The sequence below is a fragment of the Salvelinus namaycush genome, chromosome 8 (assembly GCF_016432855.1).
Source record: "Salvelinus namaycush isolate Seneca chromosome 8, SaNama_1.0, whole genome shotgun sequence".
Taxonomy (NCBI): domain Eukaryota; kingdom Metazoa; phylum Chordata; class Actinopteri; order Salmoniformes; family Salmonidae; genus Salvelinus; species Salvelinus namaycush.
In genome coordinates this window covers 14,865,699-15,009,877 of record NC_052314.1, presented here as the reverse complement: position 1 = coordinate 15,009,877, position 144,179 = coordinate 14,865,699, and the positions used below count along the sequence as shown (strand labels likewise).

The window sequence follows — 144,179 nt, the reverse complement described above, 5'->3', positions numbered from 1 at the left end:
CACAAGTCTCTAAATTCTGCATTACCTCCTTATTCTCCATGTGGACAACTGCAGGGCTCTTTGAACCAGATTGGACGTATGTTCATTCTGGTAGAAGAGGCAGGTCTGAAGCCTAACCTCACCTCCTACTCTGCTGCACTGGAGTGTATGGGCCGAAACCCTAACTGTTCTCCAAAGGTCATCAACAGGTAGGCTAACCCACAGACAGCCATTTACAGAACCTAACTTAGGTTCATCTGGAACTTGTTGACATTAGGTAAATATGATAATATTTGACTGTTAAACAAAACAATGCCTAGACTGCTTTAAATGTGTATGAGAATTCGTTGTGGTCTTGGATGATTGTTACTAGATGGCCAGTGCATTTGTAGCCTGAGTTTCCCACTAGATGTCAGACTCTCCTATTAGCTTTGCGGTTAATATTTCTCTTTATTCTAGCCGCCTCTGTGATCCAGTGTTAACGAGCGTGTCTAGAGATACTGGGATTTCAACACTATTTAAATATGAGATCATCGCTATTTCTACCCAGTCTAGGACCAGGCCACTCAATACCCTCTAGTCTAGAGGATGCTGCCATTATATTTCCTGTAATACGTTGTTGCGTGGGGCATTTTTTGAGGGCTGAGCACGTGGGCCAGCTGTGTGTGGAGAGGTGTTATGGGTGCCAGCGAAGCGTCTTTCCTGGAAGTGAGGAGGCGCTAGGCAGGCATCCTGAATGAGAAGTCTCCATTGGTGGTGTCGGTGACTGCATGCTTCCTCCAGACAGATTTATTGCATGACATTTAGCATGGCGGCATACATTGTGTATACTGATATGTGTATTGATGTGTTTTACAGGGCTCATCTGTGAAAGAGACCATGGTCTCAGCATGACTCACTGTCAAAATAAATGTTAATATAGACCTAGTCCTGGAAGAGGGAGAGGGATCTCGCTATATCTTAATGAATGTCCCTATCTGATGTAGGCCAGGACAATCTGCTGGCTGACTATACAGAGACCGGGCCAAATGGATTTCAGTCAGGCCAAATGGATTGTGATTGATACTGTATGTGTTTGTATGTGTTAACTTCTCTAGGGTAGGGGGCAGCATTCGGAATTTTGGATGAAAAGCATGCCCAAATTAAACTTCCTGCTACTCGGGCCCAGAAGATATGATATGCATACAACTGGTAGATTTGGATAGAAAACACTCTAAAGTTTCCAAAACTGTTAAAATAGTGTCTGTGAGTATAACAGAACTGATTTGGCAGGCGAAAACCTGAGAAAAATCCATTCAGGAATTAGTTTTCTTCTTGGTTTTGTGGTTTTCTATTCAATGCCATGACAGTATCCATTGACTTAGGACTCAAATTGCACGTCCTGTGGCTTCCACTAGATGTCAACAGTCTTTAGAAATGGTTTCAGGCTTGTATTCTGAAAAATGAGGGAATAAGAGCAGTCTGAATGAGTGGACCTGCCATGTCACAGAGATTTTTCATTCGCGCGACCAGAGAGAGTGCCTTTCTTGTTTATCTTTTATATTGACAACGTTATTGTCCGGTTGAAATATTATCGATTATTTAGGCTAATAACAACCTGAGGGTTGAATATAAACATCGTTCGACATGTTTCTATTAACTTTACGGATACATTTGTCTGCCTGTTTTGACTGCGTTTGAGCCTGTGGATTACTGAAGAAAACGCGCAAACAAAACTGAGGTTTTTGGATATATAGAGACTTTATCGAACAAAAGGAACATTTATTGAGTAAATTAATGTCTTCTGAGTGCACCCATATGAAGATCATTAAAGGTAAGGGATTAATTTTATCTCTATTTCTGACTTGTGTAACTGTTCTACTTGGCTGGTTACTGTTTGTAATGATTTGTCTAGTGGGCTATGTTCTCAAATAATCGTAAGGTATGCTTTTGCCGTAAAGCATTTTTTAAATCTGACACCGTGGTTGGATTCACAAGAAGTTAATCTTTAAACCTATGTAAAATATGTTTTGTTTTCTGAATCTTTACAATGAGTATTTTTGTATTAGAATTTGGCGCCCAGCAGTGTCACTGGCTGTTGAGGAGGTGGGTCGCTAACGTCTCACGTACCCTAGAGAGGTTTTAACAACCTGCTGTCAGTAATTTGATTATGCTTATTGGACAAGGAAATAACAGTCTGTTTGGAGGCTTGGTGGAACTCAATTTGTCAATGTCAATATGCTGACTAGAACGTTAGGCTAATTCATTCAAAAGGAGATTTAAAAAAATATCTGCAAAAACTGTCTGGTAATGGTATTCATGACACAGACTGTTCTATCAGATTTGGTTTCTAACCTTGTTGTGTAGAACTGCAGGTTGTCTGAATACAGAGTCACGGCAGAGAATCCTGAGTCAGTCTGCGATTGTGGTGAAAGTGATTTCCTTTCGAGTGGTCTTTCAGACTATCATGACGCTGACCCTCTTGTCTCTGGCTATCCCGCCCTACTCTGCTGTCCCCCCTGAGGATGTCACCCTATGCAGTGTGGCCCAATGACAGAGCATGTTGCAGAGCAGTAGGGGTGGATAGGGCCAGCTGGTTGGTCCATCGATCACTGTATGGTGATACCAATGACATTGTTGTTCTGCAGTGGTGCTCTCCTGCTCCCTCTTCAGCCCAGCCATCTTTCTCTCACACTGTTCTTCCTCCCCTTCCCCTGTTCGTCTCAAGTTCCCCCTCTCTTTCTGTCTCTAGTCATACTGTATCTCCTGGCCTGATCTGGGTTCCATTGTCCACAGTGGCACTGTGCCTGGTGGCTAGCATCCTTTTAAAGCACATCTCATTCCTACAGAACTAAAGTTTATCTTCAGCTTGCACAATTCAGCTATGTCGCTCTCTTGCTCGTCATCTCCCTGCGAGCTGATAGCAGTGTAATCCCCGCCCCTGTCTCTTTATTCCTCCAGACCACACTGAGAGAACAAGGCCTAATCTCCTCTTTGTCATTTTCTCAGTGTCTCTTGAACATTCTAAACAGTACAGGGAGTCTTTAATGGCCATTCCAATATCTCTCCCGGATTCCGTTTGGTTCTGTGAATGCTATTTAATTACTGTCTTGCAGAAAGCTGTGGAGGGCAAAGGAATATTCTCTCATTGATGACAAATCTTCCCCCCTCCGATACCTCATCCCTTTGTCACTGTCGCAGTATTCTGTTTTACTCCATTAGAGGGCAGTGCTAACACAAGCCCACCAGGGACCTCTGTCTCTGAGTTACATCGAGGTGTTACACATCACATGCCACAGCATAACTTTTCCTTCCTACTGACAGACGGCATTCATACAGTGCTCTGAAACAGTCACATATAGGAGCAATTGACCTCAACCCCAGAGTAGAGTAGGGTAGACGACTCACCTCATCATGGTCTAAGACACTGCATCTCGGTGCTAGAGGTGTCACTGCAGTACCTGGTTCGAATCCAGGCTGCATCACATCCGGCCGTGATTGGGAGTCCCATAGGGCGGCGCACAATTGGCCCAGCGTGGTCCGGGATTTGCCGGGGTAGGCCGTCATTGTAAATAAGAATTTGTTCTTAACTGACTTGCCTACTTAAATAAAGCTTCAAAAAAATGGTTTAATCCCATGAGTAGAGTAAAATAGATTAATTCTGGAATCTATAGTAACTAGACTGGACTAGAATGAAATAGAACAGAACACTATTTCCAGCATGCCATGCGGCCATGCTGTCTGACACACAACATGCCCTTTCTCAGACATTCAGGTTGACTTAGCTTCGTAGTACACTTCAGCTTTGTCTCTTGCTTAGTTCCCAAAGGCTCCATCGGTTATCCAACGGGCCGCTTTGAATTAGCCAGGCCTTAGTTTCCTCAATCCCTCTTCAGCTTCAGTTGTTGCTCCATACACTACATTTTGTATTCCACTGGCTGTGTGCACATCGCTATCTCCTGAATTCAACAGTCCAGTCATGGCAGGTATGGAGTCTCAGGATGACCATCATTTGAAATAAAATGACACAACGTGCTCTGTGACCGGTCTGTGGACTGCCTGATATTTCCAATGCTTCTGGGGCAAAAATTATGTTTGTTATGCTGGCATTGTCAATCAGCATAATAAAGCCATGCATATGATATCGGAGCCGAGGTGCTTTAAATATAATTAAGTCACCATGGGGCCACAGTAAACCAGATCCGACATCAGGCCTCGTTCACCTTCTGAAGACCAAGGTCAAAAAGTTGACTTCTATGTTTTTTATGCTGATGAAAGTACATGCCTAACTTTTTACTTCAAGCAAATAAGATAATATTACCAGAAGATTATCAACACTTGTAATCCATCCATTGCCTTTATCCGTCCCCAAGGCACTCATCTGTAAGTAATGGCTATTTGAAAGAAATATGCAAAATGCAACTTTGTAGGGAGTACTGACTGAGGTTTGCTATCTTGTCTCTGACATTTTTCCCCCTGTCTGTCCTCAGGGTCCTGCGTCAGATGAAGGACAGAAGAAGATGGCCTGTGTGTGGAAGAGCTGTTCAGATGCTGTGTGTTCAGGCAGGATGAGAGGGACATGGTGCTGAGGGCCATCCACACTGTGGAACCAGACTTTCAACCCAGCATCAACACTGTCCTGCACACTTGCTCCTCACCGCTGGTCAAAGACTTCTACACAGAGGTAGGACACATGTCAACATATGAGTCGAGTAGACACGTCAACCCATCTGCGGAGGATGCAGAATTCAGAGACTTGGCTTTTATTGCTTGATCGTACCTGTCCTTTATGTTAGTTTTTTGCTTATGAAGCGTTTTGAGAGATCTATTATGAAAAGTGCTATATACATCAAATAAATTATTATTTATTATGAATCGAGTAAAATATAATCATTATTGAATCTATAGTGACTGGACTAGAAAGAAATAGAATAGAACACTCTTTCCATTGTTGGAGACAGAAATGTGTCTCTCTGTCCCTCTCGCTGTCATGCAGCCATGCTGTCTGACACATAACATGCTTTTTCTCAGTCTAGGGGTGTATACGTCTTGCAACAGAAACCGTTTATTGTTTATGAACCAAACAGAGCAAATTGAACGAAACGTGGAGGGACCTACCTGAATTTGAGCAATATAAACTCGTTTTTGTTGCAAAACGTTTCCGTTTGGAGTAAACGGTTTTGCAACAGACTAAACGTTTCGCAACAATCAGCGTAATAAATTCACCCCAGGCCTGGAGGGTTCTCTGGAAGCAGTGGTTGGACTGTGTCATGTGTTTGTCCTATAACAATCTCTATGTAATCATGGTGCAGTATCCAGCAGCATACCACCCTGCATCCCACTGCTCGCTTGCCTGCTCGCTTGCCTCTGAAGCTAAGCAGTGTTGGTCCCTGGATGGGAGATCAGATACGGCTGGAAGTGGTGTTGGAGGGCCAGTAGGAAGCACTCTTTCCTCTGGTCTAAAAAAATAAAATCCCAATGCCCCATGACAGGGACTGGGGACATGACCCTGCGTAAGGTGCCGTCTTTCGGATGGGACGTTAAACGGGTGTCCTGAATCTCTGTGGTCACTAAGGATCTCATGGCATTTATCATAAGAGTAGGGGTGTTAACCCTGGTGTCCTGGCTAAAATCCCAATCTGGTCCTCCTACCATCATGGCCACCTAATCATCCCCAGCTTCCAATTTGCTCATTCATCCTCCCTCCTCTCCCCTGTAACTATTCCCCAGGTTGTTGTTGTAAATGAGAATGTGTTCTCAGTCAACTTACCTGATAATAAGGGTTAAATAAATAAAATACATTTACAGAGCGACTTACAGGAGCAATTACAACCAAATCAAACTTTATTTGTCACATGTGCCGAATACAACATGTGTAGACCTTACTGTGAAATACTTACTTACAAGCCCTTAACCAACAATGCAGTTTGAGAAAGTGTTCAAATATTTACCAACTAAAGTAAAAAATAATAAAAAGTAACACAATAAAATAGCAATAACGAGGATATATACAGGGGGTACTGAGTCAATGTTCTGGGTTACAGGTTAGTTGAGGTAATTTGTACGTGGAGGTAGGGGTAAAGTGACTATGCATAGATAATAAACAGCGAGTAGCAGAAGTGTTAAAAACAAATGGGGGGGATGGCCATTTGATTAATTGTTCAGCAGTCTTATGGCTAGTGGGTAGAAGCTCTTAAGGAGCCTTTTGGTCCTTAAGAGTTTTGGTAGCAGAGAGAACAGTCTATGACTTGGGTGACTGGAGTCTTTAACACATTTTTGGGGCTTTTTTCTGACACTGCCTAGTATATAGGTCCTGGATGTTGTTGCCTACCCTTAACACCTGGGGGCGACCCATCAGGAAGTCCAGGATCCAGTTGCAGAGGGAGGTGTTTAGTCCCAGTCCTTAGCTTAGTGTTGAGCCTTGTGGGCACTATGGTGTCGAACGCTGAGCTGTAGTCAGTGAACAGCATTCTCACATAGGCATTCCTTTTGTCCAGGTGGGAAAGGGCAGTGTGAAGTGCGATTTGAGTCATCTGTGGATCTGTTGGGGCGGTATGTGAATTGGAGTGGGTCTAGGGTATCCGGGATGATGCTGTTGTGAGCCATGACCAGCCTTTCAAAGCACTTCATGGTTACTGACGTGATAACTACGGGGTGGTAATCATTTAGGCAGGTTACCTTCGCTTCCTTGTGCACAGGGACTATGGTGGTCTGCTTGAAACATGTAGGTATTACAGACTCGGTCAGGGAGAGGATGAAAATGTCAGTGAAGACACTTGCCAGTTGGTCAGTGCATGCTTTGAGTACACGTCCTGGTAATCCATCTGGCCCCGCAGCTTTGTGAATGTTGATCTGTGTTAAGGTCTTGCTCACATTGGCTACCGAGAGCGTTATCACACCATTGTCCTGAACAGCTGGTGCTCTCATGCGTGCTTCAGTGTTGCTTGCCGCGAAGCGAGCATAAAAGGCATTTAGCGTGTCTGGTAGGCTTGCGTCACTGGGCAGCTCGCGGCTGGGTTTCCCTTTGTAGTCCGTAATAGTTTTCAAACCCTGCCACATCCGACGAGAGTCAGAACCGGTGTAGGAGTCAATCTTAATCCTGTATTGACGCTTTGCCTGTTTGATGGTTCGTCTGAGGGCATAGTGGGATTTCTGTTAGGGTTAAGTGGTGCTGCTATGCTTTCTCACACGATTCACTTTTTGCCATACAGGATGTATTTGTAGCTGTGCTTGTACCATGGGGAGAGAAGGAGTTGTTTTTTAACTCAGTGCCAAGTTTTCATAACACCGTCTCACGGGAAGTCGAAACTGCACATTAGAATAATATATATACTAGTACTATTTGCAAATTAGATGTGCAGAAATTCAGTTTGATCTAGTGTTAGGAGATGCTGTGTTCTCCTGTGAGGGGGATATTACATTTCTATCATTATGAGCCAACTCATTAATCTTGGTGCCCTACTGCACTTGATCTATGGTTTAGCTGACAGTTCTGCCTTTGCCAGGGGTCCTAGCTAGAAGAGAGAGTGAGAAGGAAAGGGAGGGAGACTTGGTTGTCCCATTCCGGTCCATGCTGGCTCTGCTCCGTCTCTGGACAATCTCTGCCCCTGGGCAGAAACAAGTGTCTGACACACTTCTACACACGCAAACAACAATACACATGAACATACTTATTATTCAGTCCTCTCTCATGGCCCAGCATGAACTGCCATAGAAGCACTGAAACAGAATGTTATAACATAAGAGTGTCTGCTAAATGACTAAAATGTAAATATATGCGTCCAAATACATCAGTGTATATACTGTAGTTCCTCAGCAGCAAAGCTTGCTCTTTAAGTAAGACTAGTATTGTGCCATGCTTTAGTGCCTTAGAGCCAGTGACCAAGTGACTTATCTCCCGTGGAAACTTTCGTTTTATTTTCGCTGCCGTTCAAGCGGCCTCTCCTTTGCGGACATATTTAGTGTCTCTTCCTGTGTCTCCAGTGTTAATAAAGAGACACCGTACATCAACCCTTCTATGAAGTGTTAACTGATAATACCCAGATGTCCTTGCACAGGTCACGGACGCCCACTTTCAATAATAAATTACAACATGAAAAAGTACACAGGCCCTCTCAGTATGTAGGCCTACTCAGTACCCTTCTCACTGGACCACTTAGCCAGCTGTGTGTTTATATAATGAGATATATGTGCCGCCACTTTCTATGAGCTTTTTAATTGGGTGCCAGCCAGACCTTTGGTGTGGGTTAAGCTTAAAGCAGCAGCATGTAAAGATGCAGTATAAGCATATTTATTTTTTAATTGGCCACGGGAGGGTGATGGGATGGATGTTAATTTGCATAGCTACTGGCTGTTAATTGAGGCTCGGTTTGGTTTGCGTTAGTTTGGGCCCTCGTGTCCTCTTTATTGCTCTCTGTCAGGTGACTGCAGGCACAGGGGGAATGGTGGCGTGGGCCTGCCTTAGTCCATTTAGTGCCTTTACTCCAAGCACCAAACACACAGACAGAGACACACACAGAGACCGACAGACAGAACTACACTGACCTTAAATGTGTTACCATCCAATTATAGATGTAAACATAGGAATATTCATACTCCTTTGTAAACGCATATCATTTGATTTTCAGTTTGATCTCGGAAATGAAATGCCAAGCAGTCAAGGTACCAGCCACTGAGTGTATACTCAGTAATATAGTAATTGATGTAGTAATTGATGGAGCACACAGATGCACACAGATGTGACTACACCTTATTATGCCGAGCATAATGAGCAATCTGTTTACTTTATAGTCTTGTGGAGCTGAATGTCTAGTGATTAAGCCTGGGTAATGTTCTGTGTGTTGGCAGCAGACTAAGCGTTTAGTGCAGGGTTCCCCAACTGGCCAAATTTGGCCCGCAGGTGATTTTATTTGGCACCCCAAGTTTTCTGAGCAATTTTTGTGGGGTGTAAATACACCAGCACATCAGTGATTTAGAATTTTGGAAATCTGTTCCAAAGTTTTCCCACACATAATAGAGAGGTATACACTCAGTGGCCAGTTTATTAGGTACACCCATCTAGTACTGGGTCGGACCCCCCCTTTGCCTCCAGAACAACCTGAATTATTCGGGGCATGGACGTGTTCCACAATTGGTATCAAGGGACCGAACGTGTGGCAGGAAAACATTCCACTCACCATCCTGTACCGTTGACACCAGGCAGGATGGGTCCATGCACTTTGCTTACTGCTTACGCCAAATCCTGTCTCTGCCATCAGCATGATGCAACAGGAATTGAGATTCGTCGGACAAGGCAATGTTTTTCCACTCAATTGTCCAGTGTTGATCGTGTGCCCACTGGAACCGCTTCTTTTAGTTTTTTAAAAACATTTTTGTCATTTAGCAGACTCTCTTATCCAGAGTGACTTACAGTAGTGACTTACATTTTCAGATATTTGTTCGTACTGGTCCCCCATGGGAATTGAACTCACAACCCTGGCGTTGCAAGTGCCATGTTCTACCAACTGAGTCACAGGACTGACTTACCGACTTAGCTGATAGGAATGGAACCCGGTGTGGTTGTCTGCTGCAATAGCCAATCCATGACAAGGACCGACGAGTTGTGCGTTCCGAGATGCCGTTCTGCACACCACTGTTGTACTGCGTCGTTATTTGTCTGTTTGTGGCCCGCCTGTTAGCTTGCACAATTCTTGCCATTCTCCTTCGACCTCTCTCATCAACAATCTGTTTTCGCCTACAGGACTGCCGCTGACTGGATGTTTTTTTTAGTTGGTTTCACAATTCTCCGTGAACCCTAGACACTGTCGTGTGTGAAAAGCCCAGGACGATCATACCACGCTCAAAGTCGCTTAGGTCACTTTCCCATTCTAACGTTCAATCAAACAGTTACCGGATGCCTGTCTGCCTCCTTTTTATAGCAAGCCATGGGAACGTGACTCACGGTCTATAGGAGCGAACCATTTTTGTGAACAGGGTTGTGTACATAATAAATTGGCCACTGAGTGTATGCGATTGTATACAAATGTAAGAAAAGTTTGAGATTATGGTTTAGTCAAATATTATATATGTTTGGGCTTCTTGCGGTCAATTTGTAGTCTACAAATTATTTGTAATTGTGTTCCTGCCCCTTGACCATCCGCTAAAGAAAAAATCTACCCTCGGCTGAATCTAGTTGATAATCCCTGGTCTAGTAATTAAGGCTGCGTAATGCTCTGTGTGTTGGCAGCTGACTGCACTGTCAACACACACTTAGCGACGCACCCTGACCTGACCAAACCCTCCCCATCACCACACACTAATATTATTCAGAATACACACACGCACTGGCTAGGACTGTACACACACACACACACACACACACACACACACAGAGAGCCTGGACAAACACGCTCGAATGTGCACACACGCATTCCAAAATAGCTATGTGAGTATTCTCAATGTATCTAATATTGATTCTGATAATAGACATTAGGTCTAATGTATGCTCCCTTCCAGTGTCTCTCTCCTGTGATGTAAAAGTCTCTCCCTGGAAAACCCTGTCTGTGTATGGCCTCTCTGAACCCTCTGACCTGTGTGGGTTTCAGAGGGCAGATGCTAAGTACCCCAAGTTGGCCTTCAGCCTGGAGGAACTGCGGGAGAGGTTCAGCCGTCAGCTGAGCATGGAGCAGGCCAGCACCATCACCATTCACTCTGTGGAGGCCATGAAGCCTGTTACCCCACACATGGCCAAGATGGTAAACAAACTGCCCCACCCACCTAGACGTATATTTTGGCCAAACTGAAATATACTACTATAGTTGTATGGGATAGTGACACACTGAAATATACTACTATAGTTGTACACTATGGGATAGTGACACACTGAAATATACTATGCTTTATTTTGTTTTTAATGGCCCTGAAATGAGCAATTATTGGAGTTGTATAAGATCTCAAATCGCTTTACATTGAAGGGGTGGAATTGTATTTAATCCATTGCCAATGACAAAATCATATTTTCATTACGTTGATTTTTATTTTATTTTTTTATGTTCCATCAGTGTCAGCAGAGAGAGAAGTTTATCTCCAGACATCGGTCAAAACTTTAAATGTAATGCTTTGAGGGCTCTCCTGTTATCTCAGTGATCTGGGGCCAGGCATTTACGGTTTAAACTCTCCCTGCATCTCCAGACAGTGTTTCAGACTGGGAGCAGGAGGACGAGGGTCCCTGGTGGTCTGCAACATTTACAGCGGAATGATAATGTACAGCAGAATGATAATGTATTTTGATGGGGCTCTCCTGAGGAGGGGGCGGAGTCATCTAGAGTCCAGATCAGCCTATCTGCTCTGTGTCAGCTGGGCTCTCCTCCTGGCATGGTCAGGCAATATGACAGTCCCCTAGATGGAGGGTTGACCCAGTTTCACAACCTGGCTGGAGACCTGTTCTGTTCGATCACAATATCTGAATCGGAACACATGCTGAATACCACAGATGGTTATTGGCTAGCTAGTCGAGTCCAAATGAGTTATAAGGTGTGTGTTGTTTAACTTGACATCAACTTTGAACTCATATCCAAAGTGGATCTAAGGCAGAACTTGCTTATGGACCATAGTTCATCATGTTTTCGTCCACCAGAACCACACAGTACCATGCAGTATTACCGTGCTGATGGTGGTGTATGTGAATGTTTCAGAGGGCTCTACTGGCAGAGCAGCGGATGGTGTGGCACGAAGCCCTAGTTGGGGCCCTGAGGGAGAGCAATATGATCCTGGCCAGCATCACCCCGAAGGCCGTCAGACTCAGCCTCTACCCCTACCTCTGTCTGATGGACCAAAAGGACTATGTAGACATCATGATCCAGGTATAAAGCTATTATTATCATCATTATTATTATTATATAACCCACTTAATCCTCTCAACTATCTCTGACCTTGGGTCATATACACTGAGTGTACAAAACATGACATAGACTGACCAGGTTAAAGCTATGATCCCTTATTGATGTCACTTGTTAAATCCACTTCAATAAGTGTAGATGAAGGTGAAGAGACAGGTTAAAGAATGATTTTTAAGCCTTGAGACAGGGATTGTGTGTGTGTGACATTCAGAGGGTGAATGGGCAAGACAAAAGATTTAAGTGCCTTTGAACGGGGTATGGTAGTAGGTGCCAGGTGCACCGGTTTGTGTCAAGAACTGCAACGCTGCTGTTTTTTTCACGCTCAACAGTTTCCCATGTGTATCAAGAATGGTCCACCACTCAAAGGACATCCAGCTAACTTATCACAACTGTGGGAAGCATTGGAGTCAATATGGGCCAGCATCCCTGTGGAACGCTTTTGACACCTTGTGTGCAACTCAATATTAGGGAGGTGTTCCTAATGTTTTGTACACTCAATGCATATACTGTGTCTCTGTTGGTTCAATTCTTATTTTTCTGAGTGGTATCAAATTGTCTGAGCTGGTTGACAAATGATATGAACGTTCTAACGTTTAATTTGGCGTTCTGTGTTTGGACCCTTCAGGTAAAGCCCACTGCATCCCAGCAGTATGTTGGACCTTGACTCGTTTAGACCTCTGATGTATCTAGAGTTCTAAAGTCAGGTTTATTTAGCATCTTTGTAGCGTGATATCAAATGTAATGCTATAAAATACAGATGATCCTAATAATGTTGATATTTGTCAGAGTCTGTCTAACTTGCCATCCAGTGGGGAGTCTCTCCACATCCTGGCCAAGGAGCTGGGAAACAGGGTCCACAACAAGTTCTGCATCCGCCTGAAGAGCCACAACCAGATGGTGGACAAGCTCAGCCATATCTACAATGAATATGCTGAGCTACTAGCCAAAGACTCTAAGGTATGACACTCCACAGAAATACATTTACATTACATTTAAGTCATTTAGCAGACGCTCTTATCCAGAGCGACTTACAAATTGGTGCATTCACCTTATGATATCCAGTGGAACAACCACTTTACAATAGTGCATCTAACTCTTTTAAGGGGGGGGGGGGGGTTAGAAGGATTACTTTATCCTATCCTAGGTATTCCTTAAAGAGGTGGGGTTTCAGGTGTCTCCGGAAGGTGGTGATTGACTCCGCTGACCTGGCGTCGTGAGGGAGTTTGTTCCACCATTGGGGTGCCAGAGCAGCGAACAGTTTTGACTGGGCTGAGCGGGAACTGTACTTCCTCAGAGGTAGGGAGGCGAGCAGGCCAGAGGTGGATGAACGCAGTGCCCTTGTTTGGGTGTAGGGCCTGATCAGAGCCTGAAGGTACGGAGGTGCCGTTCCCCTCACAGCTCCGTAGGCAAGCACCATGGTCTTGTAGCGGATGCGAGCTTCAACTGGAAGCCAGTGGAGAGAGCGGAGGAGCGGGGTGACGTGAGAGAACTTGGGAAGGTTGAACACCAGACGGGCTGCGGCGTTCTGGATGAGTTGTAGGGGTTTAATAGCACAGGCAGGGAGCCCAGCCAACAGCGAGTTGCAGTAATCCAGACGGGAGATGACAAGTGCCTGGATTAGGACCTGCGCCGCTTCCTGTGTGAGGCAGGGTCGTACTCTGCGAATGTTGTAGAGCATGAACCTACAGGAACGGGTCACCGCCTTGATGTGAGTTGAGAACGACAGGGTGTTGTCCAGGATCACGCCAAGGTTCTTAGCACTCTGGGAGGAGGACACAATGGAGTTGTCAACCGTGATGGCGAGATCATGGAACGGGCAGTCCTTCCCCGGGAGGAAGAGCAGCTCCGTCTTGCCGAGGTTCAGCTTGAGGTGGTGATCCGTCATCCACACTGATATGTCTGCCAGACATGCAGAGATGCGATTCGCCACCTGGTTATCAGAGGGGGGAAAGGAGAAGATTAATTGTGTGTCGTCTGCATAGCAATGATAGGAGAGACCATGTGAGGATATGACAGAGCCAAGTGACTTGGTGTATAGCGAGAATAGGAGAGGGCCTAGAACAGAGCCCTGGGGGACACCAGTGGTGAGAGCACGTGGTGCGGAGACAGATTCTCGCCACGCCACCTGGTAGGAGCGACCTGTCAGGTAGGACGCAATCCAAGCGTGGGCCGCGCCGGAGATGCCCAGCTCGGAGAGGGTGGAGAGGAGGATCTGATGGTTCACAGTATCAAAGGCAGCCGATAGGTCTAGAAGGATGAGAGGAGAGAGAGTTAGCTTTAGCAGTGCGGAGCGCCTCCGTGACACAGAGAAGAGCAGTCTCAGTTGAATGACTAGTCTTGAAACCTGACTGATTTGGATCAAGAAGGTCATTCTGAGAGAGATAGCAGGAGAGCTGGCCAAGGACGGCACGTTCAAGAGTTTTGGAGAGAAAAGAAAGAAGGGATACTGGTCTGTAGTTGTTGACATCGGAGGGATCGAGTGTAGGTTTTTTCAGAAGGGGTGCAACTCTCGCTCTCTTGAAGACGGAAGGGACGTAGCCAGCGGTCAAGGATGAGTTGATGAGCGAGGTGAGGTAAGGGAGAAGGTCTCCGGAAATGGTCTGGAGAAGAGAGGAGGGGATAGGGTCAAGCGGGCAGGTTGTTGGGCGGCCGGCCGTCACAAGACGCGAGATTTCATCTGGAGAGAGAGGGGAGAAAGAGGTCAAAGCACAGGGTAGGGCAGTGTGAGCAGAACCAGCGGTGTCGTTTGACTTAGCAAACGAGGATCGGATGTCGTCGACCTTTTTTTCAAAATGGTTGACGAAGTCATCTGCAGAGAGGGAGGAGGGGGGAGGAGGGGGAGGAGGATTCAGGAGGGAGGAGAAGGTGGCAAAGAGCTTCCTAGGGTTAGAGGCAGATGCTTGGAATTTAGAGTGGTAGAAAGTGGCTTTAGCAGCAGAGACAGAAGAGGAGAATGTAGAGAGGAGGGAGTGAAAGGATGCCAGGTCCGCAGGGAGGCGAGTTTTCCTCCATTTCCGCTCGGCTGCCCGGAGCCCTGTTCTGTGAGCTCGCAGTGAGTCGTCGAGCCACGGAGCAGGAGGGGAGGACCGAGCCGGCCTGGAGGATAGGGGACATAGAGAGTCAAAGGATGCAGAAAGGGAGGAGAGGAGGGTTGAGGAGGCAGAATCAGGAGATAGGTTGGAGAAGGTTTGAGCAGAGGGAAGAGATGATAGGATGGAAGAGGAGAGAGTAGCGGGGGAGAGAGAGCGAAGGTTGGGACGGCGCGATACCATCCGAGTAGGGGCAGTGTGGGAAGTGTTGGATGAGAGCGAGAAGGAAAAGGATACAAGGTAGTGGTCGGAGACTTGGAGGGGAGTTGCAGTGAGATTAGTGGAAGAACAGCATCTAGTAAAGATGAGGTCAAGCGTATTGCCTGCCTTGTGAGTAGGGGGGGAAGGTGAGAGGGTGAGGTCAAAAGAGGAGAGGAGTGGAAAGAAGGAGGCAGAGAGGAATGAGTCAAAGGTAGACGTGGGGAGGTTAAAGTCACCCAGAACTGTGAGAGGTGAGCCATCCTCAGGAAAGGAACTTATCAGGGCGTCAAGCTCATCGATGAACTCTCCAAGGGAACCTGGAGGGCGATAAATGATAAGGATGTTAAGCTTGAAAGGGCTGGTAACTGTGACAGCATGGAATTCAAAGGAGGCGATAGACAGATGGGTCAGGGGAGAAAGAGAGAATGTCCACTTGGGAGAGATGAGGATCCCAGTGCCACCACCCCGCTGACCAGAAGCTCTCGGGGTGTGCGAGAACACGTGGGCAGACGAGGAGAGAGCAGTAGGAGTAGCAGTGTTATCAGTGGTAATCCATGTTTCCGTCAGTGCCAAGAAGTCGAGGGACTGGAGGGACGCATAGGCTGAGATGAACTCTGCCTTGTTGGCCGCAGATCGGCAGTTCCAGAGGCTGCCGGAGACCTGGAACTCCACGTGGGTCGTGCGCGCTGGGACCACCAGGTTAGAGTAGCGGCGACCACGCGGTGTGAAGCGTTTGTATGGTCTGTGCAGAGAGGAGAGAAGAGGGATAGACAGACACATAGTTGACAGGCTACAGAAGAGGCTACGCTAATGCAAAGGAGATTAGAATGACAAGTGGACTACACGTCTCGAATGTTCAGAAAGTTAAGCTTACGTTGCAAAAAAAAAAAAAATCTTATTGACTAAAATGATATAGTACTGCTGGCTGGTGAAGTAGGCTGGCTAGCAGTGGCTGCGTTGTTGACTTTGTTTGAAAGTGTAGCTGGCTAGGTAACCTCTAACTGGCTAGGTAACCTCGACAATTTCTCTAAATTTCTCTAAACTACACAATTATCTTGGATACAAGGACAGCAAAGACAACTATGTAGCTAGCTAACACTACGCTAATCAAGTCGTTCCGTTGTAATGTAAGTTTCTACAGTGCTGCTATTCGGTAGAAGTTGGCTAGCTAGCAGTGTTAGCTAGCAGTGTTGACTAGGTAGGAGAACGGCAGCGCGGCGGACGAAAATAGCTGGCTAGCTAACCGATAATTACTCAAAACTACACAATTATCTTCGATACAAAGATAGCAAAGACAACTATGTAGCTAGCTAACACTACACTAATCAAGTCGTTCCGTTGTAATGTAATCGTTTCTACAGTGCTGCTATTCGGTGGCTAGCTGGCTAGCTAGCAGTGTTGACTACGTTACGTTACGTTAGGACGAAAATAGCTGGCTAGCGAACCTCAATAACTACACAATTATCTTTGATACAAAGACGGCTATGTAGCTAGCTAAGTAGCTAGCTAAGATCAAACAAATCAAAGATAGCAAAGACAACTGTGTAGCTAGCTAACACTACACTAATCAAGTCGTTCCGTTGTAATGCAATCGTTTCTACAGTGCTGCTATTCGGTGGCTAGCTGGCTAGCTAGCAGTGTTGACTACGTTACGTTACGTTAGGACGAAAATAGCTGGCTAGCGAACCTCAATAACTACACAATTATCTTTGATACAAAGACGGCTATGTAGCTAGCTAAGATCAAACAAATCAAACCGTTGTACTGTAATGAAAATGAAAATGAAATGAATAGAACAGGTGTCCCCATTCAAGTCAATGATGGCATAATGGGTGGACTGGTGGCGATTGCGAGAGTACCCATAGGAGCAAAGCAGGAAGTGTACCCATCAATATGTGCTGTGATTTGTTGTTTCAACTGACATTACAAAAAATACATTCCATAGCATGAGCCACATCAGTTAACATAATTTGAATGAACATTCTACATTACCATAGAAATGTTGCATCACAAGGCAGGCAGCCATTGCGAGTGTACCCATGAGTTTACCAGTCATATTGCCAGCGGTAGAGGTTCCAAGCCCATTCTATTCATTCTATTTCTATGTGTCACTCTTCCACCCACATCTGGTCTTTATCTGTTTTTACAGATAAATTACAAGATGTATTAAATCATTGACCTACTGTTTGACTTAAAGAACTTCCTTACTGTGCGGTGCAGGAATTTGACATATTGCCTAGGGAGCGATGGTGGAAGCTGGAGTCGGAGCATAGCTCTGGTCCCTCCCTGCTGGGGGACAATACCCAATGGCCCCACACGGTGGTGGTGGAGCTGGGCACCTACCTGGTGGACCTCATGGTCAAGCACATGAAGGTGAACAGCGACATCCTCAACCCTGCCTATGACAGGAAGTTCAGCCCTGTCCTCTACCACATGTACACTTTCCGCAGTAACAAACAGGTAAATCGTACACTACATTTTGAAGTGATTTATGCCAGTAATTCTTTTCATCAGATTTCCAAGGCTTCGGGTCATTTTCGTGACATCTCATTTTGGTGTCATGACTTAGTCTTCACATTGATATTTTATGAGCGAAATCAGTTAATGCAGCAGTGAGAAGGTGCCATAACATAACAGGCTACCTTGGTCTTGGAAAGGGCTGTCTGTTATAGCTGCTATGTCTGTCTCTTCAGCTCTCCTCTCACAGCCCAGCTCCCTCATATTATTCTCTGCCTGCACGGTCCGGGCTCATAAGCATATGAATAATAAAACCGCTTTCCCTGCAAGAGTGGACGGCGGTGCAGTTGTTGACTAAAAGCCAATTTATGCTTCGTCTGTAAATGTGGTCAGAGGCTCCGTATGGTGTGATGCAGTTGCTCCGTACCACATCGCTGTGTGCCTCGCACATTTGTTTATAATGCGGAGGGCTCCGTATCGCTCCGCATTGACTTGATTGGTTGACGGTAGGTGGGGGCGGGAGGTCCTGTATAAACACAAACTCACTTCCTTGACAATTTTCTTCACAACAGCTCTACTCAACAGCTCTGCGCTGCTCCGCGAAGCGTAATAATTATGAATTCCCTGACTTCTGTACAGGATGTGTCACTGTATATGCTGCACAGCCAATGCAGATGTCGGATTGACCATGCAGCGCATTTAAGATGGGTGGCTTCCGAAATAATCATTTTTTTACTGTCCCCTTAATTGGCTGGCTGATTGACTGCTCTGGGATAACTGACAAGGAAATGAAGACACTTTCTATTTTGTCCTCTGAGCCTCGTTCCTGGTGTAAAAGAAGTGCCTGCCGGCATCTCAATCCGCTGTGGGTTTCAAAGCTGGTCTCTGGCCACTCCTCCCTCTGCTGTGCTGGCTCAGGGGGGTAGAGGGTAGGGCAGCAGGAGGGCAGCCTAATGATCTTTACAGCATGCACAGTTGTTAGGCTGCACAATGCTTCTCTCATTTATTTTTCATGGAATATCTGCTTGGTTGATGGACTGGATTTGTTATATCTCTGGTTGAAGGACTGAATCTGTTGTCTCTCTGTGTGTTAGGCTACACTGTTGGTTTATACAGTATGTTTTCTACAATGCTGTGTCTCTGTGGGTTTGGTTGGTGAAACCTTTCAGGTAGTAGCTAATTAGTCTCCGGCTGTCACACGTGATTAAAACTGCTATGAACCAGTTGCCTTAGCTGGTAACCACAGTATTTACATCATCACAATTACACTTAGTCAGGAAATAAATCAGCCGCATGCGCTCTCCACCAGAAGCCATGGTTAATGTGGTGGCGTTGTCACAGCAAATAAGGCTGCCTGTTTTACTGAAGCTTAATTAAAACGTTCAGCTCTGCTTTTGAGCAGACATTTGATTGGACTGGTACTGTACCTGTGTTTTTGTATTTCATGTATTTAATTGGATCTCTCGTGTTGTGATTGGCTGTAGGTCATCAAGCCGCACCCCATCCTAACACAGATGCAGCAGGAAGCCATGGAGACCACGCTGACCTTTGACTCCTACGTGATGCCCATGCTGTACCCGCCCATGCCCTGGACCTCGGCCAAGTTCGGCGCCTACCTCCTCACCCCCACCAAGATGATGCGCACGGTGGTTGGCGCCAACCAGCATGAGATCCTGCTGGAGAAGTGCCAGGACGCTGACCTGCATGCCGTGCTTGACTCCCTCAACCAGCTGGGCAACACGGCCTGGAGGATCAACCAGCCCCTGCTGGACATCATCATCTCCATCTTCAACGATAAGGGCAATGAGAAGCTGGACGTCCCGCCGCCCAACTCCGAGGCCCCCAAGATCCTCCGCTACAGCCAGCAGGACTTGGCCACCTACTCCTCAGCCGAGAAGGCCCACCTGAAGAGGGAGCTGATCATGGCTAAGAAGAAGTGCAGTGAGATGCACAGCCTCAGGATGGATGCCCTCTATAAACTCTCCATCGCCAACCACATGAGGGACGAGGTCTTCTGGTTCCCCCACAACATGGACTTCCGCGGGCGGACGTACCCGTGCCCGCCCTACTTCAACCACCTGGGCAGCGATGTGACCAGGGCCATCCTGGTGTTTGCGGAGGGGAAGCGCCTGGGGCCGGGCGGTCTGAAATGGCTGAAGATCCACCTGGTCAACCTGACAGGCTTGAAGAAACGCAGCTCGCTGGCCGGCAGGTTGGAGTACGCCAACACAATCATGGACGACATCCTGGACTCTGCAGACAACCCCCTCAACGTCAGTCTGCTAACAATGTGTCCTGTTTGTTATCATACTGTTACAGCTCATAGATTGTGGTTGTAATATTCTACCCACTGAGAGATAATCTAACCATTGATCTGTGGTATCTGATACTGTATTGTCTGTGGTTGTGTGTGTGTTTCCACGGCAGGGTAAGAAGTGGTGGCAGAATGCAGATGAACCCTGGCAAGCCTTGGCCTGCTGTATGGAGATAGCCAACGCTGTCAGATACCTGACCCCACACACTTCATCTCCCACTTTCCTGTACATCAGGTAATGACACTGACCTCTAACCCCCACCCCTTGACCCTCCATTTAGATCTGAAAGGATTAGATAGGTATATACAATACGGTCATAGCTCCATATTACCCTCTGAATAGGTGAAAGTTTTGCTATATTGCATACTCCTAGGGTCTAGGGGTCCATTTTGTTTAGCTCCCCTCTAAAGGTTCTCCAATTTACAACCTCTTAACAGGCGGTGTCTCATTTACTCGCTATACTGTTATTTTAGAGGCCTCATCAAAGTTAACAAGGCAACAGCTCCCCTGACACCATTTTGGTGAAATGGTTGTTTTGTCACTTGACTTTGTGCTCAGTCACTGCCCTGTCTGATCCATCCTAAACGGTGTGTTCAGACATCAGTTAACCTTTCTGTTGGTTGGGCTCTAGCTATGTAGAGCTGAGCAGCTCATTGACCTCGTCTGTCTGTGCTTCTTCAGGACTCATCCATGGCCTCGATTAAGCTTTTATTTGCCACCCCAATAAAAATGTCATATTTATATTTCTCTCGTCACTCCCTCCTTCCTCCCCTCAGGATGGTTCGTGTAATGGTCTCCAGCACTACGCAGCCCTGGGTCGGGACGTGATCGGTGCCACCTCTGTGAACCTAATTCCCTGTGAGGTGCCCCAGGATGTCTACAGCGGGGTGGCACAGCAGGTCAGTCAGCCTGGGCACCAGAGGGCGCCAGTGGGCAGTGGCGGGGAGATTGTATTGCTCTGCCCCTACCACCTATAATGTAGAATTAACACACAAGGTCGAAACAGTTGCTGAAATCCGTAGTTTATCAATTAATAAATAATGTTGTACTTGAAGAGTGTCTCATTATCGAGCTTGCTTCTTTATTTATCTGGGTGGTTGGATACCTAGTGAACAACAGTGTACCTTTTCCTTTGCACTTAGCACAGTCTACAATAACAGCACCTGCTCTCCTCAGACTAGTCAGAGCAGGCTTTACTTTACCTCTCACCCCAGGCCTCCCTGAGCCCCAGTCCCTGCAGCGCAGAAGGCACAGCCCAAGGATTTTGCGCTGACCAAGCTACATATTTTAGATGGGAGACAATTTGAGCCTGTTGATTTAAGCACCGGTGAGAGCGGAGAGCCACCCCTGAGGAGCGCTTATTAGCAATCAGATGATGAAATCAGCTCCGCTCTGAGTCTTGGAGGACAAACACCTCCAGTACATACAGGGCACCAATCATCAAGGCAACAATGTTTACAGGAAGGATACACCTGGTGTGTCTTTAAGGTGATTGCAGTTCATTGATTTAGACTGTTCACTTGTAGAACTACTACTACAGCAGGTTCTGTACAGGCTATACAGCAAACTGCTGCTAAAGCCACTGGCCCATTGAGTCAGATGTGTGATAACTGTGTCATTCACTGACAGTCTAAATCAATGTACTGTCTGCAGCACAATGTGGTTCTCTTATGCTCCCATGTTATGCTATGGGACTGTCAGAGTTAATGTATGATACTCTTGAGTCCGTGCGGTTCCCTTTGGACAAGATGACAGTCAGACTGTGTTTGGTGCTCTGTGTGTTTTCTAGGTGGAGGAGTTCCGTGCGCGGGACTCAGAGAAGGGTCTGAAGATCGCCCAGGTGCTGGAGGGCTTCATCAGCAGGAAGGTGGTGAAGCAGACGGTGATGACGGTGGTGTACGGTGTGACGCGCTACGGAGGACGCCTCCAGATAGAGAAGAGGCTCAAGGAGGTCGATGACTTCCCCAAGGTACGGCCTACCAGTCATCTTTGTAATTGTTGGTTTTTGATGTGACTAGCTGTGGCCTTTCTGGATGAATAGTATCACATAATTATCTCCTATAACATACGACTGTGTTACGAGAAATGTGACACGTGCCATACTGACGGCTGTGAGACGTCTTAAACTGTATCTGTCTATATTAGCCATTGATTTTATTATTCTTTAGCTACGTCACATAAGCAAACAGACCTATTATAATACGGTAGTAACCTAATCTTATCTTGTGTGTTTCCCGTCTAACAGCCAGGGAAATTGTCTCATTAGTTGAACAGGGAATCTGGGAACAATGTAGTGGGACATTTTTATTACTGTGAAAACCGCCTTATCCCATTGAAATGCAGTTGTTTGGCAGCCGTATTGGAAAAAGGCTTCTGTGGGGTTAGAGTGAATTCTGTGATATACCTGTATCTACAAATCTTTTTAAAACGCTGTTTATTTTTTAAATCTTTATTTAACTTGGCAAGTCAGTTAAGAACAAACTCTTAATTTCAATGACGTCCTAGGAACAGTGGGTTAACTGCCTTGTTCAGGGGCAGACCGACAGATTTTTACCTTGTCAGCTCAGGAATTTGATCTTGCAACCTTTCGGTTACTAGTCCAAAGCTCTAACCACTAGGCTACCTGCCGCCCCAATGTGACGTTCACAAAGCACTGTAATGTGACGTTCATACTTCTGATATCCATTTAGTTGAGCGCAGAAATATCATCAAGAATTTATACCTTTTCTTTTCAGTCGAATTTTACACCAAAATCGTTGATATCTATAAAAATGGTGATGGTCATAACCTACTGCAGCCATGCTCAATAGGCGGACCGCAGGCCGGATCCAGACCCCACAATGGGGTCAATACGATTCGGTTCGGGATTTGACTCCTGGTATCATATGAACACACATGTAAAATTGCAGGCAATATGTAACTTTTTGGGGGACACTTGCCTAGTTAACTTGCCTAGTTAAATAAATACATTCTCATTGAATGCAAGTCTAAGAAGCGACAGATCTGTTCTATGTGCGCTATTTCTATGCTTCCCATTTAAGTTTCATTTTTGAGTCTTTTACTTTCAGTTTTGTACACCATCTTCAAACAGCTGAAAATACAATATTTTTGGTTATGGAAAATATATTTCACAACGGTTTAGATGGTACAATGATTCGCTACACTATACTTGCTTGTTTTGTCACAAACTACATTTAGGCGAACTATTAGAATTGCAGCAACCAGGAAATGTCAGAGCGATTTCTCCATAGTGCATCTTTAAAACTGCAAATGTTTTCTCTTTGCAAACAAGAGGGGTGTGAACAGTTCGGGGTTGCGAGGTGGCGGTTTGTTACCCCCCCTATTCAAATCAACCCAGGAATTATTTGATGGAACAGCACATAATTTACCTTGTGGAGTTCCTCTGGATTCTGTGCTTGGTCTTTTACTCATTTTGATTATGTGCCTATAAATAAATATACATGTGTTGCATTTGGATATATGTATTGTCCTGCCATTGAGATTGTGTTGTGATTGCAGGAGTACGTATGGGATGCCTCTCACTACCTGGTCCAACAGGTGTTCAGCAGTCTGAAGGAGATGTTCACCGGCACCAGAGAGATCCAGGTACCCTGCGTTGACACACATTACTAATATATCCATTTACCTGCTGCATATACCAGCTCCACAGTTGACCCAGCACTTATTATTAACGACTATAGTTTGCTTTACTATTAGCACAGTAGCCGTGCTCGTTCATCATATGCATTAAATGCTCATACTCATGCATTAAAACCATTAGAGAAAGAATGATCCGGGTAGCTTTACGGTGAGGGCACACAGCCCCAGCTCAAATGAAATATTCCCCCTTCATCTTGCTCCAGCTCCCGGTTCGTCTCTAAATTGTTCAGGTCCTGCTGGGTCTACACAGCAGTCTCAAGAAGAGCGCAGCGGTGGCTAGTTACAGTACATGATCAATCCCTCTCTCTTCCCCTCCTCCCTGTACCTGGCTGGGAGTTCCTGGATGAAGGAGGGGGAGAGGAGAGGTAGGATGATTAGGAGGGGAAAGAGGGCCAGAAAGCAGGCAGACAGTCTGATTAATGGGCCAGCTTTGGGCCTGCCTGCTAGCTGGGTCGTGTTGCTCAGTTGGGAGGGCATGGCACTTGTAATGCCAGGGTTGTGGATTCGATTGCCATGGGGACCAGTATAAAAATGTACAAACTCACTACTTTAAGTCTCTGGATAAGAGCGTCTGATGAATGACTGAAATGTAAATATTAGTCTCCTACACTGAGGCTGTGGATGAGGACCTCTAGGACTCTAATGCTCTCTCTTGAATGGAAGCGATATATGTCAGGCTCAGCAACAGCCAGGCCAGCACTGTTCTGTTATATCTATGCTAGAGTTATATTGTCTGCAAGCAACAACGTTCCACCTGTTTCTTTGAAAACTCTCCATTTGTTTGCACGGATAGATATAATCACGGAAGAAACTGCATCTAAGTTTAAACTGATCATACTTCCAAGCTGCTGAGTGAATGTAATGTGTCTATATTCTCACATTTTCCTCAATTTCACAAACATCTTTATTTGAGCACAAATGTACTGTGGGTGATGGAAGTGAATTGAATCCCCTAGCTCTGTGTATCTACAGTAGCTGGCAGCAGAGGAGTAGAATGCTGTGACCTGTGAGTGGTGTTTCAAGTATCCTACTTTCACTCAGTAGCTACCTCTCCTTCCATTGGCTGACCCGTGGCGGTGCCCTCTGTTTCAGGACTGGCTGACGGAGAGCGCCAGGCTCATCGCTAAATCGGGCAACACGGTGGAGTGGGTGACGCCCCTGGGCCTGCCCATCATTCAACCCTACCACCGGACCCGGACGCAGATGGTAAAACTAAATGTCGCTTACTCAAGATGTTGCTTAGTTAGAGCACAGAGAAGCATGAAAGTAACTCTCCAGTGTTTCCAGATATCTGGATATTAGATATCTAATATAACCTAAATTAATGACAATATAAAAAAAGGTATTTAAGTATGTTCTAAAGCAGCTTTTCTGTGTTGGAATGGTGTGGGCGTACTTCAACAACAGCATGGTATGGGCGTCTAATGGTCATTAAAAATATTCATGCGAGTAGGCCGCTGATTGGCCAGCTCATCCTCCATAAGGAAATAGTAAGCATTTTTGAAACTGTCTGTTTGAGATACAAGTTTGAGGTAGGGTTTTTGAAGTGTTTTTGTTTTCTCCAATGTATGCTTTGACCACATACGAGTATAGGATGAGTCAACAACATTATTTGGCTATGAGTTAACAGAATATTAACTTTTAAGTCTTTCACTGGACAGTTGAACGTCTTACACCCAAGCAGCGAGCCTTCCTTTTTTGTCCCGCTACACTTGTCCACAGTAACGTTACCCTGTACCGCTGCGCTGGTATACGAGCGCGTACATGTCAAACATAGTCCATTTCAAAGGGAAATATGAGAGTATTTATACATTATATGTTTTATAGCTTAATCAATCTGGCTGTGGTCACCATTAATGCCAGTCACATGTCCACTGGAGAGATCATGAAAATAACAAGCAAACTAAGGTCCCTTTCCCCCCTAATTGACCCACCTGGCAGACTGCTTATTGTTTGGCTATTGGTGTGTCTTGAACTGGTAGAGGGGCCTGAAAGCAGTAACCAATTACAGGGCTCTCTTCACCTCACTTGACCTCTGCTGACAGACAGGGGGAGGAAACCTCTGAAATCTCCATCTCTCAAGTTATCCTCGGCACTTCAGGTCTCTATCAGCTGTTTCCTGGCCTGTCTCTGTCCCGGTTCAGTGCACTGCCACCTTGAGCAGGGCACCTCGCTCCTCTACTGCTCTGTGTGTGTGTGTGTTTCTGTATAAGCACTTTGTGACATCTGCTGATGTAAAAATGGCTTTAGAAATTGATTTGAAAGTGATGGGCTCCATTTTTCACCTCAGCCTGGTCAAAAGCCTCTCTTCTGTGACAGCGCCTACAGTTGCTAGCAGTGTGTTTCTGCTCTGTCAATAGATGTTGTTGAGATATTGAGCACTAGTTAGAATCACTCCTAGGGGTCAAACTCTTTCTTAACATGTCTCAGTAGGCTTGTATTTAGCATACTAGCTCAAGTCAGGTTTTTACCAGTAATGAATGTCCTATTGTCATGTCTGTTACCTCTGAGCACTTGTAGGTCAATCAGAGGCATTCAATTAAAATGGACTCCACATTAATTTGATCTTCCATCAATTTGTTAGAAATAAGGACCAACTTGGGTGGTGGAAGTCTACCCTGTTTGTAGACAGAATGTCTAATCCTAATCCAGTGTCCCCACCACAATTTCATTGAGTGAAATGACATCATCAAACCTACCTGACTCACTCATGTCCTCCCTTTTCCCCTCATGTCTGCTGCAGCTGAAGGGTACCATCCAGGACCTAAGTCTCCAGATCACCCATGACTCTAAACAGTAAGTTCTTCTCCATCCCACTGTTTTCCACCAGCTGCCTTATCTGCTTGGTCTGTTTCACTAGCGTTCCCGGAAATCTCGCAATGTTGTACCTCTGGGTTTAGAAACTCTGTGGCATGATGCTCCTTCATTGTCTCTGTGTGAATATCTGGGCTCTACAGTGCGACCATTTTACTCATGTGCCTAAAAATAGATGTGTGCGAACTGAAAAAGTAGCGTGAGCACATGTGTGAGTTGTGATACAGCATATAGCAAAAAACATCCTGCCGTAACTATTTTCAAACTATTTCTGCTGTTTTGTTTTATAGCTGGTAGCTAATCACACAAAAAATCACATAAATAAGAATGATTTCTTATTTCTATGCAAAGAACTACGTAGAGTCCCATATATCCCACCTCGCACAGCAACAGTGCCTGGGTCACTGAGTGAAACACTGACATATGTTTTTTTAGAAGCGCACAGGAATAGAAGTTGATATAATTTACACAAGTCTACTAAAGTGTGAATTTATCCTTGTATTTCTTGGCTATTTACATCATTTGTTCACTAGGTTGTTCAATGTTAGTTTGAGCTTGCTCAACTGCTACAAGCAAAGATGGACCTCTCAGACAGACATGCGAATCCCACGTTACCAAGGTAAAGGCCCGCACCTTAAAGGGGGAGATTAACATTTTTGTCTCACCCAGGTGACTCAAATGTACTTTCGTTGTGCTCCTAAATGTGGTCCTTGTTAAAAATGTCAGCGTAGAGCCTTGAATTTGCACATGTCATGTAGCCTAAGCGGTAATGATGAGTCAAAATCCACTTAGCCTTATTATTTTTTTCTGGTATATTCATAGATTTTCTTTCGCATTACATATAGCAGCTCCCTTTCGAGCGTTAAGCTGTTTAATAGTTTTATTCATATCGGCCACAGAAAGCGAGATCACTCAGTGATCCGGAACAACAGGGGCTTTCATGCAAGACTCAGTGTTATTTTCTTTGACACGAGTATAAAAGGCATTTAGCTCGTTTGGGAGTTCTGCGTCACTGTGCATTTCACGGCTGGGTTTCCCTTTGTAATCCGTTATCGTCTGCAAGTGTCGGAGCCGGTGTAATAGGATTCCACCTCGTCGGAGGTCGTAGCGGGCTTACTTGTATGCGTCCGTGTCCCATTCCTTGTAAGCGGCCCGTGACTGATGTGGTAAAGTCCTCAATGGACATTTACATTTCTCCAACCTTTCAGTTGGAAGACAGTAGCCAAAACAGCTGCAAAGACGGCAATATGTTTTCCTTTCTCGCCCACACCCAATTAGCTGTGGGCTTACACAGGACATCTAAAGGAAGTGGAAGTATAGAGTGCAGTTGTGTTGGCGAGCTGCCTTTATCAGTTGAACATCAGATTTTTTTTCCCTTTGTTATTAATTCATACTGACCTACCTGTGCACTGATCCGTGGACTAAGTGTTAACTCGAAATGACACAACGACAAGGTTCCAGTTTAACAAAGTTTACTATACTATATGAACACACTACAAGTAGCCATTACACTCGAGGCTAGGTCCAACAACGACAAGACCTCCTGCGCATGCGCACTCTTGACTGAGTGATAGCCCCGTAATAACAGAAATATAGGGATACATAAAACATGAACTTAACAATCTCCCCCTTTTCTTTAAAGACAAATAAAACATCAACAACATAATTAAATGTCCAAGTATTAATCAAGTTTATATTACTCAAGCTGCCACTTTCCATTACTGAGAGCCTGTAGGAGCACAAGACCGAATGCTCCTTTTTAGTCAGACAGTCAGCAAGCTGTTCCTTTGTGGTTGACCACAGAATCCGCTTGATTCTCTGTGCTTGAATAAGTTCCTTGATGCTGAGTTTTTTCTCTGTGACAGACTTGGTTGACTTCACAGCATCAACTAATAAGTAGTTGTCAGTGACATAAACTACAGGTAGAAAGTGCTGTTTAGTCTCACCAGTGGTAAGCTCTGAGAACAGAGTTGCAAGAAAGATCGCATTGTCAATTCCATCCCCAAGACCGAGGGTTTCTCCAGCAAGTCCGCTTCGTACAACCCTTGTGATCCTTTTTTTACTGCCAACAGATAGGTGAGACTCTTCCTCCTTCACCCATTAACACGATTAGATGTCCACCTTGTGTGCCTCCATCTGTAAGGTTCCCTAGCGAAGCATCTCTGAAGACAACTAGTTTCAAAGAGTCATCTTATCCAACATGCTGAAACTTTAAAATCACTTGTTGTGATTTCAGATTACGAACAACTTTGTTTGCCTCATGAATGGTTTGTACAGTGGCGTGTTTTGTGTTAGATGCCAAGTTGCAAACATCAAACATTACATCAGGTCTACTCTGTCTATCAACCCATAAAATTTGTCCTATCTTTGACCTCAATTTATCAGCTTCAATTCCACATAGAGGGGAATTCCTTTGTACGGCTCTTGAAGAATCCATGTGGATGGGTTGAAGATTCTTGATATAGCTCTCCTGTTGCATCAGTATTTTTCCATCAACTGTAATAAACTCTATGCCAACATAACAAAAATGATCATGCTCCTCACAGCCAACCTAGAAAACAGCTTTGAGGTGTGGAATCACAGTTGAAGCAAAGGTCTGTGAGCCACCCCAGATAAAGTCATCAACATGACAGGCAAGTACTCCAGTCACATTGCAGTCTTGATCAAGCCAATAGAAGACTGCAGGATCCACTTGTGACATTTTCCCACCTGTATTCAGCATTGTTGCCTTGACTTTGTTGTACCAGTAGAGTGATCCATCTGCCAGTCCATACACACACTTTTTTAGTTTCCACAGTGTTCCTTCGCTTTTAGCTTCAGGCGGAGGTCGGATGTGAATGTCCCTTGACAGCTCTGTTCCCTGCAAAAATCCAGATTTGATGTCTATGGAATTAAGTTTCCATTTTTTCTGGCAGATCACTGACATCAGCAATCTGAGTGACTCTGAGGCGCATGTTGGTGAGTCTTTTGGGAGTTCTTTAGCAGCCAGCTCCTCAAAACCTCTAGCCACTAGACGTGCTTTAGGCACTATTCCAGTTAAGGATTCTTTAAGGGTACACACCCACCTTGTTGAGACGCACTTTTGGCCAATGTCTTTGACTTCCTCAAACACTCAATTTTTCCTCCAATTGCTGAGCTCATCCTACTTAGCTGAGTCAAATGACACGTCCTTTGTTTCAAGTACATCATCATTTTGAATGTCATTCTGTTTTTCTCGATTTTCCATTGGTTCAATTCTGATATTATCTACAAGTGACAGGTCAGCTGACCCTGTTGTACCAGAAAGTGTAGCTGGTTGAGTACTGCAAGTTGTACCAGTTCTTGTGTTTTGCTTTTCCTGCTCGTCCAATGACGGTTGCTGTATGTGGAATACCACTTTCTCTGTCCATGTATTTAACAGTTTGTCCAGTTTTCAGATTGGAACAACCATGTTCTCTTAACACATATGGCTGTTGTTGAATGTTTTCCTCATTTGAACGCTCAACAGTATTACCTGTGGCATGGTTAAAGGTCTCTGCTCCATTTCCTGTGCCAGTTTCAGTGTCCATATCATTGGATGCGACATCTGGTAGGTTTGTGTCTGTTACTGTGTCCTTTTTGTCATTTTCATTAGGAGACTGATTCTCAGCCACAGCCCCTCTATCTTGTTGATCATTTACTTTCCGCAATCTTGAGTGATGCACCCTGACAATCATGCCTTCGTGCCTCACAAATATCACCACACCATCTTGGCCAATGACTACTCCCGGTCCTTTCCACTCTTGACAGTCAACTCGTTTGTAGTACACTTTGTTTCCAGTTTCGTACTTATCATCATTATTCCCTGAACTGCTGATTAACTTCTGAAGTCTGTCAACTGTATCATGTGCAAACTGTTTGTAAAGCTTTAACAATACTTTGTGTTTTTCTTTAGTGCTCATGTTCTCTGTGACTGTCAGAATCTCCACGTGCTCCGTGTCAGTCAGAATCTCATTTTTGCATGGACTCTGTGAGATGTCTTTGTCTAAAATGTTTACACAATAGTGGCCTGAGGTAGTAAGTTCAAGAGTCACTGGTTGTTTAAACATCACTGCCTTGTCATTTTTTATGTCTAGTACAGCCTCTGCCTTCTTGAGGGAAGCTTTGCTTAATAGTAAGGGGATATCTGTAGGGACCACCTCTGTTTCAATGTGACACTTAGTCTGACCAATTTTTGCTGGTATCTTAACTCTCTTGGTAGAATGGACAATTCTCCCATCTCCAAATTTGAAAGCTCTGTTGCTTGGTGTGTCAATCATATTTTGTACTTCCTTCATATTTAGTTCACTGACATAGCTATCAAGCCATTTTTCACCACACACTGTCCGTGTGCATGCAGTATCAATCACAGCAGATCCTAAGGATTCAACTATAAAAATCTCAGTATCAGATTCATTTGAAAACAGTGTAATGTTACACTGCTCTACCTCTGTGTTTACATTTTCCTCTGTTAGTTTAACTTGTTCATTTTTATGAGGACAGTCTTTAACCCAATGGTAAGTGCTTTGACAAATAGCACATTTCGATCTCCTTCCATATTTGTTCAGTGGATTTGTGCCGGGAAATGGCGCCCTCTTCAGGTTGTCTTGAGAACGTGACTTGTTGGCGCCTTTTCTGTGCTGCTCGGTGTAATATGCTGCGTCACTCACTTGCATTCCATCTGTTATTGGCGCGACAGACGTCTTTTCACCAAATATTCTTTTTAGTGCCGACTTCATAGATGCAAAAGTCAGCACAGTACAAGCAGTCAAAGCCAACTGTTTCTCCCTACCATCTAGACGTGCAGTACCTAGTAACTTGAACGCTAGCACTGCATCTGGGAGAACCATGTCGTACTTGCGCATTCTATTGTACCTCTGTTCGAAATCAATGATGTAGTCCGCCATTGCAACCGAAATATCTCTCGTAACACTGTCAAAGTTTGAATATGCCTCGTAGGCACGGTCTTTCTCTTCTTTAAGAAATACAGAATCCAGTGCTGTGATCAAAGTTCCCATACCGTCATCCTTGTTCAAATCCTCAACGGATATTTCCAGTGCTGTATCTCTTGCTCTTCCATCGAGCGATAATACCACCCCAAGTGCTTGCTTTTTCACGTCCAAATTAGTAACGCGTGTCCAGATTCCCAGTTCATTTTTCCAACTTTCGTACGACCTCTTCTCGTCGAAGCGAAGTGGCACATTGTAGTTAGAAGCCATCCTCTGCTACCAATGTTAACTCGAAATGACACAACGACAAGGTTCCAGTTTAACAAAGTTTACTATACTATATGAACACACTACAAGTAGCCATTACACTCGAGGCTAGGTCCAACAACGACAAGACCTCCTGCGCATGCGCACTCTTGACTGAGTGATAGCCCCGTAATAACAGAAATATAGGGATACATAAAACATGAACTTAACACTAAGACACTGGCTTTTCAGGTCCTTGCGTCATCAGGTGCTTGCGACTTAATTGTGTGTGGGTGCACGAGAGAGACCCACTATATGTGTGTGACTGTGCGCTTTCTCTGTGAACAACTGTTTTTTGTTTTCTGTCCACAGGAAGCCAGACACAGTGAAACAGAAGAATGTCTTCCCTCCTAACTTCATCCACTCTCTGGACTCCACACACATGATGCTGACTGCTCTCTACTGCTACAGGTACACTAAGTACTGACCTCTCACCTCTGACCCCCACCACAGAGGACGGACCTCTGATCACATTCCCTACCACACTCTATCACCATTCAGCTGATGCACTGTCTGCTCTCAAGACCCATCTGAATAACAATTTCTGTTTGATCCCATAAACTGTTGTCATAGTATGTCACGTTGATTCAAATCTCAGTATGTCTCACAGGCTGTGTAACCTCATATTACCGTGTCCAGTTTCCACCACGATTACCTTCCACGGCGTCTAGCCCTATGTCTCATGTTTCTACTCTGTGTGCTCCTCTAGCGCCGGTCTGACGTTCGTCTCCGTCCACGACTGCTTCTGGACCCATGCCCTTACAGTCGACACGATGAACAAGGTACTTTAGTACAGTACAATCCTCACCTTCATTACTGTGACTTTTACGGTCTTAGCACACAGCTCCCCTGTATCCTACCTTTTTATAGGCCTTCCCTGATGTCAATTACTTTACACCACTGTCTGCCTGGCCCTTAAAACTTCTTGCCACTATAGGGGGTGCTGTTTCGCATTAGCATAATTTGCTCTACAGATTAAACTGCCTAGTACTCAATTCTTGCTCGTACAATATGCATATTATTGTTATTATTGGATAGAAAACACTCTCTAGTTTCTATAGCCGTTTGAATTATGTCTCTGAGTGAAACAGAACTCATTCTACAGCACTTTTCCTCCCAGTGTGTGAGATTTCAGAAATCTTGGCCTCTGGTTCCAGATCAGTTTTAAAGTCCCTGTAAATCCTATGAGGATACAAACACTGCCCACGCCTTCCTCTAGATGTCAGTAAGTGGTGACAATTTGAATGGAGTCGATTGCGCAATCAGGGCCTCTATAAATCACCAAATACCGGAAGTAGCGTTCTTTTGGACCCTGCGCTCAACGCAAGAAGGACGTCGGACTGGCCTTTTTCCAAGCCTTGGTTTAGCCAGTAATATAGCGCCGGTCATGTTTTTACTCGTTATAGGTGTTAAAAACATCATAAGGTAGTTAATTTAAACCGTTTTATAGCAATTTATATCCGTTTAGTGCGATTTTGAGGCATTTCTATGTGATGCTCTTTGAAGTGCCGGGCACGTTTCGGGGTCCCGGTCGAACGTTAGTGGGCATTTCGACGGACAGAGGACATCTTTCGACCAAAAGAAGATTAGACCCAAGAAAGGATACATTGCCCAAGATTCTGATGGAAGATCACCTCATAGTAAGAAATATTTAAGATGATAAATCGTTGTTCTGTCGAAAAAATTTAAACGCATATTCCGCCATTTTGTTTGGTATAGCTTCGCTTGGCGAACCCTGTATTGCACAGTAAGGATAATTTTAGAAATGTAATTCAGCGATTGCATTAAGAACTAATTTGTCTTTCGATAGCTGTCCAACTTATATTTTTTTAGTCAAGTTTATGAATAGTTATCCATGAGACAAGATCACTGTGAAAGATGGCGTCCGACATTTTCAGGCTAGTTTTGCTAGTATTGTCATTGTATAACCACGGTTGTTTGTGGCTAAATATGCACATTTTCGAACAAACTCTATATGTATGTTGTAATATGATGTTACAGGAGTGTCATCGGAAGAATTCTGAGAAGGTTAGTGAAAAAATTAATATATTTTGGCGATGATAACGATATCGCTCTCTTTGGCTTGAATCAATGGTCGGGTAACGTTTGCATATGTGGTATGCTAATATAACGATTTATTGTGTTTTCGCTGTAAAACACTTAGAACATCTGAAATATTGTCTGAATTCACAAGATCTGTGTCTTTCCATTGCTGTGAGTTGTGTATTTTTAATAAATGTTTTATGATTAGTAATTAGGTAATACACGTTGCTCTGTGTATTTATTCTAGTCGAGTTGTGATGGTGGGTGCAATTGTAAACTATGATTTATACCTGAAATATGCAAATTTTTCTAACAAAACCTATCCTATACAATAAATATGTTATCAGACTGTCATCTGATGAGGTTTTTTCTTGGTTAGTGGCTATCAATATCTTTATTTGGCCGAATTGGTGATAGCACCTGATGGAGTAAGAAACTGATGGAGTTAGGAAAGTGGTGTCTTTTGCTAACGTGGTTAGCTAATAGATTTACATATTTTGTCTTCCCTGTAAAACATTTTAAAAATCTGAAATGGTGGCTTTATTCACAAGATCTGTATCTTTCATTTGGTGTCTTGGACTTGTGATTTAATGATATTTAGATGCTACTATTTAATTGTGACGCTATGCTAGCGATGCTAATCAGTGTGGGGGGGGTGGGGGGTGATCCCGGATACGGGGTTGAGGTTCGGTAAAGGTTAATACATGCCGTTACAGCTGTTGGCAGGCAGCGCCATATGTCCCGGTGTTGCGTCCTATCACAGAGGGCCCTTACGGAGTGGCTGTGTTTCCCTGCCCCTCAGGACATCGAGGTGTCAACAAGACTAAATGGTTTCCACTAGATAACACAGCCACAAAGTCTAAATTTACTATATCGTCAAAAAATTCTGAAAACAAAGAGTTTATTTAAGCTTAGATTTAGGCTTAAGGTTAGCAATGTGGTTAAGGTTAGGTCTAAAATCAGATTTTAAGAAGAAAAATTGTACAAATAGGCAAGGTTTATGACTTTGTGGCTGTGTTAACTAGTGATGACCAGACTATTGAGATGCTCCGGTTCTATAAAGATCCAAACTGTCTGAATTACCATAATGGCATTTCTGTATGAATTATGTGAAGAAAAGAGCTTCCAACTGATATTTCTTCATCCAATCTCCAGTGATTAGTATTGAAGAGGTTATTTCACAGTATTGTTATTTCTTGTCATGTTTAAATCTCAGTGCTCTTCCCTAATTTCATAGCCAATTGAACAAACAGCAAAGGGAAACGCTCAAAATAACTAGGTCAGCACCTCAACATATGACATGGGATTTTATTACCCCTTTAAGATGCACTCCAGAATCTGAAACAACTAAATTTGTCACGAATTGGATTTGTAACATATCATATGAATTGAAGATTCATTGAACAACAAAAAGAAGAAATTCAGGATGTAACATATCACGCTAAATGGATGACGTACTGTAGTACACAATTTGATAACGTAGTACACACAAAACGTGGCCCACTTTTGGCTCATGACCACCACCTTCGGAACTACTGGCTGAAATATTACAAAAGTTTGAGTGCATCTTTAGGTCATTCTTCAGGAATGCATTAAATTGGTCCTGACCCGACAGCAGTAATGATTGGCACCAATCACTCTAGCTAGTCTTCTATCCCCTCCCTCCTCCTTTTCCACCTCTGCTTCTCTCCCCCTGTCAGTGTTGAATAGAGCGGTTGGTTGAGTGTTGGGAGTTTAGTAGAGTGGCTGAGCATGTTGTGCTCTCTTGGGTTGCCAGGTTTGCCGGGAGCAGTTTGTGGCACTGCACAGCCAGCCCATCCTTCAAGAGCTGTCCAACTTCCTACTGCAGAAATACTGCTCTGGGCTATCGTAAGTTTCTACAACACACACTTACACACAAACTAGACCACTGGCCCACCTCACTGGCAGAGCAGTTTGGGTTCATTTGCATTTAAGTTAAGAACCAGACAGGAAAAGTTAAAACCCCCCACACTTTTATATAAATAAACATCACACTATTTTATCTCAGAATGTATATCACTGTGCATATTTACTGAATACGTAGCTCAACAAAAAGTACATACAATGGCACCGACAATCCCACTGCCTCTCAGCCATGTATGCATAAAACAGCGTTTCCCAAACTAAGGAGTCACGTCGCCTGATTTTAAAATAGGGTTGTGAGAGAAACTTAAATATATATTTGGTTGGTTCAAACAAGCTTGGTTCTTAGAACCGGGAGTAACCTACGGTAGCGGTTAAATCTGTTTGTAATGAACACAGCGGGTTCAGTTTTCTTCCTTCAAATGTGCCCACATAAAAAAAATACTCTAGTGCTGAGTATGACCTCCGTGTTGCACTGTTAAAAACTGAGTCCAGAATAGACCTGCTTGTTGAAAACTTCAACCAGCCACACACACCTAATTAGGACTGTGTGTTTTCTGGTCTACATCTGTGTGATGCGATCAATTAGTTTATTCTAGTTCAGAATAAAAAAATATGTATTCTATTTTAAACAGCAACAGTTCCAACCTAGATTTTCTTTCAACAATAATTTCTACAGTAAGATGTACACTGAATTTTTCTTCTGTACTGTTACTTACACCCTGCCCAAACCGGCTGCGCTCGTGCGCTATCGTGCATAAATTTATTTTGCCCCCCCACACCAAACGCGATCACGACACGCAGGTTAAATTATCAAAACAAACTCTGAACCAATGACATTAATTTGGGGACAGGTCGAAAAGCATTAAACATGTATGGCAATTTAGCTAGTTAGCTTGCACTTGCTAGCTAACGTTAATTTGTCCTATTTAGCTAGCTTGCTGTTGCTAGCTAATTTGTCCTGGGATATAAACATTGAGTTGTTATTTTACCTGAAATGCACAAGGATCTCTACTCCGACAATTAATCCACACATAAAACGGCCAACCGAATCGTTTCTAGTCATCTCTCCTCCTTCCAGGCTTTTTCATTGTTTAAATTATATGGTGATCGCATCTAAACTTTCATTGTATTACCACGACTACCGGCAAAACAGTTCGTCTTTCTATCACCCACGTGGGTATAACCAATGAGGAGATGGCACGTGGGTACCTGCTTCTATAAACCAATGGGGAGATGGGAGAGGCAGGACTTGCAGCGCGATCTGCATCAGAAATAGGAACGACATCTATTTTATCCCTTGGTGTCGCAGATGCTCGTTGGCGTGCGCGAGCAGTGTGGGTGCAATAATTGAATAACATGGATTTCTAAATTTATTTTGCGACGCTCGCGCACGCGACGTGTCCGGTCTGGTCAGCATGTTAGGGTTGCACTATCAAAAAGCCTGTGTGTGTGTTCTGTTACTCATCTGTGTGATGTGATCAATCTGTTTATTCCAGTTCAGAATTAAATTATTTATTGTATTTTAACAGCAACAGTTCCAACCTAGGCAGATATATGAGTGTTTTTAATGGGGGGAAATAAACATGAATATATATTTATATGAATTTTTCATTTCATTGTTATTTGTTTTTGTTTATATTGCATTTGTTTTAGGCATAAGGGCAATGAAATGTATCGATATTTACATATAGTTGCATTTTTTCCGAAGCTTGGGTCCCAGGAAAACACCACATTTCTAATTTGGGTCCCAGGCTGAAAAAGTTTAAGAACCCCTGCTATAGAGTATTCACTAGTGTTTTTGCAGACTTTACTGTAGTATTCACTGTAGTGTATACTGTAGTATTTACAGTTAACTATAGTATAAATACTGTAGTAAAATAACTATTATATACTAGAGATGCACCGATATTACATTTTGGGCCGATAACGATATCTGATATTTTCCTTGCCCCCCAAAAAACGATACCGATAACCAATTATATATATATATATATATATATATATATATATATATATATATATATATATATATATATATATATATATATATATATATATATATATATACCCGCCATGCACTATCCTTTGAACACTAAGCTACAGAATATTATGACCCCATAATAAGACTCTCAAGCACTTGTGTTTTCTGTTTCCCTCTACAATGCCCACAAGCCAGAGTGGACAAGACCAGGCTCTAAATCCGACTGGGGGGAAAAGAACAATCAGTGTATGTCCTTTTCTACACAGAAGACCATACAAAATGATTAACCTCCCAATTCCTTTCTGTTGCATTTGTCACTTCAAACCATACTTCCTTCAAATTGAAATACTGTCAAAAGTACAGTCATACTGATTTGTAATAACCCCAATTTAAAAATGCAAACATTGGCCGTTGATTACTTTTATTTACTTTGATCACTTTTTTTACATGGTGGGGTCGCAACATTTTTTTGGTCAAAATGGGTTCGCTGGCCAAACGAGTGTGTTAACCCCTGGCATAAACTGTAAAAACAGACATGTACAGTAACTATGGTAGATAAATGGTTCTAAAACATGTGGAGTTTCCTGCTGCGATCAGTCCCTCTCTCTCTTTTAACTATGCCATCAAATACAGAAATGGCTTTAAAAGTGCACAGATTCCCAGACTATACCTTTAAAAGTGACTGTTTAGAAGCTTGACAGACCACTAGTGGTTACAGTAAAAATAGTTTTTACGGTTAGGTTGCTTGTAAAAAGTTATGTTTTTACAGTACCGTAATTTCCGGACTATAAGCCGCTACTTTTTTCCCACGCTATGAACCTCGCGGTTTATACAATGACGCGGCTAATTTATGTTTTTTTTTCCACAAGATTCACGCTGCCAAAAAACTGAGCACCGTCACATAATGTGACGTAAATCGAGCGCGCTCAAACTTGCCATCATTCTGATTACGGTAGTCATTTTGTCACCCTCATCATGGCAAAGACACGGAGAAATGCATATGATGCAGCTTTCAAGTTGAAGGCGATCGATCTGGCTGTTGGAAAAGGAAATAGAGCTGCTGCACGGGAGCTTGGCCTTAATGAGTCGATGATAAGACGTTGGAACTGTGCAGATCCGACTGAAAGCCAAAACAATCGCCACCGCAATGAAGTTTGACTTTCTTGGTAGGCTACTGTTTACTGCTATTTATTTTTTTTACAAGCCGTGTTTCGTTAAAGCCTCTTTATTTTTGTTACAAGCCGTGTTTCGTTTAAAAGCCTATTTATTTTTGTTACAAGCCGTGTTTCGTTTAAAGGCTGTGTAAAGTTCATTTGTTTCAATGTACCGGTAGGCACTTGCGGCTTATAGACATGTGCGGTTTATTTATGTACAAAATACATATTTGTAAAAAATTCAGTGGGTACGGCTTATATTCAGGTGCGCTTAATAGTCCAGCAATTACGGTAATCACTTGGTGTTGGGTTAAGTGTACATAGTAGCCACACTGCTCCTTCGGTAGGGTAATTGGGCATCCAGGCCAGCCCCTCATCTCCTGTGCCAAGGCCCCGTGAGGTCATAGCCCCTAGGAGGAGAGGCGAGATGAGGCAGAAAGGAAGGCAGGAGCTTAAAGAGATGAGCCTAAGGAGACTGCACCACTGCCCTGCTCTCTTCAATAACAGGGACTCCTGATCAACCTCTCACCACAACAACAACTTAATAAGCACTTAATCTGTCATCCTTTCTCCTCCAGGAGCGAGGTCAAAAACAATACGTTTTTGGAGTACCGGAGGATGCTGCTGCTACTGGCCAAAGTGCCCCAAACAGGTCAGTGTTTCTCTCTCTGCATTGTGCTCTCTTTCTCTCTTTGTCTGCACCCTACAGGACCTGTGTATTCTGTTCATCAGATCCATGGGATAATCCCGACAGCACAGGGGTTGATTGATTAAAGTGTCAGCACCACACCCATCTGCCCATCATTACTGAAGAAGGCTTTTGTGGTTGTTTAACCTGTCTGGCTCTGGTGTTCCGCTAGCGGAACTCCTCCGACATTCCACTGAAAAGGCAGAGCGCGAAATTCAAAATATATTTTTTAGAAATATTTAACTTTCACACATTAACAAGTCCAATACAGCAAATGAAAGATACACATCTTGTGAATCCAGTCAACATGTCCGATTTTTAAAATGTTTTACAGCGAAAACACCACATATATTTGTTAGCTCACCACCAAATACAAAAAAGGACAGACATTTTTCACAGCACAGGTAGCATGCACAAAGCCAACCTAACTAACCAAGAACCAACCAAACTAACCAAGAAACAACTTCATCAGATGACAGTCTTATAACATGTTATACAATAAATCTATGTTTTGTTCGAAAAATTTGCATATTTGAGGTATAAATCAGTTTTACATTGCAGCTACCATCACAGCTACCGTCAGAAATAGAACCGAAGCAGCCAGAGTAATTACAGACACCAACGTCAAATACCTAAATACTCATCATAAAACATTTCTGAAAAATCGATGGTGTACAGCAAATTAAAGACAAACATCTTGTGAATCCAGCCAATATTTCCGATTTTTTTAGTGTTTTACAGCGAAAACACAATATAGCATTATATTAGCTTACTACAATAGCCTACCACACTACCGCATTCATTCATCAAGGCACGTTAGCGATAGCAATAGGCACGTTAGCGATAGGGAATAAACCAGCAAAATATATTAATTTTCACTAACCTTCATAAACCTTCATCAGATGACAGTCCTATAACATCAGGTTATACATACACTTATGTTTTGTTCGAAAATGTGCATATTTAGAGCTGAAATCAGTGGTTATACATTGTGCTAACGTAGCATCTTTTTCCCAGAATGTGTGGATATTTTTATGACACCAACTATTCTGACCAAATAACTATTCATAAACGTTACTAGAAAATACATGTTGTATAGGAAATGATAGATACACTAGTTCTTAATGCAATCGCCGTGTTAGAATTCTAAAAATAACTTCATTACGACATCCAGCTTAGGTATAGCGACAGAGTGCCCAAACTCTGGGCGCAAACGACTATTTCACATGTTCGACAGATATATGAAATAGCATCATAAAATGGGTCCTACTTTTGATGATCTTTCATCAGAATGTTGTACAAGGGGTCCTTTGTCGGGAACAATCGTTGTTTGGATTTAGAATGTCCTCTTCTCCAGTCAATTAGCACGGAAAGCTAGCAAAGTGGCGCTAAGCTCTCCTTCCTGAACAAAGGCACACAACGCAACACGCCTAACGTCCCGAATAAATTTCAATAATCTAATAAAACTATATTGAAAAAACATACTTTACGATGATATTGTCACATGTATCAAATAAAATCAAAGCCGGAGATATTAGTCGTCCATAACGACAGCTTATGGACGACAGAAGGCAAATCCAGGTCCCTTCTCGCGCTCTCCAGAAAACAGGAAACTGGTGACACGTCATGCCAAGAGCTATTATTCGACCCCAGATCAAGTTACACACTCAATTTCTTCTCTCACTGCTTGTCGACATCTAGTGGAAGATGTATGAAGTGCATGTATTCTAATAAATATCAAGGACATTAATAGGCAGGCCCTAGAACAGTGCATCGATTTCAGATTTTCCACTTCCTGTCAGGAAGTTTGCTGCAAAAGGAGTTCTGTTTTACTCACAGATATAATTCAAACGGTTTTAGAAACTAGAGAGTGTTTTCTATCCAATAGTAATAATAATATGCATATTGTACGAGCAAGAATTGAGTACGAGGCCGTTTAAATTGGGCACGATTTTCCCCCAAAGTGAAAACAGCGCCCTCTGTCCTCAACAGGTTAACCTCTCTGTAAACCTGAGGCTGGTTGGTACCAGCAGCTCCACCCGCCATACAAAGTCTCCTTACATGACTCGGGCAGGTGTAGTGGTGTCTGAACCACACAGAGGCCATCACTACGGTAACCCCTGGCTGTCTCCTCTAACAGAATACAGTGGAGTACTAGCTGAATAATAGCTAGACTTTGTTATACAACAGGGGTACTCATGTACTATTTGAGAAGGTCCAGTCACGCAAAGGTCCGAATGGATATAGTCATTTATCGGCGTAGTAACAAAGCCCCACCTCACAACCCATGCGACCCCAAACTGTTCACACCCCTCTTGTTGGAGGAGAGTAAATCTTTTGTAAATATACATACTAGTCAAAAGTTTGGACACATCTACTCATTCAAGGCCTTTTCTTTATTTTTACTATTTTCTACATTGTAGAATAATATTGAAGACATCAAAACTATGAAATAACACATATGGAATCATGAAGTAACCAAAAAAGTGTTAAACAATATATTTGAGATTCTTCAAAGTAGCCACCCTTTGCCTTGATGACACCTTTGTACACTCTTGGCATTCTCTCAACCAGCTAAACCTGGAATGCTTTGACCAACAGTTTTGAAGGAGTTCCCACATATGCTGAGCACTTGTTGGCTGCTTTTCTTTCACTCTGCGGTCCAACTCATCCCAAACCATCTCAATTGGGTTGAGGTCAGGTGATTATGGAGGCCAGGTCATCTGATGCAGCACTCCATCACTCGCTTTGGTCAAATAGCCCTTACACAGCCTGGAGGTGTGTTGTGTCATTGTCCTTTTACAAAACAAATGATAGTCTAAGCAAACCAGATGGGATGGCATATCGCTGCAGAATGCTGTGGTAGCCATGCTGCTAAAGTGTGCCTTGAATTCTTAATAAAATCAGACAGTGTCACCTGCAAAGCACCTCCACACGATCACATCTCCTCCTCCATTCTTCACGGTGGGAACCACACATGTGGAGATCATCCGCTCTCCTACTCTGCGTCTCACAAAGACATGGCGGTTGGAACCAAAATCTCAAATATGGACTCATCAGACCAAAGGAAAGATTTCCACTGGTCTAATGTCCATTGCTTGTGTTTCTTGGCCCAAGCAAGTCTTCTTCTTATTGGTGTCCTTTACTAGTGGTTTCTTTGCAGCAATTAGACCATGAAGGCCTGATTCATGCAGTCTCCTCTGAACAGTTGATGTTGAGATGTCTGCTACTTGAACTCTGTGAAGCTTTTATTTGGGCTGCATTTTCTGAGGCTGGTAACTCAAATGAACTTATCCTTTGAAGCAGAGGTAACTCTGGGTCTTCCTTTCCCGTGGCGGTCCTCAAGAGAGCAAGTTTCATCATAGCGCTTGATGGTTTTTGCGACAGCACTTAAAGAATCTATAAAAGTTTTTTGAAATTTTCCGCATTGACTGACCTTCATGTCTTAAAGTAATGATCGACTGCCGTTTCTCTTTGCTTATTTGAGCTGTTCTTGCCATAATATGAAATATGGCTTTCTTCTGTATACCACCCCTACCATGTCACAACACAATTGATTGGCTCAAACGCATTAAGAAGGAAAGAAATTCTACAAAATTAACTTTTTAAGAAGGCACACCTGTTAATTGAAATGCATTCCAGGTGACTACCTCATGAAGCTGGTTTAGAGAATGCCAAGAGTGTGCAAAGCTGTCATCAAGGCAAAGGGTGGCTACTTTGAAGAATCTCAAATATAAAATATATTTTTTGCTTACTACATGATTCTATATGTGTTATTCATCATTTTGAGGTCTTCACTATTATTCTACAATGTAAAAAGAAAGAAAGAAAAACCCTGGAATGAGCAGATGTCCAAACTTTTGACTGGTACTGTATGTAAATAAGGTATTGCTGTTTTTTTTACCTTTTTTTTTTTGCTTTGTCACTTTGGGGTATTGTGTGTAGACTGGTGAGGGGTCTGAATACTTTTCGAATTCACTGTATATAATGGTAGGGAGAACATTGACTCCTCCTATACAGTGTTCTGTAGAAGTCAACAGCCATATGTCAGGGAAATTTTTCAGAGTTGAGTTCACTGCAGCTCCGAAGAGAGATGGATATTAGACTTGATCAATCACTCAGAATTGGACCACAATATTTGACCGATCAAAACGTAGACAATCATCACCCAGTAATGTATCCTCCTCTACGTCCTACCCCACTGGACTGGAGAGGATCTCAACAGTGCACATTTAGGCTTTGACATTTCCCCTTTTACTGCTGTGTGTGTGTGAGAGAATGAATGATATCCCTTGTCAGAAAATGTGAGCGTTGTTATACGCGCAACTCTGTGTCCTCCCATAATGAACACCTTCACTATAAAGAGACTTCTAAGAGTGTGAGTGATCAGTGTGTTCCCTCCCTCCCTATCTCTCCACAGTGTTCTGATCTGCCTGTTCCCTCCCTCCAACACCTGGCTGAATAAGCACATGATACTGCCTCTCATTGATTGGGGCGCCCAGGAAGAGATGCCCACTCTGACATTTAGAGCCACACCTCATTTACCTCGCAAGTTTCCACTGGAGACAGTTACTCCCACTCACAGAGAGAGGGAAGAAAAATAGTAATAATGGATGGGAAGGTGGCTGTGAGGGAGGATGTCATGAATTGTCCTTACAAAAAAAGACCATGTTTTAGAAAAATATCTGCAGCTGTCATCTGTCTCCTGAGATTGTTTAGCAAGTCCTCATAATGTTCACAAGTGATTACAAAAAGATATTTACTCTATAGGTGTGGATACATCCTCTTATTCTGAGAATAACTTTAACTCCAATGCCTTGCTTCATATCAGAGCCATCTGTATTCATGCTTCCTGCCACAGTTCTTAGATTGGGTCCATTTTCTAATTTAAACTGAACCGGCTGGTTTTTATTCGCCCGTCCCCGATATGCCTCTCGCTGTGCTATAGACCTGTTGATTGTGAAAGGTCTGTTACCACTGACATTTCAATGACAAAGCAAACCAAGTGAGGGTCATCGAATGGCATAAAGCACTCCCCTACATGTCTCTTCTCCCCAATGTTGAGGTTCAAGGGAACAGCTCTATTTGTTACTGTGAAGTGCTTTCAGGTTCTCAGACACTTACGCGTATCCCCTTTCACAACTTGGTCACTGACGCATAGCAGGGAGCTCTGTCTGCAGGACCTGAGCCAAACACTATGGAGTGGATAGTGAAAGGGTTTAAGTCGTCAGATCAATAGTATTGACTCATACAGCATTGAGTTACTGAGGCCTGGACAACTGCAGGAATAGGATGTTGAACAGAACGATTTGCAAGGCAGAGACAGGTACGCTGTTAGGTTTGTGTTGTGAGGGGGGGAAATGGTTCACTTCTGAGAGGGATTTTTTTGTCATTGAGCATTTCTCCTTTGCCAAAATAATCCATCCACTTGACAGGTGTGGCATATCAAGAAGCTGATTAAACAGCATGATCATTACACAGGTGCACTTTGTGCTTGGGACAATAAAAGGCCACTAAAATGTGCAGTTTTATCACACAACACAATGCCACTGATGTCTCAAGTTTTGAGGGAGTGTGCAAATGACATGCTGATTGCAGGAATGTCCACCAGAGCTGTTGCCAGATAATTGAATGTTAATTTCCCCAACGTCGTTTTAGAAAATTTGTCAGCACGTCCAACCGGCCTCACAACCCCAGACCACGTGTAACCACGCCAGCCCAGGACCTCCACATCCGGCTTCTTCATGTAGCCTGGCGAAAGTAAACACTGCACAGGACACAAACTAATATGGGGTTTATTCTGTCGAAGCTTAAATTTTAAATAGGATAATGTAGAAGGGAAATATCCACAAGATGAAGTCGCCAAGTAAAGTTCATTCTAAATTACAACCAAGTGAAATAAATCTGTTTTAATAAAGTGCATAAAACAATCTGAGTACAATAAGTACCAAGTGAAATGCCTAAACGATAGTGGCTCTGGGATGCATTTTGCATCATCATAATGATGTGGTCAGTGACACTTTGCTTCTTGAAAGTCCAATATCTTGAAAACTTGACTGCTGACATGTAAAACATTTTAGGACTATCAACAGTGGACTAGTAATAAAAATACAAAATAAATTGTTTTTGATTGGAGTTCCCCTTTAAGCAGTGAGAGTCAGTGTTGGTTGCTACCTCAGGATATTTGGTTCTGAATTAAAACTAGCTGGGGGAAATGGCTATATTGTCTGTCCCCAGAGCTTTTTTCAGCTCCTCTGGGCTATAATACTGTACAAGCCTCATGGTGGCAGTTCTTCTTGAATGTCACATGTCACTTCCAATAACAGACTTGTTGTCATTATACAATCTTCATTTGTCCTGTGCAGGAGCTATGACAGTTGACTTGTCTGGAAAGCATGTATTTCAATCATTGGGATAAGACCTATGATTTCAAGCATGAAGCATTCCCAGTCTGGCATGATCCAAAATGGTGAGAGATCACATCAATACAGACAATTGTTAATTTGGGGCGGCAGGTAGCCATCCTAGTGGTTAGAGCATTGGGCCAGTAACAGTTTGCTGGATCAAATCCCCGAGCTGACAAGGTGAAAATCTGTCGTTCTGCCCCTGAACAAGGCAGTTAACCCACTGTTCCTCGGTAGGCCGTCATTGTAAATAACAATTTGTTCTTAACTGACTTGCCTAGTTAAATAAAGGGTAAATAAAAAATGAAAGATACTATTGTTAAGATACTTAAGATAAATATTGATAAGCCTATGGGCTTGTTACCTACATGCTTCAGGTTTGCAATACAGCTCAATGGTAAGTACAAATCCTGCTTTTGGAATGGTTATTGGTTTGATTTCTTTTTCTTGGTGCCATCTAGTGAGCATGGTTGGGAATTACAGAGATTTTAGCAATATATTAGTAGCAGTACTGGATCAGAACAGGTGATGTCGCTGTGGTTCCACGGTATGCAGTCTGGGGAGGCAGTAGACACATAGGTATATTTCTACATTCATCAATATGCATTTTATGATGTCTATTTTTTTCCCTTTGGAGAGAGTGTACATCTAAGAATAAATATTCATACACCTTACTCAGGACAGTATTTTGAACCAGTTCCTATGGGGCAAAACAATCAAACAATCAAAACAAGCTCTAAATGCATCCAACAAGTTTGTAGTCACAAGCTTGATGTAGTCATTGCATGCTAGGAATATGGGACCAAATGCTACACTTTTTATTACTTTAATACACTAGAAATTAATTTGTCAAAATACTGATGACTTCTTCAAATAGGGGGACTGGATACATCAAGTGCTTTCATTTCTAAATGGTAAAACAGATATGTATGAAAATACCTTAAAATAAAAGGTAACATTTAGTACTGCCCCCTCATATGAAACATTTGATCACAAATCCAAAATCCTGGAGTATGGAGGTACAACCCCTGACATCTGGACTGAGCTGAAGAACCCGAGAGACATGGTGGTGGGACAGAGAATAGAGCTGAGGCCAGACTGAAGGACAGCTTAGGCTGACCTTGAACGAGCGTCACTAAGAGTGTCACTAAGGCTGAACTGCTGTTCCAAAAGCTCAAGGTGGAGGAGCAGTTATCTGAAGACAGATAACACAGCCAGACCAAAGGTGGCCTTCTCTGCTAGTTTGGCTAATTTAGGACATGTTGGACCCTTCAATACTGACATTACATTGTTCCACAATAGAGACTTCAACAAACATTGGCACAGCCTACAACCCTACTTCAGATTCACTGACTATGATCCCTGCACTCCTGCATACATTAGTGTATTCCACAGGAGGCTGCTGAGGGGAGGACAGCTCATAATAGTGGCTTTAATGGAGTTAATGGAATGGTATCAAACACGTGAGGACGGGCTATTACTATGAGCCTGTCCTTCCCAATTAAGGGGCCACCAGCCGCCTGTGGTGGATTCATGTATCACAATACCCAGAAAGTTATGTTTAATGCCATATACGATTCTAATGGATAGGATGCACCTGCGTCTAATGCATTGTCTTCAGAGCTAGAGAATGGGGATGTGGTCTACATGCTTCTCTCCCCAAAGGCTACAGGCTCTATTGTGATATTGATTCCCAAACCCCCTTCAGTGGCTTGTAATGGAAATTTCAATGTGCTTTCCTTATAACTCATTTCTGTGTTCTATTCATGTGTTGTTCTAAAAACCAATTTCTGTGTTCATGCAAGTGACTGATTTAACGAATCCTCACTTATCAGTATCTGCAATTTGGCAGTACGCTCAGACCTTGTTTTGAGAACTACAAAAGATATCTCAGTTTCAAGGTTTCAGCTTAGAGAGATGAAGCCTCGTGAGATATTGGTTTGTCACATGTTATGAACCAGTATTGGTCGGTCACATGAATGAAACAAAATGGTAATGATTCATTAATTATGCTAAATCATGCAAATATAACTTGTCTGTGTATAGCCGTATATAAGACAACTGCTGGGGCTGCCAAAGGGGAGATTCATATGTGTACTATGCTGTATTGAGTTGGTTGGAACCTCGCCAGCGCTCTGACAAATAAAGGAGTATTCATTTACGATTGACTTCGAATGTCCCTGTGTAAGAATTTCCCCGACAGGCTTCCTGCTCTTTCCTATGTTAGGGCTGTAACGCTGTAACCAAGCTGTAACGCTGTAATTAACAGCTATCTCGTGAGCAGTTGTGGGGTTAAGATGTACCTCTATAATGATAAATATGCTTTTAAAGAATACGTTATTTTTTGTTTTTGTTTTTTCCAGGGTGAATTACAGAGCATTTATTTATTTTCCATCCTCTTTAATTGCAGTTTCCCAATTTTTTAAAACCTAGTTTAGGCCCATACTGTTGGATGTAGCCGCTGGATGCAGACTAATTCAAGGTGATAATGAAAAAGAATGCTTCCTCTCTCTGCAGCTGTTATGAAGATGTCCGGTCCTTAGGCTCATGGATAATAATCATGCCAGTCTGAGGAGACATCAGCCCTGTGTCACGGTCACGTGCTGGTGCAACAGCAAATACACACACACACGCAGAGGCACACTATGATACTTCTGTATACTTCTGGCCCTTCTTTGGACACTGTGTTAACTAACCTCCAGACGAGCTTCAATGCCAACATCCAACTGTTCTTAAATGCAGGTAAAACTAAATGCATGCTCTTCAACCGATCGCTGCCTGCACCTGCCCGCCCGTCCAGCATCACTACTCTGGACGGTTCTGACTTAGATTATGTGGACAACTACAAATACCTAGGTGTCTGGTTAGACTGTAAACTCTCCTTCCAGACTCACATTAAGCATCTCCAATCCAAAATGAAATCTAGAATCAACTTCCTATTCTGCAACAAAGCATCCTTCACTCATGCTGCCAAACATACCCTCGTAAAACGGACAATCCTACCGATCCTTGACATCGGCGATGTCATTTACAAAATAGCCTCCAACACTCTACTCAGCAAATTGGATGCAGTCTATCACAGTGCCATCCGTTTTGTCATATTCACTTCATATTCATATTCATCGCCAAACTCACTGGCTCCAGGTCATCTACAAGTCTCTGCTAGGTAAAGCCCCGCCTTATCTCAGCTCACTGGTCACCATAGCAGCACCCACCCGTAGCACGCGCTCCAGCAGGTCACCCCCAAAGCCAATTTCTCCTTTGGCCGCCTTTCCTTCCAGTTCTCTGCTGCCAATGACTGGAACGAACTGCAAAAATCACTGAAGCTGGAGACTCATATCTCCCTCACTAGCTTTAAGCACCAGTTGTCAGAGCAGCTCACAGATCACTGCACCTGTACATAGCCCATCTGTAAATAGCCCATCCAACTACCACATCCCCATACTGTTATTTATTTATTTTGCTCCTTTGCACCCCAGTATCTCTACTTGCACATTCGTCTTCTGCACATCTATCACTCCAGTGTTTAATTGCTATATTGTAATTATTTCGCCACTATGGCCTATTTATTGCCTTACCTCCCTTATCCTACCTCATTTGCACACACTGTATATAGACATTTTCTATTGTATTATTGACTGTATGTTTGTTTATTCCATGTGTAACTCTGTTTTGTTGTTTGTGTCGCACTGCTTTGCTTTATCTTGGCCAGGTCGCAGTTGAAAATGAGAACTTGTTCTCAACTAGCCTACCTGGTTAAATAAAGGTGATAAAAAAAAAGTGTTTTAAATGATGGGTGTATGTACAGTATGTACTTAGATGACAGATTCAATTAATTCAGAACAATGACTGCAGCTTCAAAACCACACATGTCAGTATTTATTCAGCATGGGGTTATATTTTATTTATCTTATTCGTGGGTCTTGTAATGGCTTAGCTTTGCAGTGTTACTGCAGTGCAGTGTCTGCCTGCCTCCCCTCCTCTGGCTTCCATTGTGTGGGTGTGCACAGAGCTCGCTCCCTGGCCCTCACACTGAAAGGCCCCGACCATTCATCCTCCACACTGAAGCTCATTAGAACTCTATAGAAGCACAATTGTGAGCCCCACATTAGACACTTCCTCACTGCTGCCACAGACACCACACAAAGTGCCAGTTTGCTGCTAAGCTAAGCGCATTGTCTTCTGATTCATAGAGTCTGGACCTCCATTCATGATATTAAGTTTGAGTGGTGGAATATCAATTGAGTGTGCAATGGCCCAGTATATTTTTTAGAGACCAGGGACAGAAAGGAGCTCAGCTGGTCTGCAAAGTGCTGGATCTCAACAGGACCATTGTGGAGCTCTGAATGGGGGACCCCGCTTTTTCTCTCCAATAGAGAGCAGAATGGACATCAAATGAATTCACAGGAACTTGTTTTCAGGGTATTTTCAAGAGCCGCAATCCCAATGTCTCAATTATACCTCCTTCCCTTGGAATGCTACCTTGGAATCGGTCCCATTAACAAGTTGTGAATCCTAACGATGCTTTTCATGTCAAATATCAAGTCTTACAAGATTACAATCCATGTACAATCCATTTGTTGATAAGCACAGTCAATATCATCAAGGAAATAATCATTGTTGTTAATTAGCAGAGGCATAGCCTTTTACCCCCTAGATTTATCCAATGCGTTCAACACAGTTGATCATGAAATATTATTTGCTAAATTACATTATTACGGTTTTCATGATCTTATATAATTATGTTTATGATAGAGAACAATTTGTATATGCAAATGGTTGTGCACCTACCAGGGCCAGGATATTCTGTGGCATTCCACAGGGTTCGATCCTTAGACCTGTGTTATTCCTAATCTATATCAATGACCCATTCTCTTTGCTGATGATACCAACTTGGTTTTATCACACAAGAATTTTGATTCACTAATCAATGAAGCCAACTGAGGCATGACCAAGTTTTCTGAATGGTTCCATATAATCAAATTATCTTGAAATGTAAAAAAGAATACAACTTCGTTGTATTCACTGGTAAGAATAAGAAAGAAAAAAATGTAAGAATCTCAATTGGTGGGAATGAAATGGACCAGGTTTAATTCACTAGATTCCTAGGTGCTGTAGATGATGAAAAGTTATGCTGGAAAAAGCATATGCAGCAAATTTGTATCATCAGAAAGATTAGTGGATTAACATCAGCCTTGCTTCCTAACACTATACTACAGCTTAAGTTACCCATATCTCATTTACTGCAATATTGTCTGGGCTATTACACATGCGTCCTACCTACACAAACGACTCATCACACAGAAGACATTTGCAGGACTAGCCACCTCCTCTAACTACTTGGCTCCATCTGCCCCTCTGTTTAAGAAACTCAATATATTGTCCATTAATATACTCCATGAACCTTCATCTACAAATACATATACCTCCCAGACAGCCTATCTAAACTTTCAATGGATTCTACCAAGTTAATTCCCAAAACCATGCATACAACACATGGCACTGCAATAACCTTCACTCTTCCCTCTGCCGCACCTCCACATTGCTCTAGCTAGCAGATACAGAGGTTCCATACACTGGAATTCCTATCTTCACATTGACAAAACGTCATCATCACTCAATAACTTCAAGTGAAGACTAGGGGTCAGCCAAACTACCCAGTAGTCTCCTCCATGTAGCCTAGCTCTCACTCACACACACATGCACACATACACATAATCAAACATGTTTTTTCTTGTATATTCAGTATACTATCAACATTTGTAATTAGTATTCTTTGTTTAACTGATTGAACAATCTTTTTTTTTTACTAATAGTTGTATATTGTTTTTTGTGGTGTGGTTTTCAAGCCCTTTTGGGTTTCCAACCTCACCTGCACACCCGTTTTTTATCTGTACTGTTTTGTCTTTAACTTGTTTTCTTTGGTGCAAATATATTAAACCTAAAACCCCCAAACCCAAAAAATAACAAATTGTTTATCCCTTAAACTGAACAATCTTAAACACATTGCAGACAAAAACAACATTGCACTCATCTTGCAAGCAGTATCATCAGAGATGCAGCTTATTGTACTCTATGATTTTTTAATTTGCAAGGTTTACTTATTTAGAAATAAATAGTCCCACACTGCTGCCTGTGGCTCACTGTGTCATGAACAAATGGTTCCTGTTGGCGACAGACAAAAGCCTAGGGCAGTATCACAAACAGCGGCCAATGTGGAGCATGTAAACAGGCATTATGTACACACAGAGGTAGATAGCACAGCCTGAGCCCACTAACACCCCTCAAACAAGACACCACAGTCGCTTTTTCCACTAGTCTGGAGAATATAAAACCTCAAATCTGATTACAAGCAACCTTTGGCTCCCTGGCGGCCAGACAATGGGCCTGGCTGTCTGGGGCATTTTCCATGCCCAGCATGAGGTGTCCCCCGAACCGTGCACACCCTCGCCTCGCTTTGCCTGGACATGCTTGTTTACTGTTCCACAATTTAATTTCCTCCTTTCCCCCAGCTCCTCTATTATGAGGCTGAGTATCATTAGCCGGAGCAGTCAGCTCAGGGTTATATGGTTACACATGATGCCAGCCACCCATTGGCTAATATATACCACACACGCACACACGCACTCACGCATACACCCCCCCCCCCCCCACCACCACCACCACCACACACACACAAACATACACATATAAAATCATGCTCCACACATATCACAACTATTGCTAATACTGCAAAATGTAAACACTTGCCCCCCAATCCCCCCTTCCCCAAAACACGTGTAAATATTGCACTATAAATTGTGCCTTCCTGTATTATACTTATTCTAAAATGTCTAGTCTATTCTACTGAACCATTTACTTAATGTTCATATTCTCATCTTTTATTATTTCTTGCTGTATTTGCATTGTCGAGAAGGAACCTGCAAGTAAACATTTAATTGGACAGTGTATACAGTACTATACCATGTATATCCTGTAAAGCTTCAACTGTGCCTCTGAAATTCAATAAATCTATAACAACAAACCCGGGTTCGAGTTCCAGTTCGGCTTCCCCTGAATCAGTGGAGGCTGCTGACGGGAGGATGGCTCATAATAATGGCTGGAACAGAGTCAATGGAAGGGAATCAAACACATGGAAACCATGTTTTTGATGTATTTGATACCATTCCACTCATTCCTCTCCAGCCATTACCAAGAGCCTGTCCTCCCCAATTAAGGTGCCAACAACCTCCTGTGCCCTGAATTTGTTGTAGTATTATATACAGCTGCTTCTCACATAACCAATAGTATTTCAACTACACAGTTCTATCAATGTTTACCTCTTACATTGTCTCTCCCTTTCGTCCACATCAGACCCTAACGTTAACTGCTGTAGATCCTTCACAGCTTTTTTGTGCATATTTCTGTCAAGCTGGACGGAAGGTATTTTTAAAACAGACGGAATCGATTCTCTATCTCAAGTAGGAACCAATAGGCCTGTCAAGTCTGTGAGTGACAAACCATAGCAGGCCAACCAAGTCACTAAAAAGAGGAGGAAAGTGGTGGGAGAATACCACTTAGACCATTACAGAGGCAATCTGAAAGAAGTATTAATTGGGTTTGAATTCATAGAGTAAAAAATGAAATATGAATGACCTGATGAATCGGTCATTCACAACATTCCTATTCTGTATCTGGTGGTCAATTAAAGTTGTGTAATTGCGATCAAATTCCATTCTTGACCAAAACATTTAATTTAAAAATGTAATAGATATTTAAATTCTACGTCAAATTTGCACAGTATTACTCAATCAGAACAATTATAAAATGATTAACTCTTGAAAAGTAAAGACATGAGAAGGCAATGTACAGGATCACATTCTTTGTTGGAATTCACTTTTTTTCTAGTTCTGTTATCTTGGATCAAAATGAATACGTAAACAGTGATCAAACCAAACCAAATAATATGATTATGCATTGTGTGCACAAATGAGCTGCAAACTATTTAATTTCCATGCCTTTCTATGGGACACAATGGCTGCTCTAAGGTAGCTGCAGAAAAGAGAAAACTATTTACTGCAGGACTGAGAAATATGCTTGGTGCACGTTAAACTTTGGCCAGCAGTCCATTTTATCGGGTGTCTATCATTTAATAGGCAAGTTGACATAATGAATGGAGACGGACCCACCTTCTGCCACTCCAGAATGCACCCAGTCTTATCTGAATTGAGAATCACATTAGAGCCTCTTAGCCAATCACGCGGTAGCTCTGGAGCAAAGTGCAGACCCTGGAGGAGAAGAGAAGGAGAAGAGAAGAAGAGAGAGAGAGAGAGCTTTTCTTTTCCTGGGACTTTAATGAAGTTGGCCCTGGTCTAGGGAGTCTTGGAGGGATTATATCTCAAATTTGTGTCTCTTCTGTCACTTGGCTCTGTGACTGCTGAGACTAATGGGCTGTGCTGTGAGGTGAGTGAAAGGGAAAGGGAAAGGGGGATACCTAGTCAGTTGTACAACTGAATGCCTTCAACTGAAATGTGTATTCCGCATTTAACCCAACCCCTCTGAATCAGAGAGATGTGGGGGTTTCCTTAATCGGGTGAGGGAGCGTTCCTTAGGGTCACAGTGAACAGGATGATCGGTGGTCAGAAGGAGAATATGGCGGCAGGATCACCTCCTACTCATCCAGGCTTTGGCATCTCTGGGAAGAGCTTCCTCATAGACAACCTTCTGCGCTCGGCAGGGCCATCCTTTTCCTCATCCTCTTCCTCGCCCACCTTAGGTGGACCAACAAGTGGGCTCTTCAAGGGGCCCTCGACCGGCCCCTACAGGAGCACCTGGGGCACTCAGCATGTTGTCTATGAGGGCCAGAGTAAAAACTGTGAACGAGTCAAAGACAGAGGGCTTCCTCCTCATCCACACTCAGGTACAATGGTATATAATACACCACATGATGATATTATTATATTATATTAGTGATTGTGAGATCTAATGTGTAGGCCCTTGAAACCAGACATGGGGGAAATGTGATTTGATTTTATATATATATTTATAAAAAATGTATGTGCTTTATATTTGACAAAACCAGTTGTTTCGACTCTCCCTCATGTCAAAATACATGCAACATGATTTGAAACCTTTAGAATCAGTCGAACTAAAGCACATTTTCAGAAAAGACTTATTGTTCAGAACAAATCCTATTTATATAGATTTGTCATTAAAAAGACACTGTAAGCAAGTGTGACCTCTTCATCCTATCAATGTATTCTCCCATGCCTTCAGTTCACAATGTCTGAAAAGTATATCAGATACAAACTCCATTTGATATACTGCCATTTAGGTAACACTTTATTTGGATAGTCCATCTGCAGATGCTCTATAGACTATTAGTAATATTTCAACTAACTATCTACTAACCCTAGCCCTAATCCTTATTCTAACCCTAAACTTAACCCTTACCCTAGCCCTAACCCTAACCTTAATCTTTGTTCTAAACCTAACCCTAACCATAAACTTAGCCAGCAGTTGTTTATCAACAGATCATTTTGTTGATAGTATGACCGTCTGTAGAGCATCTACAGATGGACTATCCAGAAAATAAAGTGTGACTGACATTTTCTTTATGTGTTTTACTTTCAATAATAAAGTAAATACAATTCTAAAACATTAGAAACTTCATCTGCAGGTTATAATGTATATTTACTACAAATAAGAACCATTCTAAAAGATAACACGTAGTAGTTATACACATGACAATAATGAAAGTCAGAGTCATTTTTTAAAAACTTTTTAGTTGCTCCTCTAATGTTTACCATTTGACTACCCAAAACATGCAATATGTAATATTTGTATTGAATGAATAGATTTTGGCACAGAGAAATGTACATGCTTACACACCACATGTCGTAAATGTATCTCATACCAGCTTCCATCTCAAATCAAATTGTATTGGTGGCATACACATATTTAGCAGATGTTATCGCGGGTGCAGCGAAATGCTTATGTTCCTGCAGCAGTGCATTAATACCTGACAATACAAAACAATACACACAAATCCAAGAAAGAAAAATAAAATAAATATGATGGTGTGTATAGACATAATGGCCAGTATATGAATAGAAAAGGTGTGTACAGCAGAGGTTTTATAGGATAGGCCTTGACTAGAATACAGTATATACACTGAGTGTACAAAACATTAGGAACACTTTCCTAATATTGAGTTGCAGCCCTTTTGCCCTCAGAACAGCCTCAATTCGTTGGGGCATAGACTTTATAAGATGTTGAATGCATTCCACGAGGATGCTGGCCCATGTTGAATACAATGCTTCCCACTATTGTGTCAAGTTGGCTGGATACAGTGTTCCAGTTCTTGACTCACTCAAACCGGTGCACCTGGCACCTACTACCATACCCTGTTCAAAGGCACTTAAATCTTTTGTCTTGCCCATTCATGCTCTGAATGGCACACATACATACACAATCCATGTCTCCGTTGTCTCAAGGCTTAAAAATACCTCTTTAACCTGTCTCCTCACCTTCATCTACTCTGACTAAAGTGGATTTAAGGGATCATGGCTTTCACCTGGATTCACCTGGTTAGACTACGTCATGGAAAGAGCAGGTGTTCCTAATGTTTTGTACACTCAGTTTACATATAAAGTGGGTAGCATCCACCAGTAGTTATAAAGTGAGAGAGGCACTCTTAACTGCACCATTAAGTATCTCTCCTATTCCCTTTGAGCTACTGTAGAGAATAATGGAACATGTGGGGAAAATCTACCAGGAAACTCCAGTATATAAAATCCAGTATAATTAAGTGTGCGGGGCTGGGGGTGTAATAAAACCCACTTAAAGAGATCCTGTGTTTCCTCTGAAATTCACCTTATATGTCTCTCTGCCCATGTTATTTTTTTACTTTAACTTACCCCCTCCCCTCTCTCCCCCTCTCTCCATATTGTCTATCCCTTTCCCCCTTCTTTCTCTCTCCCCCTCTCTCTATTCCTCCTTCCCCCTCTCCTCTCTCTCTTCTCTCTGCAGGCCTGTTGAGCAGTGTGTTTCTACAGGGCCCTCAGTATGTGCTGGCAGCAGTGTGCTGTGGTGGGTCCAGCCCTCCACCTGTCTTCTCCAGTAAGTGTTTAATAGTTCATCAGCGATGCCTCAGCTCCTCTCTAAGCATTAACAGCAGGGTCTCCCATATTCTCTACGGCTAATTACTGATGCAATGCCAAGGAGCTAATTCTCCACTCAACTCTCTGCACTGCTATTCATGACCATTCACGGCTATTTAGACCATTAAGGGGTGGGGTGGGGAGGAGGTTGTGGAGCGGGGTGGGGAGTGCTTTTATGGCCATTAAGGCCCCCATTTGGAGTCATATAGATACGCACACAGGCCCACTCAAGTGTGCAGAGCGTCTCGTCGCTGTCAGATTAGGACTGTAATAATAAGTGGTATGCCACTGTAACTGTTATTGGTCTCTGTGTGACATTCGTATTGCATCTCTGTGAGCTGAGCCTCAGCACATAGGTCAGTTTGGCTGATAGTTGGTCCAACTGTGATAATTGAATCCGTGTGACCAAACTGCTAATGTTCCGACTTGCCAAAGGAGGGGATTTATTTATATAATGAGGCTCCTAAAATTATCTAGTGTAGGTTTCATGGAAAATATTTCCATGAAATCAGAATCTATATGGATTTGAATTGTGTTATGTAATTGGATGTATTGTGAAATCTGTATTAACCTTTCATAGTGAAAGTCTCATTATGAGGGCAGCATTGATTTCTCCTAACTTCTGTCAGGGTTGTGATGCTAGTTGCTAGGTCCTTTGACTCCTGACAAGTGAGACAGCAAATATAATCCCTCAGTAGACCCCCTGGTCCCCCCCCCCCTCCCCGGTTCCCTGAGCTTTCTTAGTGGGCTGACACTTTCCCACAGTGCCCAGCAACAGGACAATGCCGTGACCAATCAGCACTTTCACTCCCCCATCCTCAAGCGACCCCGCTGCAATTTTTCACTGCAGTAATAAACTCTGCGAAGCACAAAAACACAGATAACAGCTATTCCTCTGCAGAAAGGGGGCTGCCCACTACCTCTTTGTGTGGCCACAGAACCCAGCTCCTCAACTCCTTCCTTTCCCCTGTCAACTCACTCTCATTCCTGTCCATTTACAGTCCCCTGACTGGAACATAAAACACTCAATGAAAGTGTATAGACTTATTCGAGCTCATCTTCCCATAGAACCGGGCCCATACCTGCAAGATAAAATATTTAGTGAGGAACGCTGAGCCAGCGAGTAGTGTCCTTTCAATGAACAGCCTTTGTGGCAGGACCTTCAGGGTTGTGCGCTCAGACCATGAAGCCCTTGGGAGTGACCTGTTAAAACTCCATTTAAGTGGTAGCCATTGAGGCCTGAGGAGCGCATCTAACCGGTTACTCGCACACCAGAGGTGGTCTGTGTGCAGATTTGTCGTACAGATTAAAAAGGCATTGCTCAATGGGATTTGGTCAAATGTTCCACTTGACTCTTGTTGTGCGTGAGTCAGGCAGTGTGGGATTGCTCTTCACCAAATCTCTTTCTCCTCTGTGAAAATGGGTCTCCATTCTCTCTTTAGTCACCCCCATTTTGTTAAATTAGACAGATTGATGCAAAGTAAGTAGTGGAGAGTAAGTGTGTATAAGATTGACGGAAAATGGACACAATCCATGTAGATAGTGAGTGACGAAGTGAGCCAGTCAGTAGATGAGTGAGTCTGCCTTTTACACTGACCAAAACGTGTTGGTCCCATGTTGTTTGAGCGAGTGTGCAATTGACATGCTGACTGCAGCAATGTCCACAGAGCTGTTGCCAGAGAATTGAATGTTCATTTCTCTACCACATGCCGTCTACAATGTAATTTTTGAGAATTTGGCAGTACGTCCAACCGCCATCACAACCGCAGACTACGTGTATGGAGTCGGGTGGGCGAGCGGTTTGCTGACGTCATTGTTGGGAACAGAGTGCCCCATGGTGGCGGTGGGGTTATGGTATGGGCAGGCATAAGCTACTGACAACAAACACAATTGCATTTTATCGATGGCAATTTGAATGCACAAAAATATTGTGACGAGATCCTGAGGCTCATGGTGAGGCCCATTTTTTTTAAGGTAACTGTGATCAACAGATGCATATCTATATTCCCAGTCATGTGAAATCCATAGATTAAGGCCAAATTCATTTTTTAAATTGACTGATTAACTGATATGAACTGTAACTCAGTAAAATCGTAGAAAAATGTTGCATATTGCATTTATATTTTTGTTAAGTATATAATGAGTATAAGGATGTATTCAGTGCTTTGGACTGGACTGTATATGATAGCCAGAGTAATAATGCATTTGAATACCAAAATGCCCATTCATTAATTAGGATGATTTTCTATTTCAGTCCACTTGATGTGGGAATATACAGTAATACATTTGTCTTGTGTATTAAAATGCTTTCTTGTTATTGACTTCGTTCACATTACATCCATTTCCATATTAAAATATTGGTACTTGTATCTAGTAGGGCAATGTTCCATTGCATTCATGCAACAGAGAACATATGTCAATGAAAATGAATTTACTCATCCATAATAACCCAATGCAAAAAATGACATTTGCCTTTCCTCAAGTCAGGTTATTTTTAGTTGGAATACAAACATTAATATGAATGATTCTGACCTCTGACCTTCCAGAGGGAGCCTATATTCCGATGTGGTCCCCGGATACGAGCCCCAAATCCCGGCGAGGGATCCTGAGGAGGGCGGTGTTCTCGGATGAGCAGAGGAAGGAGCTGGAGAAAACGTTCAAAAGACAGAAATACATCAGCAAGACAGACAGAAACAAACTGGCAGCAGAACTCAGCCTGAAGGAATCCCAGGTAGGATACCATATACTGTATCTACAGTCTAGGTTGGAGGTCACCATTACAACCCCACCTCACCTCTTCATTGAATGCAAACACATCTTACTGGGTCTGGGTGCTCCAGCCTAGATTTAGTAAATATCTAGAGTCACTTCTATTGTAAATGTCCCTCATCTTAAAATGTTATTACAATACTGCTATCACTACTGTGATAATTGTAAGAAGTAGACCAAGATGTCATACCCTCTAAGCTTTTGTCTAAAGAACGGAGAAAGTGGTCAACATTTCAGTTGTAGTTGAGGTGGTTACTAAAACAGCTGTAATGTTTGATTGGAAGAAGATATTTCTGTTATTATTTTAGATTTGAAAAGCAGAGAAGTAGACTATAATTGCATATGCTTTAAGTGTTTGTCTAAGTTAGAAAAGTATAATTGTGGCACTACTTAGAAAAGTATAATTGTGGCACTTCAAACAGACTGAATAAATAGAGATAATGCTCCCTGCTGTATCATAGTCTTAGATTGGACTAAACAAAACAACTGGCACCTCAAAATGAACCTCTCACTGACCTGTGTGTCTACTGTAGGTGAAGATCTGGTTTCAGAACCGGAGAATGAAGTGGAGGAACTGTAAGGAGAAGGAGGGCCACAGCTGCCGCTCCCCCATGGAGGAGCTCATGTCCCGGGCCTGCAACCAGGAAGAGGAACACAAAGGGGCACCAGAGAGCACGGGCACGCCATCAGACAGCTCACCATCACAGCAGCAGGACACGGACACAGGAGTTACCACAGAGAAAGAGTCATGCAAGGAACCTGTGACTTTGAAACAGCCACTGAGTCCGCACAGACACACTATGACCTCTGACCCCTGAGAGGATGAGAGACTGAAAGATGGGCGTTGAGCATTGGATAAAACGACTAACACTCCATAACAAGAAAATACTTGTCATTTTAATATTGTGTGGATTGCTATTGTGTAGTAACATTTTGTAGACTGACTACAAGTGTTTTGGAAACTTTATTATATCATACACTGTATATAATGCTTTAACATGTAAGACTGTATTCAGAATATTTATTTTACTCTTTTAACTGAAACAATTTCTGTAAATAAAATGATTAATTAAATGCTGATTTCTTCATTCCATGTTAATATTCAAGATGTTGAGTATGCAATAGTAATACAAGACAACCGTAATAAGTTATATGCAGGCATTTTTATCTCAATATAAAATGATTTATGTGTAATAATTATGTACCTTACTGTTATTAATTAAAATGGTTAAAAATAAATAAAAATAGCTTCTAAGCAAAGAACAACTTCTCAAGCTAGAATTTTGCCAGGACTGTGTGGGAGTGGTCTGAGCATAGGCGGAAATCCCAGGGGGGACGGGGGGGACACGACCCCCCCATCTTGGGAAAAATATGATTTGTCCCCCCCAATATATCACTGTAAACATAACTATGTAATTTCAATAATATTAATAATACGCAATGAAAGCACTTGTGCTGATTATACACACTTAATAGCGCGTTTTGAAGTTTCAAAAGATTGCAACCTCCCCCGCCCTTTGCCTCACGATGGTTTGATCCACTGCCAGTTCTTTAGCTGGCAAGGTAATAGAGAGTTCGTATCTACTGTCCGAAAGGCAAATGTACGTAACTGACGTGAGGTTAATCCAGTCAATCCATAGCAGGTCCATAGCAATGTTATTTATTTATTTTTATGTTGGCAGGGTTCACACACTAGCTGAATTTGCAGAGCTAGCGCGCAAACTAAAGCAAACATTAACTATCAAGCTAGCTAGTCCCTATTCCATTTATGTGGCGTCGTCAAAGATGGAATCTTTGCTATCGTCAGTTTATTCCAAGATCAGCATGCAGCTGTAGTGCTTCAAAGTCCCTGTGATAAGGTTAGCGATAAACTGAAGTCCAAACTGAACAGAACTACACTCTCTTATACCATTGTCTTAAATATATATAATGGTCTCGTTGCAAAAGCTAAATTGTCGCTACTGAACTTTTTTTAATTTAATTTTATTTCACCTTTATTTAACCAACAGAATTGGTGCTCGCTAGCTTTACAAATTCAGCTATTGTTGGAAGCCAGCCAATATGAAACAAACTATATTAAAATTACAAAAGGTTGCAGAATGTGTTGTGTAAATGTGTGTGTGTGCAGCTAGGCCAGCCAGCCAGCCAGGTAGAAAAATGGCAGAAAAAAAGTAAAAAGACGGACATCAGAGTATTTTTCAGTACACCAAAACGCAAAGTAAGAACTCTAGTAGCCTAATATCTCAAAGACTAGTTGATAAAATGTTCATAAGAAAGAAGTGAAATGCTAATGGAAATGTTTCACAATGATGTCATTAGGCAGAGCAGGCAACAGATGGCACACAGACAGCAGAGCTGGGGACAGATATGCAGGGACAGATTGGCAGAGACAGGGAGTCTCAGGTAAGTTTCTTGAGTCTTTGTTTGGCAACATTATGAAAGGTTCTCAATTTTTTTAACTTGTAAAATAGGGACATAATTGGAAAATGCCATGGATACCCCCACTCTCAACTTAAACTGGTGACTAAACTAAGATTTGTTTACGGCAATGGTATTGCTGTTGTGATTAATTGTGTAGTTTTGGGTACCGGTAGTTAGGAGTACGGCAAAACCTTTCTAGGAGACAGACTGTGAGTCAGTGAGGGTGGTGAAAGGGAAAGAGCCAGGGAGAGAGACTTCAGAGGACAGTGTCACAGCCACTGCAGGACCAGGTGTCACCCTTGTTGCCAGCAGCACCAGTATAGGGGACAGTGGCACAGCATTGTCCAGTTACCACAGTGATGGCACAAAACCATATCAGCCACACCCCCAATTTATAGAACCGCAAACTCTTGCCAACAGAGTGTTGACGTTTCAAGAGAGATGGTTTCGCGATTTCCCCTGGCTACATTATAATCCATCAATAAAAGGAGTGTTGTGTTTTCACTGTAGCCAAGGGTTTTCAAGCCAGCCATCTTTTGGCCAAAGAGCAGATGCTGCCTTCATTGGTGCAGGATTTAGGAACTGGAGAAAAGCCATTGAAAAATTCACAGCACATCAAAACTGCCAAACCCACCGCCACTTTGTAATTGTAACAGCACACCAGCTAAATCCAATCAGTGTCCAGTTATCCAGCGCGTGGGGTAAACAGCAGGATGACGCAAGGCATTGCTTGATGAAAATTGTTAGTTCGGTGCGGCATGTAGTAAGACAGGGACAAGCCTTTAGAGGCCACACGGATGACAGTGGGAATTTATACCAGCTTTTGAAACTTAGGGCAGAAGAGGATGATCCCATTTTACTGAAGTGGTTAACAGAGCGTACCACAATGTACACAGGCCCCAAAGCACAGAATGAAATTCTGAACATCATGGCCAATACAGTCATTCGAGGCATTGCAGCTGAGAGTAGGTCTCTTCCGATTGTACAATTTTCATTAATTGTTGATGGTACTCAAGATGTCTCTGGTGCTGAACAGGAGAGTGTCTGTCTGCGTTATGTTGACCATGACCTTGTCCCTCACAAGGAGTTTATTGGGCTATACAGGGTGTCGGAGACAACAGGTGAGGGCATTGCGAAAGTGGCAACTGATGTGTTGTTGAGGCTCAATTTGCCCATGTCTGGCTTACGTGGGCAGAGTTATGATGGTGCCTCAAACATGGCAGGAAAATACACAGGTGCACAGGCAATTGTGAGGAGGCAGCAGCCGTTAGCCCTCTATGTCCATTGTGGAGCACACTGTGTAAATCTGATTACACAGGCTGGCTGCTCAGCCTCCCCACTGATCCAGAATTCCCTTTCCTGGGTCCATCAGTTAGGTGTCCTCTATGGCCAGTCAGGAAAGTTTAAGAGCATGTTTGAATCGATTGCCACGTCCAAAGATACAAATCTGACCACCCTGGTCAGGGTGGACTGTGTGGAATACTGCTATTAGAGCTGTGCTAGGGCAGTATGAGCGGGTACTAAGCAGCCTAGAGGAGATGGCAAAATCTGCATCCAAGACAGCTTCAACTGCCAGTGGCTTATTCGAGCACTTCAGCAAAGGCAAGACTGTGTTGGGCCTCACACTTGCCTCTGCTGTTCTTGGAGAGCTTGAATGTCTAAACATTTCACTACAGAAGAAAACTAAGACTGTCTCTGGTATGCAGGCTGTAGTCGAGTGTGTGCGGTCATCTCTTAGGGGCAAGAGAAATGACGAAAGCTACCTTGCACTGTATGAGAAAGCAACAACATTGATTGACTCTATTGAATCCATTGAGACGCACTCAAGACGATTTGCTGGCAAAGCAGTGGATCACTATAGGGCAGAAATTTTTAAAATGTTGGATGGTGTTGAGGTTCAGTTTGGTGACCGTTTTGACCAGGACAGTCTAAACGTCCTGCAAAAGTTGGAAAGAGCGCTTCTCACGGGGGAGTTGGATGAGTCTCTAGATCAGTACCCAGAACTGAACATAGATTCTCTTTGTAAGTACGAATACCTGCATACATACTGGACTGGTAAGGAGCACTGCTATAACTATTATTAGTAGTAGAATTATAATGATTTAAACATTTGAACAAGTTGGGAAAACCCTTCAGTTAACTACTGTACCTATCAATTATCCGGTTGTAGGAATTATGGTTCCTCAATATACATTTAACATATAACAACGTATGCTATGTGTTACAGCACTACTTTTGGTGTCCCCCTCAGGAATTGCTCTTGAGAAAATGTAATGTAATTGTCCCCTCCAAGGTTGATATCAGATTTTCGTCCCTGGGTCTGAGGGGTCTAATTGGATGAGCCTAATGGGAGGGATATGTAACCTGAAAACTAGCTGTTACTGGCAGAGAGGTTTGAAACTCTCTTTGTTATTGGTCTATTAACTTATACTGTCTGATGATGTCACCAGGCAGGCCAAAACTCGTCTTTTCAACCAGCTCTTACACTTAAATGACATTATCATTTTCACAGTATTATTCGAAACTCAAAGTGTGGAAATATATATAAAACACAAGTTTTGGGCAGCACTGGGCCTTTAATATTCACACAAAAATACAGTACATCAATAAAGATAGTGCTTCCTACCAAGGACTTCAGGGACAATATCAAATAAATGACAGATTTTACAAATATGAAATGCCAATTAAATGTAACATTGTACAACCATGTTATGCTGGAATTGTGTTGTTTGTAAGACAATTTTATTTTTGGACTTTGTCTTTTTCTCATCCATTCACTATCTGGACATCCTGCACTCCTGCACCATTCTTCATTCACCTACTTGGCTGTAAGGTTCTGGCTATTTTACATGCTGTATGAATCATATAGAATAACCAACACTAATTCAATAGAAATAGGTTAAATATTGACATTTTATTATCGTATCATTTTTACTCACTTAACAGGAAAATCCAACATACAAAACACATAAATGCGGCATTATCTAAATAGAAAATAATACTCTTTAGAAATAATTTACATTTAGCTATTACTATGTACAGTTTTTAGAGTGCATTCTATTACTGTGTGCTGTAGCTGAGCTACTGTGAAGGAGCAGAGGGCAACAGAGGGCCAATAAGAGAGTCCAGCTCTAACACCTCTGACATCATGTCAGTAACTTCAGAAAACATCATATACTCAACCGGCCTTCTACTCAGGACGCCATTCTAAGCAACACAGATTCAACAGAGATCATATTTTTCATTATATCACTCCTATCATCCAGTCACTCAACACTTGTGGTGTTTCCACTTGCGCGCAGCCACTGTGATGCTGTTGTTCTTCTTGTGCCAGGGGAAGAGGCGGGTGAGGGCCAGGGTGCCATCGGACTGCACAGCGCCAGTCAGCAGGTAGAGCTGAACACGGCCGGGCCGGACCAGTACGTTGGCACAGGGCAGGTTGATGAGCAGCCACTGCTGGAGGAGGTGCTGGGTGTCGTAGGGAAGCAGGGGGCCCTGGCGGATAAACTCTACCCGGCCTTCCACCTCAAACTCTGGCTCCCCTGAGGGCAGGCGCCGGCGAGACAGCTTGGCTGTTACAGCTGAGGGAGGAGAGAGAGGACAGAAGGTGCGTATGCTAGCTGAGACAGAACTACACACATATGTATGGTACAAATATACACACTAATAAACTTGCATAACATACTAATCAATGCAAACATACACATACATACAGTACATTATTGCACATGCTTACCAAAATCATCCTGGCACAGAGCGTCCAGAACTGTCTTCAGTGAAGGGTGCTCCTCCACGGAAGGACATGCTTGGCATGCAGGCTTAGGCAATGCTTTGGCGAGGTGGCTGTTGCTGTGTTTGGGGTGGGGGGTCAGGCACATGTCTTCTTGGGTAGGGAAGCGGTCACAGTCTAGCGCCTCTGGCCAGACGTGGCCCTGACAGGCCAGTACTGGGGCACAGCTGTCCCTGACGGCCACACACAGGCTACGGCATGGCTGGATAAAACTGGAGATGGAGAGACAGACACGGGGTCATGTTCCATTGTAAACACACTGACGGTGAAATATAAGTGATGGAGGAGTGGATAGTTCCCTCTTGAGAAGGAGTTAGCAGTGGGATGATCTCAAGGGGAAGGTAACAGGGAAATAGACAGAGAGAACAGCCAAGTTGACAGAGAAGGAAGAGAGCAGCCTAGTATGGAGAGACACACACACACACACACACACACACACGAAGGACATAGAAAGATAGAAGAGGACATGTATAGGTAAAAGGCAAACAAAAGCTACAGACTTACGCGTCGAGGCAGACGGGGGCGATGAGGGAGCAGAGGAAGGCCTGGGCCTGGGGATGGCAGCCGGTCTGCAGCAGGGGTCTCCAGTCCTCCGAGCGGGGAACCACCTCGCCCTCTAGGCTGCTGTGCCCCAGCAAGTTAGGCAGCCTCATCTCCGAGTAGCCCACGTCCTGGCACACACTCATCTGGTGGGGGATAGGCACGCAGCGGGTCGACTGACCCAGGTCAAAGCCCCAGGCTGGGGACAGGAGAACCAGGAGAGTCAGGGTGAAGGAGAAAAGATCCATAGTGAAGAGAAACAAAGTCCTGACTGAAAATCAAATTAAGGAGAAGACAGGTGCTGCTGTTGCTTGCTGCAGGAAAGGTAATGTCTCTCTGTGCCAGTAGTCCCCCTCTATATATACAACCAGCCCAGCCCCATCAGACTGTTATCAACTACCTATCAAAGAGGCTGGGACGAGGTGTGAGAGGAGACAACAGCTAGTTTTGTGATGACTGCAGACATAGAGGGTAATAGTGAATAGAGGTGGGTGGCATTATGAGAGCAATCACAGCCAAGGCATTACAATGCAAAACTATCAGTCTCCGGGGCTTATTTTCGCCATTGAATCTATTGACTTTTACATTAGAAATACCTCCTGCTGATTAGTTCACATAATCCACTTTGCTGAGCAGTTATGTATTCATGTATATATAATTTTTTTCTTGTGAGCCATTGTTTTGAGAACACTTCTGTAACGACAGAAGTACATAAAACACACATTTATATTTGAGACAAAGTTCTGAAACATTGACTGGTATTTAAATATGACATGTGAAATCAAGAATGTTTATAATTCATATTTTACTCAGGGGAACCAGTGTAGGCGTATTTCTTCTGTGTAGACAGACAGGCAGTCTCCTCAATATTGAGTCTCTTTCATGTCTCCTCCTTTGCTAATTTGAGGGTTTCCTGAGAAGAAGGGTCCTGATCAGAGCCCAGCTCTGATCACACTCCCATTAGTTGAGTCGTGTTTCTGTCTGGCTCACTGGGCTTTGATGTGACCCTAGATTACAGTCTGATGCACATGCTAAATGCTACAACAACAGCAAGCTACAGCTCTGTCTACCTACTGTAGCAATCAGATCAAACTTGACTGCAGCAGACAGACACATACTTTTTAAACCAGGCAAGTCAGTTAAGAACAAATTCTTATTTACAATGACGGCCTACCCCTAACCCGGACGACGCTGGGCCAATTGTGTGCCACCCTATTGGATTCCCAATCATGGCCGGTTGTGATACAGCCTGGAATCGACCCAGGTATGTAGTGACGCCTCTTACACTGAGATGCAGTGCCTTAAACCACTGCGCCACTCGGGAGCCCCCAGACAATCATATAATGACATACACTCCCCTCCATATTTATTTGGACAGTGAAGCTAAAATGTGTAAATGTTGCTCTGTAATCGTACATAGTAGTGATGATTAATGATCTTTGTTCCTCTGTAACTTTCTCACTCATCGTTATTCAGGATTCATTAATTGATAGATACTATTGCACTGTTGGTGCTAAGAACACAAGCGTTTCGCTACACCCGCAATAACATCTGCTAAATATGTGTATGTGACCAATAAAATGTGATTTGATTTGATTCATGTAGAAGTGTTCAGAAACATCTGCTGTTCTTATTTACAAGACAAGTGACAAAAAAATGACACAAGAGGTCTATATTAATGTCATTCAGTTCCTATTGGACAAAACATAATCCGAAAAACAACCAAAACAAACTGCAAATGCATCCAACAAGTTTGTAGAGTCACAAACTTGATGTAGTCATTGCGTGCTAGGAATATGGGACCAAATAATACACTTTTGAGTACTTTAATACAGTATAAGTGAATTTATCCAAATACTTATGAACAACAAAATATACATAAAAAAAATACTAGATACATGAAGGGATTTCATTTCTAAAAGGTAAAAGATATATATATGAAAATATGCTGGCAAATAAAGGTGACATGCTGTACTGTTGCCTCATATGAAACATTTGATCTCAAATCCAAAATGCTGTATGTTGTCAAATTTTAGCTTCACATTCCTTATAAATACGGAGTGGAGTGTAAATCTTGTACCTTATGTTGCAATGACATTCAAAACATACAATTTCTCTTGACAATTATTGACACTTTCAAATCATAGAGCCAACTTCACAATTTTACTTTTAAAAAGCTTGTGCAAAAAGTAACTACGTAATTTCTTACCTTTTCTGCTTTATATCTCACGTTAGGGCAGTGGTTCTCAACTCCTGTCCTCATATACCCCCAACAGTACACATTTTTATTGTAGTCCCTGACAAGCACATCTGATTCAACTTGTGAGTTAATCATCAGGCCCTCACCTAGTTGATTCAGCTATGTTTGTCCGGGGCTATAACAAAAATGTGTTTTGTTGGGGTTACTCGAGGACCGGAGTTGGGAACCACTACATTAGGGTATAAAAAGTATTCAAGGAATTCCTGGAGAAGGATGATTATCACAGAAAAATTATTTCAATACAGTTTGGGAGGAACACTGTATCATATTGGTGGCAGACAGCCACAGGATGCTCCTACCCTCTCATCCTACCTTCTCATCAGACAACTAGAAGAGATCTCCCACTGTGATGCAGACTGCTGGTCCAGGCTCCGCTTCTAATGACATGCTGCTTCTCTCACTCCCTCCGTCTCGCACAAACTTCTAATGGCAGCACAAAATTAAAGCACTGTTTATAAGTAACTCAATTCAATTGTTGTGTGGAATATGTCTTCCTCCACAACCACGTTCAGATGTGTATCTCTGATGGGCTTGTGCCCAGAGGGCTTGAGTCAGTAATAGGGCTTGGTCTGAGTGCTGCCACACGCACAAGGAATAGTACCAAGGCTCAGACTGTAGAAGTGCCAGGCAAATCAATCTAAGCCCCAGGGCCTGTATTCATAAAGCGTCTCAGAGTAGGAGTGCTGATCTAGGATCGCATTCCTTACGATATTAAATGCAAAACTGATCCTAGGGCAGTAGCCCTTCTCTAAGACTCTTTCTATTCTATTCTACTGTATCTTAGTCTATGTCGCTCTGACATTGCTTGTTCATATATTTATATATTCTTAATACCATTACTTTAATTAGATTTGTGTGTCTTGTGTGTATTGTTGTGAAATTGTTAGATATAACTTGTTATATAATACTGCACTGTTGGAGCTAGAAACACAAGCATTTCACTACACCCGCAATAACATCTGCTAAACACGTGTATGTGACCAATACAATTTGATTTTATTTGATTTATGAATATAGGCTCAGTCTGGCTGGCCCCTATCCCTCCCACAGCCTTCATTCTCCAGTCAGAGTGCCATCGGCCCCAGCCTAGCAGCCATCTTGTAAGGCTTTAGTGCCTGCCCAGCCCCAGTCTGATCTGAGCCGGGGCCCTGGGTTCAGACGATGAGAGCTACTGAGGGGCCTAACTGGGCAATTAGAGTCACAGACCAATTTTTCAGAACAATAGTGCCATACGTTTAACAAGCTCCCTCTGCCATTATCCCTGCAGGGGACTGTTTTTCTTTCTAACGGCCCCCCTGCCTATCTGTAGACGGTGTGTTTGTGTTGGTAATGGGGACTACGGTTCCCTTGGGCACCTGTCTATCAAAGACCAGTAAGGAGTCACAGAGGCACACTCCCACACAGACAAATATGTTCACTGATGATCACATTGGTTAACATAGTAGTCTTTATGTTAATGGACATCTTATTCGGTATGGTTTTATTGTACAAAAGGTGTTCAGCCAAACTGGTCATTGAATCAGTACTACACTAGCGGAATGAGCTCTATACACTTCCAACCACTTCTCTACTGTTAAACCTATATGTCCATGTCAGCTAGCTCTCATTTATGAATATGGCAACACCTCTCACCTGGCAAGCAAAAAAAATGACAAACCAGAAACACTTTATATTTAAATGTCAAATAATAGTACTTGGAGCTGTGGATCATTTGTAGGTATGTTAGCTTGGCTATCCTGAGAGTAGTCCGTCAGCATGTTGCCCCTTCCATACAGAATGCCTAAAACATGGGAGTAACGCATTAAACTGTTGTCTTTTCCACCTGCATGTAGTCAACACAACTTCTTAGCAAGGTTAATATAGTAAACTAAAACTAATATAAAAATAATAATGAAAAAACGATTTAGTCAACCGAAATAAAATAATTAACAAACCAGTTTGAAAAATTCAAACTACACTGAAATTATTATCGTTGAAACCAAAAATAAAATAGAAGTTTGAGTTTTTTCCCCCTAAACTTTGGTCAGAAATGGGGGTTTTGTGAAGTTTTCAAGTTGTTGAAGCTGGCAGGTAAATGTTGTTAGGAGATGGTGGTTTCAAATAGCCTTAGAAATTGGTAGCTAACTTGATACTTCTTACAAGTTAAAAACCATTGGATTGGTGTAAACCACTACTCCTCATTGGTGTAAACATGGGCGAGAGAGTTACCATATTTTTTGCACCAGTCTCGGCGCTATTCCTTTTAAATCCAAGTCACAGATACTTTATCATATAAACCTAACCTATGATCTGACTCATTACTTTATCTATTACTTCACCCCCAGTTGCAAGAAGTGACATCCCAAAAACACCATACAACACAAATGTCTTCTAGCCTCCCAGGCATGCGTTCTGTCCCAAACACTAAAACTAAATTGCAAACAGAAATAAAAACTAGCAAATCAGATCTGAAAATATACTGAAACTACACTTAAAACAAATATAAAAACACATACTATAACCCTGCCTCTTAGGTCCCTGGTTGCTGTCATATTTAGCCTGCTGGCAGTGAAGGGAGACCATTCTATTGAGGGACTATTCTTTTTAAGTGTCTCAGACACTTTTGAGCAATGTGAGTAATAGCATATGCTAGGCTGCAGGAGACAGAGTGTCTAAACACCCCGGTGGGGCAGGCAGGCAGCGTCTGTCTGTGTCTGCCTATAGGTCCATCCGGAGACTGGATGTGACAACTGAGTGCTACTGACAGGCTGACTCTCCTGTGACAGTCAGCCCTGGTGGAGCCCAGCGAGAAAGTAGAGGAGAGGGGGTGGTGCTGGGACTGAATCACAATAGGACTCTAATGAGTAGGGAGGAGACAGCTTTTATTTGAATGTGCCACACTGCCAGGGAGCTTCAGACCCCGTTTACCTGAGGAGCTCTTTGATGTGGGACTCAGGTACCATGGTACGGTCCCAGTACCTCTCTTACTCATGATAGGTTTCTCACAGGTAGCCACTGGCACCAGTCCTCTTCTATTATAGCAGGATGTTTCTAAAGCACACCTTTGGAAGTGCTGCTAGATATAGACTCATTGTCAATACAACACTGACCTAGCTAGCACAATATGAAATAGACACTGGTGTCAAAGTCCAATAACCCAATAAGAAGAAAAATCAACACAAAAGGTTTGTATCATCATATGTACTACTGCCACCCAGTGGACTACATGACAACTGCATCTAAAGTTTGCTCTTACAGCAGTTTGGAATTGGAGTGCATTCTCCAAAGACATCTCCATACATATTTCCATTGATTAATACATATGCAGCTCACTGTGTAGATGAACAAATGTAGAGAGCCAAGTCATGCTAATGTGATAAATGAATGAAGAAAACTCTATTTGAACATAATAGGACCGATAGTGTTGGAGTGATGGACAGCTGGGCAGTAGTGAGCACAGCAAACTCTCTCACTCCTCTTTCTCACTGGCAGTTCTGAGGAGAAAGTAAGAGATTTGCATGTTTTATTACTGACAAATTAAAGTTTCTTGCTTTGACTCAAGTTTTATCAAATTGGGTGTGTGCGTGTGTGTGTGTGTGTGTGTGTGTGTGTGTGTGTGTGTGTGTGTGGTGCATAATACACTCTAAACACACCTGTGTGCAGCCCTGATAGAGGTTGGGGGTCACCGCTCAGGAAGGCCTTGTTTTCAAAAGAGTACTGGAGGAGAGGGTTGAAGCATGGGTCCTTGACTATGGAGGTGCGGGTTTCCCATGACGATGAGCAGGGCTTTGGGCCGAACGACTGCCATGTTGAAGCGCTTGGGGTTGGACAGCAATCACAGGATGCTTTGCAGGTCGTCGCACTGCACTGACTCATTCGCCCTCACCTGGAACAAGAGGTCATTTATTTAGATGTGTTAAGAAAGGTGTCAATTGCATCTACAATTCAGTCAATTCAGCAAGTGAAGTGATATACAAATCGTACAGAAGTGACACATTGTTTTTTATATTTCAGAATGTATTCCCTGAATTGAAAACGAATGGACCTGAGACCCTGTAAAGGGAGAAATTAGTCAAGTTCAATAGTTCAATAATGAAGGAGGGGAATGTTACCGTGGACAAGATGATGACCAGGAACTCCTGTCCCTGGAACTCCTCCACAGAGCCCAGCTTGATGTCAGACAGACCCACCCTGTGGAGCAGCACACGGATCTTCTCTGACTGAGGAGCAGAGGTTCAGGTGGTCAGACCGGTGTTCAGGGTTAAGGGAGAGGGACCACTGTACTAGTTGTGACAGAATAATGAACTTGTTATGGGTTTTTTAGGCTTTTTACAGCAATACTAGGCGAGTAACAAGCAAACTGTAACAGAATGGTACCCACTGTTGACAGTCTAAATGGTCATGCCATACTGACCTGTTTCCTGTAGGGAGCAATAATGCCAATGTCAGTGGCAGCTACAGGATTGTAGAGCTTCTTGGCCAGCTGGCAGCAGTACAGCATCATCTGTACCGCCTCTCCAGGGTTGAACCACAACGGGTTGTTGCCCTCCCTCATCTCTGCCCTGAGAGAAGGAAAGCTGACTGGCATTATTGGTGTTCAACGTCTAGGCTCGGTGCCGACAAGATAGGAAAACCTGTATTTGTCAAAATGTTCTCAACATGTCAGTGGGAAACGAGGAGAGGAAACGCAGACATTGAGAAATGGGAGGACAGAGGACATGACGAAGACACAATCAATCAATGAAATGTATTTATAAAGCCCTTTTTACAACCCCAAACAGCAAGCGATGCAGATGTAGAAGCACGGTGGCTAAGAAAAACTCCCTAGAAAGGAGGGAACCTAGGAAGAAACCTAGAGAGGAACCAGGCTCTGAGGGGTGGCCGGTCCTCTTCTGGCTCTGCCGGGTGGAGATTATAACAGTACATGGCCAAGATGTTCAAACGTTCATAGATAACCAGCAGGGTCAAATAATAATAATCACAGTGGTTGTAGAGGGTGCAACAGGTCAGCACCTCAGGAGTAAATGTCAGTTGGCTTTTCATAGCCGATCATTCAGTTAGAGACAGCAGGTGTGGTAGAGAGAGAGAGTGAGTCGAAAACAGCAGGTCCGGGACAAGGTAGAACGTCCGGTGAACAGGTCAGGGTTCCATAGCCGCAGGCAAAACAGTTGAAACTGGAGCAGCAGCACGACCAGGTGGACTGGGGACAGCAAGGAGTCAACAGGCCAGGTAGTCCTGAGAAAGAGAAAGAAAGAGAAAGAGAGAGAGAGAATTATAGGGAGCATACTTAAATTCACACAGGACACTGGATAAGACAGGAGAAATACTCCAGATATAACAGACTGACCCTAGCCCCTCGACACATAAACTATTGCAGCATAATTACTGGAGGCTGAGACAGGAGGGGTCGGGAGACACTGTGGCCCCATCCGACTATACCTCCGGGCAGGGCCAACCAGGCAGGATATAAGCCCACCCACTTTGCCAAAGCACAGTCCACACACCACTAGAGGGATATCTTCAACCACCAACTTACTACCCTGGGACAAAGCCGAGTATAGCCCACGAAAATCTCCCACATGGCACGAACCCGAGGGGGGCGCCAACCCGGACAGGGAGATCACGTCAGAGACTCAACCCACTCAAGTGACGCACCCCTCCTAGGGACAGCATGGAAGAGCACCAGTAAACCAGTCACTCAGCCCCCGTAATAGGGTTAGAGGCAGAGAATCCCAGTGGAATCCCACAAGGATTCAAGGAAAGACTATTGAGAAAGATCCCATTGACTTGAGTCTATTTTGGACAGAGAAAGACAGAAAGAAACATAGCGAGAGAAACAGATAGAGCCCTCATCCTGACTCCATGGAATCCCTTGATGGGCAGACGGCCCTCTGGGCCCTGACACACAGCTCCCCACTGTAAAACAGTCTAAAGGGCAGGGCCAGGAAGGCCTCCTGGGAATGGTAGTTATACACCAGCTTGGGCACCTGGAGGGAGAAGAGAGGACACCATGAGAATGCAATAATCTTTGGAGCCATTTATTTACAATGTGATCCTGTGTGGCTCAGTCGGTAGAACATGGTGCTTGCAAAGCCTAGGGTTGTGGGCTCGATTTCCGCTGGGGCCACCCATACGTCGCTTTGAATAAAAGTGTCTGTTAAATGGCATATATTATCATATATTATATTACAATGCAAGTCAAAACATTATGTTGATAAAGATGCATCATCTGGATTCAGTTGGTGACTCACTGTGCATGATTTAGATGACCATGGCACTGACAGGGAGAGTGTGTGTGTGTGTGTGTGTGTGTGTGTGTGTGTGTGTGTGTGTGTGTGTGTGTGTGTGTGTGTGTGTGTGTGTGTGTGTGTGTGTGTGTGTGTGTGTGTGTGTGTGTGTGTGTGTGTGTGTGTATTCACCAGCTTTGTATCCCCCACTCTCTCTTGTGTCTCTCTTGTTGGTCATCAGTCTCTCCAGCATGGACACCCCATGGCCCAATGCCTGCGCCAGCTTGGTCTTCACAATTGGACCCATCTGCCTGGGGTCTCCAGACAGAACTATGTGAAAGGTGGGGGTAGCAACAGAACATATGATTCACTTTTTGATCAAGAGGCCACAAAATACAGTGACTGTTATGACTTCTGTCAGTTTTGTGATGTGCAATGTTTTTTCAACGGTTGCACCACTTTAGTAAGGGTGTTCCAGGTGTTTTTGTGGTTGTAGTGTACTCTGTTTAGTCTAACCTGTCCGTCTCTCTCTGACAGAAGCCCTAGGGGGACCAATGTCACACTGAGGGAAAAACAAAAACTTTCATTATTTTAATACACGTTGTATTGTGATCATCTTCAGAGTAGTTCTTCCAATGCAATCAAAAATGTGATTTTCCTGTGTTATATATTTCCACACTATGAGGTTGGAATAATACTGTGAAATTGTGAAAATTATGATACTGCACTTTTACTGTAAGAACTGTTTGAAAAGACGACCTGAAATTTCAGCCTGTTTTGATGGGAAGGAGTTTTGTTAATAGACCAATAGACCAAACCTTTTCCAATAACAGCTAGTTTTCCATTTTCTCCACACTCAGACAGCTCCCCGACAGTCCTAGCAAAATTCTTGCTTGAGAAATTGCTCTTCGCTAAGAAGCTATTTTTGTTTCTTTTTGACCATTTTAATTGAAAACAATCACAGTAAGGTACTTTCATTTTTACCCAGAAATGATTTGATATTGAGATAGAAATTGCTGCATTGGACCTTTAACATAAGGGCCTTGTTATCTTCTTGTCCCTTACCGCAGCCCAACCTGGTAGAACATGCCAGCGCTGGTACAGGTGCTGACCACGAACCTGTCAAAGGAAGCATGTCGGATGTCCTTCCCAGCCCAAGAGTACTGCCTTATAATCTCAGGGATGGCCTACAGGAGATACAGACAGAGGCATAAACTGGTAGAGAAAATAGGATCGAGGCGGTGGCGGTGGGTGCAGTACCTCTTCCTGTCGACAGGAGGTGTTGACGCGGGCCAGGCTCGTAAGCGTGCAGGAACCCACTGTCATGGAGCTGGATACAGATGAGGTCAGCAGCACTGTTGAAGGGAGTGCACACCAGAACATAACTACTGGGCAGGTGGTAACACACCTACAGTATGGGAACAAGAGGAGACATTTCACTGTTTATCCAGAGAACTAGAATGAGGGCAACTTTTGTAAATATCCAAATACAACCAATCACAAGAAACTTGACTGAGCTTGCCAGGTGCAATGTAATCAATGGAACATAGTAAACGTGCAACTCCTGCTCATCTGGCAGGGCAGGCTGAACCAAACAGTCCAGTATTTGAATGAAAACAAATACTATTTGAACGCGGATCTGGTTGTCAAAGCTCTTCTCTGTCCTTGCACCCCAATGGTGGAACGAGCTTCACCCTGATGCTAGGACAGCAGAGTCCCTGCCCATCTTCCAAAAACCTCTGAAACCCTACCTCTTCAAAGAGGATCTTAAATAAGACATCGCAGTCTTATCACCCCCTCCCCCCACTATAAAATATCAAAACCTTGCATGTGTCTTTTCCTACTATCACTGATTTGGCTTATAATTGAAAATTGTACTGGCTACGACTGTGATATGTGGTTGTCTCACCTAGCTATCTTAAAATGAACACACAAAGTCGCTCTGGAGAAGAGTGTCTGCTAAAATGAATCAAATGTCAATGTAAAAGGTTGTGATATCCATTGGGTTGAGAAGTGTACAGTACAGAACCTGCAGTATGGCCTCCATGAGGGGGATCATCTTTCCTGTCCCTGGGGATCCAAACAGGATGTACTGGGTGGGCCGGCACTCCCCTGCCAGGATATGCTTCACTGCCTCCCTCTGAGACAGGTTCAGCTGCGACAGGTTCAGCTGCTGGTTGAAGAGCTGCCTTGAAATTGGGATGGGCTTAGATGGCATCCTGGAATCGGAGAGGATAAGGTACTGAACTGTCCTAGTTGGGACAAGTTTTGATGCTATTTATGTTTATGACACTTCAGTAGCTTTAGTATAGAGAGAATCTGTGCTGTCAGAAGGAAGGAGCCCAAATGCTCACCTGTTTTGGTTTGTGTGGCCTTTGAGACCATGTCAACAGGGATGCTTGATAGGGTCATCTCTGTTATCTCCTTGTCTGACTCCTCTGGCCCCCACTCACACGTCCATAAAGGGGCCTGGAGCATCACGGCTGTGGGGAAGAACACTGGGAAGAGTAGAGAATATACCATAAGGCATGGACCAGACCAGACAGCAGAGGAGGCTGGTGGAAGGAGCTATAGGAGGACAGGCTCATTGTAATAGCTGGAATGGAATAAATAGAACAGTATCAAACACATCAATCATAGGGAAACCACATGTTTGACTCCATTCCGTATATTCCATTCCAGCCATTACAATGAGTATGTCCTCCTATAGCTCTTCCCGCCAGCCTCCTATGCCAGACAGGGAATAAAGTTATCTGGGTTGAGAAGAAGAAATAGTGAGACAAAATACTAAATATACTGGAAATGGGATTGGAAAGAAAATGCAACCCAAACTTACCACTCCCCCCAAAGTGCTTGGTATGGGTCAACCCGTCGACACAAATATTATCATACATAATCCATATACTGTCAAACCTTCACTTTCTCTATGCTAGAGGAACAGAGCTCAACACTTCCAAGAACAACATTTTTTCTTAATGTTTAAACTGCACTTTTTTATAATTTAAACAAAATTATAAAATGACATGAATTCACAATTCAGATATGGTTCTGCCAGGGGGCAATACAGTTCAATCTACCTCAGTCCTGGTTACCTACCTACCGGTTGTCACTAGTTCCCACACGAATTTATAAAAGACGCCTATTTCTACGATTTCTCTTCTTAAAATCTTATTTTAAACCTATTCCTAAACTTAACCACACTATTGACCTCCTTATGCCTAACCTTAAATTACGACCAAAAATATAATGTTTGTTTTCATGAATTTTTACAATATAGCCTATTTGACTTTGTGGCAACTAGAGGAAACCCTACCAGACGACGCTCCCCTTACTGCTGTCCCCCCACCCACTCAGTAGCAATGGTTTTAATGCAGTTTTAGGTTCTCTGTTGTGTGCCTCTCCTCTCCATGATCTCTGTTGAAGTCCCACTTCTCATCAATGTGATGGCTCGTTGCAGTGATGTATGACAGCATGTTCATAGACATCCAACAATCTGTTGTTAATGCCACATATGGTGTTTGAGAGCTCGTGCTTTGTGCTTGCTAAGCAACCATTGTACAATTTTTCCATCAGGGTCGTCACAGTTTTTCGAAATGGCATCTTGTAGTCTGGTTCTAGATATGCCATTAGGATATTGAGGCTGACATCCTCTACCATTGAGAAAAGCTGAATATCAACTGCAATCACTTCTGTAATCAGAAATGATTTTCTCACTCCATCCCTTATCGCACTGCTGCCAACAACGGGTTGGGTCTCACAGTGCCTCCCTAACAGCATTGCACCTGTACTGTCACTGTAGCTCAATTCAACCTCACAAAGTTTGCATTTCATCACCTTCTCAATAAACTTCTCAAAGTATTGCCACTACAGGACTTTGCTGCTGTCGCTTTCCTGTCTCACTCTTCAATTGTTCCAACTGTTAATGACGATGACGTGTGGAGAGCTTTATATACGTGGCAAATAAGTTAAAAGATGCATATCTTATCCTACTAACGTTACAGTATTGTTGCATGAGGTATTTGTTGAATTTTTATTTGACCCTTTATGATGATGATCGGGACCTGTTAGTGGTCGTATGAGTTCTGTTATACTCACAGACATAATTCAAACAGTTTTAGAAACTTCAGAGTGTTTTCTATCCAATACGAATAATAATATGCATATATTAGCAACTGGGACTGAGGAGCAGGCAGTTTACTATGGGCACCTCTGTGCACCTTTCATCCAAGCTACTCAATACTGCCCCTGCAGCCATAAGAAGTTAACGCGATTTCAGCCGTAAGAAGTTTTTAAAGAGAAAAGAACAGTCATATTATGATACATTTTATATTTTGGATGCCTACTGTGTGCCGAAGTAGTTGTGTTGATCTTGAAATTGTTATTCTGAGTGACCTGAGTGACCTCTGCCAGTGGCCCAGGGGTTCTATAGTAAATACCTGCCAGGAACACATGGGCTGTGTCTGAAATGGCACCCTATTATCAGCTATCATGGTACGACCCAAGTGCATACTGTGTGAAGTAACAATGTTTATTGAAACAACAGGGGAAGGAAAACGACAGGTTAAAGCAGGCAGTGGTCAATAATCCAGAGTAAGAGCAAAGGTACAGGACAGAAGGCAGGCTCAGGCAGAGTTCAGTAATCCAGAGGTACAGGATGACAGGCAGAGTGGTCAGGCAGAGTTCAGTAATCCAGAGGTACAGGATGACAGGCAGAGTGGTCAGGCAGAGTTCAGTAATCCAGAGGTACAGGATGACAGGCAGAGTGGTCAGGCAGAGTTCAGTAATCCAGAGGTACAGGATGACAGGCAGAGTGGTCAGGCAGAGTTCAGTAATCCAGAGGTACAGGATGACAGGCAGAGTGGTCAGGCAGAGTTCAGTAATCCAGAGGTACAGGATGACAGGCAGAGTGGTCAGGCAGAGTTCAGTAATCCAGAGGTACAGGATGACAGGCAGAGTGGTCAGGCAGAGTTCAGTAATCCAGAGGTACAGGATGACAGGCAGAGTGGTCAGGCAGAGTTCAGTAATCCAGAGGTACAGGATGACAGGCAGAGTGGTCAGGCAGAGTTCAGTAATCCAGAGGTACAGGATGACAGGCAGAGTGGTCAGGCAGAGTTCAGTAATCCAGAGGTACAGGATGACAGGCAGAGTGGTCAGGCAGAGTTCAGTAATCCAGAGGTACAGGATGACAGGCAGAGTGGTCAGGCAGAGTTCAGTAATCCAGAGGTACAGGATGACAGGCAGAGTGGTCAGGCAGAGTTCAGTAATCCAGAGGTACAGGATGACAGGCAGAGTGGTCAGGCAGAGTTCAGTAATCCAGAGGTACAGGATGACAGGCAGAGTGGTCAGGCAGAGTTCAGTAATCCAGAGGTACAGGATGACAGGCAGAGTGGTCAGGCAGAGTTCAGTAATCCAGAGGTACAGGATGACAGGCAGAGTGGTCAGGCAGGCAAGGGTCAAAAACCAGGAGGACGAGAAAAAGAAAGGCTGGTTAAAGACATGCACTGACAGGACAACCACTGGTAAGCTTGACAAACAAGACAAACTGGCACAGACAGACAGGAAACACAGGTATAAATACCCAGAGGATAAGTGGGAAAGATGGGCGACACCTGGAGGAGGGTGGGGACAAGCATAAGGACAGGTGAAACAGATCAGGGCGTGACACCTATTCCCTATATAGTGTGCTACTTTTGAGCAGGGCCCATAGGTCTCGGTTCAAAAGTAGTGCACTATAGACCTATAGGAAAATGGGTGCCATTTGGGATGTAGCCATGCACTTCAAGGAGATCGATGCTCCAGAGTTCAGAGAAATTCTTTTCACATTCACCAAGAGCACAATGTGAAATTGCAGTTTAGAAATTATTACTCATTCATTTTATTTGGTGTTTTGTAACCATGAAGTTAAAGAAGGTATTTTATAAATATATTTTATAACTTTTTGGTTGAGTACATTGCAGAGAAAAAGGAAATGGACATTTGGAACAGGACAAGTGTCCTTGTGTTAAGTGTCATAGCTTACTATTATTGAACACACTGGCATGGAAACTTAAGACTTGTCTTTCTTTATCATGTTCCAGTGTTATGAAAATGATCTATAGTGACATCTGTTTTAGAATATTCTTTGTAAAATATGATATAAGGGTACATATGTTCCAAGAGGCGGCTGCGACAAATACAAGAATATTAACATCTCTATTTTTTTATGTAGAAGCCATTACATTTATTTCCACAGGTGCTGCCCAGAATATATTTTTATGGTCGTTTGGCAGCCATGCTCGTCTGTCTGATGGTTAATTCATTGAGTTCTGACAGTCTGGGAACTCTAAAATCATAAATTCGTAAATCAGAAACCCTAGTGGAGAGGAATATATATTTATTTGGAACTGCTGATATTGTTTTGAAAGAAATTGCGTCAGGAGAAAAATATGACCATTAGTTATGTAAAGACTGGACCTCTTGGTTGACTTTGGGAAATGTTGAGATTAGTTTCTGGGACGTCTCCATACCTCTCCACAGTAGAGGGCAGTATTTACATTATATATTTGTCCAAGAACATATTGTCTGAGAGTGCAAATAAGGCCGTCTTTGCATCATATCAGATACACATCTCTGACTCAGTCAGTGTTGCTATAAATGGATACTCCGATGACCATGTTTAGAGAGAGAAAAATACCACAAATGTTTTAAATGTATTCATCTATTGTAGAGATCAAAGTAAAACGGGTCACTCTAATCAGATGCTGTTTGACATAAACTTCCCCTCTCTCTGTATAAATTACACCATACACAACACAGCTATAACAAGAGCCATTACAGTAAACCCAATGAGATGCTTCAGTGAGGAAGCTGCAGGCTCCATCCGGTCATCTCCTGGTGACCTCTGGGAGTCTCGGTCTAGATTAGGACCAGAAGTGACTTGAGGAGCTCTGGGCATAGTAGGTCTGTTCAGGGGTGCGCAACACTTGGATATAACAGTCGGCTATATATGTATTGTGTTGAACTATGATCATCTGTCAAGTAGAATTTAAGGTAGATTTCATTTCTAGCTGCAACTTGCAATGTTTCATTGAATACACTCCCAGTGGACTGGTGGTGAGGTTCCCGGGGCAGATCGGCACTGGTCCATCTGATGCTGCAGTTGGCTGGAGGATGAGGGCCCAGAGGAGAGGAGTAGCCTTCCATGGCTATTATTGGCAAAGAGACATTACAGTAAAAAATAAAGGTAGTAGGAAAATCTTGAAATAGTTAATACATTTGAAATATAATAGTCAATAAAAAATGTACAAATATAATATGTGTTAGTTGTATTTAAATAGGCAAAAGCCACACCTTCGTTTGATCTCGGCTACTTAATTGATTTGATTTAATACAATTTACAATACAATGTATCTCCACTAAGTGGCCATGTAATAACAAGAGATATTCTTGCATGCAGTGCTCAGTAGTATTATCCAACGTAGCCTTCAGCAAAATGGTCTATTAATTAGATAATCTCTTCTGAGATTATGTTGCATTCCATTCTAAGAACCAGATGTAACAAAAATCTAATTCATTATGCATGATGACATAATACTAAGTTGTTCCCAGGGACAGACAGGAACACTGAGCCAGATTCTGAATTCTGAATTCTGCAGAGCCAGATTCTCAATGTGTCTCACTGCCTGTCTTCCATCAATGTCATCAGAGAGGATGAATGCACTTATGCAACATTTATTTAGTGATAACATTGCATTGGACTACCTGTTCAGGGTGAAACGCAGTCAGTCAGTCAGCAGCAGTCGCAAACGGAGGGGAGAGGTAGGGAGCACAAAGAGAGTGACAGAGGGGAGGAGGACTGTAACTCCGCCTCCGGACTCGATCATCTCACATTCCTTATTCACAGCCCCTCACGTTAGAGAATAAAGAGAAAGAGATACGAAGGGCACACGATTAAGGAGAGCAAAACGACCATGGCAATATTCAAAACGTCTGAGCTTGACATATCTGATCATAGCGCATCTCTAAAGTCGACTTGGGCATGGAGCACTCGCGCCATACACAGAGTTCAGCAGCTGAATGACGTTGCACCTGAGGACAAAATGAGGGTGATCTTCATCCAGAACGCCGGTTTCGTCGCTGCTTTCTCGGGAGGCGATGACGCTGAAGGTTTCGCCTGTTAGTTTAGAGTTGACGATGTTGGCAGCACTTTCACGGTAGATTATGTGAACGACCCAGAATAAACGAAAGACTGCGAGATAGACAAGGCCAGTTACTATACGGATAACGAGAATAGAATAGCCCGATGTTTTAATTAACCTAAATATGTTTTCTTTTTGGATTGCTCAATGTTGAGCACCATTGTCTATACCCGAAGAGACATCAATCGAAAGTGGATTCAGCTTCTGACATGCATTGGTCTGTCGAATTCTGAATACATATTCAGAGGACTGTTGCCCTAGAATATACCTTTATAGTTAGACATACATAATATACATTGCATTATGTATCAGACGCGTCAAGATAGATGATGTTTCCTTTGTAATATTTAGCTTTTTTATTTAATCATATAATAATGACTCACTCTTATAAGGCGACAAATGGATAATAGATGTGGAGAGAATTCTTTGATCAGAAAAAAATGAACAAAGGCAGTGATCATTAGACAATCGGAATAATGTATATGTTTATTAATATAATATTTACGCATTGTTCCTTGTAATTTATTGTATTTATTACGACTATTATTAGGCCTATAATAAAGTATTACTATAATATCAATATTTGTAACAAATAGCTTAGTTTAAGATCTTTAACTGTGGGAAGTTAGTTTTAATACTTCCCTAGAGAAGATGGATACAGCTTTTCTCTCGGCCCACCGAGGGCTGACCCGTCCTGAGTCCAAACAAACCCTCACCTCATCGGGTAAACCATCTGGCGGTGACCTGTCCCCTCCACCGATACCTGTCGGTCATTCAATGGCAGAGACACCGGCAGTTGGCGATGGCAGCAGGAGAAATTCAGGCTTCAAGAAACACCACCACAAGCATAACCTGAAACATCGCTACGAATTGCTCGAGACTTTAGGAAGAGGGACCTATGGCAAAGTAAAGAAGGCAATTGAACGGCACTCAGGGAGAGAGGTGAGCCACTTTACAACTCTCGTTATGGATAGGGGTAGGGGTTAAAAGCGCTCTTTCCGCATAGGGGTTTGAAGCACCCTGTACATAACCTCTGTAAAGGTTATTAGAATGCGGCTCATATCATTTAGGCCTACAGACTGCAGGCTACTGTTGAGGCCCAATCCGGAGTCATAGAAAACATAGCTACAACAAAGAGGCCCTAAATACCCAAATAGCTACTTTGTTGCGCTCTAGGCGTGTGAGTCTTTTTCCCTCTCTGGGAATTCCCCCGTGCTCATAGGGCCCTAGAGGCCCTGGGAATCTCTGCAGCACGCGCGCTGTCCCCAGCAGTGCCTCGCGAACGGATGCTTAAGTGCAGATGTTCAACTAGCTACTGATTTATTGATGCAGCTTAAATGAACCCAACCATATGCACCACTGAAACCGGCCAACAGTCCTCCAAGATACTTCCCCCTACTCACATTGAATGGGCTGGAATTGTGCAAGGTATTGCTTTAAGGTGAAGAGGTTCCTAGTTTGGCAAACTCAAACGTGAGAACTGGCCTAGAACAACAAATCTGTTTTTTTTATTTAACTGCATGTTAAAATAATAGCATCCTGAATGACCTGTCATTTTGACCAATGTCCCTTAACTGTTTGGTTTTTGTTTGTGTCTTGGTACTGTTTTGATCAATATGTTCTTCATGTTTCTCTATGACTTTTTTGGTCATTGAATGCTCGCCATCTGCCCTCATGCACCATACTTGGAGACCAGATTTTTCCTCCTGCTGCAGAATTTGACCCATGTTCCCCATTGGCAGAACGAGATGAACTTTCCATATGTGTGTTCAGATTCAGAATGCCAGAAGGAAAACTCAGTAGGGTCAGCATGTCCAACGCTCCTGACACACACATGCATGCTTGGTGGGGGCACCATAAACCCATAGCTCAAATAGCTCCTCCAGCCTGCCTGCCTGGTGACTGGTGCTTTATGGCAGCCAGTGCTTTATAACACATTTCTCCACTCATTAAACACACAGGGTGCTTGGGTGTTTTGAAAATTAAGGGTGTGTTTGGGTCTGTTTAAGTAGCCTAATCACATCTTGTGACATTTTTAGGCTATTATGTTATATCCCTTAATAACCTCTGCAATACCACTTTGTATGTCATTGCCATCTCCACATGCCCTGACATCATTCTAGAAATGTATGGAGTGATGGTATTCCCTGATCCCCATGCATTCCTCCTCTATCAGTGAGCCTGGCCTAGCTTAGTTCTCCAGCCCTAAATGGTTCCATTTCAAATGCCAGGCAGCAGAGCTGATCCTGGAACAGTGTTGAGCTAATAATAAATCAACTTGAACCATTTCCATTGAATGTGTCACAACATTATTAGCAGTACAAGTGGCCATGGGCCCTTTGTAAATCAACACTTGAGTACATTCGGTTAAGCATCACCCAGACAGAGACAGAGAGAGAGAGAGAGAGAGAGAGAGAGTGTACAGACAGGCTGTGGCCCCAGAGTGTGTGTGTCTGGCCTGGTGTTTAGAGAGCGCTGTACATGGTCCCTGGCCTAAAGAGCCTCTGGTGTCCATATGATAGAGATTAAAACAGGGTGACAGACCGTTATGCAATCCCTCTGCTCTGGCTCTGCCTGTTCTACTTTCCCTGGTTGGCGTGCCGGCTTCTTTAACAGCTAGACTAAATGAGAAGAGCAGAAGGGGAAATAGATTGAGAGGAGTGTGTGTGTGTGTGTGCTTGCATGTGCGCGTGTGTGTGTGTGTGTGTGTGTGAGAAGCTTGGAAGGGACTGTCATTAAAGAGAGATTGATTAGATGTGTGGGTGCATGAACATATGTGTTAGTGAAAGTGACTGAGCCTGTAGACATAGGATCTGCAAACCCTTCTCTTGTGTGTGTTGGCTGCTTGGTTTGGATGGAAAGTCAGTCTGTCTGTTCTCATACTGTATGTCTGGTCTGATTGGACTACTGTATATCTGGTCTGATTGGACTACTGTATATCTGGTCTGATTGGACAACTGTATATCTGGTCTGATTGGACTACTGTATGTCTTTTCTGATTGGACAACTGTATATCTGGTCTGATTGGACAACTGTATATCTGGTCTGATTGGACAACTGTATGTATTTTCTGATTGGAAAACTGTATATCTGGTCTGATTGGACAACTGTATATCTGGTCTGATTGGACTACTGTATATCTGGTCTGATTGGACTACTGTATGTCTGGTCTGATTGGACTACTGTATGTGGGCATGAGCTTGGATGTGCAAATGTAAATGTGTATGCAATTCTGACTCTTGCACATGCTCATGTGCATTTGTAATGCTGTAGATGTTGCCAGTACGGAGGGTGTGTGTGTGTGTGTGTGTGTGTGTGTGTGTGTGTGTGTGTGTGTGTGTGTGTGTGTGTGTGTGTGTGTGTGTGTGTGTGTGTGTGTGTGTGTGTGTGTGTGTGTGTGTGTGTGTGTGTGTGTGTGTGCGCACGTTTGTACTGTGTGTGGGTGTGTGTTCCTGAAAAGGTTGTGGTGACAGCAGGGCCCAGAGGGAGCAGTGACACATGAAAGGCCATCCCCAGCAGGAAATGAGACAGGGATGGAAAGTTAATATCCTGTGGGGGTCCAAAGCAGAGGGAGGGGAGGAAGGAGGGAGGGTTTGGTGGGTGAGGTAGGGAGAGGTAGAAAGGTAGGGAGAAATGAGGAGGGAGTAGGGGAAGGATGGAGGGAAGGGAGAGCAGTTTAAAGAGAACTCCACCATAATGGTAGGGGTGGGCTTCACTTAAGGGGTTACAAAGTCACATTAATATGAGTTTAAAGCACTAGATTACCTCACCCCAAACAGTGGATTCAGTGAGGATTAACTGGGAGGAGAAAAATACATAGATTCACTGTTATTGGCGGTAGTCATGCAGTTATCAGCATTCTTTCTTCTTCTCTCTGGCTCTGTGGTAAACATACTACACTGAGAGATGGCTCTGCTCTCGTAATCAGTCATAGGGTCCTCCCTGCTATTGTCAACTCCCCTAATACACACACACTATCTCTCTCTCCATCCACACACATGAACATGATCTTCAGAGAGAAAGCGGGAACTTGTGATGTATACCTCATCTATTTTAATGGGCTGAGAAAACACCGGCCGCTGTCAGGCTCTAGTGGAGCGGAGCGTGGCCTCTCACATCAAACACACTGCAGCACACAGCCTAGCAGGAGGAGTGTACCTGGCAGAGGCTGGCTGAGCCAGGCCGGCAGGGCAGCGATCTGTTTGATTGACAGTAATAGCCCACCACTTAAAGACAAGCGCAGGGCTGCACTATACTGTGACAGCCAGCTGGCAAATGGATGATTCACAGTAGAGCTGGGACAATAAACCGAAAATGATCGACACCAACCATGCTGATCACTTATCGCAGGCATTTTGCTGATATCGTTCATTACGATAAGTAGCCTATACTAGAGAAATAGTTTAAAGGATAATACAAAATAGACTGTGGTGCACATTCATGTTATAAAATTATAGCGTAGCACCCCAAATTATCGGCATTTTCAACAGCATTTAAGAAACATATTACCTTCAACAGTGTTATCTTGTGATCAGCATTTAATCAATGTTTTGTGATTATTCATGTCGTAAAAATGTTAGCTAATGGATTAGCAATTAGCATGTTTGACATTTCAGTGGAAATACTACTACTATCAGCTTTTTGATAAGCGGTTTAGCAAAAAAATACGTCCTGTATTATCGGCATACGGTCCCCAGTTATTTGCCACCTTACTATTTTGTTCAATTACAGTTATTTTGTTCAAAAAAGAGAGACCAACCTCGTATCCAAAGTGTTTACTAGATAGTTGACTAGTTGGCTAGCCTTCCTGTAAAAAAAAATGACTTGCCTATCAACTTTTCATTGCGTAGCCCGGTGCGCCCTCCTGTAGACTCTTATAAATGGTTTTCCACCAACATCTTCTTCAGTGTTGTAACCAAATAATGTCTCATTATTTGTTTTACAGATTAATAGGATGTTTTGAGAAAGTATATAATAGTTTAATACTAACATATAAATTAATAGGAATAATTTAGGTAAAAAGTTGGATATTAAATGATGTGTGGTCTGTCGGCAGTCAAATTTTACAATATACAGCATGTCCCACAATGTGTATATATATTACTTTTTGGAAACAATCAAGGCCATTTAAATGTTGAACTCGAGGTGATTTAATCTTCCAACCGCTGGAGAGAGTCTGAAGTTATGGTGTTGTCCGATGTTGGGGGAAAATGAGCTAGTTTTTATTTATCATTATCGTATCAATTCAGGCAATTTACCACTATATGGATTTTGTCCATATCGCCCAGCTCTAATCTACAGGCCTGCATGTTTAGTGACCCACTACAATACAGGATCCCAGGGGAATAAAAGATGAGCCTAGGCGGATGGAGGGGTGGATCTCTTTGTCTGCTCTCTGTATTGTTGGGATGCTGTCTCTCTAAGCTAATGAGTTTACAAACAGTCTAATTTGAGGGTCAAAGAGCAGGGCCTGTTGATACTGTACTCTACTGTACTATCTGCCATGATAAAGTTCAACCCGTCCACATATCTCTGTAGAAATTAAACCACACACACACACCACTGTACCCATGACTTTAGGGCAGGTGTGTCCAACTCATTCCATGGAGGGCCGAGTGTTTGCGGGTTTTAGTTCTTTCCTTCCAATTATGACCTAGACAACCAGGTGAGGGGAGTTCCTTACTGATCAGTGACCTTAATACATCAATCAAGTACAAGGGTGGAGCGAAAACCCGCAGCACGTCGTGGAATGAGTTTGACACGTGCTTTAGGGTCATGTCAGACCTTTGTGAATTGATACCGTACCGTCTCCAGGTAGACTACCTTCTCCTGTACTGCATTTTTATAGGAACTTAAACCACACCCTCTTACTTTTAAATAAAAAAACGCAAATGTGGAAAAAAGTGACCTGCAGTGCAGACAGTGTGCTGCTTCACATGGAGACAGACTGTGGGCTTACAGTCCTACTAGTTTAGGATTTGGCATGACATGAATACAGTACTATTGCTGTTGATGACCCCATGAGGTAATGGAAAACACAAAACAATGGAGGTACAACACTTACAATAAAGACCAGTGAATAATTAACAGACTAAAGACTACCACTCAGCATGTGAAAACAAAACAGGGCCTTTACTTGTTAATACGTATATATATTTTTTATTCTATGTAATCAAGTCATGCTCTGGATGAGGAGTTTTCCGACCTGGGTTATTTTTATTAAGGTACACCGTAATTAGCTTGGAACAGTGACTGTATGTGGTTTCTACTCGTGCCTGGCCCTGGAGTAGAACTGGCCTTCACTGTAATGGACCTTTCTCTTAGTAAGGAAAGTTTTTGTCCTCCCTAGCTAACAGAGGCAGTCTAAATTAATATACAGTACAAGTATACAGTAGTAAGAATAATCCATGGGGCTCAAACCTGAATGTTTCGTATTAGTGAATTCTAGGGCATTCTGCGACTAAAACAAATATTGGTCGACCAAGAGTGGTATGTTCTTTCGACCAATCCACTGGTTGAAATTTTAAAACATGTACTTTTCCATATATAGACACACCTTATGTGTTTTAATAAAATCAACTATATGTAGGCTACTGAGCTTGTCTGATGCTTTGAGCACAGTGTGATTAAATAATTAAGACACAAATGACTCAAGAGAGCCTAACCAGAAGAAAGAAACTCTCTTCCTCTTCCTCCTGCTGCTGCTGGCCTTTGCAGATTCTGCCATTACGCTCCCGAAGTTGTCGGTAATAGGCTACACCAGTGGTCGGCAACCTTTTCCATTTGGAGTTCCAATTTATCTAAACCTAAATGAAAATTATACAAATCTAAAAGTAACTTCTATTGCCATTGCCAACAATGTAAAAATAGCCTACATAAAGCCATCAAATAGAAACATTGCAGCCTGCAGTTAGAAAATATCACATTGGCTACACATGGCTTGTCTGCAAGGAACTTGAAACAAAAGTATGAACTATCAACTTGGTCCAGAGTGAAACTTTCTCTAACAAACTTGCAACATTGTATAAAGTATTCTGAGCCCTCAAATTTTCCTGTGCCAGTGAGCTCCGGACAGACATACGAAGTAATCAGGTAGACCTATTTTATGTCATTTCCACCGGATCAGAGCATGACATTTTTTCCCCCTTTCATGCTGAGTGGTTATCGAAAGGGAGAGAGCTGGAAAGATTTTTCAAATAGGCTACATTGAGGAACTATTGTCATTCTGAAATGATGTAAAAACAGACTTTGTTTACTTGCTGTTTGAGGTGAAGAAGAAATTACTTTGAGAAGTTCCACCGCTCATTAGTGGTGTTGAGTTAGGACAATCAAAAATACTATCAGATCCCCAAATGGGCACAATTTATAAGCCTACATTTGCGCGCAGGCCAGGTAGCCTAGGCCTACTTCTAGGCGTAATCAGTTGCACATCCTTACTGAACAATTCGTAATTGGAATGAAATAAACCATCACTTTTTTTCTCACAAGTGTAGCCTGGGTTGTGCGCTCTGCAAACAAGTTGTCCACTTCGACAATGACAACGGTAAGACTGTAATAATAATAGATTGAATGCATTAACACAAATTACGGTTAACAAACAATGTAGATTAGAAATGATGGTAAATACCGGTAGATGTACTATTGGTGATACTGTTGTGTCATCCCCGTGGCCTCCACAATGGATTAGTCCACTAAATTTGACCAGTGGACTAAATGGGGTCAGCCCTAGTGGAGTTTATATTATATGATGATATTAATATTATTAGCTCTCTGATGTAGATGTAGGCCTACACACTGTACGATGTGTGTAAGTGTTTGTGAGAGGTATGGTATAAATCAACACCATCTGTTTGCCAGAAAATGTGTTTGTTTGTCACTCGTAGTGTCTTCATGGACTAGTTTAGAAGGTTCAGCTCGCTCATCAATCCACTTCCCCTGCTGGGACACACACATACACTGCCAGGAGTTGCAGTTGCCATGGAAACCCACAGCACAGAAACCCCCTATTCTTGTTGATGTGCTACCTGATATATCCATAAGACTGGGGTCAGGTTTGGGGGAGTTGCCCCCGCCCCGCCCCGCCCCGCCCCGCCCCGCCCCGCCCCGCTCCCCCCCCCCCCCCCCCCCCCACACACACACACACACACACACACACACACACACATCACAGACTTGAGAGACCAAGCTGTCTGTTAATACCAGGGTGAACACAGTACAAAGGAGTCCTCCATTACTGCACCACGTGCCAAGTTGTTTTTCCTCAGAGAGCACCTTCATTTTCTCCTCTAAAGAGACAGTAAATTACACAGCAAGAGCCTGTGATGACTGTGATGACTGAGTCTCGGTGTCTCTCAGTCAATTGACCCACTCCTGTCTGTGTGGACTGGATAAATGGGAGAGTAGAGGTCAGAGGTCACAGTGGGCAGGTCACTATAGGGCTCTGGGGAGGAGGGTTATGTGGTTGAGGAGGTTCAGAGAGTATTCATTTAGATTATGTTATGTAAGACATTTTGCAATGGTCAACAGAGTGTTCTTCATTCCCTGGCTGTCCAAATGTGTTTGCTGATGTGCGATCACTATGATTAGTTGTCTGTGATTTGCTGTGTGGGTGTGTTGACTCACCTGAGTTGGTTCATCATCACAATCAGTTTGGAGGTATTGCTGATTTTGATTGACCTACCCCACTAGTCATTTTGTCATACTTGTATCCATGTGATTGTTAGTCCACTTTAACTGACCAGAACACGTGTCTGTCCTCTCTGTCCTCAGGTGGCTATCAAGTCCATCCGGAAGGAGAAGATCAAGGATGATCAGGATATGGTTCACATCCGCAGGGAGATAGAGATCATGTCATCCCTAAAACACCCCCACATCATCTCTATTAATGAAGGTGGGTCTCTGTCCACACACACACACACACACACACACACACACACACACACACACACACACACACACACACACACACACACACACACACACACACACACACACACACACACACACACACACCAATTCACTCTCTCTTCCCTCCCCCAGTTCTGCCTCGTCCCGCTGTAGGACTGTCATGTTATGACAAGCAGATGTCATAATAAGATCCGACCTCAGCTTTTGGATGTTACTTATCTTTTCTTCTTTATCTGAGCCCAGCCAGAGAGTGGATCCATTGTGTGTGTGTCTGTGTGTGCCTGTGTGTGGCTGCACATGTGCGTTTCTGGATGTCTTTCAGAGAGTGTATGTGTGTGCACGTTCACGTGTGTGTGTGTGTGTGTGTGTGTGTGTGTGTGTGTGTGTGTGTGTGTGTGTGTGTGTGTGTGTGTGTGTGTGTGTGTGTGTGTGTGTGTGTGTGTGTGTGTGTGTGTGTGTGTGTTTGTCAGGGGGGTGTCCGTGAGGTTTGCCTCTCTCTCCCACATCTGAGAGGCCTCTTCTTATGTCTTCCCTGGTCTTGATCTCAGGGCCAGACATCTGCTGGTACTTAGAGAGATCTCCAGCTGGGAGCCAGACTGAGACTGAGGGCAGTAGAGGGAGAGAGAGGAGACTAACTCTACCCTGCTAACCCTGAGACTGACTCCACAGTTATGGATAGGGAGAGAGGGAGAGAGAGGAGGCTAACCCTGAGTCTGACTCCACAGATATGCACAGGGAGGAGAGTGGGAGAGAGAGGAGGCTAACCCCACCCCACTAACCCTGAGCCAGACTCCATAGATATGAACAGGGAGGAGAGGCCCTTAGCTCACGCTAAAGCCGCCTCCGCATACAGTATATCTGTCCCACTAGACCAGTGGTTCCCAAACTGTAATTATTATTATTATTTTATATATGTTTTTAGGAACTCAGTCCGGCTTTCAACTTACTCTTGAAAGTTGTGATAGTAGAATGCACAAGGTGCAATTTCTAAATTGGGTAGTGCATCATCAGTTCCTCTTGTCATGTCAGTCATTGCATACCTTAGAGAGCTATTTATAACTTGTCAGAAATGTCCAGATCTACGAGCCCATGTCAGCTAGCATTTTTTCGCTAGGTTTTTTAACCCATAGATTTTGTTGTAATGTTTGAGTCACTCAAATATCACATGAATACACATTAGCATTAGACATAGCAAAATGTATAGAATTGCAAGAAATCTCCGTCAACAAGAGGGGTGTGAACAGTTTGTGTCATGAACAGTGCTTGTGCCCATAGAAAAAGACGTGGCGCGCACGAGCAATGGGGGCGCGATATTTTCCCCAATATTGGAAGGGGGACCTGAGTGAAAAATGTAGGAAACCCTGCACTAGACAACCCTCCAGAAGTCAAAGGCTTCACTCATATTGTGTGTTGCATATCTGCTCTTTTGGTTTGACCCCACATCTCAGTTTGAGAGGGGAAGTGTGATTTACAGAGAATGTTGATGGAGGTGACGTTACCTTACAATTTCCATCACCAGTTTGACCCACAAATGAACCTCCATCTCAAAGGGCAGTTGAACCTAAAGCACGTAGACGTGGTAAATCAGATCTAGTGTCTGTTTTTATATCTCACGTCATCAGAACTGTTGATCTAACAACACTGCTTAAACAGGTTGACTTATGACACTGCTTTGATTGGGTTCAAAGTCTGTCAATCTTTATTGGCCCAACAAACAGTCAAACGGTGCTATTTGTCATGGCAACTTGCCGGTCTTCAGTGAGTGTTGTGGTTGCTATGGTCCAACTTAGTTTCTATGTGTCTGAAAGGCTGATTAGGAGAACACTCCTATAAACTATCCTATAAGGAGTTGGGGTGCTGCTCCCTCCTGTAAACTATCCTATAAGGAGTTGGGGTGCTGCTCCCTCCTGTAAACTAGCCTATAAGGAGTTGGGGTGCTGCTCCCTCCTGTAAACTAGCCTATAAGGAGTTGGGGTACTGCCCCCTCCTGTAAACTAGCCTATAAGGAGTTGGGGTGCTGCTCCCTCCTGTAAACTAGCCTATAAGGAGTTGGGGTGCTGCTCCCTCCTGTAAACTAGCCTATAAGGAGTTGGGGTACTGCTCCCTCCTGTAAACTAGCCTATAAGGAGTTGGGGTGCTGCTCCCTGCTGTAAACTAGCCTATAAGGAGTTGGGGTACTGCCCCCTCCTGTAAACTAGCCTATAAGGAGTTGGGGTGCTGCTCCCTCCTGTAAACTAGCCTATACGGAGTTGGGGTGCTGCTCCCTCCTGTAAACTAGCCTATAAGGAGTTGGGGTACTGCTCCCTCCTGTAAACTAGCCTATAAGGAGTTGGGGTGCTGCTCCCTCCTGTAAACTAGCCTATAATGAGTTGGGGTGCTGCTCCCTCCTGTAAACTAGCCTATAAGGAGTTGGGGTACTGCCCCCTCCTGTAAACTAGCCTATAAGGAGTTGGGGTGCTGCTCCCTCCTGTAAACTAGCCTATAAGGAGTTGGGGTACTGCTCCCTCCTGTAAACTAGCCTATAAGGAGTTGGGGTGCTGCTCCCTCCTGTAAATTAGCCTATAAGGAGTTGGGGTGCTGCTCCCTCCTGTAAACTAGCCTATAAGGAGTTGGGGTGCTGCTCCCTCCTGTAAACTAGCCTATAAGGAGTTGGGGTGCTGCTCCCTCCTGTAAACTAGCCTATAAGGAATTGGGGTGCTGCTCCCTCCTGTAAACTAGCCTATAAGGAGTTGGGGTGCTGCTCCCTCCTATGTGTTAAGTGCAGCCTGCCCCTCTGTCTGCTACCAACCATTGCTGGTCAATTTTTTAGAGAGGTTGCCTGATTTCTGGTGTTTCTCTTTAACCAGTGGTTACCGTTGTGGGCTGGCCCCTGCCCAGAAAAGTGTTGCAAATGTATAGGCCCATACAGTATGTGTATCCGGCAACACCCGTGTCAACAGACAACTGCTTGTGTGGAACAAAGCTGAACCAGATGTGCAGCGTTGAGATTTTCCTGCTCTGCATCCATTCTGCATCCATCAGCAGGCCTGTGAGCATTTAAAGCACATTTGCTTGTCACTTCCAGCACAATTCATAACCTCATAACTGGATTTTAAAGGAACATTTTCCAGAGAGGACTTCCTGAAAGTCAATTTGGTTCATTCAGTTTAAATGGTATTCACGTCATCTATTTGTGTAGTGTATTGTGTAATGCTATTTGCCCCCAGCACACTTATAGGCTGTCAAACAAGCCTGGCATGACAGGGATAAGGACCTCCCTCTGGTTTAGAGAAGACAGGACTTTGAGAAAGGATAGATTTTCAAGGGGTAGCCCTCCTCCCACTCATTTTCTGGTTTGAATGGAAAAAGCACTGCATTATGAGTACTGTCACTATCCCTCCATGTAAAATATAAGACAAAACACTAATGGGGGAATTCTGACCCAAGTTAAGCACTCGTAGTTAGAATGTCATTTCTTTTTTTAATGCACTTTTCTCTCTACACGTATTCTGAACTTGAACTTAAGCATGTATGTGGAAAAAGCGTCTACTTAATTTTCCCCCATATAAAAAAAACACCATTCTTCATGCACTGTAATTTACAACATGATAAGAGGTAAAGGAGTAATCTGTTTGGATTAGGGAATTGTAAATATATATGACACTTGTTTATATCTATTTTACCTTATCACTGGAGACAAATGTGAAACTAGGCATATGGCAGTAAACTGAAGCATATCAACATATCAACTTTCCCACAGTAAAGTTTATGAAATGCTGTGCCATTATCCCGAATTAAAATTGTAAGTCCTTTTAACTTGCAAGAATGGGCACTCTCGAATGTCTTAATTATAGGTTACCCCAACTTACTCAGTTTCCTATTTTTATCATGTTAAATTAACTCAGCAAAAAAAGAAACACCTTTTTTCAGGACCCTGTCTTTCAAAGATAATTTGTAAAAATCCAAATAACTTCACAGATCTCCATTGTAAAGGGTTTAAACACTGTTCCCGTGCTTGTTCAATGAACCATGAACAATTAATGAACATGCAACTGTGGAACGGTCGTTAAGACACTAACAGCTTACAGACGGTAGGCAATTAAGGTCACAGTTATTAAAACTTAGAACACTAAAGAGGCCTTTCTACTGACTCTGAAAGCACCAAAAGAAAGATGCCCAGGGTCCCTGCTCATCTGCGTGAACGTGCCTTAGGCATGCTGCAAGGAGGCATGAGGACTGCAGATGTGGCCAGGGCAATAAATTGCAATGTCCGTACTGTGAGACGCCTAAGACAGCGCTACAGGGAGACAGGACGGACAGCTGATTGTCCTCGCAGTGGCAGACCACGTGTAACAACACCTGCACAGGATCAGTGCATCCGAACATCACACCTGCGGGACAAGTACAGGATGGCAACAACAACTGCCCGAATTACACCAGGAATGCACAATCCCTCCATCAGTGCTCAGACTGTCCGCAATAGGCTGAGAGAGGCTGGACTGAGGGCTTGTAAGGCAGGTCCTAACCAGACATCACCGGCAACAACGTCGCTGGACCAGACAGGACTGGCAAAAAGTACACTTCACTGACGAGTTGTGGTTTTGTCTCACCAGGGGTGATGGTTGGATTCGCTTTTATCGTCGAAGGAATGAGCGTTACACCGAGGCCTGTACTCTGGAGCGGGATTTGATTTGGAGGTGGAGGGTCCGTCATGGTCTGGGGCGGTGTGTCACGGCATCATCGAGCTGAGCTTGTTGTCATTGCAGGCAATCTCAACGCTGTGCGTTACAGGGAAGAGATCCTCCTCCCTGATGTGGTACCCTTCCTCCAGGCTCATCCTGACATGACCCTACAGCATGACAATGCCACCAGCCATACTGCTCGTTCTGTGCGTGATTTCCTGCAAGACAGGAATGTCAGTGTTCTGCCATGGCCAGCGAAGAGCCCGGATCTCAATCCCATTGAGCATGTCTGGGACCTGTTGGATCGGAGGGTGAGGGTTAGGGCTATCCCCCCCAGAAATGTCTGGGAATTTGCAGGTCCCTTGGTGGAAGAGTGGGGTAACATCTCACAGCAAGTACTGGCAAATCTGGTGCAGTCCATGAGGAGAAGATGCACTGCAGTACTTAATGCAGCTGGTGGTTACTTTTGATTTTGACCCCCACCTCCTTTATTCAGGGACACATTATTCAATTTCTGTTAGTCACATGTCTGTGTAACTTGTTCAGCTTATGTCTCAGTTGTTGAATCTTGTTATGTTCATACAAATATTTACACATGTTAAGTTTGCTGAAAATAAACGCAGTTGACAATGAGAGGACGTTTATTAGCCACTATCAATATCGACTGTCAGTAGACCTAATAACCACACATATTCAACTGCCAATTTACTGTTAGTTCCTACAGTTGGTATTGCCTAAATGATCTTTCCATTTAATTATATTGTTTAGTTTACCTTCATTTTCTTTCTCTCTAAACGCTGTCATGGCCGTGTGGTTGTTGCTGAGGATTATTAGTAACAGTTGATCATATTTTTTTGAAGACGTAGGTGTAAAGAACGTCACACTGCTTGCTTTGTGAGTACCTCTTCCTCCTGATTCGGCCCGTACCTGACACAAACTCAGGATCTCTGCCTTGCTAGCACACGTGACCGCCCTCTTGAAGCGTCTTACCAGTCGACGCCACCCGAAAAGCTAGCTATTCGCTGGTGCAAGTCTCCATGTGCTACATAGGCTAATTAAATCATTATGGAGCAGACCAAGCCGTAATAGTTTGAACCCCACGCACGGCGCAATACTTGACCATTTCATCACACAGTTTCATGCTTAGTGCAAGCAATAGTATAGCCTACTGTTGTACACTATTCTGTCTATTATAATTCTATGTACACTAATCTTCCAATATTAGCATGGGTTGAAGAACTGAATGTGGCAATTTTCAGAATGATTCAAACCACCGTTTTCTTTCTGTCTAGTGTAAATGCTCTCCAAACCTGTTTTTTATTATTAATAAACACTTTCCTAACCCTAAATAATCTACAAGATCAGAGTATTTTTTATCTACCAATTGGTGCTGAAACAGAGACAAATATGGATCTATTTAGATGGATTCTTTCATTGATCCCTAATATTCTCAACGTTCTCTCCATATACAGTGGTTGGCGAAAGTATTCACCCCCTTGGCATTTTTCCTATTTTGTTGCCTTACAACCTGGAATTAAAATAGATTTTTGTGGGGTTTGTATCATTTATTTACACAACATGCTTACCACTTTTAAGATGCAAAATATGTTTTATTGTGAAACAAACAAGAAATAACACAAAAAACAGAACTTGAACTTGCAGAACTATTCACCCCCCAAAGTCAATACTTTGTAGAGCCACCTTATGCAGCAATTACAGCTGCAAGTCTCTTGGGGCATGTCTCTATAAGCTTGGCACATCTAGCCACTGGGATGTTTTGCCCATTCTTCAAGGCAAAACTGCTCCAGCTCCTTCAAGTTGGATGGGTTCTTCTGGTGTACATCAATCTTTAAGTCATACTACAGATTCTCAATTGGATTGAGCTCTGGGATTTGACTAGGCCATTCCAAGACATTTAAATGTTTCCCCTTAAACCACTTGAGTGTTGCTTTAGCAGTATGCTTAGGGTCATTGTCCTGCTGGAAGGTGAACCTCCGTCCCAGTCTCAAATCTCTTGAAGACTGAAACAGGTTTCCCTCAAGAATTTCCCTGTATTTAGTGCCATCCATCATTTCTTCAATTCTGACCAGTTTCCCAGTCCCTGCCGATGAAAAACATCCCCACAGCATTATGCTGCCAACACCATCCTTCACTGTGGGAATGGTGTTCTCGGGGTGATGAGAGGTGTCGGGTTTGCATCATAAATAGCATTTTCCTTGATGGCCAAAAAGCTCAATTTTAGTCTCATCTGACCAGAGTACCTTCTTCAATATGTTTGGGGAGTCTCCCGCATGCCTTTTTTCTTTAAGCAATGGCTTTTTTCTGGCCACTCTTCCATACAACCCAGCTTTGTGGAGTGTATAGCTTAAAGTGGTCCTATGGACAGACACTCTAATCTCCGCTGTGGAGCTTTGCAGCTCCTTCAGGGTTATCTTTGGTCTCTTTGTTGCCTCTCTGATTAATGCCCTCCTTGCCTGGTCTGTGAGTTTTGGTTGGTGGCCCTATCTTGGCAGGTTTGTTGTGGTGCCATATTCTTTCCATTTTTTTACAATTGGAATTAATAGTGCTCCGTGGGATGTTCAAAGTTTCGGATATTTTTTTATAACCCAACCCTGATCTGTACTTCTCCACAACTTGTCCCTGACCTGTTTGGAAAGCTCCTTGGTCTTCATGGTGCCGCTTGCTTGGTGGTGCCCCTTGCTTAGTGGTGTTGCAGACTCTGGGGCCTTTCAGAACACTGAGATCATGTGACACTTAGATTGCACACAGGTGGACTTTATTTATCTAATTATGTGAAGGTAATTGGTTGCACCATATCTTATTTAGGGGCTTCATAGCAAAGGGGGTGAACACATATGCACGCACCACTTTTCCATTTATTTATTTTTTGAATTTTTTGAAACAAGTTCTTTTTTTCATTTCACTTCACCAATTTGGACTATTTTGTGTATGTCCATTACATGGAATCCAAATAAAAATCAATTTAAATTTCAGGTTGTAATGCAACAAAATAGGAAAAACGTCAAGGGGGATGAATACTTTTGCAAGGCACTGTATTCTAGTGAGTCTGTTGACAAAATTCAAACTAAAATGCACACCGTATTTAAAGGGAATTCTTAAGATAAATGGACTGAAACCCCTATTGAATGAAAACTCCACAAGAAAATCTGTTGGCCAGCAAGTGGGAGGGGTTTCAGCAGTTTAATGCAATTTATTCAGTGCGTGCAAGGTAGCCACACCTGCAGAGCGCATTACGCAACTGAATCAGGTAAGTCTGAATGCCAAGTACTGATAAGTGCGTAGGAAAGGTGTAAATGGCTCCTAAATGTTTATATTAAAGACCTCACTTCAGACATTAACACACTATCAGGGTGTTTTTTTTTAGCTTTTATGTTCAAATATAGTAATTCTTCTTCTTATTTTTTTACATAAAAGCTGCTTCTTAATAACTTCATTGTCCTCTATCTAACTCTGCTAAGACAGTGATTAGCAACCGCCTCCCCATGTTAACAGCTCAGAGGCCTAGCCTAGTGGACCCAGCGGATAGCAGAGCAGGGCATTGGGACAATGGGTGCTAATTAGTGTGATCTGAGGCCTGCTGGCCTATTGAACAAAGACCGAGTGAGTGATGGACAGAGAGGGCACCCCATTATGTAAGCCAGGTAATTACCCCAGTGAATCATGGGGGAGGGTGGCACGAGGGGCAGGGGTCAGAGGTAACGAGCGCCCACGCTGGGCTCTCAAACGGACCCCCACCACGGATCGCCGGAAGGGTCGTCCCGGGTCACAGCTCCGTCGGCCAATAAGAACCAACCCCCAGGTCGACTGGCCCGGTTCCCGTGCTGCCTGTCCTGCCCAGCGGAGCAGTCACAATCAGGGAGGGTTGCCATCAATCAACATCAACATGTTTTTACCACAGGATTATTCTCTGAAAGGGAGGGGCGAGTGGGAGGAGAGGAGAGAGGATGGGTGGGCCTGTGAAGGTGCTCACTCATGGGTGCAGAGAGTTGACTAGGCCTTCACCCCTGGAGCCCCTGTAGTGTGGGAAAATACACTGACAATAAGAAGAACATGGCCGATGGTTGTGTCATCATCCCCTCTCTCTCCGCCTGACTAACAGTTCTCATTCCCATGTGATGCACTGCTGTTGGGTCAGCAACATGCCCTGGCAGTAGGTGAAATGATACATTGGAGGCTAGATAGATAGTGGAACAGTACAGGACAGGTTGTCCTGTGTCTAGTCTGTATGGCGTTCCTATATCTTACCCAAGTAATGCACGCGTAAATGGAACTTTATTAAATTTTTATGTACTTTTCTCTCTATGCGTACCTTGAACTTGAACTGAGGCATGAAGTAACAAATGTTTCAGCCAGCTATTCTTTTGGGGTGGAGATAACAGAAAGGAAGGTGGGGCAGAGGTGTGTCTACAGATAGGCCGTATTCTGACCTTAACTTAATTCCCTCGTAATTCCACCACCGTTATGCATGATGGAACAATGAATAAGGTCCAACGAACTGTCGGTTCCAAGTGAAACAGCATCTACTTTCTTTGTTCCGATAGAAATAACACCATTCTCCATGCACTGTAATTTACAAGTTAATAAGAGCTATTGATAAGAGCTATTGATAAGAGCTATTGATAAGAGCTAGCTAAATGATTAAGCCGTTTGGATTTGGGAATTGTAAATATAAATGACAATTGTTTTAATTATTTGACCTTATGATTGCTGGAGACAAATGTGAAACACTCATGTGGCAGCAAACTGAAACATATCAACATACTGTGCCTTGCAAAAGTATTCATCCCCCTTGACGTTTTCCCTATTTTGCTGCATTACAACCTGTAATTTAAATGAGACTGGTGAAAGTTAGTGACATGATGAGATGTTGATTTACTGTCCAGGTCAGGATGACACTATGGACTTTCTGTTAACCATGCTCTTCTCTTATTTTCCCTCGCTCTCTCCCTCCCTCTCTTCTCATTTCTCTCTCCCTCCCTCTTTCCCTCTCGCTCTCTCTTCGCCTTCTCCTCTCCAAGGGGTTTGGGTGTTACTAAACCCCCCCACCCCCCACCCCCTCCCTCCCAGTTGTGTTGTTAAGACTCAAGCCAGACACATGAGGTGGGATTGGTAATGTAATCATAGAAGCAGTGCAGAGAGAGTGTGAATACAGCCAGTTGGCTCTGAAACTGGGAGGGGTACTCTTCACATTTATTCAACAAAATACTGTCCATTGAAACTATGAAGTTAGTTGTTTCGCTTCCTGAATGTTTTATGATGAAACCCCTGCTGTGAAACAAATGGTTGCTAACTGTTTGTCCATCCTAACTGTGTGTCCATTCTCCTCCAGTGTTTGAGAACAAGGACAAGATCGTGATCGTGATGGAGTACGCCAGTAAGGGTGAGCTGTATGACTATATCAGTGAGCGCCGGCGCCTGAGCGAGAGAGAGACGCGACACTTCTTCAGGCAGATAGTCTCTGCCGTGCACCACTGTCACAAGGTAAAATTCTCCAGAGAAATGTGCACACGTGCACGCACAAACACACCAACACATTTCTGCTAATCAGATGCAGGGCAAAATATCGTAACCTTATGACTATAACCGTATATATTCCTCACATAGAGAAGAAGTCTGCAGTATGAGCTATGCTTTTAGTGGCCTCTTGGTGTTAAGGAGGACTGTAAGGGACTTAACACAAACCAGTGTTGTCCATCGTGCACACAGTCCCAGCTCATCTGTTGTCATGACTCCATATCCCTGGATCCCCTCATAGCTCCCCCAGGACCCCCCCCCCATAGCATGGATCCTAGCCCACCCCTCTCCTCTCCCTCATTAAACCATGGTCCCCCAGGGATGGGGGATGTTTGGGTGGGCTCCCCACTAGTCATCATCTCCACAGCTGGGATGGGATGATGTCATCTTCCCAGCATAAGGGGGAGCACCAGACACACAGCCAGCGCGTAGGGATGAGCCTCTAGGGGCAACCGCACTGAGGGGTGGAGTACCATGGTGTATTGTAGTGGGGTGATATAGTGTGGTTGACTGACATAGGAAGCAGGTGTACTGTGAGAGTGCTGATTAGACCCACCTCATCCCCTCCATTTATAAGCATGTGAACATGTGTTCCCTATCACATCCTAACCAATTGGAGGCGCACAGTACAGTGTAGGCCCGGCTGTTACAGCTGTAGTGAAGTCACCCCATCACTTCCAGATCTGAAATGGCTGTGTGTGTTTCCTGTTTCTGTGTGTATACCACATGTTAATGCATGCCTTGAAAGGGCCACTAAACAACATAGTTGCTTTTTTTGTGAGAAGATACAGTACCAGTCAAAAGATTAGAAACACCTACTCATTCAAGGGTTTTTCTTAATTTTAACTATTTTATACATTGTAGAATAATAGTGAAGACATCAGAACTATGAAATAACACATATGGAATCATGTAGTAACCAAAAAAGTGTTAAATATATCAAAATAGATTTTATATTTTAGATTCTTCAATGTAGCCACTTTTTGTATTGAAGACAGCTTTGCACACTCTTGGCATTTTCTCAACCAGCTTCATGAGCAATTATTTTCCAACAGTCTTGAAGGAGTTCCCACATGTGCTGAACACTTGTTGGCTGCTTTTACTTCACTGTGCGGTCCAACTCATCCCAATCCATCTCATTTGGGTTGAGGTCGGGTGATTGTGGAGGCCAGGTCATCTCCTTGGTCAAATAGCCCTTACACAGCCTGGAGCTGTGTTTTGGGTCATTGTCCTGTTGAAAAAGTGTCCAGTGTCATCAGCAAAGCACCACCCCCCCCACTATCACACCTCCTCCTCCATGCTTTATGGTGGGAACCACACATGCGGAGATCATACGTTCATCTACTCTGCGTCTCACAAAGACACCACGGTTGGAACCAAAGATCTCAAATGTGGACTCAGTCCAGACCAAATCAGACCAAATTTCTTGGCCCAATCAAGTCTCTTCTTATTGGTGTCCTTTGGTGGTTTCTTTGCAGCAATTCGACCATGAAGGCCTGATTCACGCAGTCTCCTCTGAACAGTTGATGTTGAGATGTGTGTTACTTGAACTCTGTGAAGCATTTATTCGGGCTGCAATCTGAGGTGCAGTTAATTCAAATGAACTCATACTCTTATCCTCTGCAGCAAAGGTAACTCTGGGTATTCCTTTCTTGTGGCAGTACTCATGAGAGCCAATTTCATCATAGCGCATGATGGTTTTTGCAACTGCACTTGATGAAACGTTCAAATTTCTTGAAATTTTCTGGATTGACTGACCATGATGTCTTAAAATAATGATGTACTGTCATTTCTCTTTGCTTATTTGAGCTGTTCTTGCTTGGTCTTTTACCAAATATGGCTATCTTCTGTATACCACCCCTACCTTGTCACAACACAACTGATTGGCTCAAACGCATTAAGAAGGATAGAAATTCCACAAATTCACTTTGAACCAGGCACCCCTGTTCATTGAAATGCATTCCAAGTGACTACCTCATGAAGCTGGTTGAGAGAATGCCAAGAGTGTGCAAAGCTGGAATAAAGGCCAAGGGTGGCTACTTTGAAGAATCTCAAATATAAAATATATTTTGATTTGTTTAACACTTTCATGGTTACTACATGATTCCATATGTTTTATTTCATAGTTCTGATGTCTTCACTATTATTCTACAATGTAGAAAATAGTAAAAATTGAGAAAAACCCTTGAATGAGTAGGTGTGTCCAAACTTTTGACTGGCACTAAATTATCCTGGTCCATCATTATAGGCTCTTGTTTATGTGAGGTGAGTTAGAGGGGAAATCACTACAGATGTCAACACACAGACGATAGAGAGCCAGGCAGGGCAATTAAACCTACTAGACCAATTGGCCCACTCTAACTATACCCCCTGAGAACAACACTGGAGTTTGGTCTCACCTCACCGCCAGCAAGCGAACAAACGAACAGCGAATGAACGCTCCCCTACTGTACAGACCGGCAATCGGTCTAGTGATTTTTCTTCTAGAGCCAACGGATGGACTGTTTGTCTTTTACAGAATGGGGTGGTGCACAGGGATTTGAAACTGGAAAATGTGCTACTGGATGAAAACTGTAACATTAAGGTAAGAAATAGTCATTTTTATTCAACTCTACAGACTCTTGTCCATACATTGTAACCTTTGAATCTGTAATTGAATCTGTAACTTTGAGTGCTACTTAGATATGGAGGCACTACTAGACAACTTTCTTTTTTAGAATCTGTAACCTTGTCAATGCCATGTTGATGTTTTTGATGTTTTACCAAACCTCAATGTGTCCCTGTCTCCCACCAGATTGCTGACTTTGGACTGTCCAACCTCTACCACAAGGACAAACTGCTGCAGACGTTCTGTGGCAGCCCACTCTATGCATCACCGGAGATAGTCAATGGAAGACCTTACTGCGGCCCAGAGGTAGGCACTAGGCAGGCACCACAGAGGTCAGGGGCCACAGACAGACACAATAAGACTGATTTTCTTTTGTCCCTGGGAGAAGTTATTACTAATCCCCAGGACCTGGCACTGTTGGGTGGGAGTCCCAAAGCAGATATAGAGAGGGAGGGAGAGAGATAGAGAAGGTTGGTGGTAGAGGGAGGGAGTGGAGGGAAGGCAGGAGGTGTAACAGCATTGTTTCCGTCCTTCTCCTCGCCCCAACCTGGGCTTGAACCAGGGACCCTCTGCATACATCGACAACAGTCACCTTCAAAGCATCGTTACCTATCGCTCCACAGAAGCCTTGCAGAGCAAGGGAAACAACTACTTCAAGGTCTCAGAGCGAGTGATGTCACCGATTGAAACGCTCCTAGCACGCATCACTAACTAGCTAGCAATATCACACCGGTTATAGAGGCATGAGGTATCCTCTTTGATGGGATGCTCCCTACTCAGTTACTACTCCCAGCAACTCTCACATCCTTAGTGGAAGGCCACAGATGGTGGCTTGGCTCCCTTTGAAGACTATAGTGTTGTTGCTCATAGTATCCTGGCGCCGAAGATCATGGCTGACATTTAACGTTCTCCCAACCGATTGTGCTATTTTGTTATTTTTTTGTGTTTGGTGTAACTTCTTTTTTTACTTATTGTGTACATAATGTTGCTGCTACCATCTCTTATGACCGAAAATAACTTTTGCACATCAGAAAAGCGATTACTCACCGCGGACTGGAAGAAACTTTTTCCTGTAACGAGTCCGAGGAGAAGTATATCCTGCTTTCACTGGAACAGGCCCAGATCCGAGCGAGTAAACTCCCACTGCCATCCGTTCTTCTTGCTAACATGCAAACATTGGAAAATAAAATTCATGACCTACGATTAAGATTATCCTACCAACGGGACATTAAAAACTGTAACATCTTATGTTTCACCGAGACGTGGCTGAACGAAGATATGGACAATATAGAGCTCGCGGGATTTTCCATGCACTGGCAGAACAGAGACGCTACCTCTGGTAAGACGAGGGGTGAGGGTGTGTGTCTATTTGTCAATAACAGCTGGTGCGCGATGTCTAATATTAAAGAAGTCTCGAGATATTGCTCACCTGAGGTAGAGTACCTTATGATGAGCTGTAGACCACACTATCAACAAAGAGAGTCCTCATCTGTATTATTCGTAGCCGTCTATTTACCACCACAGAACGAAGCTGGCACTAAGACCGCTCTCAACCAACTCTATAAAGCCATAAGCAAACAAGAAAATGCTCGCCCAGAAGTGGTGCTCCTGGTGGCCGGGGACTTTAATGCAAATTTTCCCAGCATGTCACATGTGCAACCAGAGGTGGAAAAAATCCTAGACCACCTTTACTCCACACACAGAGATGCATACAAAGCTCTCCCCCGCACTCCATTTGGCAAATCTGACCATAATTCTATGCTCCTGATTCCTGCTTACAAGCAAAAACTAAAGCAGGGAGTACCAGTGACTCGCTCAATACGGAAGTGGCCAGATGACGGGGATGCTACACTACAGGACTGTTTTGCTAGCACAGACTGGAATATGTTCCGGGATTCATCCAGTGGCATTGAGGAGTACACCACCTCAGTAATTGGCTTCATCAATAAGTGCATCGATGACGTTGTCCCCACAGTGACTGTACGTACATATCACAACCAGAAGCCATGGATTACAGGCAACATCCGCATCGAGCTAAATGCTTGAGCTGCCCCTTTCAAGGAGCGGGAGACTAATCCAAACGCTTATAAGAAATCCCGCTATGCCCTCAGACGAACCATCTAACAAGCAAAACGTCAATACAGGATTAAGATTGAATCCTACTACACCGGCTCTGAAGCTCGTCAGATGTGTCAGGGCTTGAAAACTGTTACGGAAAGGGAAATCCAGACGCGAGCTTCCCAGTGACGCGAGCCTACCAGACGAGCTAAATGCCTTTTATGCTCGCTTCGAGGCAATTAACACTGAAGCATGCACAAGAGCACCAGCTGTTCTGGATGACTGTGTGATAACGCTCTCGGTAGCCGATGTGAGCAAAACCTTTAAACAGGTCAACATTCACAAAGCCACTGGGCCAGGACGTGTACTCAAAGCATGCACGGACCAACTGTCAAGTGTCTTCACTGACATTTTCAACCTCTCCCTAACCGAGTCTGCAATACCTACATGTTTCAAGCAGACCACCATAGTCCCTGTGCCCAAGGAAGTGAAGTTAACCTGCCTAAATGATTACTGCCCTGTGGCACTCACGTCGGTAGCCATGAAGTGCTTTGAAAGGCTGGTCATGGCTCACATCAAAAGCATCCTCCCGGACACCCTAGACCCACTCCAATTTGCATACCGCCCAACAGATCCACAGATGACGCAATCTCAATTGCACTCCACACTGCCCTTTCTCACCTGGACAAAAGGAACACCTATGACTACAGCTCAGCGTTCAACACCATAGTGCCCACGAAGCTCATCACTAAGCTAAGGACTCTGGGACTAAACACCTCCCTCTGCAACTGGATCCTGGACTTCCTGAAGGGCCGCCCCCAGGTGGTAAGAGTAGGCAACAACACATCTGCCACACTGATCCTTAACACTGGGACCCTCAAGGGGTGTGTACTTGTACCCTCCTGTATTCCCTGTTCACCCACAGCTGCGTAGCCAAACACGACTCCAACACCATCATTAAGTTTGCTGACAACACAACAGTGGTAGACCTGATCACCAACAATGATGAGACAGCCTATAGGGAGGAGGTCAGAGATCTGGCAGTGCGGTGTCAGGACAACAACATCTCCCTCAATGTGAGCAAGCAAAGGAGCTGATCGTGGACTACAGGAAAAGGCTGGCCGAACAGGCCCCCATTAACATCGACGGGGCTGTAGTGGAGCGGGTTGAGAGTTTCAAGTTCCTTGGTGTCCATATCACCAACAAACTATCATGGTCCAAACATACCAAGACAGTCGTGAAGAGGGCATGGGTCCCCAGATCCTCAAAAGGTTTTACAGCTGCACCATCGAGAGCATCCTGACCGGTTGCATCACCGCCTGGTATGGCAACTGCTCGGCATCTGACCGTATGGCGCTACAGAGGGTGGTGAGAACGGCCCAGTACATCACTGGAGCCAAGCTTCTTGCCATCCAAGCGGTACCGGAGCACCAAGTCTAGGACCAAAAGGCTCCTCAACAGCTTCTACCCCCAAGCCATAAGACTGCTGAACATTTTATAAAATCACCACAGGACAATTTACATTGACCCTCCCATCCCTTTTGTACACTGCTGCTACTCGCTGTTTGTTTGTTATCTATGCATAGTCACTTCGCCCCCACCTACATGTACAGATAACCTCAACTAGCCTGTACCCCCGCACACTGACTCGGTACTGGTGCCCCCTGTATATAGCCTCGTTATTGTTATTTTTATTGTGTTACTTTTTGTTATTACTTTTTATTTTAGTCTACTTGGTAAACTAGTCTACTGTTGGTTAAGGGCTTGTAAGTAAGCATTTCAAGGTAAAGTCTACACTTGTTGTATTCGGTGCATGTGACAAATGAAGTTTGATTTGATTTGAATAGAATATGAATGAGTTACACAGACAGGCTCAGCAACTTCACTTCCAAGGATGGGTGGGATTGAGAAGTTGTTTGGTTAAGAAAAAGGGAGAGAATGTGACAAACAGCCCCAAAACTATTTATTGACTAATTTGAAAGTAATTCTTTATTGCGTTTTCCAAATTGCAAGAAAAGTTGTGCATTATAAAGCAAAGTAAAAGTCGTATTTTTAGACTGAAAAGTCCAACGATTCAATTTAGTATAATTCACTGTCATTTTCTTCAGTGTGCTAAAAAAAACAACTCAGATTGTAATGAAAATTACAGAATCCAGTTGGGGAAAAGCCGCAAATTACAGCTAAAACTGGAAACAAAAACAGAACACAACAATGGCACTCACCCCGTCTCGCCCTCCCTGCAGCCCTGCCAGTTGACCAATCACAGAGGAGCGCTCTCAGTCATTGAACCAATGACAGAGCGGCTCCAGTGTGAGACATTCCAAGCATGGGCCCAGAAGGAAGTCCAGTCTGCCCAATCGCAGACCCCAGTCCCATAGCTCAGTCCCAGACATGGGCTGGCTATATCCCCCTGACCATCAACAAGCAGCCCCTTTCCTCCAGGAGTCTTGTCCTCCTCTTCCAAAGCCTGACGTCTGGCTAATCAGTGACCGGCATTGTGTCTCCTGAGATCTGTCAGGGCCTCACGGCTCTGCCACCTCTGCTGGACTCATTACACCACTCTCCACCCCTCTGTCCCCCCTCCTGCCCCCTCCATGCCCCAGACAATGGTCTTGCATAACCCGTTTACTGAGACAGTCACATTGCAATAGATTAGTGGTCACAAAGTGCAGGTTGACACATAGAGAAAGACAGAGGGAGAAATAGAGTTCTATGTTCATGGAAACAAACTGGCACACTCCAAACTCTGGTTCAATGGCTGAAAGGATGGAAGTGGAAAGCAAGGCTTAGAGCACAGCCCATTATCAGCCTGAAAACGTCATCCTGGCACGTTTTTGCAGAAAGGTAAAATGTCACAGCAGCTGACGTTTTTCTCAATACATTGCAGCCAAGGGGAAAATATGAGCGTCACAGGGTTGATGTTTTTCTCATTACATAGCCATCAAAGGGAAAAGATGGGCTTTAACCAATTTAATCTTATGTCAATAAATTGCAGTCAATGGGAAAAGATGAGTGTCACAGTGTTGAGACCTAAGTGAATAAATTGCGGTCAATGGGGGAAGACCTTCATCACAATATAGAGGTATAGAGAAAGGCATCACAGACATGACACCTCCCTCTCTCTCCCTTCCTCTCTCTCCCTCTCTCTTCTCTCTTTCTCCCTTCTTCACCTTCTCTTTCTCTCCCCCTTCTCCCCCCTCCATTCTATGTCCCTACTCCCCCCTCTATACTATTTATCTTACTCCTCTCTCTACCTCCTTTTTCTCCTACCTCCATCTCTCTCAACTTTCACACCCCACAGGCAGGATATTGAAGCATAGATATGCATCAAGGGTATTGGCACATACTAAGTCAATATATTGCAGTCAAGGCAAAAACATTGGTGATAAAGCTACAATGGGTAAATTGGTGAAAGACGGACGGACGGACGGACGGACGGACGGACGGACGGACGGACGGACGGACGGACGGACGGACGGACGGACGGACGGACGGACGGACGGACGGACGGACGGACGGACAGACAGACAGACAGACAGACAGACAGACAGACAGACAGACAGACAGACACAGACATGTCCACATCCCAGCTCAACCCTAGCCATAACCCTAACCCTATTCCTAGCCCTCCACATCTTGTCTCTTGAAGTTAGGGTTGAGCTGGGAGTTGATATGAAGCTAGGGTTAGGGCCTCAACCCTAGACATAATCCTAACCTAAATCCAATTAACAATGATTTAATTTGCCCCTCCCTCCACCACATTGCAGAATGGTAGGCCTTGAAGCCTGACCTAAAGTTAGTGTGCTTTTCAGTGACATCAACAGAACAAACAAAATGTATGTATGGAATCGTTCAACATACGCTTTAGATGAACGCAAACCTACATCTGACCATGAGAAATGAACTCTTCACAGTGAAAACTTGGTCCCACAGAGAACAAGGCCTTTCTTCCATAGAAAAGCATTACCTACAGCCCTCTATTAACCATGACGCCCCTGTTGACTGTGATTGATCTAGCTATCCATCCTTGCACACAACCAATAGTGACCTTGTAGGGATGCCCTGGGTTGAGGTTCAGCTTCCTGTGGCAACAGGAAGTGTCTTAATTAAAGGGATACTTTGGGATTTTGGCAGAGACATAAAATTGTATCCACGAGTTCATCTGACTCTGGGGAAGTAGATAAGGAGCCTCATTGCCAAAATCCTGAAGTAACCCTTTAATCCTCAACATGGTCCTTCATTCTCTCGCTGCAGTTACACAAATACATTGTCTTCCATCCTCTCTATAGAACGGTCAATTGTTAACATAAAGACTTGAAACTCAAGGCATCGTTAAAGAGTCTCTCCGTACATTGAATTTCAGCTTCCTGCTATTACAGGAAGTGACTTAATTGGGGGTCATTGGGGCCGTTTCGAAGGTTTAAAAAGGTTTAATCTTCCCAAAGGTTACATATTTGTGACTGGGGAACTGCATGACCCGGCATATAAAATTTGAAGTCTATTGACCCTAGAGCATTTTTTTTACCTCCGTTGGACACAATCGTTTTGCAGTTCTAGAAACGATAAGAGCCTTGTTATTAATTCTTAATTGAATTTTGAAGAGGATATTGGTCAATTTTTTAAAACTTTTATTAACTGTCTGTCTGCTTGCCTTTCTGTCTCTGTCTGCCTGTGTCTGTCAGCCTGTCTGTATGTCAACTTGCCTGTCGGCCTTCCTGCCTGCCTGCCTGCCTGTTTGTCTGTTTGTCTGTCTGCCTGTCTGTCTCTCAGCCTGTTTGAGCGAATGGAGGGGGAGGTGGGAGAGAGAAGAGGGGGAGTGAGGGAGGGGGAGAGAGGGGAGCGAGAGAGTCAACAGACAGATAGAGGTGGGGGAGAGAGAATAGGGGGTGAGGGAGGGGGAGAAAGGGGAAAGAGTGGAGAGAGAGAGTCAACAGACAGACAGAGGTGGGAGAGAGGAGGGAGAGAGAAGAGGGAAAGGGAGAGAGAGAGAGAGATGAGAGGAAAGGGAGGCAGGGAAAGGAGTATGAATGGGGGGAGGAGGGAGAGAGAAGGGGAGAGTGAGGGAAGGGGAGAGAAAGAGGGAGAGGGTGAAGGAGGGAGAGAGAGGAGGGGGAGGGAGGGAAAGTAGGTGGGAGAGGGAATGGAGGGGGAGGAGGGAGAGAGAGGGAGGGAGAGAGAGACTCATATTTTCAAATTGACTGCAATGTGTTGAGAAAAATATCAGATTACTGTAGCCTTTTGCCTTCTTGCAAAAATGTGCCAAAATGAAGATTTCCTATGATATTATGTTGTAGAGCAATATGGTACACTCTTAGAAAAAAAAGGTGCTATCTAGAACCTTAAAGATTTCTTCGGCTTTCCACATAGGAGGACCCTTTGAAGAACCCTTTTTGGTTGCAGGAAAAGCCCTTTTGTGTTCCATGTAGAACCCTTTCTAGAGTGTATAGCTGTGCAGTGCTTACACTGTTTCAGCTGTCGCTACAACATATGTCGTTCCAGTTCAGATACAGTGCGCTCCTTGTTAATGTTTTAATGATCTGTTGCTAACGCAGTAATGGCATTGAGCCTCATTTACCAGTTACTGGGAATTGGAAAAGGGAAATGAGAGATTCCTATTTTTTTCAACTGCGTCTCCAGTGACGGTTTTTCCTGCCTGACCTCTCACATTCAGTCTATCTGATCGTGATCATGATCTGTGTAGTGACCCGTGTGTGTTGTTGTTGTAGGTGGACAGCTGGGCTCTGGGGGTGCTTCTCTACACCCTGGTCTATGGGACCATGCCGTTCGATGGAGGAGACCACAAGAACCTCATCCGCCAGATCAGCAATGGAGAGTACAGAGAGCCCACCCAGTCCTCAGGTACAGAACAAAACCCTCTACCTATAGTCTGAGACAGGGCCCAATTACATTCCTCTGTGGGCCGATGTTTCCTTGATCGGATGGTCGGGGGTGCACAACATTGTTATAAATCATTTGTACACTGCAAATTGAGTGCAAGAATCCCAAACAGAATAATTTCAAACCTTGATTACATTGGGATCACAAAAGCCTCTCTATTTATGCGTGGGAATACTTGGGAACAGAATTCCTAAATTAAAATCCCTTTGAGCTGATTTCCTGGTGATTTTACATCAGGAAATCGTCTTTTATGTCCAACAACTATTATTTTTTTCTGTTGAATTTGGCGGGACGCCAATTGGGAAACCCTGGTCTAAGATCTAGTTTCCCTCTACACACTAAGTATAATGATTATTAGATAATAAATGCTCTGCAGCAAAAAACAACAGTGAAGTGTAACCCAGCTCCTCTGTTGTGCTCAAATCCAGAATGTTAAACTATGCTCCCCTCCTGTTGCCCCTCCCAGATGCCCGTGGTCTGATCCGCTGGATGTTGATGGTGAACCCAGAGCGGCGGGCCACGGTGGAAGACATCGCCAACCATTGGTGGGTTAACTGGGGCTGGAAGAGCAGCGTGTGCGACTGCGAGACCCAGCGGGACAACGGCACCTCCTCTCCCATGCTTGCCCGCTTCATCGACTGGCAGAACCGCACAGAGCCCCGGCCGGGCAAACCCACCGCCCTGCTGCCCCTGGTCCTCCGCCAACGCCCCAAGAAGTCCAAGAAAGAGAACGAGGTGGGAGATGGGCCCCACGGTGGAGAGGAGGGGGAGAAGCCCGGGCTGAAGAGGCCCAAGGGGATCCTGAAGACCCGGCTGATGGAGAAGCAGCATTCGCCCAGCCTGGAGGAGGTGGAGCTGGGGAGCGGTGGAGCGATGATGGGCCTCAGGCCAGCCGAGGGAGAACCAGGCTGCTCTAGCCCCGACAGAGAGGAGGAAGAGGAGGAGCCCGCCCTGGCAGGGGGCTCGCCGGCCAAGATGGTGCCCACCCTTCCCAGGAAGGGCATCCTGAAGAACAACCAACAACGGGAATCAGGGTACTACTCCTCCCCGGAGCGCAGTGAGTCCTCCGAGCTGCTAGTGGGTGCCACCATGTCCCTGGTTGCTGCCTGCAGCTCCCCGCCCAGGAGAGTGGTGGGGAGGAAGGGCATCTTGAAGCGCAATGGGAAGTATTCCACCTACAGCGGCCCTCCCTCGGCTGGTGCTCTCGGGGAACCCTCCCAGGGTGACTCTGGCCTGTCCCGCAGCCAGAGCCGTCCATCCAGCATGGTGTTGGAGGATGGCGTCGTGTCCCCCAGGCTGTCCCCTGACTGGCCCCCCAGAGCCCCACACCGCCCCAACATCAGGGCGTGTGTGTCAGCCGAAAACCTGCTGCAGCTGGCCAGCTTCAAGGGCTTCCAGGCAGCCCCTCTGCTCCACGGGTCAAAGTTCAGCCGGACCCCCAGAGCGCGGGGGTCCCCGGGGGACAACGGCAGCTTCTCCCTGCTGGGGGATCTGGACGACATGACTCAGGTGTACCAGCAAGCCCTGGACATCAGCAGCAACCTCACCTAGCCGAGGAGGGGATAGAGGAGGCAGCCAGGTGGCCAGGCTGAGGCTGTAACATCTGTCTCTGTTGGTGTGTGTGTCTGTGTGTATGTATGTGTATATACATGTATGTGTATGTAATTGACGACCAGTGACCCGTATGTTGCTGGGATAGCCTACCTAAACCTTTTGGGAGGTTATAGTTTTCTCACCGGGGTTCAAATCCTTGTTGGAAACTATATTATACACACACTCATACATACAATACATGACTATTATGCACTTCTCAGGCCAAAGGACATTCAGTTAGCAGGGTTTTCAAACGATGTGAGTGGAGTGAAAAAACAACTGGCATGAGAGAATTCCGCCCAGCCTTCCTCCTCCATCCGCCCGTAGACTTTGCTGTGTTCAAATGTTTACATGTTCAGCAAAAGGCAAGTTAGAATCACATACGCAGCAACCAGAAACTGGTTGGCTCTCGAAGCGAACCATGAATTGAGTTTGAGTTTACAAAAGCACCTTAACTCACACAGAGCACATGTTTTTGTGATCTTTTACTTCCTGTAAAAAACAAACCAGGGTCTTGCTCCATAATAACTGACGATGTTAATTATTTATTCATATTTGCGTAGATTTAGTTTGAATACAAAACTGGTGGGTTCTGGCAGTACTGGAATAGTCCAAAGCTCAATGTCTCCAACCCTTTGTGTGGATTGTGGAACTGACATATATAATTATTATGTTGTGAAACATGTATACATGATATATTAATATGTAAAACATGTGGCTATGTATATCACCATAAAAGCGTATGTCCTATATATGAGCATATGATATTAGGGAATATGTAGGAAGTGCCTTTTAGGATCCAAATTCAATTATGTAAGTCATTTCCTGAAAGTGGAGCGAGATGGATGCCAGGCCAACCTGTCACCATTTGTGCTGTTTTGATTCTTATACATGTGAATGTGGTGAGAGAGAGAGAGACCCAGGACCTTAACGGAACACACTGTGGCCTATTGCATTACATAGTCACAGGTCAGGGGTCACACAACGGCCTATAGCCTTACACAGCCACAGGTCAGGGGTCACACAATGGCCTATAGCCTTACACAGTCACAGGTCAGGGGTCACATAGACATTAAACAGTAGTTGAGATGAAACAGTCCCGTCTCCATCCCAAAATACACACTGTCAGGAACAAGAACCAAGCCCAGAGAGATGACAGAGTCTTAAACAATTAGGCTTTTCGTGCAGTGCTTTCTTGCTTGATGTGTCAGCAGTTTGATGATTTGGTTAAACACCAGGTCTGGTCAGGTCAGCTCGAGGGGTCTGGAGCTGCTCACCTTAGAAGGTAGATGGCCCAGACACCTCGCATAGCCCTGAAATGTTCCTGGCAAATAAACAGCCATGTCTGTGGTTGTTTTGTCTGTATGCCTGTAGTGCAGTGTTGGAGTTGCCTCTGCTGAGGCCTTCTCACTCAATTGGCATAACTTGGCTACAGAGTCATACCAGCTGGAAATGGCAGAGAAACCCTACAAGTCGTGTACACAATGCTCAGGTTGTTATCTGTGGATATTGTTATAGCCTAGTTTAATTTGTTTAAACCATCCCCCTCCAACTCCACAAAGGGCTTAGTAGAAGGATTTGTTTCAGTGCTCTGATGACACTGCACATTCCACAGACAATGGCTGGAGACGTGTTGGTGCGGGAGATGTTATCCGCAATGGGCAGGTGGGTTCTGTGGTCTGTGCTGTCAGGTTTCCAGCTGTGTGTACAGGGCCATTTTGTCAAATAAGCACCATTAGCCAGCTATTGTTTTTATTAGAGGGAGGTATAGTGTAGTAGAGAGAAACAGAATAATGGTAGAGAGAGGTAGAGAGTAGTAGAGATTTTAGAGGGAAACAAGTGTTTGAGTGAAAGAGAATGTTCTTAGTGAAGGTGAGATTTGAGAAGCCTTTCCTGTCGGAAAGTGTGAAAGAGTTGAGTTGCTGAGTTGAAGGAAACAGAGATGTAGACTAGAGAAAGTAACAGAGAAAGTGAGTTCTGAGTAGAAAGGAAGGAAATGGAATGTATTTTATTTAATTTTTTACCAAATATGAGAAGAAGCTTCATTGATGCAGGGGATGAAATTGATTGGGTACTGTATGTGCCCCTGGAACCTTTATGATAGCTGGGAAACCCCATCTGAAAATGAATTCGTTTTTGCAACAATATTCTGTTGTCAGTTTTTTGTTAAGAGATTGTTTTAGGCCAAATGCTAGAGGCTGGCAAAGCAACTTGTGTCATGGGCTGAGTGTGTTCTATGGAGTGTGTTTAGAATGGCCTTAGTGTGCAACACATTTAAACTGGGATGGAGAGGGAGATCTGTGACTGATACATTGATTATACTGTATCATCAGAATATGTGTATGGAAAACCATAGCAACCCCCAAGCAACAGAATTAACATGTTGAATGATTTCAAAGGTCCGCTAGTGCAAAGTTCTGGTTATTGATTGAAACGACAGACCCGTTCTGTATTATATTGCATTTTATTGCCCTTTGTATTGCCTTTTATTGTCAACTGGATTTACAGTGATGAAATTATACTATGTTAGTATTTTGTTTTATTACGCTTCTGTTTTTGATTCTCCAAAATATAGAAACTTTATATTGCTTTATGTTATGGCAGAAAGTATTTCTTCCCTGAGTTTGGCCGTAAGAGATCAGGGGACTGATCTGATGTCAGTGAGATCTCAGTGTTTCCCCTGTTTTTGGTACACCTGAGGGGTCAGAGCAGCTGACCCGAGTTCAGTCATGTTGCAGAGTGTTTACCTGTGAACTTACATCAGATCGAGAGTCAACTTACTAATACAGCCTGGTGACCCAACCACAGAGAACAGGGCATTTAAACCTACCCCCTTCCAAAGAAAGAGGTACCCATTGACACCACCCAATGGGGAAATGCATGGGTTATTATGATGATAGTAATCTTTCTAAAATGCTAACACAGAGATAAACACGTACATGTATGTGCCATCACATTGACAACCCCTTGTTTGATCCCAAAGAAGTAGTCAGAGCCCATCTGTACCAAAGCAAGGAGATCCGAAACGAAGGAATGACATCAGGAGAAAACAATGGAAAAAATCTGATTAAAGTCTCTATCTGCCTAACTGGAAATAACTGGTGCATATACATTAGTTAGTAGCAGAAAGTCTAATCATAGGAAAACTTGACTGGATATTGTTATTAAGACAGTAATAATAGTATTATTATGTTATTTAAGTATTATTTTTGTTGGCTATTGCCATGGTTATGATTTTGTTTTGGTATCAGTTGATGAACCTGGACTGCTAAGGTGGTTTAAGTTGAGTGGCGTTGCTATCTTTTATGATCATGTTTAATTTTATGATAATGAGAATTATTATCAAGGTGTTTTTTATACTTGTATTTATTGGTGATTAAGCCATTTTCATTTGACGTATAAAGCTACTCTGTCCATGATTTGGCCTGCTTGGGAGTGTGTTGACTGCATAAATGGAGAGATATCATTGTCTGGGGTATAGCATTGAGGGAGTGAAGATGACATTTCATTGTGAAAGCGTTGGTCAAGTATACGTTTTGGAGTTACAACCAATCAGATTTCATCATATATGACTAAGTCTTAAGAAATGTTCTTGGAAGGAACCAAACTTCATTGATCCCTCTACTTCAAACCATGCTTCTGTAGTACTGGACCAAGTCAAATAAATGGATCACGTTAAAGAAGTTGTTTCCTGTCTGACTTTGTGTATTCAGTGTTGTTCAGTTTCTCTCTTTCTTGCTTTTATTGGCATTTAACTCCTACTGTAATCTACTTTTGAGAATTGGAAAAATATCTCAGAGAAACTTCAGGGACAAGAAAGTGAGTAAGCGTGTCTGTCTGTCTTGGGGAGAAAGAATAGTCTGTTTTTGAGAGCAGAACAGAGACAAGCGGTTGGTAGTCAAGAGAGAACATTGCTGCTGTTAGGCTAATTTGATCCACATTTACTTTTAGGGGGAGTGGGTGGCTGGCTGGCTGGCTGATCTGGCCGTAGGTAAGGAGTCTTTGGGGCTTCGGTGTTGATATGTGAGACGGCACCCCTGCCTCATGCTGTCCAGACCAGACAGGGCAACAGGCCCAGGAAGAGAAACTTGGTTTATCTACACTGATCTAGGAACACCTAACCAAATCTCATGCTAGGTAGATAGCTAACTTGTTTCTATACAGGGTATAATCTGTCATGTGAGATTATATCTACAGAAAGAGGTACTGTAGTTATTCCTCTCACATAGTTGAATTTATGTTTTGTGCTTCATATACTGTAGCCTTAGGTGCCCAGAAAACAGTGTAACAAAGTAAAGCATTCATTAAACACCACTATGAATCAGTCTTTTTAATATGTTTCTAGTTGTGGAGATTCCTGGTTTACCTAATATGTGTTTGGGAAAGCCTCAGAGGGAAAATAAGAGGTGAATGAACAAGAGCAGTGAGCAGTTGAGGGGAAGACGGCTCATAATAATGGCTGAAACGGAGCAAATGGAATGGCATCAAACAAATGGAAACCATTTGTTTGATGTATTTGATACCATTCCACTTATTCCGCTCAGACATAAACACGAGCCCGTCCTCCCCAATTAAGGTTCCACCAACCTCCTGTGGCTTAGAGCCATCTTTACCTCAGTGCACTAAGAGCAATTTTCAGCCAATGGTTTCCGAAATGAACGGCAGGTCAGAACAGAGATAGGAAGTTACAAAAAACTGTAGCTAGGTACTTAGAGTACAAAGGAATAATACAGCATTGTGTAATACATTGGATGTCTGTCATCTATGTAAGAGAATGCAGGCAGTCAGTGATGGCATGGATTAAAACGGCAATTGTCAAATCAGGACTGCACACAATAACTACACCCGTGACATGATATTGACCTGAGTTTCAAAGGGATTTTTTCCCTTCTGGCTTCTTCAGAAAAATCAGGTTCACTTTTTCACCCTCAAATAAAATGCAGCTGGCAAACTTTCTGAACTACTCCCCTCTCTGTTTAGGTAAGCCTGTGAGTATCCAGACTCAAACCCCCATCCGGTCCTTTACTTTGACCCTGAGTCTGCCTTGGAGAGATGGAAGTTGGCACACTAACTACACATTAGGGGCTTGATCCTACTTCAGCTTGCCTTGGAGGGTCCACTCTAAAGAGGCCACTGCTTTTCCCACTCTATTTAACTGAAATGTAAAGGACAAAAGACATTCCATAGAGAGGATTTTAGAATATAAAGAATCTATAACGTTTAATTAATACTTCAGTTAAGTTTACCAGTCTTTTGCTGAAGAAAAAGGGTTTTGAATGAGGGCAAGTGAGGAGCATTTCTACCTACAGAGCAAAAACAGCAGTTGAGATCTGGCATATCCAGATATGCCAATTGCCGCGTTTGGCTGCTGTTGCAGGCAGCTGGCAGGAACATTGAGGGTTTAGGCTGGGTGTTGTAAACCGAGCTGCCCGTTCATGGCAGGAAAAATAAACACAGGGCGGGGCCTAGAGCAGGCCTGGGTACAGGGAAGCGTGTGTTCCTCAGATAGCTGACACATATTGTTTTAAAAGGAGCTAGGGGCTGTGAGTGAAGGCCACTCTACATACACACCGGTCACATTCAGATCTCTCCGGCACTCCTTTTCCTCTGAGCTGCTGTGATAACATTGTGAATGGAGGTGGAATAAGCCTCAATCACTTTTCCATTCCCTCTGCTCTCCTCCTGTCCTCTCTCATCTTTTGTTCCCCCTATCCTGCACTCGTCCCGCTCCCTCCCTGGCTCTCCTGGACAGAGGACTATTTTTAGTGACGGCGCTGCTATTCTGGAATTTGGTGCTGACTGGCTGCTGCTGGATGTCTGGGCGGCGATCTCTTCAGGAATGTCTGGCCTGCTCTCAAACCACTACAGAGCCGCAGCGCAGGGCGGACGGCACGGGGCTCTGATTACAGACCCTCGATCTGCTCTGCTCGCCTTCTCTTTCCTCTCCACCAGCGCAGAGCTACAGACCCAGAAGAAAATAAAAGGAGAAGTGCATATGTGTCTATTTTTCTGTCTCTGGATCCAGTGTGTGTATGTTTTTGAGGAAACTCATGCTTGTATGATTTCATGTTGTTTATGATTGACTTCCGAAGAGGATGTGTCGCGTGTGTATGTATGTGTGTGTGCGTGCGTGCGTGCGTGCATGTGTATGTACACATGCGTGTGAGTGTGTGTGCGTGTGCGTGTGTGTGTGTGTGTGTGTGTGTGTGTGTGTGTGTGTGTGTGTGTGTGTGTGTGTGTGTGTGTGTGTGTGTGTGTGTGTGTGTGTGTGTGTGTGTGTGTGTGTGTGTGTGTGTGTGTGTGTGTGTGTGCTTGTGTGCGTGCGTGCGTGTGTGTGCGCTTGTGTGCGCGTGTGTGTGTGTGTGCGTGCGCGTGTGTGTGCGTGCGTGTGTGTGTGTGTGTGGTCCATGAGAAGAAAATAAGCAGCACTAATGTGACATTCTTCCTGTCTTGGATCAGCTTTTCAGTTTCAAAGAAAATAGTTTGCAGTGGAAGTAAAGACATCCAGCCCACCTGTTGTTCAGGATTGCTCAGATCCGCTGTAGCTAGTCTCTGTGCGGAGAGACACACTGCATGCCACTCAGCTACATCAATGGACCAAATCTCTTCCACACGGCTAGTAAACCATAGAGGAAGATGCTCTACAATGCTGGGGAACTCTGCAAGAACAATCAATGTAGAGCAGCATTGACTAATTGATTGAACAAACAGAACTGTTGTGTACAGTATGTCAGTTGTTTGAAGGGAACTTTGCAAGAAACATAAATGTACAGCAGTCGATTGAAGTCAATTGGTTGAGTTGTCAACTAGCGAAAATTCAACGTGAAATCAAAAAAATATGTCACCATGTCATTGGATTTAGGTTCAAAGTTGGGTGAAAAATTGACAAAATTCCCTTTAGCTGATTCCCTTTTTCAAATACAATACGCTTTCCACATTGATTCAACATAATCATACAGAATGATGTGGTTGAAATGACGTGGAAACAACGCTGATTCAACCAGTTTTTGCCCAGTGGGGTTCAACATTACAGATAACAGTTATGTAGAATCTCTCTCCTTCAGGACAAATCAAAAGCCAAGGACATACCTCTCACACATGCTTAATGGCATCGACCAGCCCTTCAGAATGTCCCTCGAAAGTTCATCCGGTTAGAGAAGGGAAGGGATTCCTCCCAAGGGCAAGTGGTTTGGGCATGCCCAGTAGGGGGTACAAATGATGAACTGACTGACAGCCAAGCTCGTAAAGCAGTGTTACCTGGAGCCTTTCAGTTCTTCTGGAGCTGACAATGGAATAGCACAGCAGCATATAACTATTTAATTGGAATAGCAGTGTCAATTAAATAATGTGCATTGTAAGCCTATGCATGCTCAAGCTGATGAGAAAAAGAAAGCCTTTCTTTTCTCAATCCCATCCATATTCCTCTTAACATAGTGTGTGCATACAGTAAGAGAGCATGAAATGTGAACAGTCTGCTCTGTTAGCATGTAGCCTACAGTGTGTGTCTCAGTGGGCCTGCCTCCCAGTGCAGAAGGGGATGTGGGTTAGCTCCAGTATGCAGCTAGGCCGTGGAGACCGGCCGGCCCAGGCCAGAAGGGAGGAAGCATGTCAGACAGACGCTGGTGTGGCCGATCCTGCCGGCTGGATGGGCCAGTTAGGTAACTAAACAGCCCTGCCATCTGCCTCTCCTTTCCTTTCCTTTCCCATCCCCTCATCTCATTTCCTTTCCTTTTCTGTCCTCTCCCCTCCTTCTCCCCTCCTCTAATCTCCTCTCCTTTCCTCTCTCCTCTCCTTTCCTCTCCCCTCCTCTCCCCTCCTCTCCTCTCCTTTCCTCTCTCCCCTCGTCTCCTCTCCTTTCCTATCTCCCCTCGTCTCCTCGCCTTTCCTCTCCTCTCCTCTCCTCCCCTCCCCAGGGTGTGAAGACCAGAGGGAAGGCTGAGAAAGGGAAAGGAGTCTTTTTTTAATTTTAATTTTTAATACATTTTATCCCATTTTCTCCCCAATTTTTCGTGGTATCCAATCGCTAGTAATTACTATCTTGTCTCATCGCTACAACTCCCGTACGGGCTCGGGAGAGACAAAGGTCGAAAGCCATGCGTCCTCCGAAGCACAACCCAACCAAGCCGCACTGCTTCTTAACACAGCGCGCCTCCAACCCGGAAGCCAGCCGCACCAATGTGTCGGAGGAAACACCGTGTACCTGGCCCCCTTGGTTAGCGTGCACTGCGCCCGGCCCGCCACAGGAGTCGCTGGAGCGCGATGAGACAAGGATATCCCTACCGGCCAAACCCTCCCTAACCCGGACGACGCTATGCCAATTGTGCGTCGCCCCACGGACCTCCCGGTCGCGGCCGGCTGCGACAGAGCCTGGGCGCGAACCCAGAGACTCTGGTGGCGCAGCTCTAGACCACTGCGCCACCCGGGAGGCCAGGGAAAGGAGTCTTGACCAGGGCCCAGAGATGTGCAGCCGGCCTGCCTCCAGCTCTGCACCTCTGGGACCCAGTCCCGGCCACAGGGTTTTAGCTGTGCTGGTTTTAGCTCATCCTTCAAATTGGCTTTTGTTTGGGGCCTTTCCCTTCCCCCCACCACCATCCTCTAGCTCACTCCTGCCTCCCATTAAAATGCAGCAGAATGGGCTGGATGGGCTAGATGGGCTAGATGCATCCCCCAGCTGGCTAGCATTCCTCTGGTTTCCACTTGTGTCTGCCTCTCCTTTTTTCTGGGTCTGTGTTTCTGTGATTAAAGTCTATTTTCCCCTCTTTCCATTCACTGACATTTTCCTTTCTGACACGCAATTTTTCAGATTAAGTTTAAGTCTCAAAACTGGAGAAGGAAACTCCACTCACGATACTAGGCCTGAAATACAGTATACCAACAAAGGATAGGCCTGCAACACTTCTGCTTGGGAATGTGCTCATTAGAAGGTAGAGGAGATCAGAAACAACTCCAAAAGTGCCAGCTTTGTTAATGTTTTAGTTATCATAATAGAGTTTCCATAGCACAATTTATGTTGATTTGTAGGAATTTAGTCATACCAGGATGGGGTATGTGATAATGTACAGTACTGTACTGTCATATCCTCCATCCTCCATCCCTGACACTCTTTCTCACGCTTTGCCATCTTGTTCCTGACACAATGGCTCTTGTTACATGCCCTTATCAAGACAGACTGCACATCTTCAAACTGTCATGCTGATGATTGATGTGACCAGTCCAGGGGTGTGGCCTCCTTGTTTCACTTCCTCTTCCTCTCTGTTCTACAGAAGTGGCCATTCACACGGGGGGGAGGGGGGCTCTGATATGACCCACCATCCCGCAAAGATAGATGGAGGTTCCCGCTTTGGAGTAGAATATCAGCAGACACAAACAGGCTAGTGTTTTGGCAGATAAAAGGCCCTGCTAAGCAGGGGATGGAACCAGTACAGGGAACAGTACCGAAAACCGGAAAATAACATTTTCCGAGGAACAAAAACAGAACCGAAAACGGAAGTGATCTAATCTGTTCCAGAAAAGAACTGGATTTTAAAAGCATGGGAACCGGTTAATAAAGTTATTTTACATTCCAGTAATTTTTTTCAAGTCCCACAAAATCGCAACAAAGCACCTATGCAATGCCCTCACTCTGTCACTCAGAAACTTCTTCTAGTGTCTGCCTGCCAGCTGAAAATCTTTGCCAGTGTGTGTGTGCGGGTGTTGGCTGCCTGCACCTACCTCTTCCAAATCATAGGCTACTGTGCTGACGTTAGAAGCATGATTCAGAAGATAGGGAGTTCAATTAGAGAAGAATGGATACATTTATTCAATGCTAGTTAAGTATACTATAGTTATCACGTTTCACATTGGATATATTAACTACGAAAAGGTAAGACATGTTTTTAATTCTGCTTATTAGAGCTCTGATCCTGTGTTATGCCAGCTCTAGCAAGTTCAAAGGACATTCAAAGTTTCTCCATAGAAGCCGCTCCTCTGTAGGTGTAATTCAGTGGGCCTAATTCAGATAATACATGTCATAACAACATGCCCAGTGCTTCAAGCCAAGCCTCCTCACCCACCCTCTCTCGCTCTCTCCCCACTCACAGACATTTCAGTCGCATCTCGCACCCTGCACTTGTCTGTCCATCAGGCATGTAAACGACTGATTGGTGAAGTAATTGAATTACTAAATGTAAAAAACTGTTGATTTCACAGGTTAAAAAAGGAACAGAAAGGAACGATATAATCAGCACTTTATTTTGCTGGTCAGAACAATGTAATGGAACAGAAAAACAAGTGGTTCTGTTCACTTCCAACCTCTGCTGCTAAGTGTTGATGATTTGCTTGTTAGATGCTAAGAAACTCAGGTTTAGTTTAGCCTGCTAGCCACGTCAACAGACCTGTCCACTCCAAGACAACTGTCTGCTCTAAATACAATACAACTGTATTAATCCCCAAGTCGCTATTAGTTTGGGGATGCCAGGGTGCTTCAAACAGGACAGACACTCACTGAGAGTATAAAACATGTGTATTAACACTTATTAAGGCATCAGTTAAAGGTGCATAGTGCAATTTAAGAAAGTAAAACTTCATGTTAGCCACAATTTCTAATGAATTGCAGGGATAAACTATCTCTAGAATAGTCCCTAGGTCTTCCTCAATGGTCCTGTTAACCAAGCGGATGGCCTCGGGCACAAACGAGGCCCTACGCCTATTAGTGGGGCACTTGAGACAGCGCAGGCGGGGTCCAACGGGGAGCAGTTGGAACTTCGGGTTGAAGACATGGGTGCAGGCCCCCAGGATGTCATAGGTCTTCCTCCTGGCCTGCCGTTCAAAGAACGAGGTCAGAATTCTGAGAGGCCTACACCGGTGATCTTAGAACAGGTGTTCACAATGGCTTGGAGGCAGTTCCTGTTCTTGACAGAAAGGGAATGAACCAGTAACCAATATTGATTTATAGACACTGAATGAGTTCAGTTTCCTGAGGAAGTATTGTCTCTGGTGAGCCTTTTTGATGATGGAATCTGTGTATTTTTTTCAAACTTCAGGGTGTTATCAAAGATGGTACCAAGATATTTACACCGGACCGAAATGTCAACCTCCTCACCATGGATGATCACCTGGTCCATCTTGGGGGCTTCCTCCTGAAGTTGACAACCATTTCCTTCGTCTTGGAGACATTCAACTCCAGCAGCGCACTGTCACACCAGTCAATGAATTCCTGGAGGGCTGGGCCGTGATCCTGCTCAGACACCGAGAAGAGTGAGAGGAGGACTGTGTCATTGGCAAACTTCACAAGATGGCAGTGGGTGTGGGCACTCTGACAGTCATTGATGTAGAGAATATCAGAAGGGGTGACAGTAGACACCCTTGTGGTGAACCTGTGCAAGTGAGCAGGGTGTCTGACATGGCATCATTAGCATAGACTCTCTAAGGCCTATGAGTTCAAAAACTGAAGCAGGATTCAGCATGAAGCAGGATTAGCTGGCTTGCAGAATCTGCTGAACTAGCGGCTCCAGGTTGCCTGACACCAGGGTGGTCTATGGGTGTCTACGGAACAAGGGGGAAAAGAGTGAGTATGTGGGGCCTGACATCCCCTATCCTGTTACAGCCCACCAAAGACACAGTGGTTCACATAAAACAACATGAGACACAAGGTAATGAAGTGCTAACAACTGAGGTAATCCCTCTCTCTTTCTCTTTCTCTCTCTCTCTCTCTCTCTCTCTCTTTCTCTCTCTCTCTCAGAGCAGAGACCCTTCCCCTCATCGTCCTCCTCCCTCCCCCTCTCTCCTTTTGCACCAGGGTTCATGCCTTAATGCTCTCAGTCACGACCTTATGTCAATGTCAGATTATATAAGATCCCTTCAGAGAAATCCAAAGCAGTTGTGTGGGAATTGAGGGATCTTTGTGGCTTTATGGTTGTTCTGATGATGGTGGTTTTAAGCAACACCCAGGGTGACCTATCCATACATCCTGGTTTAATTTGTAGGATGTAGTGTCTCAGACAGATATCTACCCCTCTTAATGGCTGCCATGATAGGGTGCAGGAGTTCTTCTGGAGGGTTTCAAACAAAAGCATCCACTCTGCAACTTCAGGTGAGTCCCGTTTGATGCTCACTTAAGGTGACAGCTGGAAACGGAGAGATGCTTTGCTGGTTGGGCACAGATACTATCTTCCCCTTTCCTGGCAGCCACAAGCATGGGGAATGTATTCTCCTAATGCCGAGAGTGAGTCGCCGATGAAAGATTCCCTTTATGACTGGGGGGTTTTTCTCTCTTTTTGTTTCTCCTCCCTTTTTACTTCCCGTTTTAAATAGCAGTGAAATGTTGAAGGAAAACAAATGAAAAGATAGCCCTTTGAAAATGTATCTGTCCCAGAAGCCCCCTCCCCCCTCCTCTCCCCTCCTGCTGCTCTCCCTCATCTCAATCTTCCCTCTCTCCCCCCATTCTGACCCCCTCATTTCAATTGTGCGGACTTGACAAAAGACTATACTTCTCCCTTTTGCATGCAACACTCCAAACCTGTCTGGGGATTGGTTGATTGGTTGAAGGGGAGAGGTAAGTGTAGAGTGAATGATGACCCATAAAAGGGGGAGGGGGGTGTATTGGAGTGGTCTGGATAGGAAATAAAGTCCGGGGTGGGGGGGAGAACAAAGGGGGAATATGATGAAGGGATAAAGAGAGGGATAGAGAGCAGGAAAGAAAGGGGGGGAAAGGAGTCTTTGTTCTGGACAGCTGAAGAATATTAGAGGGTTCAGACGGTTTGAGTGCCAGGGGCTACGGGTGGAAGAGAGTCAGAGGGTGTGGAACAGAGCAACAAATGAGAGGGGTGCACGGCACGCCCCTGTGGTTTGAGGAGAGTGAGAGGAGGAAGACAATGGTAAACCCTGGAGAACAGAGAGTGAGAGGGGGAGAGAGAGAAAGAGGGAGTGAGAGAGAGAGAGAGAGAGAGAGAGACTACCCACTGGGCACACACTGGTTGAATCAATGTTGTTTCCACGTAATTTCAATGACATTACGTTGAACTAACGTGAACTAGACGTTGAATTGACGTCTGTGCCCAGTGGGTCTGCTTTACATTCACATTAAAGGGGATATTCCATATCATTTCCCAGTTGCTGAGGTGTTGCATTTCATCAAACCACTGTCTTTAAAACTACAATCTCTCATCATCACTCTGGTAACGACTGTATGACTTGCCAGTCAGGAGCTGCCATGTCTTGGTTCTCTTTCTGACTGCAGTAAAATATTTATGCGTAGGTATTCAGGATCTGACAAACATCAAAGACAGTAATGCACACCTCCTACATGTCCCCTTCTCAAAAACAAATATATTTCATAGGGTAATGATACACTACACTCAACTATGTGTTGAGCAGGGTGGGAAAGATTAGTGTGTTGATAGACATTCCTAACAACTGATGTCAACACAGTATTAGGAGTATACACTGAGTATACAAAACATTAAGAACACCTGCTCTTTCCATGAAATACACTATATATACAAAACTATGTACACACCCCTTCAAATGAGTGGATTTGGCTATTTCAGCCATACCCGTTGTTGACAGGTGTATAAAATCGAGTACACCACCATGCAATCTCCATAGACAAACATTGTGAGTAGAATGGCCTTACCAAAGAGCTCAGTGACTTTCAACATGGCACCATCACAGGATGCCACCTTTCCAACAAGTCAGGTCGTCAAATTTCTGCCATTCTAGAACTGCTGTAAGCTGTAAGTGCTGTTATTGTGAAGTGGAAACGTCTAGGAGCGTCAAAGGCTCAGCTGCGAAGTAACAGGCCACACAAGCTCACAGAACGGGACCACTGAGTGCTGAAGCGTGTAGCGCGTAATAATCGTCTCTCCCTGTCCACTCACTACCGAGTTCCAAACTGCCTCTGGAAGCAACATCAGCACAAGAACTGTTTGTCGGGAGCTTCATGAAATAGGTTTCCATGGCCGAGCAGCCGCACACAAGCCTAAGATCACCATGTGCAATGCCAAGCGTTGGCTGGAGTGGTGTTAAGCTTGTCACCATTGGACTCTGGAGCAGTGGAAACATGTTCTCGCGTGAGGAATCACGCTTCACGATCTCGCAGTCTGACAGACAAATCTGGGTTTGACCAGACTGGCCAGATTAATCCAGGTGAAAGCTATGATCCCTTATTGATGTCACTTGTTAAATTCACTTCAATCAGTGTACATGAAGGGGAGGAGAGAAGTTAAAGAAAGAAGGTCAATATTGGGAAGGTGTTCCTAATACAGTATTTGGTATACTCGGTGTATTCTCAATATGCCCTTATTAACCTTCTGTACAACGTGAGACATGGGCTGTTGGGTTGGAGCAGGGTGTTATCCCTCTCCCTCTCTCTTCCTCTCTCTCCTTCTGCCACTGCCTGTGAACTGGGTCTCTCTCTCTCTCGCTCTCTCTTCCTCTCTCTCCTTCTGCCACTGCCTGTGAACTGGGTCTCTCTCTCTCTCCCTCTGCTTTTCTCTCTCTCTCCCTCTCTCTCTCCCTCTCTCTCCATTTCCTCTCTCTAATGTGTCATTTTATCTAATTTCCCTTTCCCAACCGTCTCTCTCTCTTTCCTCCTCTCCCTCTCCTTCTCCCTCTCCACCTCCCCATCCCTCTTTCTCTCTCACTTCTTCTCCCAACCCTCTTTCTCCCTCCCTGGTCTCAAGAGGCAATAACACATCTCCTGACAGGACATTGCTCAGTCTATGCCCAGAGAGACAGAAAAGCCTCTGAAGAGATATTTTGACCTGGGATGCCACAGATGGATGGCTGGTAGACTGGCCGACCGCCCTGGCCGACTGACCAGTATTGAACTCAACATTCCTAACATTCTGGCCCCAGTCAGTGAGGTGAAATCCCGTAGGCCTTCTGTGGACAGATGTCGACCTTACACCCTGAGAGAGAGAGAGAGAGAGAGAGAGAGAGAGAGAGAGAGAGAGAGAGAGAGAGAGAGAGAGAGAGAGAGAGAGAGAGAGAGAGAGAGAGAGAGAGAGAGAGAGAGAGAGAGAGAGAGAGAGAGAGAGAGAGAGAGAGAGAGAGAGAGAGAGAGAGAGAGAGAGAGAGAGAGAGAGAGAGAGAGAGAGAGAGAGAGAGACCCAGTTCACAGGCAGAACGTGGGAGAGTGAGCAGGGGAACAAACAACTGTTTTTAGGCTACTGTGGTCTGCAGGATTGTGCTTTAAGATTGTTCCAACCCGCTCAGAGGTGGTCTTCTAGCCCCCCTAACTCTACCCTTCCAGGTAGCTCTTCCACGTATTCAGAGGTCATGAGTATTTACAGGATATATGACCTGTCTGAGGAAAAACTCCCAGCCCTAGTTACAGCCTATTTTGCTGGGGCCCTGAGATTTTCCTGATCAGGTTTTTCCTGATCATGACACATTCCACCAGTTTGAGCTATGTTCCTCATAAAATCTATGTAAAATATAATAGAATATACCATGTAGCAGACGCTTTTATCCAAAGCGACTTACAGTAGTGAGTACATACTTTCATAATGTCTCATAGAGGGAGGCCAGAGTATGGCTGGAGGAGTCTGACCACGCAGTCCCAGGTGCAGATATTTAGGACAGCGTAGTTTCTGTAATTTCCAGCTTAAAGCTGTTTGATCTGGAATTGCCTCTGATATAAAGCAGCTGCATAAACAGGAAGGCCAATTTGGGTGCATGTGATGTCAAATGCAAGCACCAGTCTGTCCGGAGGTTTCCTCCGAAACATTTGTGCCTCAGAAAATGTCATCAACAGTTTAGAGTGAGATCTTTTTTTTATCTACTGGTACAGCACTTTCCCCTGTAGAGAGAGAGAGAGAGAGCAAACAAGCAAAAGAGTGGGCGAGAGTGACAGAGAGAGAGCAAGAGAGAGAAAGAAGGATAAATAGCGGGGAGAAAGAGAGAGAGAGAGAGAGAGAGAGAGAGAGGGGGAGACAGAGAGAGAAAGAAGGACAAAGAGTGGGAGAGAGAGAGAAAAAGGGAGAAAAAGCGGGGAAAAAGAGAGAGAAAGAGGGAGAAAGAGGGGGGAGAAAGAGAGAGGCAGAGATAGAAAGAGGGAGAAAGAGGGGGAGAAAGAAAGAGGGAGAAAGAGGGGGAGAAAGAAAGAGACAAAGAGAGATAGAGGGGGAGAGAAAGAGAGAGAGACAGAGAGAGAAAGAGGTGGGAGAAAAAGAGAGAGAGAGCCCTTTAATTAAGAGGATTCTCGGTCCTCCCTCCCATTAACCTGTCTTGTGGTCTTTATTGATAAAACTCTGGTAGTGCAGCAAGTTCATCCATCCAACCAAACACTGGCCTTGTTTCCCTTGAGTAAACAGCACATTAATTGGTACCCTCCGCATTGACTCACTACAAAGGGATTTCTCTGGCGCTGTCACTGTGTTTGACTTCCATTCCAGGCTGCACACATGACTTGTCTTTTCAGTCAGGCCAGACCCACGGCTCGAGGTCTATTGGTCACTTCCCGTAGGAGAGAGAGAGAGAGAGGTGAAGCTGAAAGGTTAAAGAGGAGTCCACTGACCCACATAACAAACAGCCAGGGCCATTCATGCCTACTCCCTCATTTCTGAGCCCTGACTCACAATGTTCAAATAACCAGACCCACACCAGCTTAGGTCTCAGTCTCTCAGTCCAGCCTCCCCCAATCTCTATATCTGCAGTACAAACACTCTTATCAACCCCCCCCCCCCCCCCCCCCCCCCCCCCAGCTCAAAAATAAATAAAAAAGTGCTGTGAAAGAGAGAGCGGTCAACATAACTCTTTCTTCCAAGAATGCAGCAGATGTTTATATCACCATTGGATAAGGAGAGAGAGAGAGTGATGCATCTTGGGTGAGCTCAGATGAGCAATTATCCTTTTCAACACACAGAAAGGCTCTATTCTGGGAACGTGCCTCTCACCGACCCATAGTTATACTCCAAACCGCCCGGGGAGGAGGCTACAGCAATATTTGGACTAAATGGGTAAATGTCGACCGTCACAATGTCATGCCATTGGAATGTGTTATTTTTACTGTGTACTAATTTTAGCTTGGGTTATTTTTATTGGTCCAAGTTTAACATTATATATTGGAAATGAAAGGTGTGCCTTAAACGTTTTACCTGGAGATCAGTTTTCAAATGTTATTACATTGGAATGCTTAGAATATTTAGTATTTAGTTTATGGTTGTAACAGCTTGTTATTTACCAAGATATGGTGACATCACAGTGTCGTGGGGGCGGCAGGCAGCCTAGTGGTTAGAGCGTTGGATCGAATCCCCAAGCTAAAAATCTGTACTTCTGACCCTGAATAAGGTAGTTAACCCACTGTTCCTAGGCTGTCATTGAAAATAAGAATTTTTTCTTAACTGACTTACCTAGTTAAATAAAGATTTTTTTTAAATAGCTCTTTACACACACAATAAAGACATCTACATATACGCTGTTATGACGGAAAACAAGCTGTAACCACAGCAACAAATACAGGCTTCTGCTTTCACAATGATACTCAGAAAACTTCTTAACATGGTTAAATGTTTTGGGTTTGTGAAGGGCCCACCCCCATCTATTGTACCAACCATGCAACATCTGGAGACAAGTCACAACACTGCAGGGTTTTAATTTAAAATGTACCAAACTCTTCCAACTGGTCGTCACCGTAGTGGGGTAATATTTATCATATAGCCTAAGCATATACAGTGCCTTCAGAAAGTGTTCACACCCCTTGAATTCTTCCACGTGTTACGAAGTGGAATTAGAATGGATTTAATTGTCATTTCTGTCAACGATCTACACAAAAGACTTTGTAATGTCAATGTGGACATTTTGTAAAAACATTTGTACAAAAATTATGAAAAATTAACACTAATATACACTACATGAGCAAAGGTATGTGGACACATGCTCATCAAACATCTCATTCCAAAATATGGAGTTGGTCCCCCCTTTGCTGTTCCACTCTTCTGGGAAGGCTTTCCACTAGATGTGGAACATTGCTGCGGGGATTTGCTTCCATTCAGCCACAACAGCATTAGTGAGGTCGGGCACTGATGTTGGGCGATTAGGTCTGGCTCGCAATCGGCGTTCCAATTCATCCCAAATGTGTTCGATGGGGTTGAGGTCAGGGCTCTGCGCAGGCCAGTCAAGTTTTTCCACACCGATCTCGACAAACCATTTCTGTATGGACCTCGCTTTGTGCACGGGGGCATTGTCATGCTGAAACAGGAAAGGGCCTTCCCCAAACTGTTGCCACAAAGTTGGAAGCACAGAATCATCTAGAATGTCATTGTATGCTGTTAAGATTTCCCTTCACTGGAACTAAGTGGCCTAGCCCAAACCATGAAAAACAGCCCCATACCATTATTCCTTCTCCACCAAACTTTAAGTTGGCACTATGCATTCGGGAAGGTAGCATTCTCCTGGCATCCGCCAAAACCAGATTCATCCGTTGGCCTGCCAGATGGTGAGGCGTGATTCATCACTCCAGAGAACGTGTTTCCACTGCTCCGAAGTCCAATGGCGGTGAGCTTTACACCTCTCCAGCCGACACTTGGAATTGAAATCTGAGACAGCGGCTGGATTAACAAGAAGTTAAGCTTTATTTTGATGTATAATACATATATTTTCAAGAATGTTAAATATTTGAATTTGGTATTTTTGAATTTCACTCTCTGCAATTTCACCGGATGTTGGCCAAGTGGGACGCTACCGTCCCACCTGCCCATAAGAAGTTATGGCTTTACACCCCCTGCTATATGGATAAAGAGTTACCTGTCTAACAGAACACAGAACATTACATTCCCCGATTGGCTTTTCTGTAGATATAATAACCATGTATTGCTACCACTGTTCTTTAATCGAAGCCTCTCCAATATAATCCAGATAGAATAAGGAATTCCCCAGGGCAGCTGTCTAGGCCCATTACTTGTTTCAATCTTTACTAACAACATGTCACTGGCTTTGGGTAAAGCCAGTGGGTCGATGTATGAGGATGACTCAACACTATACACGTCAGCTACTACAGCGACTGAAATTACTGCAACACTTAACAAAGAGCTGCAGTTAGTGTCAGAGTGGGTGGCAAGGAATGACTACATGGAACTCTATTCCACATCAGGTAACTGATGCAAGCAGTAGAATTAGATTAAAAAAGCAGAGAAGAATACACCTTATGGAACAGCGGGGACTGTGAAGAGACACCCACACAGGTACAGAAACATGCATACGCACACAAGCGCCAACACTCTACACACACACGTACATTGAAATAACGTTGTATGGTGATATTATACATTTCGTATTGTAGATATGTAGTGTTGTAATAATGTTATATGTACTGTTTTATCTTTTGTTTTATGTTTAATGTAAGTGCCTTAATGTGTTTTGCATTGGCAGCAGCTAATGGAGATCCCTAATAAATACAAATTATACTAAACATTAAGGACACCTGCTCTTTCTATGATATAGACTGACCAGGTGAAAGCTATGATTCCTTATTGATGTCACTTGTTTCTTGGTTTCTGTATATGCACTTTGTGACATCTGTGGATGTAAAAAAAGGCTTTATAAATACATTTGATTTGATTTGTTAAATCAATGTGTAGATGAAGGGGAGGAGGGGAGGAGACAGGTTAAATGATTATTTTTAAGCCTTGAGTATCAGGTATTTATTTTATTTTTATTTCACCTTTATTTAACCAGGTAGGCTAGTTGAGAACAAGTTCTCATTTGCAACTGCGACCTGGCCAAGATAAAGCAAAGCAGTGTGACACAGACAACAACACAGAGTTACACATGGAGTAAACAATAAACAAGCCAATAACACAATAAACAAGTCAATGACACAGTAGAAAAAAGAAAGTCTATATACAGTGTGTGCAAAAGGCATGAGGAGGTAGGCAATAAATAGGTCATAGGAGCGAATAATTACATTTTAGCAGATTAACACTGGAGTGATAAATGAGCAGATGATGATGTGCAAGTAGAGATACTGGTGTGCAAAAGAGCAGAAAAGTAAATCAAATAAAAACAGTATGGGGATGAGGTACGTAGATTGGGTGGGCTATTTACAGATGGACTATGTACGGCTGCAGCGATCGGTTAGCTGCTCAGATAGTTGATGTTTAAAGTTGGTGAGGGAAATAAAAGTCTCCAACTGCAGCGATTTTTGCAATTCGTTCCAGTCACTGGCAGCAGAGAACTGGAAGGAAAGGCGGCCAAATGAGGTGTTGGCTTTGGGGATGATCAGTGTATCAAGGTAAGACCCATATGCAGACCGTGTCGAAGTAACAATTACAGCAACAGGGGGAAAGGTATAGGACGGCAAGCAGACTCAGGGGCAGGGTCAGGGGCAGTCAGAGTGGTCAGGTGGGTGGATACAGGGTCAGGACAGGCAAGGGTCAAAAACCAGGAAGATGAGAAAAGAGAGTGAGGAAAAGCAGGAGCTGATATAAATACACAGGGGATAATGGGGAAGATGGACGACACCTTGAGGGTAGTGGAGACAATCACAAAGATGGTGAAACAGAGCAGGGTGTACCCGGGCTCTCCTCCAGGTCCTGGAAGGTTTACTCTGTCTCCTCTGTCCACTTCACCTGGGCGGGCAGACAGCTCCTGGTCAGATCTGTCAGGGGACTGGTTAGGGAGACAAAGTGGGGAATAAATCTCAGGTAGTAACTAGTCAACCCCACAAACGTGCGTACCTGCTTCTTGGTAATGAGGTGGGGCCAGTCACGAATCTCCTGCACTTTCTTCACCTGGTGTTTGACACATCCCCTCCCAATCGTGTACCCCAGGTACTCAGCCTCCCGCAGGCCAAGCCGACATTTCTTTGGGTTTGCAGTTAGCCCCCCCACCCATAAGGCCTGTGCTACCGCGCTCACCTGGTTTATATTGGTCTCCCACTCCCTCCCATGGATCACAATATCGTCAATGTATAACACCGTGTACTTCCGATGGGGTCGGAGAACCCAGGCCATCAACCTCTGGAAGATGGCCATGGCCCCGTGCAGTCCAAAGGTCAGCTTCTTGTAATGGAACAGACCATCCGGGGTGGCGAAAGCAGTTTTCTCCCGTGCCTCGGGAGCTAAGGGCACCTGCCATAAACCCTTTGTCAGGTCGAGCGTGCTGATATATCGGGCCGTTGGATTCATTCGTAAATTCGGAGCATGGGGTAGGCGTCAAACTTTGAGATATAATTTACCTTCCTAAAATCATTACAGAATCGGATGGTGCCATCAGGGTTGCCATCCGATCTCTCATTTCTCCCACGTGCTCCACCAAGGTTCGGTGGGGCGACGGTTGCAGTTCCCAGGATTCTTTAGCCACTTCCAGCAGTCCTCGGGGTCGTCTCCCATACAGGAGTTCGAAGGGAGAGAATCCTGTTGAAGCTTGGGGCACTTCACGGCTGGTCCCAGTTCTTTCTGTCAGCCTCATCACCTTTTTTTGTCATCTGCTTTAGAGTTTGATTGAATCTTTCCACCAATCCATAGGTCGGAGGTTGATACACGGAGGTGCGCAACGTTTACTTGCGGCACCGACAGAGATGGCCGCCTTGCTTCGCATTCCTAGGAAACTATGCAGTATTTCATTTTTTTATGTGTTATTGTTACCCCAGGAAATCTTAGGTTTTATTACATACAGTTGAGAGGAACTATTGGATTTAAGAGCAACGTCTACTCACCAACATTACGACCAGGAATACAACTTTCCCGAAGCGGATCCTCTGTTTGGTCCACCACCCAGCTGGCGACCCAAAACAACGGTGCCACAGAAGGGGCAGACGGAGCGGTCTTCTGGTCAGGCTCCGTAGACGGGCACATCGCGCACCGTTCCCGAGCATATTACTCGCCAATGTCCAGTCTCTTGACAACAAGGTAGACGAAATCCGAGCAAGGGTTGCCTTCCAGAGAGACATCAGAGATTGTAACGTTCTTTGTTTCATGGAAACATAGCTCACTCGGAATATGTCATCAGAGCCGGTACAGCCACCTGGTTTCTTCACGCATCGCGCTGACAGAAACAAACAAGAAGGGCGGGGATGTAAGCCTTATGATTAACGAGACGTGGTGTGATCATAACAACATACAGGAACTCAAGTCCTTTTGTTCACCTGACCTAGAATTCCTTACAATCAAATGCCGACCACATTATCTACCAAGAGAATTCTCTTCGATCATAATCACAGTATATCCCCCCCAAGCAGACACATCAACATGTAAACTGGAAACCACATATCCTGAGGCTGCATTTGTTGTAGCTGGGGATTTTAACAAGGCTAATCTGAAAACAAGGCTACCTAAATTTGATCAGCATATCGAACACGCGACCAGGTCTGGCAAAACCCTGGATCATTGTTATTCTAACTTCCGCAACGCATATAAAGCCCTCCCCCACCCTCCTGTCGGAAAATCTGACCACGACTCCATTTGTTGCTCCTAGCCTATAGACAGAAACTAAAACAGGAAGCGCCCGTGCTCAGGTCTGTTCAATGCGGGTCCGACCAATCGGATTCCACGCTTCAAGATTACTTCAATCACGTGGACTGGGATATGTTCCGCATAGTGTCGGACAATAACATTGATGAATACGTTGATTCGGTGAGCGAGTTTATTAGCAAGTGCATCAGTGCATTAAAACATTCCCCAACCAGAAAGCGTGGATTGATGGCACCATTCGCGCAAAACTGAAAGCGCGAACCACTGCTTTTAATCATTGCGAGGTGACCGGAAACATGACCGAATACAAACAGTGTAGCTATTCCCATCGCAAGGCAATCAAACAAGCTAAGCGTCAGTATAGAGACAAAGTAGAGTCGCAATTCAACGGCTCAGACACGAGACGTATGTGGCAGGGTCTACAGTCAATCACAGACTACAAAAAGAAAACCAGCCCCGTCGCGGACCATGATGTCTTGCTCCCAGACAAACTAAACAACTTCTTTGCTCGCTTTGAGGACAATACAGTGCCACTGACACGGCCCGCTAACAAAACCTGCGGGCTCTCCTTCACTGCAGCCAATGTGAGTAAAACATTTAAACGTGTTAACCCTCCCAAGGCTTCCAGCCCAGACGGCATCCCAGCTGCGTCCTCAGAGCATGCGTAGACCAGCTGGCTGGTGTGTTTAAGGACATATTTAATCAACCCTTATCCCAGTCTGCTGTTCCCACATGCTTCAAGAGGGCCACCATTGTTCCTGTTCCCAAGAAAGCTAAGGTAACTGAGCTAAATGACTATCGCCTAATAGCACTCACTTCCGTCATCATGAAGTGCTTTGAGAGACTAGTCAAGGACCATATCACCTCCTTCCTACCTGACACCCTAGACCCACTCCAATTTCCTTACCACCCCAATAGGTCCACACATCCGGGCATCACTCTTTCTGGTGTCCCTCCCACGTCTCCGGCTTCCTCCTCCCTTCTGGTTCCCTCGGGTTCCCCACATCACCGGACATACTGGTGCACAGTTGGCGGAACAACTGGAAATCCCTTTTGATAAGGACCGGTACAGGCATGTTTGGGACGACTCCCACTGGTCCTGCGTGTTGTCCCTTTGTGGCCTGTAGGTGGAGGAGTGTGGTAGGGTAGTCCTTGGTCTCACTGTGTATGCATGTGATGGCCACAGTGTCCATCAGGTTCTGGGACTGGGCGAAGTCAGGTCGGATCAGGGTCACCATACTCCCGGAGTACAAAAGTGCCGTGGTGTTCTTTCCGTTGCCTCTTACCGGTGTGACAGGGGAAGGACCACTCTCCTCAGCTCAGCATGCCATCAGTAAGCTTTCTCGATGGTCGTGAACGTTATGGGTTCAGCAGTTAGCCAGCTCTTGGCCAGCCTAATTAGATCATGCATTTGGTGATCGGGGGATACTGTAAGATCATACGCCCAATCATGGAATCTTTCTGCCCTGTTAATCAGGGTGTAACCATAGCGGCACAGGATCTCCTTTATCAGCACCTCGTAATGCGTCGCCTGGTCAACCGTCAGATCCTGATAGGTCTTCTGTGCCACGCCTGATAGGAAAGGTGCTAGCAGGCTGGCCCATTGCTCATGGAGCCATTTCTCCCCAGCCGCCGTCCTTTCGAAGGCTTGTAGGTAAGCCTCGATGTCGTCAGCCTCTGTCAGCTTCAATATTAACCTACTAGGTTTGGGACGAGAGAATGCTGCGCCCGCCGCTATGCCGGGCGGCTGTCAGCTGGCTGAGTTCAGCTTGCAGGAGAGAAGTCTGCTGACGCTGTTCTTCCAGCAGCTCCTGATGCATAGCCTGCTGTGCTATGTTCGCCTTCACCAGCTGTCTCAACAACACTTCCATTGTGCTCTGTGTCTATTTAGTTATTGAACTTGGTTTGCTTTGCCCGCATTCTCCACCATATGTAGCAGGCTCAAGGGTGTGGGGTTTCCACGTCACCAAGTTCAACAACAAAACATGCACCAGTAGCACAAATAGAATGGATATGGGGGGTTTATTAGAGATATTGGTACACTGGGGAAGAGGGGGAATTCAAGCTGTTTCCGTTGTTCGTTCCGTTTTCCAGGGGTAATCCTCACACTCGGGTCCTCAGCCAATCCGGTCTTGTACACAAGGGGGTTAGTCCGACAGTCTAGGTCACAACGGGTAATCACAAAGATATAGTTCTCTCTTCTCTCACTCTTCATAGCGCACTTGGCTCTCTCCTACTCTGCCCCTTTGTGCAGGCTGCTTCCTCCTTTATCCCCAAGCACTCCCTGGCTTAACGATGAACAACCTCATTGGGGCAGGAAGTCCGTATAAGGCTTGTGGGTGGAGCCAGCGACCTGCAAGATATCTCCCCTCAATTACCACTCCCCTCACCTCTCCCTGCCGTCTGCCACAATATTGAACAGTGCCTCTTGATTTCAAGCACTCTCCGCTGCCAACGTGCAGAAATCCACCACATAATCAGCTACACTGCGGGAGTCCTGCCGAAGCTGGATTAGTTTCCGGGCGGCCTCTCGCCCAGAAAATGGGGCATCAAAGACCTTCCTCACTTCTCCCATGAACCCCTCAAGACGAGCGCTGTTCCCATACGACAGTAGCCCAGGTGAGAGCCCTCCCGGACATCAGCTTGATGAGGTAGGCTATCTTGGAGCAATCCAAGGGGAAGTAGGAGGGCTGAAGCACGAAGACGAGGGCACACTGAGCTACAGGTAAACCCCACCTATTTCTACAATTGCTCTTCTTAAAATCAGATTTTAAACCTAAACCTAATCCTAACCGTAACCACACTGCTAACCTTATGCTACACCTTAAATTGAGACCAAAAAGCACATTTTTGTTTTCATAAATTTTTATGATATAGCAAATATTGACTTTGTGGCTGGGGTAAATAGTGACAACCCTTCCAGCACCCTGCATCCTCCACACACACACGCACACGCATGCATACACACTCCACCTCTTCCACTAATAGACAGTGTTTACTCCTAGCTTCCAACAACTACTCAACGAACAGCCAACCAGCCAGCCAGCCAGTCACTGTACTGCGGCACGTCACTAGGATGTTTATTTGGAGTGTCCTCTGCTCTGTGACAGGCAGTCAGTGTGGCTTTTGTCTGTGGCATCACATGTTACCATTCAACCCAACCACCCAGCACATCCAGCCCATCCATCCCATCCAGCACAGGCAGCAGAGTGGCAGCTGTATCATTTCCCAGGCTGATTTCTCTTGTCTCTGGCCAGCAGAACCATGTTTACCCTCTCCTCTCCTCCATCCTCCCCTCTCCTCCATCCTTCCCCCTCCCTCTCTCCTCTCCTCCATCCTCCCCTCTCCTCCATCCTTCCCCTCCTCCTCCATCCTCCCACTCTCCTCTCATCCCCTCCTCCTGTCCTCCCACTCTCCTCCTCTGCTCCTTCCTCCCCCTCTCATCTCCTCCATCGCCCCCCTTCCACTTCCTCCCACTCTCCTCTCCTCCCCCTCTTCTCTCCTCCATCCTCCCACTCTCCTCTCCTCCTCCCCTCCTCCATCTTCATCCTCCATCCTCCATCCTCATCCTCATCCTCTCCTCCATCCTCCCCTCTCCTTTTCTCCATCCTCCCCCTTTCCTCTCCTCCATCCCCCCCTCTCCTCCATCCTCTTCTCCTCTCCTCCATCCTCCCCCTCTCCTCTACTCCATCCTTCTCCTCCTCTCCTCCATCCTCCTCCTCTACTCTCCTCCATCCTCTCCTATCCTCTATCCTCTCCTCTCCTCCATCTTCGCCCCGCTTCTCTCCTCCATCCTCTCCCTCTCCTCCATGCACTCCTCACATCCATCTCGCTCAGACAACCAGAGAAGAGTAATGTAATTGTTTTCTGGCATCCCTACTATACTCAGCGTGGCGAAATAGGAGGTATGCAGAGTGTTTACAGTTAATTTCTCCAGTTGGCAACTCAAACAGAATCTGTGTTTTGCTTTGTCTCTTCAACCCCTGGTAGGAAAACAAAAGAGCAGACATTACAGTCTAGGAGCTACATATATGAACAGCTCCTTCAAAACTAATAAATCACAGTCTCACTACTCTAACTATTAGGCCTGCAGCTGGACTATTTTCATTAACTCGTGCTGTGGCATTAGTGGTTGCAGTGTGTGCTTTGTCTGTCTATGAATGTGTGTCAACAGAAAAGTGTGTGAAATTTCTCAACCATTTCTTGAAGCGCCGACTTTCACACACTAGAATCATGTCTCATAGGAGGACTGAGAAATACAATGATGGTAGCAACTAACTTGAAGCTACTCATTCCATTCTATTGAATTGTTATAAACTGGTCAGTACATAGACTCTATGGCAAGGGTCTGCCTTTGAACTGTTACGTCCCTCACCACTTTTTGTGACCATCCTCCCAGAATGCTTTGCGGATGGAGCCGGGATTCAGAAAAGGACTATGGGCCGTGGAGCAGAGCGGAGTAGAGGGTGGAGGGGGCGGCTGTTTTCGGGAAGCTCCATCCCTGGATCAGTGTGATAAGAACACAGAGTGGGAGGGGGAGGTGGCTCATTTCCAAACAATTAAAGCGTGCTTAGCACCAAGAAGCTAAGCCAGCCATAGCATTAGTGAATAGGCTGACGCCATTGCAACTGGAGTGTTTCCAGTTTCCAGTGTTTTTTATATTTCATATATTGTAGACATTCATTATTCTACTAACTCTTTTTTATTTAGAAAATGCCATGGGAAAAATAATCACACACACACACACACACACACACACACACACACACACACACACACACACACACACACACACACACACACACACACACACACACACACACACACACACACACACACACACACAGCACACAGTAAAAACAGGGTGCTTACTCTCAACGTAAGTGTAGGAATGTATATTTATTTATTGGTGTGGCGTGCCTACGCCAGCTGCAACAATGCTGAGATGAGGCGTTAAAGTGTACCAGGTGACAATTACAGGAGTGTGCTATCAGTGTGATTATAGACCTGGGAGTGTCTCACACTCTATTCATCACCCAAACATACTTCATATCTCTCAGAGAGAGGGCTGTCTGTAGAACTCTGATTCATCACTCAAACATACTTCATATCTCTTCATACACTCTTCAAGACTGTTGGAAAAGCATTCCAGGTGAAGCTGGTTGAGAGAATGCCAAGAGTGTGCAAAGCTGTCATCAAGTTAAAGGGTGGCTACTTTGAAGAATCTAAAATCTAAAATATATTTTGATTTGTTTAACACTTTTATGGTTACTACATGATTCCATATGTGTTATTTCATAGTTTTGATGTCTTCACTCTTATTCTACAATGTAGAAAATAGTAAAAATAAAGAAAAACCCTTGAATGATTATCTGTGTCCAAACTTTTGACTGGTCCTGTAGTCAAATTAAGATCCTACATCTGTAATATAAAATGTTCACAGGACTAACAAGCCATATTTCCTAAAAGTTACTTAACTGTTTTCTTTGTGTCAGGTGAACAGAGTTACTGTACTGCTGTAATGCCAATAATAATGTTAGTGAACAATGGCATAATCTCTGCTTCAATCTCACATACATAACAATGAGTTCATACCATGAATGCTTTGTTTCGACACTTTAGGAAGGTACATGAAAGTGACATTACATAAGTTTGTAGTCTTGTTTACACACTGTTTGTGTGTTTACGAGATGGCGGCTGCTCGCTCAAAGGATTTCCTTATCACACATGTTAACATTTAACACTGGTCTCTTCAAAGATAAAAGCAAGTTACTTTTATCTGACACCCACTCAACTTTAATGTCCCCAAACATCAACATAACGTCCCCATAATGTTCACATAACATCAACATCAATATAACTCCCTCATCATATCCACATTACATTCCCATGACATCGATATAAAGCCCCGATAATGTTGCCATAACATCAACACAACGTCCCAATAACCTCCCTGTAACATCACCATAACATCAATATAACGTTCCCATAATGTCCCACAAAAATACAAATATTATCACTGAATGCAGACAATTTTGTGGAAGGAAGCTGTTCATCTACTCAGCCACAGTGTTTGTAGAGTGTGTGTAGAGTGAGTGTAGAGTGAGTGTAGAGTGTGTGTAGAGTGAGTGTAGAGTGTGTGTAGAGTGTGTGTAGAGTGAGTGTAGAGTGTGTGTAGAGTGTGTGTAGAGTGTGTGTAGAGTGTGTGTAGAGTGTGTGTAGAGTGTGTGTAGAGTGAGTTAGAGTGAGTGTAGAGTGTGTGTAGAGTGAGTGTAGAGTGTGTGTAGAGTGTGTGTAGAGTGTGTGTAGAGTGTGTGTAGAGTGTGTGTAGAGTGAGTGTAGAGTGTGTGTGCGTGTTTGTAAACGCCAAGTAATACATCACTGATCCAATCTAACTTCAGGCCATCTGTCTCTGCCATGAGAAATCATAGAGTAAGCAGTGATAAATCATTTCTCTGCTTGTGATCTCAGGCAACCGTCTTCCGACTCCGCAACCACATGTGACCACTGTCTTCTTTTTAATGCTGCTTTCCTCCTCTTTACTCTACCTTCATCTTTGTCCAAATTCACCAGCTCCTCACACATTCTTCCTGTGGTGGGTTTCATCTGGTGGATGTAGTCTAGCGTGTGGCCCCCAACCTGGGATTGGTCTGATCCCGGAGGCCCCTATGGACACCACATGGGGAGGATGACAGGGGACATGTGTGCTTCACTCCCTAATCAAGACCATGTGACACCCAAGGGGGGCCACAAAGAAACAGTGATGTCATCCACAGACATCCCAGCCGTCACCTCCCTGTTTGTGTTGCATACGTTTGGGACAAACTGTTACTGAACAGATGCTGAATTAATCTAAAGATCTAGAGTTTTTTTAGGGTAATACAAAATCAAATCAAATTGTATTAGTCACATGCACCAGATACAACAGGTGTAGTAGACCTTACAGTGAAATGCTTACTTACAAGCCCCTGAACAACAATGCAGTTTAAAAAATACAAATAACAATAATAAATTAAAGGAACAAGTAATTAAAGAGCAGCAGTAAAATAACAATAGCGAGACTATATACAGGGGGTACCGGTACAGAGTCAATGTGCGATATTGTACAAAAATAGGCTAGATATGAATATGACACACACACACACACACGCAAACACACCCCCCCACACACACACACACACGCAAACACACCCCCACACACACACACACACACACACACACACACACACACACACACACACACACACACACACACACACACACACACACACACACACACACACACACACACACACACACACTTTTATTGAACTGTACTGTACATCATAAATACCTGTGCCAGTGGGTTAGAGGGAGAGTTCTACTGGGGAGAAGCAGCTGTGTGCCAGCTGTGATAAGCTTCATTGAAATGGAAAGGGGAGGAGAGGGTGGGAGTTGTGGGCTGG

The 144,179-nt window shown here is 44.1% G+C and overlaps 4 protein-coding genes and 1 pseudogene across 4 annotated transcripts in view; 3 read left to right on the top strand and 2 right to left on the bottom strand.

Moving 5' to 3' along the window:
- LOC120052031 (DNA-directed RNA polymerase, mitochondrial-like) overlaps positions 1–48,483 on the top strand; it is a 56,304-nt gene extending 7,821 nt beyond the window's left edge. The window contains 19 exon segments of the mRNA XM_038998897.1: positions 55–188; positions 4,465–4,642; positions 10,542–10,691; positions 11,631–11,798; positions 12,621–12,791; positions 17,345–17,584; positions 19,066–19,854; positions 20,009–20,084; positions 20,087–20,130; positions 20,673–20,795; positions 21,686–21,865; positions 23,416–23,502; positions 24,649–24,762; positions 26,300–26,352; positions 31,935–32,033; positions 32,332–32,404; positions 35,443–35,534; positions 39,266–39,339; positions 48,297–48,483. Of these exon segments, the coding sequence (XP_038854825.1) occupies positions 55–188; positions 4,465–4,642; positions 10,542–10,691; positions 11,631–11,798; positions 12,621–12,791; positions 17,345–17,584; positions 19,066–19,854; positions 20,009–20,084; positions 20,087–20,130; positions 20,673–20,795; positions 21,686–21,865; positions 23,416–23,502; positions 24,649–24,762; positions 26,300–26,352; positions 31,935–32,033; positions 32,332–32,404; positions 35,443–35,534; positions 39,266–39,339; positions 48,297–48,322 (2,871 nt within the window). The 3' untranslated portion in view covers positions 48,323–48,483.
- A 5,903-nt stretch (positions 48,484–54,386) lies between these two features.
- Positions 54,387–60,507, top strand: dbx2 (developing brain homeobox 2). The gene is made up of 4 exons (XM_038998896.1): positions 54,387–54,678; positions 56,790–56,879; positions 59,467–59,651; positions 60,223–60,507. The coding sequence occupies exons 1-4, from the start codon at positions 54,387–54,389 to the stop codon at positions 60,505–60,507; spliced, it is 852 nt and encodes a 283-aa protein (XP_038854824.1).
- A 4,873-nt stretch (positions 60,508–65,380) lies between these two features.
- On the bottom strand, positions 65,381–66,646 carry LOC120051786 (secreted frizzled-related protein 5-like). Its single transcript, XM_038998675.1, has 3 exons — positions 66,405–66,646; positions 65,847–66,112; positions 65,381–65,691 (listed from the first exon to the last, which is right to left on the bottom strand). The coding sequence occupies exons 1-3, from the start codon at positions 66,584–66,586 to the stop codon at positions 65,381–65,383; spliced, it is 759 nt and encodes a 252-aa protein (XP_038854603.1). The 5' UTR covers positions 66,587–66,646.
- Positions 66,647–71,436: 4,790 nt separating this feature from the next.
- LOC120052029 lies at positions 71,437–77,124 on the bottom strand (annotated as a pseudogene).
- A 6,589-nt stretch (positions 77,125–83,713) lies between these two features.
- LOC120052426 (NUAK family SNF1-like kinase 1) lies at positions 83,714–118,023 on the top strand. The gene is made up of 7 exons (XM_038999311.1): positions 83,714–84,025; positions 91,853–91,973; positions 102,002–102,153; positions 104,705–104,770; positions 104,981–105,100; positions 112,579–112,711; positions 113,217–118,023. Exons 1-7 carry the CDS (start codon positions 83,735–83,737, stop codon positions 114,299–114,301), a joined length of 1,968 nt encoding a protein of 655 aa, XP_038855239.1. The 5' UTR covers positions 83,714–83,734; the 3' UTR covers positions 114,302–118,023.
- Positions 118,024–144,179: the final 26,156 nt, after the last annotated feature.

Excerpts from the sequence above, each read along its gene's own strand:
- LOC120052426 (XM_038999311.1), top strand. The coding sequence starts at position 83,735 with ATGGATACAGCTTTTCTCTCGGCCCACCGAGGGCTGACCCGTCCTGAG. Across the intron at positions 84,026-91,852 it reads AACGGCACTCAGGGAGAGAG|GTGGCTATCAAGTCCATCCG; the intron begins GTGAGCCACTTT and ends CTCTGTCCTCAG. Across the intron at positions 112,712-113,216 it reads AGAGCCCACCCAGTCCTCAG|ATGCCCGTGGTCTGATCCGC; the intron begins GTACAGAACAAA and ends TGCCCCTCCCAG.
- dbx2 (XM_038998896.1), top strand. The coding sequence starts at position 54,387 with ATGATCGGTGGTCAGAAGGAGAATATGGCGGCAGGATCACCTCCTACT. Across the intron at positions 56,880-59,466 it reads CCCTCCACCTGTCTTCTCCA|AGGGAGCCTATATTCCGATG; the intron begins GTAAGTGTTTAA and ends CTGACCTTCCAG. Across the intron at positions 59,652-60,222 it reads TCAGCCTGAAGGAATCCCAG|GTGAAGATCTGGTTTCAGAA; the intron begins GTAGGATACCAT and ends TGTCTACTGTAG.
- LOC120051786 (XM_038998675.1), bottom strand. The coding sequence starts at position 66,586 with ATGAGTGTGTGCCAGGACGTGGGCTACTCGGAGATGAGGCTGCCTAAC. Across the intron at positions 66,113-66,404 it reads GCCCCCGTCTGCCTCGACGC|TTTTATCCAGCCATGCCGTA; the intron begins GTAAGTCTGTAG and ends CTCCATCTCCAG. Across the intron at positions 65,692-65,846 it reads TCTGTGCCAGGATGATTTTG|CTGTAACAGCCAAGCTGTCT; the intron begins GTAAGCATGTGC and ends CTCCTCCCTCAG.